This window comes from Adiantum capillus-veneris, chromosome 17 (assembly GCF_014529385.1).
Source record: "Adiantum capillus-veneris isolate H3 chromosome 17, ASM1452938v2, whole genome shotgun sequence".
In the NCBI taxonomy this organism is placed as follows: Eukaryota; Viridiplantae; Streptophyta; class Polypodiopsida; order Polypodiales; family Pteridaceae; genus Adiantum; species Adiantum capillus-veneris.
Genome location: NC_140947.1, coordinates 139,976,105 through 140,109,397, shown reverse-complemented (window position 1 = coordinate 140,109,397; position 133,293 = coordinate 139,976,105). Strand labels below are relative to the sequence as shown.

The 133,293-nt window shown below is 42.6% G+C and overlaps 1 protein-coding gene across 1 annotated transcript; it reads left to right on the top strand.

Moving 5' to 3' along the window:
- The first annotated feature begins 27,845 nt into the window (after positions 1–27,845).
- PRXIIF (peroxiredoxin IIF) lies at positions 27,846–87,348 on the top strand. The gene is made up of 5 exons (XM_086487504.1): positions 27,846–28,076; positions 86,103–86,132; positions 86,216–86,377; positions 86,464–86,558; positions 86,938–87,348. The coding sequence occupies exons 1-5, from the start codon at positions 27,894–27,896 to the stop codon at positions 87,041–87,043; spliced, it is 576 nt and encodes a 191-aa protein (XP_086343630.1). The 5' UTR covers positions 27,846–27,893; the 3' UTR covers positions 87,044–87,348.
- Positions 87,349–133,293: the final 45,945 nt, after the last annotated feature.

The following is a 133,293-nucleotide window of genomic DNA, read 5'->3' as shown; positions in this document are numbered from 1 at the left end:
TTGGTGATGTTTTCCACATTCAATGATTAAATTAGAGCCATTCCAAAGCTCAGTCACATGGAGGAGAAAATGTTCATCGTGTGGAATGGGAATCATGTTAAAACACACAAACCTTCTAGAGCTAGGGTGGTGCAATCTAATGCCTAGCATGATGCATGTGTGTGTGCATAAGCAATGTTACTCAAGAAAATTACGTTGTCCCAAGATGGAAGCGTGGGCTTATATACGTGATCTTGAATATGCACAAGCTGATCACAAGTTCATAGATAGAGCATTGTACTCAAGAAATAAACTTGGATGATTTTATTCATAAAAATGAGGGCCTTTATATAGTCCAAACACCCTCACACCCTTACATGTGGGGTATAACCATCCACCTCTCATTCACTCATACATAAATACTTTAACACCTATCCTCAAAGATACAATCTTTTCACTTTCCTAATCCCTATACTCCACAACAATGAGTAGCCCATAAAGATGCCCCAGACTTCTATAACCTAGCCCGGATTTCCCATCTCTATAGATTAGCCCAAGTCTTGACATGTGCATACATACATCATGGGGGTTTTACAACTTATTCTAAAATAGATTTCCAATCCTCCTTGTAGCCGCTTATTTTGTTGGTGCCTCTTCTTCTCCTTCCTCTTCTCTTGTTTCAATGAAATTTGAGTCTTGTTGAGGGCAACCTCTAGCAAAATGCCCTGGTTGTCCACACCTATGACATATAAATTGTCCTTTGCTGCCACCTTGACCTTGTCCTCTTCATCTTGTCATGGTTTCTTTTACTCCTCTAAATCCTCCTTGGTTGAATAATACTCAATCTCTTGGTACTTCTGGTAGAGCCACCCCTTCTACCTCAATCATGTAGTCAGGAGCTTTGCAACATCTTTGGGCAGAAAGTAGTGTAGGGAGACAAACCATTGGGAGCCTCGTTGGTCTGGGCCGCACTCGTTTCCTTTGGCACAAGAAGGAGGTTTGTTGGTAGAGGGTAGAGGTCTTCACTTCTAGTTCATCGTGCAAGGCACGTTCTTGGGCCTTTAGAAAACGTTAACTTAAGCTCTCGTCTGGAGCTGCTGAATGCGTACACATTTATTGTTTAGGGTCTCAACATGTACTAGCCTTCAAGATGAGGATGACAAGTGCAACATGACCCAACCCAAAGACAATGCTCTATGTCAGTGGTCTCGAGAAAGAGGACGCAATAGCAGCTATGGACAACATACACAATGTAGAGCTTCATGGAAGAGTGTTGACTATCAATTATGTTGAGCCAATAAGGATCAAGGGTGGAAACAAGGATGGGCATCTCAAACACTCTAGGTGAATGTGGATACTTGGTTTGAGGGGCAAAAACAAGAAGCTCAGTTGGCAACGACTGTAGGCTGAGCACTTGGTGATTGTGCAAGGTGCATGCCATTTAACTCTTGATGTAGGAGGCCCTAAGCGTAGAAGCCAGAGATTGATATTTTCCCACCTTCAAGCTATCCTCCCAATGCTTGGTGCAAGATATTGCACAAGATAAACACTTCTAATCACATATCAACTACCCCCTAATCACCATAGCATGGAAAGTGGCTCACGAAGAACAGATCTACCCCTAGAGTGCCTAAAAAGTAATTAATAAACTCTGATTGTAGTCTAATGAATGCCAAAAAAAAAGGAAATCCTAGCTAACACACAGTGGCTGTGATACCATGTTAAAACACACAAACCTTCTAGATCTAGGGTGGCTACAATCTAATGCCTAGCATGATGCATGTGTGCGTGTCTGTGCATAAGCAACGTTACTCAAGAAAATTAGGTCCCAAGACAGAAGCTTGGGCTCATATACATGATCTTGAGTATGCAAAAGGTGATCATAAACTCATAGATAGAGCACTATACTCAAGGAATAAACTTGGATGATTCCGTTCATAGAAATGAGGGCCTTTATATAGCCCACCCTCACACCCTTACATGTGGGATATATTCATCCAACCTATGCATAAATACTTCAACAAATCATTGGCTTTACGCTTGGAAAGATTGGGTCTTACGCAAGCAGCTGGATGAATTCTCAACCCTAAAGGTTGAGTGCACGGTCGTGAAATTTGACACTAAGGAGATGATGGAACTTCTATTAGTGCTTGGCATGCTCAATCTGTATGGTTTTTTATTTTTATTTTTGCATTTAGAATTGTTGCTAAATTGTTACCATAAAAATTAGGGTCACACGAGTCCATATGTCTCACACCAATACCCACAACATCTTCATGATGCAAAAGTTAGTACTTGTGGATCCACATTCCTTATTAGACAAGTTCAATGAGGAAGATAGGGCAAAATCTCATGCTTGAAGTGAAGTTGTGTATTGAGCTTGCAAAGAAGATGGAGTCCAAGAAATCAACGATAAAGAAGCTCCATGTACATGATGCACGGAATTGTGACCTATCTCTTGGAGAGGCAATGCAAGCTTTTCGACAAGACCACTTTGGCAAGGCATTTGTGTGATGGAAGACAACCATTTGAGCCACATACAATGGAGAGAAGCAGATGCACTTTGCATGTACTATACCACACCTACTATATGGATATTCAACTTATAAGTTTTCTTGGGGTATACAATTCATATTGTATGTTTCCTTTAATGGAATCATATTGTAATTTGTAGAGGGTGGTTGGCGTCCTCAAAAATCGTGGTTGGCATCCTCAAGAAAGGTTTGCGTATTTCATACCCCGAGTATTCCAGCAATGAATGGGTGGATTTTCAGAGAGAGAAGAATGGGATCTATCTCGATGGGTGGATAGACAGACTCCATGGTGAGGATATGTGGAGAGATTGTCCATGGTTCTTGGACTATATCAATGGCGAGGTCTCAAAAAACGAAGCGGAATCATACAATGGTAAGTTGTCTTCTTCTTATGCAAACAATGTGATACTCATTGGTGTATAGCGTCCTCAATATTATTTTGAATTACAACATTACATAATAAGGTTAGGGGGAAGGGAAAAAGCACAAGTGTCACCATCAATCAGCCTCCCGATGCCCTTTCTCCTAGCATGGTTGGGGGATGCCCAAACCCAAACATAGCACCTGTAGGACCATCTAGTGGAAAGAAGAGAAGTTGAGTAGTCATTGAAGAATTGAAGGAGTTTCAAAAGAGTAGAAAATTGAAAAGAGATAACAACAAGGTGGCGGTTAAGAGTTTGAGCAGGGTGACTCCGAGTGATGCTCGGAATCACATAGGTCGAGACCATCCCAGGGTTCGAGATCTAGGGGCTTGATATGCACCACCTCCATTGCAACTGGGCAAAGCAAGGAAAGCCACCCACTTTTAGATTGTCACGTGAGGCCCTCCAAACCACTAGGTAAAAGTAGCCTCGAGTGAGTTTATGATGCTTGAGTATCTAGTTTCTATTCTTAATTCATTTTAGACACTTATTTAATCTTCTTAGGCATGGTCTTATGCATTGCAGGACCCTCTGAGTGATCCATCGTTTGGTGGGGTCCCTCTTTCACAACGACCAAATGGATCCTGATCAACACCTAGGAGGGGTGCAACTTGTATGGGTGAACCTATAGACACATTGCAAACGTAGAGCTGGCATTGGCGGTGTCCCCCATTTGAATGTATTCTTTACCAAGGTTGCTACCAATGTGTTCACCTTAGCTACAGAGTTCTTATTGTTGCATGGTGCAGTTGTGGTGGCATTTCAAGTAAACCACATGGCACTCATCATTGAGGAGGCTTGATGTGCAATTTTGTCCATATCCATACAATCTTCCTTCATATGTTCTCATGCATATAGACTATTATCAATGATTTCCCAGATTCAATAAGTCCTAAACCATTTCTCTATGAGTCTCATGATAGACATGATTTTGTTTCCATTTTAATTGCAAATTATGTTGTGTGTTGAGACCTTGGTGCTAGCTATGTCCACACGTAGATTTGATGAGCTTCTAGTTGTTCCATTGTATGATCACCAGACTAGAGATATGGTAGTTGACAATTATGGTTCTAGTTGTTCCATTGTATGATCACCAGACTAGAGATATGGTAGTTGACAATTATGGTTTTGATATCGATAGTAATATGATTCTAGTTGATGAGCTTCTAGTTGTTCCATTGTATGATCACCAGACTAGAGATATGGTAGTTGACAATTATGGTTTTGATATCAATAGTAATATGATTTGAGAACCATTTTGAGAGGCGCCATGGACTCTGGGTACATTCATAAAGGTTGGCGATGTAGTTTTGGACTATCTTGCTGGATGTAGTGGCTTGACAATGGAGTATGAGCATCTACAGTGACACTACATTGGCATCAAGCAAGAACGCAGTGTGTTTATGGAACGTGTGTTACCACCACAGTGGCTTCCAAGTGGGCTAGGGTTGACTCTATATTATGGCGAGGTTTCACGTTCAACATATACACAACCATCCACATAACACCCATCACATCCCCAGGAGTCCATGATGCCATCTATTCCACCCCCAAGTAGATGACCATCTGTAGTACCTGGTTGGCCATACTACCGCCAATCACTCCACAAGCCACTCTTTCTCTCGCTATCCATGGGGCCTCCACCAGCACGATTGCCACCAACATAACTGCCCCTGGAAATATCGCCATCAGGAACCTGAAACCCAATTTGTATTGTATATTTCATATGAGCTCATTTTTATATTTAATGTCACCTTTAGACTTTGTATTTATTATTCTTACCATATTTACATTTTGCAAAGGATTGGTTTCTTAATCTTTGGTTTATATGTAACTAGTATGTGACCCGAGCGCTGTTGTGGCCAAAGAAACATCACCTCTATTCACATAGGGATATCTTCTCTTCCAAATGGAACACTATCAAAATACTCTCTTCTTACATGTATAGTCTATTTCATTTCTACAAGTGATGCATGACACAACCTCTTAATAGTTTCTAACAATCATGAACGTATGTAATATGTTGCAAAGCATTCTTTGTTGTGATAACAATCTTGGGAGCTTCTCATAGACATTGTTTTTCATGAGATTCTAGTCCTTGTTCAGCGAAATTAGGAGTGCTACTACTGGAATGGAGAGAGAGAGAGAGAGAGAGAGAGAGAGAGAGAGAGAGAGAGAGAGAGAGATAGAGATAGAGAGAGAGAGAGAGTCCTCCTTTTGGTCTATATTGTCTAGCAATGCTACCAATCTTGATTATACATATTTGATAAGTTAGCATGGTGTAAAGAGAAGAAAGTTAAAAGAAGTCAATGTAATCATAAAACTTTGTCTGAAAATAGAGTGGGTTCTAGAAATGGTTTTAGCAATGGAAACACAATTGGATTCAATGACTTTGCTCCACTCTCCTACTTGCTTTAATCCGCATGTCTTTCTTGTGAGCAAGACATGGTAGTAGTGAACATCATAATCCCCTATATAGTAGGAAGGACATCTTTTCCTTGGTCTACCTAAGGTTGGAAAAAGTGTTACCAAGTCCAAAAGTACAAACTGGGTAAGTCAATAAGTTTTTAAAGATGAAGACCCATAAATGTTACACTATGTAATCATAAAACTTTTCATGTCTAAGAGTGGAGTTGTGAAAAGCTTAGTGCTCATAGTTTCCAATGTACCAGGAGAGCTTCAAGATTCAAAAAGATGTGTTGGATTTCTTTTAAAATCAAACATTGTGCACAAGCATTGTAATAGTGTACATCATCACCTAATCACAACAATGCATAAGAGCTTAGTACGATAAGATGCACACTATTTGTTTATGTATAGTTTCATGTCATTTGTACCTTTAAATGTGATAGAAATGATAGCAACATAAGATCGCTCAATTGTTTATTTTTGCAAGAGTTTTGACCATTATGCTAATAGTACAAAATTGAAGCTATGATCTAAAATCATGCATGTCATTGATCTCTCTCTCCCTCTCTCTCCAAATTACAAAATCATGTTTGTCTTTGAGAGAGTAGAATATATTCAACCATTTACATGCTTGAGCCTCTTCCCTTATGCACAATCTATACCATACCAACAATTGTAGCTTAGCTTCTACTCCCTTAAATGTGAAAACAAATATTGAGGTGGTGTAGGAGAGCCTCTTTTTGTATACATAATATGTCCCGTGAAAATTTGAGAGTATGAGCATCATACCCTACTTAAGTGCTCAAATTCTTATCACATTAAACTTGCTTTTCTTACATTTTATCCCAAACCATGGCCTACATTTCTTTCTCTCCGAAAACACCATGGATTCAAATTGTTACTTGCCACCATTATATCATAGTCTTCAAGCACGCTACATGTTGTATTTGGTCCCATAGATCAGTCCAATATTTAACAATGATTCTCTCTCTCTCTCTCTCTCTCTCTCTCTCTCTCTCTCTCTCTCTATATATATATATATATATATATATATATATATATATATATATATATATATATATATATATATATATATATATATATATATATATAATATATATATATATATATATATACATATATATATTGTGTGTGTGTGTGTCCTATCTCCCCCTCTCAGAACTCAATAAATAGTATTTGTGTCATAAAATCTAATATCTAATATCTAACAAACCCAAATGATTTTCTCATATTCAACTGATCACTTAATGTGGGAGAATAAACGGGAACAAAGGTTAAGATATAGACATGTGCTTATAGATCTATCTCAACATGGGGCCAATGGTAAAGGGGCCCAAATGAGAGCTGGTCTATCAAAGAGCAAGGCTAACCAATGGAGCATAAGACCTTAGGGTTAGCTTCATTGAAGACCTCCAATAATGTGTGTAAAAGTCCTTTGACCTTAGTTAAGCTAGGGCTGAGCTTGAGGCGGGAACTCGACCCAGCTCGCGGTGCTTGTCCTGCTTGTTATGCTTGATGACTAAGGTGCTTGATGATTGAGATGCTTGACGTGCTTGAGATGCTAGGGTTGTACTTGATGTGAGAACCCAACCCAAGCTTAAAGTGCTTAAGGGCCAAGCTTGTGGTGGGAACCGGGCCTATGCATGAGGGGCTTGAGGTGTCAAAAGGTCAAGATTCAATCCCTACAAGGAAAAGGCGAGCCCTACAAGAGGGGGGATGAGAGAGAACACCCACACACTCACAAAAGGCATGCATGGTACAAAGAAAGCAAAAGGGACACTTGTCAAGTTCCTCCTCATGTTGCCCTCATGGTGTGCCTGAAGCCTATTGGTTGGCCACCCAAGGGGTCCAATGATATTTAGGAGATTTAATTAATTGATTTTTCGTTTATCAAGTCCTCTCTCTCAAAGGGTAAAGGGGGACACTTGTCCCAAGGCTACCCTTGCTGCTTGTAATGCCTCCTGCTTGTGATTGGCTAGGCCTGGAGGGGTCCAATGAGCTTCAAGCATGAGCTACAAGGGGGGGTCAACCCAAGAAATCTAGGGGGTTGCTTAGGGGGTATACTCACCCACACACACTCACAAACACTATTGTGTGCTATGCAAAGTGCAAGAGCTCCCTCTCCTTCTCCAAGCAAGTAGAGGTTGAGAGCCTACACCAACACTCTTGGCTATGGAGTGCAAATCCAACCAAGAGTCATGCTTCAATGCTTAAGCTTGTCATCTCCTTCTTCTTCATTACTATGCTATTATATATGCTAGCAAGAAGAGTTATGATAAGTGAGGAACTAATTCTTTCTCCTATGAAATGTTTCTTCTTCCTCTTCCCTACCCTCATTCCCTGGTGTGCATCCAGATTCTCTGGATACATGCTCTATTGAGGATGTTGCAGGCCCTTGGTGGTAGGATTGCTACTGCTAGAGTTGTTTTTCCTACAATTGAGCAGTCTTGTTGGGATGTTAGAGATGTGTAGGCTAATGCTTTGATTGTGTTATCTGTGAAGCGCACTATTATCCCTCACATTTGTTCATCTAAATCTCCAAAATAGGCCTGGGATATTCTGGCTGGTCTTTATGCAAGTCATAATGAGGCTAAAATTATAGTGCTACATAAAGAGCTAGAGTCCAAGGTTATGCATGAGGAAGATGACATGGATACTTTCTTTGCTGGTATCAAGGATATTATGAGCAACTCATTTTTGTAGGAGAAGTTATTTTTTATAGTTCATTTGTGCACATTGTTCTTGATGCATTGCCAGATTCTTACCAGACTTTTGTTAGTACTTGGAAACTTATGACCCAAGGAAATCCTGATGTTGTCAAGTTTGATGCATTATGCACATTTTTATTGCAAGAGTCACTTTCAAGAAAAAATAGGGATAAACAGTATGCAATTCAACAGGCTTTTGCTGCTCAAAGAAAAGGTCATAACACTAATATAGCCACTTCTTATGGTTCTTCAACGAGTGGCAAATCACCTATTCCTAATGCTTCTACTGGTAGCACTTCATCTAGGAATTTTGATGAAAAGGGCAAGAAGAAGATGTGTTTTCATTATTGCAAGGCTACTGATCACTTGATTAAGCAGTGTCCTAAATTGAAGGCAAAAGATGCCAATAAGAAAGAGGCTAGTTCTAGTATAAGTGCAACTATTATCATGAATCTTCTATGAAAGAAGATTGTGTTTGTGATGTAGATGCAAAGAGGGCATTTAGTACAGAGTGCACTTATGATCCTTTTGTCCATGATGCGTGTCTACCAGTTGCTATTCAATCACATGTGACAGTGGTGCTACAAAGCACGTTACATCACATCGTGACTTGTTTACCTCTCTCGAGGTTGTCCCTCATGGGAATAGAATCACTTGTGTCAATAATGCCTCTTATCCGGTCCAAGCTTGGAAGATTGTCTTGGCTACTACGAATGGCAATTCTTTCACATTTGTTGATGCACTTTATATACTTTGGGATGAAAAAGAACCTTTTGTTTGTATCTTCACTTGTTAGACTTGGTGTTGTTGTCAAATTTATGGATGATAGATGTATAGTTCATGATCTTAGTTTTGGTGATGAAACTATTGCATCTGGCATTTTGTGGCATGCATTGTATAAGCTCACTTTGTACGACAAGTGTTGGAAAAATTTTGCAAACGCAATTGTTTCATATGCAAAACTTTGGCATGCACATTTTGGGCATCTAAATTATTCCAATTTACTGCGTTTGTAGAAATCTGATATGGTTTCTTCTTTGCCGCCTCTTGAAGAACCTGTGAAGCATTTTTTTGAAGGTTGTATTTGGGTAAGACGCAATGTTTGAAGTTTCCAAAGGATGATTCACTTAGGGCTACATGTAGATTGTAACTTGTATGTAGTGATGTTTGTGGACCTATGCAAACTTTGTCCTTAGGAAATTACCTATACTTCATGAGTTTCATTGATGATTACTCCAAGCATGCATGGGTGTATCCGCTTAAAGCTAAGTCTGAAGTGTTTATGTACAAGTAATTTTTGGCTATGGGTGAAAATGTCTTCTAAATTTACTATGGGAACCATCCATTAAGATCGATGGGGGGAGTATATTTCTCATGAGTTTAATGCATTTCTAGCTAGTCGTGGAATCAATTACCAATTTATAGTGCCATATACACTTCATCAAAATGGTGCTGCTGAAAGGAAAAATAAGTCTCTTACACAGAGGGCACAATGTATGGTTATATTCATTTTGTCTTGAGGCTATCATGTGTGCTACTTATGTACTTAACAAGTGTCCTCCAAAAACTTTGTAGTCTATGACTCATTATGAAGCATGGCATGATAAGAAGCCATCTATTGATCACATGCACTTTTTTTGTTGTTTGGCTTATGATTTGGTGCCACAAACACAATGCTAAAAATTGGATGATAAAGATTGTTAAATGAATTTTTGTTGGTTACAATACTGAAATAAAAGGTTACAAATTATACCATCCACAAACAAAACGTATCTTGGTGTCAAGATGTTTTGTTTGTGGAAGATTATGTTCATCCTTTTTTGTCATGTACTAAAGACAATAATGTAAGCTCATAGGACATTTATAACAGTTTGCTGCCTCTTTTTAATGGTGGAAAATTAAAAGTATATTCCAATAAGACAAATGTACAACATATGGGGGTTTATGAATATGCTACGAATCAGCCTATTACTAATGTAGATGTACATCATGTACTTGATGTGTAAAGGACTAAGAATGAGCAGGCTAGAGGTATGTCAAAATGGCCAATGCATACTTTGCATGACAGTAAATTGGATGCACCTATGTCTAATTATACTCGTTCAAGTTCTCGCCATGCATTTTATGCATCAAATTTTTATGCTTTGGATATTTCTAGTTTATGTGATGTGGAAGAACCTCTGTCTTTTGATGAAGCACAAAATTCAAAAAATTGGATGGTTGCCATGCAATTAGAGTATGATGCACTTATAGAAAATGACACTTTATGTGATTTGCCTCCTGGAAAAAAGGACGTTGGTACAAAGTGGGTACAAGTTGAAACGTAAGCCGGATAGTGAGATTGATCGCTATAAGGCTCCAGTTGTTGCAAAAGTTTATGCATAGCAGAAAGGCATAGATTATGAAGAGACTTTTGCTCCCACTTGTCGTATGACTATTGTTCATTTTCTATCTGCATTGGTAGCTCACTTTGGATGGGATGTACATCAATCAGACATTGTTAATGCTTTCTTGAATGGTCATTATTTGAGGAAGTTTATGTAACACAACCTCGCAGTTTTGTCAAGAAAAGACAACAAGATAAAGTGTGCAAATGTAAGAAAGCTTTGTATGGATTGAAGTAGTCTCCTCGTGCTTGGTATGAGAAACTGACACTCATTTGGTTAAACAAGGCTTTCGTAACAATCCAACAAAAAGCACTTTGTATGGAAAGTGTGAGGGTGATGTATTTCTCATCATTGTTCTATGTGTGGATGATCTGTTGATCTCTCGCCCAAATGTGACAAATATTGCTAAATTTAAGGCTGATTGAATGCTACTTTCAAGATGAAATACTTGGGGCTTTTGCATCATTACTTGGGCATACAGTTTAAGCAATGTGGTGTTGGTATTTCCTTGTGTCAAACAAGCTATGTAGAGAAATTGCTATGTAAGTTTGGACTTGAGTATTGCAAACCTATTGCTACTCCCAAAGGAATAAGTTTGAAATTAAGTCTTCATGATGTTGGTGATTCCATCGATGTCATTCTTTACCAAAATTTTGGTGGATGTCTAATTTATATGTGCAAGACGAGGCCTGATATCAATTTGCAGTCTCACAAGTCAGCAAATCTATGCATAGCTTAGGGTCTAAGCATTGACATGCTGTCAAAACGATTTTTTGCTACTTGAGTGGCACTTTACATCTTGCCTTATTTTATCCCAAGGGGGGATCATTGCTGCCCTTTACATGCTTTTTTGGACTCAACTTGGGCTAATTATTATGACACGCAAGTGTCCATGAGGGTTGTTGTTTTCATACTCGGTAGTTCATGCATATCATGGTTGAGCAAGAAGCAACCTATTGTGGCCACTTCAAGTTGTGAGGCTGAGTATAGGGTAGTCTTTATAGCTATGGTTGAGTGTGTATGGCTCAGACGCCTTATGGATGATTTGGGTGTTGGACAGGACACTGCCAACATCGACTACATTGACAGTCGTAGTGCATTGGCAACTGCAAGGAGCCCAATTTTTCATACTCGCACAAACCACATTAAGGTGCATTACCACTATGTCAGAGAGAGACTCTCAAAAGGAGAGATCAAGTTGGCTTATGTGCCAAGGTAGGACAACCTTGTAGATCTATTCACAAAGGCATTGCCTTATGAGAAGTTTGAAGCTTTCTGCAAAGCTTTGGGCTTACTCCCCTTTGTGGATTGATCATGTCCTTAAGCTATGTCACTTCCCTTTACACTAGATGCCAGCTCTCGTTCACCACATCACTCCTTAGGGGGATTTGTAACCATACATATGTGGTAGTGATGTGTGTGGACACACTTAGGACTGTCGTGCCATTTTTTTCCCTCACAAGGAGGTTTTTTTCCTATGCATTGTATATATGCCCATCACTTTAGGGCTAACTTATCGTTCCATTGTGTATTAAGCAATATAATCTTTGTTCTGTGCCTTGAGCTTATTCATCTTCTCCAAGCTATGTGTGTTTTCTTGCAACCCTATTTCCAACAATATGTTGACTCCTTGAAGTGCATCAATTAGGTTTGCCCCAACCTTCTAAATTATGGTGTCAACGGGAATTGATATGACCCTCATCTCTGGACAAAGCCACAAACCTCCAACATAGTCTTCTTCAAGGTTGCATGACAAAGGCAATGCGTTGGTTCTTTAAAGTGCATCGATGAGGTTCACCCCAAACTCTAAATTATGGGTATTCTAACTATGCATACTTTTGTGATAGTTTATTGAGAACATCGACACCCGACAAGGTGTGTGACACTTCATCAGGCAAAGTAGTATATCACTTTTGTTCCAATGTTGCACTATGCATTAGAAATTATGAATGTTTTGTGTACTACGTGTTGTCGTTGGATGAGACATGTAGTACGTTGTTAATTCATCAAAGCACGCACTCCCATAACATTTACAATGGCACATCAAAATCTCTCACAGAAAAAAACAAAGAAATAGTGAAAAGGATACTTGTTGTTGACCATTTGGTGGGTGATAAGAAAGCCAAATGTGTATGGAAAAAGAAATAGTATCAAGGACTATTCTTCGAGAAAATGGTACATGATAGAAAAGTGGTGAGCAACAACTATATGTCGTGGCAAAGGAGATGGGTCCCTTGGTACAAGACAACTGATACCAGTCCATTTTCATATAGTATAGTAGTTTTTTTTTCAAAATGTTATATATGTTACGTGAAGTAATATGTTTGTAATGCTCCCTTCATTGAATTTATCCATTAGGTTTTGATTATCTGTTTCTTCGATGCAAAGTGGGCCAACCAAAGAAACATTTGGTATCAATGCACTTCTCAAGTTGAAACAAGATTGCACTTATGACTTCTTCCGAGGTAGCAAATTTTTGGAACAGAGTAAGGAAGGGGAGAAGTGCTTTGTTTTCAAAATGTTCATGGTGGGTCCATCATCAGGCACCGACGACCTAGTGAACCACATGAGATGAAATGGAACAAGAGATTTGTGCAACGGTTGGATTTGATCACACTAAACAGATCACGGATTGGGTAATAATGGAATGCCATGTGTATGATCCAAGGTGTGTTTTTTGTCACATTATTATGTGTTACATGTCGTGTTGTTTTGCAACAAAATGATTTTTATTCCTTTGTGGGATAGCATGCAAGACTTTCTCACCATAGCAACATGCAAAATGAAGGAAGAGGACATGGACTCACAACGCCTCTTTTAGGAATGCCCCAATGGCACATTGGTCAAACATAAGTATGAACCGTAAATTTCTTTGGATTCATGGTAGATGAAGTTCCATCAAATCGGAGGAATGCAATGTACCATGTGTTCAATGGTAATAAGAGCAATGTATGGAGGTCCGGGAGAATTCTTGCCTATTCCATTAGAAGCAGAGCATGAATCAACACATGGTGAAGTACATAGTAGCACTTTAATAAGCAGCACACATAGAAATGTGTGAGAAGTGGAGACAAACACCATCCAAGGAGGTAGCTGATGCTGACAAAGCCCAATTGATACGACAATGGTGGAAACTAGGAAATTGCATGGACAGAAACCTTCCATCCATGGATTGATGGCTAAGATGGTGAGAGGTACTTATTGCCCATTGGAGTAGCATCATGACATCCATTGGAAACACGCCACACACAAATCTCGCTAAAAGCAAACATGGGAGTTGGTTGGTAGGAGAGGGATTCAAGAGGTAAATATCATTGTATAATGCATGCATCACCGACCTAGCTAATGCACTTCTACAAAATACAAAAGCTATTTCATACTTATAGGAAAAACATTTAGTAAAGGGTCTATCCTTACAAAGGCTTGCTGAGCGCATAAGTAATCGGCCATCTCATGTCACACGCCTTGTGAATGAAGCTATCAAGGGAACGTCATGCTACAGGTGCCCTCGACCCTAGTAGGCGACAAGGAATTTTCTTGAAAGAAAAGATTGCCAACAAAGGTGATTAATTTTGAGGATCAGTCAACTCATTGATTAGAGTACAATTCAATCACAAAGGATCGATGGCCAGGTGAGCATCCAAAGAAGATAAATTTTACAGGTGAAGGGACGTCAAACATGCCTCTTAAGAGGCATAAAGGGGGAGGGTCCATGGTAAAGGAGAGCAAAATCAACGAAGCAATGTGGAATCTTTGGCGCATCCACAAAGGCAGCAAAGTGACATCTAATGGAATGCCTAATGGGGGGAGAATATGTGGCAAGTTCATTGCAAGCTCCTGTGTGGGTGTTCCGGCTCCCCTGTTTTGAAGGATATTGCAAATATCCAAGGGGAATCGTTCGTCAATGGTTTTGGTTTTTTCCCAAGCACGTTTTACATTTTCATATTTTGGATAGAAATATCGACACACAACGTGGGGCAGTACCCACTATTTGGCAAATGCAAATTGGCACAAACCTTTCTTCCAGAGGAAGTGCAAAAATTGTATGAAGGTGGGTATCGAGTGAAATAGGCTGCAATAGAGTGTGCTCTAGATATTTTGGGGATGCTGAGTACGAATGAGAATGTGATGAGATTATCACAAAGTCCAATGCAGAGCGGTCCTTCCAGCACTCGAGATGGAGTGCGAACAAAGTACCGCACCACAATCTCATTGGAAACAAGTCAAAAAATTGCTTCAGCTCTAGATTTGAAGGCATGTCCAAGTTGGTATAGGAAATTTGTATGGTAAAAGGAGTGAACAAAATTTTCAAGGTCAAATCACATGGAGAACATAAACATGTGAATATGTACGAGGTTCAAATTTGCAAAGAGCCAACTTGTACATGCCTAGATTTTGAAGATCGCACAGCATGCAAGCGACCATATCTTGCATGTTAGCACATTTACTTCACTTTTTTGTGTGTGTTAGGCTTGAGCCAAAATGAGGATATGTTTATCCACCAAACAGTTATTGGGGAGGTCCAAGTCTTCAATGCACTCAATAGAGAGTGCCCTTATCCTACCATTGATATGCAATCAAGTTTTGATCCACTTTTCCCTACAACGGCCTTTGTTATCTCTCCTCAATGTCTTAGCCATGTTAGAATTCCATCAATGAAGTTTTTTTGAATATATGTCTTTTTGTTTGGCCCCCCTTGTACAGAGCATTGTCCAGAAACATTTCTTTTGCATAGTATCGTAAGGAAGGAGACTCTTGAGGTGTCAAATCAATCATCTATTTGATTTAATATTAATTTAATAGACTCTCAAATATTATAAGACAGTTTTGTGTTCACATCTTTTTTTGTTTACCACTCAACAACTAATGTTGTGCACTACTCTCTAACCACAATGTGTGACAATCTTGAGACGTCCATCAAATCTACTTGGAATGCCCTAAAAGGCCATGCCCATTGGTGAAGCAATATGGAAAACAATGGTTCAAGCAAACTTTCAATACAATAGTAAAAATGTATGGCTTTTATCAAATGCGCACGGAGCTCAAAATGCACTCGTTGTAAAGCTTGAACGAAAAGGGTAAATTCGCCATCACTTATTGGAAGAGAATTGAGATCATCACAGAGGGGGATAAAAAGGAGTAGATATGGCACATGGTAAATGATTTCTTACCTGCATAGGAGAGCAGCACTACAAAACCAAGGCCTTTGAGCAATTGATTTCAAGTGCAACATATAAAGTGATGTTGTGTGTTCTACAAGTGATATGGCACATGGTAAATGATTTCTTACCTGCATAGGAGAGCAGCACTACAAAACCAAGGCCTTTGAGCATTTATTACAAGTGCAACATATAAAGTAATGTTGTGTGTTCTACAAGTGATATGGAATGTAATGGTTTCTATGAAAAATGAATGCTCATCTTTTTTATGTTTTGATCAAGTTGTACAATGGGTACGCAATGGAGTGTTATGAGTTCTATTGAAAAGAATGTGTATGTCTCATAGGATCTGTTTTTATTCTATCCAATGTTTGTCCAAATGCTTCTCTGTCTCTGTCTTTCTCTCTCTCTTTGCATCCCATTTTCTTTCATGAAGAGGGTGAAACAAAGTGAGATATGCATGAAAACATATTAGAACGGCCTTTGTGGAATGCATTTTCTCTCCTCCCATCCTCCTCTCTCTCTCTCTCTCTCTCTCTCTCTCTCTCTCTCTCTCTCTCTCTCTCTCATCTTTTAGGACTCTGCTCGTTGGATTCCAAAAAAGCGATAGCCATGAAATGCTCACCAAAAAAAATTTCTCCAAAAATAAGGAAGACATTAATTGCGAAAAATAGTACACATTGATGAAAGGCAAAGAATACTACAATAAAATTTATTTGCTAACATGTCACCATATGTTATTAACTTTAATTACAAGCACGTTAATGTTGTTCAATTGTACCTTGAAGGATGTCACCTCCTTCTACTAATGATGAAATTTATTCTTTCAATTGAAACATTTGGACATTGGTTACAATAACTTGACAATCATGAACTATGAAATTTATTGACTCTACTGACTCTTGTATGAAGCACTTGAAGGTTCCAATTTCATGACCATGGACCTATATCCAAATCTACAAAAGGATGTTGTGCAATCCTCAACTACACCCTCCACTACATCCAAAGCCTCTCACATGTCAATGTCTTGTTGCACAGTGTTGGATGGACTCCCTAGTTCCATACTAATTTGCAAAGTATCAAAGTCAAAAATTAGACTGCTTTCTTCAAGAATGAAATTAGAATAAAAATCAAAAGAAGATGCTCTTACCCAGTTCATGAAGTAGCAATGATGGCCTATGTATAGTGTTGGAGTGCACGGTTCTCCAAAGGTGATCGGGCAGGCATCGGGCCTCTGCCCAAAGTTCACAAATTGACCATACATGCACTGTGGGTGTACATTTTGATCGTGTATCCCAAACCAAAAACATGAACCTATCACTTGATAGGCTCAATCCCAATTGGAAGAAAATTGATTGCCAGGCTCTAACATGATCAAAGAGAGAAAGCTTGTTGAATGAGCCTCCCTTACCAAGTTACCACCACTTTGTTGCCGTCAAGAGCACCCAAATCTTCCTTCAACCTGTCATCCAGAGCACACTTCTTTTTGTCAAGGATAAGCAAAATACTTGATAATGATAAAAATTTCTTGAGAAATTAACCAAGCATAAGCAAAATCCCCCAAGTCTCCCCTAAGCATGAAAAAATAATCCTTTGTCTTCTTCATCTTTGATTTTACAACGATAAGAGCAAGGAAGAGAGCTTCTAACGGGAGCTCCACATTCCCCTTCTTCTTCTCTGCCCCTCTGCTCCCCCAAAACCACTTTCCATCTTCTACCTCAAGAGCAAGCAAGAGAGAGCACCCTCCAACACAACCCCCCCCCCCCCCCCCCCCCCCCCCAAAAAAAAAAGAAAAAAAGTTGTGGTTCATTTTCTCCCATTCTTAGAAGCTCGGGCTCACTACCACCCATTCTCATGCAAACTCCCTCTTATCTCCCCTATGTGTCCATAATCGGCCCCTCTATTGAGCTTGCTAGTGGAGCCAATCCATATGTGAATTGATCCATCTCCACTTAGGCATACGTGCTACTCTTGGTGGGTGGTTGTGTGTGAAATAACTTACAAAGGGCTTCATCAATGACCAAAAAATAGGTGGCGCCACCTTCACCACCATGAGTGGCCAATAACTCTTGCAACACCAACATCGAGGCTCCCATGAAGAAGGAGCATGCCATGTGTCCATAACCGGCCCCACTCACAAGCTCACTAGTGGAGCCAATCCATGTGTGAGGCCACCCATCTCCACTTAGGAATAAGGGCTACCCTTGGTGGCCATCGCATGTGAAATCCCTTACAAAGGGCTTCGCCAATGACCAACAAATAGGAGGTGTTTCCTTCACCCCTGTCAATGATGGCAGCTCTTGCGGCACACGTAGTGAAACCCCAGAATGACAGCACAAAGGCTCCCATAAAGAAGGAACATGCTATGGCTCATCAAGGTGAGCTCCTCTCATGTCAACTATAGCATCATGGCCGTGGAGCACATGTGGCATGCAAAGATAGGGTGCTTAGTGCACACTAAGCTAGGAGGTGGTCTAGGTTGGGGCTATATGGCCCCATGAGAATTTAGGAGGTCTAGGATGTCCATAGGGTGTGTAACTCGGCACACCAAAGCCTTGGGTCTTCTCCGACCAAGTGTGAACGATCAAGGTCAAACTTTTTATTAAGAGTGTTGGGGTATAAAGCCCAATGTGGTCGCCCAGGTAAGTGGGCGGGCCGGCAGGTATGTACACATATTCTTTTGTTAAAACCTAATAAGAACTCACTATGCTCTACACATTACAGTAGAGCGAGTTCACCATATCGTCGTGCTCTTCTTCTCGCACTCTCTCTCGCGTCGCACTTCCGCTCGTACTCCTTCAACTGGTATCAGAGCTCAGATCGAGGCTCAGGGCAGCACTGCAAGAGGCTAGAGTCACCAACTCAGATTGGAGTGAAATTCGACAGGCGAAGACACGGTCCCAAATCTCGTGGGTAAGCCCGAAGGGCTTGGTGTTGTCAGAATTTCATTCTGAGGTCATCTTGGCCACCGTTCGGCTTCGACAAAGGTCAGCGCAGGCCATTTTCGAGTACGTGGTCTCGACGAGTGCAGATCCGACTCTGCAAATTTGGGGTTTTCGGCCTACGACTGCAGGTGCTGAGGATATCGACACTCCCAGAGTGTTGATTTGTGGCTGTCTACACATAGAAGGACGGCTCACAGTTCTTGGAGGCGTGTCACATACGACACGAGCGCATCTACACACAGACTGTAGGTGACATCCACTAGTTCATCAGGTAGCTTGTGTTTGCTGCTTGATATTCCAGATTTCATCCTGACATTGCAGGTACTTCCACATGGGATGTATTGTCAAAGATGATGTATGTCTGTTGAGGGTTTGCTGGCTGTGAGTCACGCAGCAAACAACCGCCGCAGCGGTTACAGCATACAATGGGAAATTTGTGGATGTATGACTTTGTGGGAAGTCTATGTACTGTCAGATTTACTACAGCCTTTGTTGAGGGTCGAGTGAGGTTTCATTGAGCTGGGGGATTCTCGAATGTTGAGATCCTTTCGGTGATACAGGTCTTGGAGCGATCCCTCGAGCACCCTTAGATAGGCAGCTAGGATGTATTGACTGTGAGTTAGACAGTTGGGATTGCATCTTTGCTTTACTGCCGTTGAGGCATTGTCGCAGTCTATGCTTATAGGACAATGACAGGACAGTGAGAGACAGTACAGGTGCAGGACAGGTTTACCCGCAGCTTACAGTGTCAAAGAGACAGTGTTTTTGAGCTGTTTTTTGGTCTGTTTTTAGTACACCATAGCCATTTTACAAAGGAGACTCTGCCAAAATTTCTGCAGAACCTGAAGCTTTCTTGGTTCATTTGACAGGTTGATATTGGTTCAGAGGTCAGTTTACAGGGGAAACTCTACCGAATTTTTCCCAGAAAAGTAAACTACTGTGAAGCGTAACTATGGCTGGATCACAGGACACTGCTCTTTACAATATCAAGAAGCTGGATGGAACCAATTTCCCATTGTGGAAGAAGCAGATTTGGCACGTGTTGGTACAAAAGAAGCAGATAAAACCTATAAAGCTCAAGGGGATAAAACCAGAAGATATGGACGAAGATGAATGGAGCGAAATGGATGAATTGGCACTTTCTACCATTATGCTGACTTTGGCAGAAAGCGTTTACTTCAATGTAGCAGACGAGATGTCGGCTTATCAAGCATGGTTAAAGCTGAGTGATCTTTATGAGAAGCAAAGTGCAGCTTCACAGGTATACTGGCTTAAGAAGCTTGTTGACTTGAAGATGAAAGAAGGGACACCTATGTCCAATAATCTGAATGAATTCAACACCATCTATAGTCACTTGTCAGCTCAAGGTGTCAAGTTTGATGAACCTGTTAGAGCTATGTTCCTGTTGATCACATTGCCAGAAAGTTGGGACACTTTTCGCACAGCTTTGAGTAATTCTGCACCTCCAGATGGTTTGAACATAGCGGGTGTAGAAGGAAGTCTGCTTACTGAAGAAACCAATAGAAAGACAATGGACAAAGGCAAAGGAACAGCCTTAGTTGTCAGGGGAAGGACCAAAGAAAAGTACAAAGGTGGAAAGAGGAATCAGTCTCGTAGCAAGTCCCGCAGTGCTAAAGGCAAGAGTGACATAGAATGCTACCATTGTGGCAAGAAGGGTCACATGAAAAGAGACTGCAGAGAATGGAAAGCAGAAAAAGGCAAAGAGAAAGCTGAAGACCATGGTGAGAAGAACAAGTCCTCAGTGAAGATTCAAGAAATAAATGTGACAAACTTTGTTGCAGAGGATGACAGTCTAGTGTCAGGAGACATCTACTTCTTGAAGAATACAATGGACTCAGCTCTTCTTACAACATCTGATGGAAATGCACTGAGTGACTGGATAATAGACTCAGGGGCATCACTTCATGTGTCTCCAAACAAGGAGTAGTTTACTTCTTATGTGACCACTAAAGATCATGTTCGGCTAGGCAATGGGCAGACATGTGAGATCTTAGGTGTTGGAGATGTTCAATTGAATTTTCAGAATGGCTCTTCTTTCACGCTGAAGAATGTGAGACATGTTCCCGCAATTACAAAGAGCTTGATCAGCACAGGTTTACTTGATGATGCTGGCTACGTCACCATTTTTGGACAGAACATGTGGAAGATATCCAAGGGTTCTATGACAGTAGCACATGGAGTAAAGTCTGGAGGACTTTACATGATTTATGTATCAAATGTCTCTAAAAATGTAATCAATGTAACCGAGCAGCCGAACGTTTCTTTGTGGCATAGCCGGTTAGGACATATGTCCAAGAAGGGAATGGAAATCTTGTCTCGTTCTAGTTATTTTCCTGGCTTTTCATTTAATGATTTTGAATTCTGTGAACATTGTCTGTATGGTAAGCAAACACAGCAGCCACATAAGCATAGAAGCAGTAGAAGAAATACACAGTTGGCACTTGTTCATAGTGATTTGTGTGGACCTATGCCTAACCTATCTCTAGGGGGAGCTTCTTACTTTATGACATTTATAGATGATTACTCGAGGAAAGTGTGGGTTTACTTTCTCAAGCACAAGGATGAAGCGTTTAGTGTTTTCAAAACGTTTGTGACACTTGTGGAGAATCAGAGTGGCAAGAAGCTTAAATGCTTAAGCACTGACAATGGTGGAGAGTATGTTTCAAAGGCCTTTCGGGACTTTTGTGAGTCAAAAGGTATAAAACGTGAACTTACTGCTCCTTACAATCCTCCTCAAAATGGTGTTGCTGAGAGGATGAATAGGACCATACAAGAGAAGGTCAGAAGTATGTTGTCTAATGCACAACTGCCAAATGGGTTTTGGGCTGAAGCTGTATCGACAGCTGTTCATCTTGTAAATAGATCTCCTAGCAAGGTTTTGCAGAAGGATTCAGTGCCAGAGATGGTATGGTCAGGCAAAATGCCCTCATACAAGCATCTCAGAGTCTTTGGCTGTGAGGCATATACTCACGTTCCAAAGGAATTTAGGAACAAACTTGAGCCAAAGAGTAGAAAGTGCATCTTTCTAGGCTATGGTAATTCTGGTGAGATGGGGTACAGACTTTGGAATCCCGAATCCAGAAAGGTTGTCTGCAGCAATGATGTTCACTTTAATGAATCCAAATATCATTCTAAACCAGAGAGGGTTGAGGAGATTAGAAGAGTTGTCTTCCAAGAAGATGGACCTGCACGTGCAAAACAAAATGTCAGAGCTCAAGAGGAGCAAGGACAAGATAGAGTGGAACCACAGGTTGTGGCTGAGCCTGAGCCACCTATTGTGCGTAGATCTGGACATGTCACGCGACCTCCTGATAGGTTTGTTCCATCTATGAATTATGTCATGTTGACTGATTGCAATGAGCCTTCATGTTACAAGGAAGCAGTGCAAATGAAGGACTCCGGGAATTGGCAATTGGCCATGCAGTCAGAGATGACAGCTCTGCATAAAAACCAGACATGGAAGCTAGTTAAATTACCACGGGGCAAAAAGGCTCTATCTTGTAAATGGGTTTACAGGTATAAGATCACCGCTCATGATAGTCAGCCAAAGTACAAAGCAAGGCTTGTTGCCAAGGGCTTTAAGCAAGAACAAGGCATTGACTTTGATGAAGTCTTCTCTCCGGTGGTCAAGATGACTACATTGAGATGCTTCCTTGCATTGGTTGCCATATTAGATTTGGTGTTGCACCAAATGGATGTCAAGACAGCGTTCTTGCATGGTGATTTAAATGTGGAAATTTACATGTAGCAGCCAGAAGGGTTTGTTGAGAAAGGCAAGGAAGATTGGGTATGCCAGTTGTTAAAGAGTCTTTATGGCTTAAAACAATCACCGAGGGCATGGTACCATAAATTCCACAAGTTGATGCTTTCTCAAGGCTACAAACGTAGTGAGTTCGATCACTGTCTATATACAAAGAAGGCTAAGGATGACAGTTGGCTGATCCTTATTTTGTATGTGGATGACATGTTGATTGCTGGCAAGCACTTGGAAGAAATTTCAGCTTTGAAGTCAAAGATGGCAAAATCGTTTGACATGAAAGACATGGGTGAGGCAAGTCATATACTTGGTATGCGCATTGAGAGAGACAGATCAAAGAAGTTGATTTGGTTATCTCAAACAGAGTATATTGACAAGGTTTTGCAACGTTTCAATATGGAGAAGGGAAAGGCATTGCGTGTTCCATTGCCACCATATGTGAAACTTAGCAAACAAGATTGTCCTGTGTCTGAGGAAGAACAGTGAAATGGATAAGATTCCATATGCGTCTGCAGTGGGTAGTTTGATGTATGCAATGATTGCTACTCACCCAGACATTGCATTTGCAGTGGGAGTAGTAAGTCGATACATGTCAAACCCAGGCAAGAAACATTGGGAGGCAGTGAAAGGAATATTGAGATACCTGAAAGCCACAAAGAGTATGCGTATATGCTATGGGAGTCAGGAGCTAAGTGTAAAGGGTTTTACAGACTCAGATTATGCAGGTGACTTAAACAACCGAAGGTCTACGTCAGGGTATGTCTTTACATTGGCTGGTGGAGCAGTATCATGGCGTTCTAGATTACAAGATTGTGTTACTCAGTCTACTACAGAGGCTGAATATGTTGCAGCATCAGAGGCATGCAAAGAATCAATTTGGCTTAATCGACTAGTAACAGATTTGGGAATCAAAGAAGAGATGCCTGTGTTATATTGTGATAGTCAAAGTGCTATACAATTGGCTCGTAATCCAGTTTATCACTCAAAGACAAAGCATGTGGATGTGAAGTATCATTTCATCAGGGAAATGCTCGAGGATAAGCAACTTCAGCTTGTCAAAGTTCACACCACAGAAAATCCTGCTGATCTACTTACAAAAGGACTTCCCTCAGAGAGCTTTGCGCATTTTCGCAAGCAGTTAGGTGTAGGGTAGTACATCACTTCTCTACATCTCTTGTATATTAGCTTGTATAGTAGCTTCTCTCACACTTAAAGTACCACATTGGACTTTAAGTGGGAGGTTGTTGGGGTATAAAGCCCAATGTGGTCGCCCAGGTAAGTGGGCGGGCCGGCAGGTATGTACACATATTCTTTTGTTAAAACCTAATAAGAACTCACTATGCTCTACACATTACAATAGAGCGAGTTCACCATATCGTCGTGCTCTTCTTCTCGCACTTTCTCTCGCGTCGCACTGCCGCTCGTACTCCTTCAAAGAGGACTCCAATGGTTGGGTGGTCATTCTTAAGTAGTGCTCCAAGTTTGGAGATCTTAGTCTAGAGATCTTCATGAGAGGAATTGGTGTCGTAGGATTTGGCAATATGTATTGGTGGTATTAGAGTGTTTACAAGCATGTTCATTGACATGCGGCAAGCTCATGTGGGAAATATGCAAGTAATGACAAAAGGAAGATGGAGAGAGATTATTCTATCTTAAAGAAGGCTGCCAATGGAAGTTCACACAAAATGGTGTCGAAAGGATCATACACAAGTTTTTAAATATGCGGGAGAAGACAATCCTCCACCATTCACCAAGCAAGCATTTGGAATGCCTATTGAAGTGTAAGTTAGCATCATGAGTTATGCTAGCATATAATGATATGGCCAGTTGTAATTGGTATGTCGTAAAAGATCAAGAGGACTCAATGTAAATTTTAAGGGTGGAGGAAGATACCTCCACCATAAATCTTCCAATTGAATAAATAGGCATTTGAAATGCCTAGTGAGGAGTACATTAGCAATATATGTTTGTTGTTGTACAAGTATATTAAGTCAGTTGTAAATGACTATCTTGGAGAATGGAAGCATGACAAGGTCTATAAACTTAGTCTTTAGGCCCTCAGTAAAGGCGTTAGAGTTGGAACGCCTAATGGGACTATTAAAGGTAGTCTTGGTAACAAATTTAGAGATAATATGTGTATGGCTACCTAAGAATATTAAGGTATTTGGTCAAGTAATTTGTGCATGGCCAATTTGGTCCCTCGATAGGCTCCATCGAGAAGACAAATCAAATTGTCACTTATCTGAATTAGTTCCTAGTTAGTCCCTCGCTTGTGAACATTCAAATATTGGAGGCATCCTAGATTGTCATCCTGGTTGAACCACTTTCTTTATTAAGTAAAAAAGTCCAAAACAAATAATATCACACATGAATGCTACCAAGCATGTTTGCTTAATGAATAGGATGTGTGATCCTTAAAAGAGTTTGTCAACAAAGTGACCTTGAATGAAGTTGTATAGTATGGGACACATGGTTTCATCTGAGAGCACTTTGTATACGTTTTGATGCTCAGCTTCTAGCACAAGGTAGAAAGTGAAGTCCAAGACGTTATCACACTTGATAAAGAATTTTTATATGAGGACATATAAAGTCCTTAAGGGAGAAGAAAGTACATACTAACAATTAGTTACCTTTAAGAAAGCATGAGTGTATAAACTCATACTTTAAGATTGGCATCTTGTAAGTCTCAAAAGAAAAAGATGTCACTCTATCCAATGACAAACCATGAGATAAGAGACTTACATGACCTCTCTACCTATTGGTGAATTGTCAATTCCCAATTAGAAATTGTGTATTCACGTGTGGGAAAAGAAATATTATTGGTTTGGAAACAATTTAATGGGTAGATGGCCAAGGATGTCAAGTCAATAATAGTGAATGTCCTAAGAAAACATTCCAAATCTGTTGACATAGTTTTGGACATGAAGCCTCAATTTTCCAATCAAGGGAGTAATGGAGGCGTTTTGTCCCTTGAAAGCCCCATTGACAGTCATAGTGTTTCCCACCTCGAAAGCTTGTATGCCTAACTTGGTATCCAACTCCATTGATATAAATTTGTGAGTTGGATGAGGGTCAAAAATGATAAAGGCATCATGCTCTCTTACCTTTCCCCAAGCATAGGAAAGGGAAGATCCTTTGCAATGAGCCTCCCCTTTTGGAGTTTCAATCCATGCATTTCTTTGGGGGCAAGTGTGATAGCCATGTCCCTACTCCCCACATTTTTGAAGCACTTGTTGTCTTTGCAAAATTATTCAGCTCTTCAAGGGAGAGCCTATTCTTACCTTTGTAGACTCCTTTCTCCTTAGCTTTTTTGTTGTTGTTTCTAGAGTTTCCTTTAGAAGGATTTTGAGCATTGTTCTTCTCTTTGAGCTCATTTCAGTCTTTGGTTTCCATGTGCTTAGAATTCCTCTTAGCCCCTTGTTGGAGATTGATTTGTGAAGCGACTATAGTATGATGTGTGACCGCAGAGATGGTCCTAGGTCTTTGAGAAATGACATATTTGGTCATGTCTTTAGATAGCATAGCACAAAATTGTTGTTTTTTTTCTTTGAAGTCTATCGTTTTGTAGACAGTGGCTTTGAGATGCAAAACACAAAACTTGTCCACATACTTGTGGATAGACTCGTAGGGAGACAGCTTCAAACTTTGCCATTCGGTAAGAACCTTGTCTTCGGCATAGCTTGCAAGAAACTGCTTCATTCTGGAAGCTCTTAGGGATTTGGAGCTTCACCATTAGCGCACCATTGTCTAGCGGACTTTTGAAAATGCATAGCTACATGTCATAACTTAGAGGACTCCGTGAAGCCCTCATCTCCAAAGGCCGCATCAAATTGCTAATGAAGGCCAAGACTTTGTCCGTAGCACCAAAGGTGCCATCATAGGAGAGAAAAGAGATGTTCTTTACTCCCTCTTTGAACTTCTTGAGCTTGTTGGACCTTTTCCAAGTAGCATAATACTTTCAATGTCCTCTCCTTCTAGGCTCTTTAGGGGATACACCTCTACTTCATTGAAAGAAGAGGAAGGTGATGGTGATGAAGAAGAGGGCGACCTCCTTCTTGGGATTGCGAGGAGAAGAACTATGCGGTGATCTTTTCCTCTTAGAAGGAGTTGGAGATCTTTGTGACCACCGTTGTCGTGGATCCACATCTTCCAAAGGATTTGGAGACTCGCTTCTTTTCATTTCACAGAGTTCCTCCTCTTCTCTCACCAGAGAAAGTCTTCTTTTGGAAGTCTCATCGAGAGGCTCTCTAAGTAATGTCTCTTCTTGGGGAGTTTGGAGAATCCCATGGGTGCGAAGTTGTTGGACAACTTCACCTTGTAGAGCGGGGTTTCCCATGGCTTGTTGTATCTCGGTGACAAGATAATTCACGAGCATAGGGGCATCATTAGTAGCACCTTCATGTGCAAAATCAAAGTCATTAATCAATATTCATTCTACTCTCTTTATTATTGTCAATCACGCTAACAAAATTTAGGTGTATGCTAACGTATTCTTTGATAGATTAGAAACCTCTCGTGAAAAGCTTTTAGGACATCTCCTCTTTGACAAGAAAAGAGAAACCAATATCTCTGATACCAATGTAGTGGAATTAGGCTAATAACATTGATTGTAGCGGAATTAGAATGACATTAGTGAGCATTTTATTAAGAAAATCCCTAATGAAGATAGAGAGGGAGTACTTGATTAGAGCTAGCAATATAGCATGACACCTAGTTAGCTTGGCATGAACAATACTTGTAAAAGAGAGAGAATTAGAGAAATTGACAAGAGTGAGGACCGGATTGCATCTTACTGATATAGCCCTCTGTTCCTACATCAAAAACTCCCATTGATATGTGTAGTTACCTTGTCCTCCTCCTCTTCTCCACAAAAGTTTTGTCCATTGCATAGTAAAGCAATCATTGCATGCTACATTTCAAGGTCTTCCCAACTCTCTCTTGCTTAGTTCCATTCTTAATTCATCAACATTTTTTTTTCATGCTCTCTACATCAAATCGTGTCAGTGAATTATACTCACTTAGGGTAACAAGATTTGTGCAGAACAAATAATAAGCGCTCTCTCTCTCTCTCTCTCTCTCTCTCTCACACACACACACACACACAGACAGCTTTCATTTCTATGTTACAGATGTATACTCTTGTTCAGTGCTTCCATGAGAACAAAATAGTAAATACAATCTTGTATGTATCAGTGACTTCTACTCACTTAGGGTAAAAACATTCTGGAAAACAAATAATAAGCGCACGCACGTGCTCTCTCTCTCTCTCTCTCTCTCTCTCTCTCTGCCCTTTCACTTCTATGTTCTTGTTTACTGATGTATACTCTTGTTCACTGCTTCGATGAGAAGAAAATAGTAATTACAATAGTGCCCTTGCAGTCATGCAGGCTAACGAAGCACTCTAGTTTTCACGATTTAAGCATTAAAAATCAACTCCTTATTCCAAATAATTAGCACGGTAATAATTCCACCTAAAAACACAACATAAAGATTTTTGTCGAGCTCGAAGAAAAGTGCACAAGCAGCTACTAGCGACTCTCGCGCGCACACAATGTTGAGGTCTGCAACACGGCTGGGGCGCTCGGCGCCATCGCTGCTAAGCTTTGCTCGTTCCTATGCGGCTGTAGGATCTCGCATTGATAGTGATCCGACTGTTCATTTGCAGAAAGCCCGCACCTGGGACGAAGGCGTCTCCAGCAACTTCGCCACCACGCCTCTGCATGAGATCTTTCAGGTAACTGCTGCATAGTACTATCCGTTCTTGCGTGCGCGTTGCGTGCGTGCGCGCGCACACACACACACAGAGAGAGAGAGAGAGAGAGAGAGAGAGAGAGAGAGAGAGAGAGAGAGAGATGTCTATTAGAGATTGAAGTCGGCCTCCATCTATTGGGAAATGAAAAAAGTAGAAAGTAACAAAATGTGGTCTTGTGGTAAGGGGGGGAGGCTAGGATGCAAGATACATGGTATATGAGGGGGATGGAGCTCTATCTCTAGGGGGTATGGGTGCACATCTATATGCTCAAGGAAGTACAATCATGAAGTGCACAAGCTAACTAGCTCCATCCTATATCAAATTGGAGGTGTAAGATCTGGTACATGGGGTGGAGTGGTGCAAGGGTTGCATGCGCGATCACACTCGGGTCTATGAGCATAGCAAATCTCTCTACACACACACACACACACACACACACACACACACACACACACACAGAGAGAGAGAGAGAGAGAGAGAGAGAGAAGAAGAAGAAGAAGAAGAAGAAGAAGAAGAAGAGTATTTTAACGTTGAAGGAAACTATCCCAAGAGACCTTATAGATCTATCTGACGAGGAGAGTTGAACTCAAGCCCTATTATTAGAGAGAGAGAGAGAGAGAGAGAGAGAGAGAGAGAGAGAGAGAGAGAGAGAGAGAGAGAGAGCGAGCTTTATTAACATCTTGTAGAGGGGAGGGAACTGTGATGGCCGACCAACTGGGCCCGGGCGAGAACAATGAAGATTCCAATGGACATTGTCCATCTTCTGAAGATTCAGAGCAGTACGGGCCATCTCCTCCTATTGAGTATGAAAGGATGGAGATGCAGCGGCAACAACAGGTTGACGCTTGTACCTAGCAGATGCTTTGGTACTCCAAAGATCTATAATATCTAAATTTTTTGGCCAAGTACCCGCCTGAAGAGATGCCATGTCAGCAGTTAGCGGAATTTTCGAAAATCTGTTGCTGCTTCTTCTGTTGCTTCTGCTTCTTCTAGGGTTTAGGCCCCTCGGCCGGCATCTGCAAGTTGGCTCCCTTCTTTAGGGCTTTGACACGTCAGCAGTTTGTGACAATGCCCCACTAGTTGGGCTTCTCAGTTGACCATGTACAATTTTGGGGGTTTTATGTATGTTTGCCAAGGCAAGAGCCTTCTAAATAGGTACCGGATTTAGCAATGGGATTTTATGCACGTTTGCCAAGGCAAGAGCCTTCTGAACAGGTACCGGATTAGCTAATTGCTAAATCCCCCACAGGTACGCACAGTTGCATCGTGAAGGATTGCGAAAACGGAGAGTTTTCTCGGGTGAAAACTTGTCTGATTCAAAGGGGAACTGCCCCATTGCGTGCGGGAGCACCTGAGACACGCGTAGGCGTGTTCGCTCCGCTCAAAATGATTCAAAAGAGACAGTTACAAGCTGCTGTGTTTTTTTGCAGGTTTAGGGTTTTGCACCTAAACTGCAAAAAATCACACAGGGGAGCCTCGAGAAAGCATTGGGATGTGTGTATAGGGTTTGGAGCACCCGACATTGGCAAAACAAAGAATTACAGCATGTTGAAATTGACGTGCAGCTCATCGAAAAGCTTCCAAAATGCAAGGGAAAGTGTCCTTGACGTGTACTTTTGACCTACAAAGGTTTTGGTGCCGTTATGTTGTCGAAATCAGGTCGGAAGCCTACGATTTCAGCCCTTGACCGGTTTGGACAGCTTCGTGGGAGTTTGATCTACGTGTTCGGATCGTCTATTGTCAATTGAATAAAGACATACCGAAAGGGGTGCCGGTCTTTGGGGCCTATAGGGTGTCATTCTTTGACGACCTGGTTGTTGGACAGATCTGTGCTCTCTTTTCGTCTCAGTGCTTTGTGTAAAGTGAAATTGGCCGTAGGGTGGTAGACTTTAGCTTTCACTCGAATCTTTACTTGAACTTTACTTGACTTTACAACACAGAGAAAAACTTCACGAATAGACCTGTGACTGGAATTAACACTTCACACAAACCATGGCTTGGCAGGGAGAGTGCTAACAAGCAGACAATGACACTCTGTAGGCCCCAAAGACTGGTGCCCCTTTCGTATTTATTTATTCGTATAATACATTTGCACCCCTTTCGGTATTTCCTTTTTCTTATAAAGCTTGGGAGAAAACCTGCAAGTTCCTACGAGCTGTCCCACTCTTACCAGGCTGAAAATGTCCTATTCTTGCCCGATTTTGGCAGCATAACCACAGTAGGACGCTTCACTTCAAGACAAAATCCCCATGCCAAAGGTGAGTTTCCCGGTGCATATGGACACATTCCCAAACCTGGCGAGAATATGCAGTACGCCGAATTCTCTGTTTTTTGCCCCGAAAATGCACCCGATCACCTGTATAGTAATCCCAACGCTTCCATGAAGGTCCTGGGGGTATTAGGGTCAAAACCCTAAACCTGCAAAAATACACAATAGGCTGTAATTCGCTGTTTTGGGCTCCGTTTCGCGTGCCGGTCTCATCCTTTGCAAGCCCTCGTACTCCCGCACTTGTAGGGCTACTTGCCCTTTGAATTGGACGAGATTTCTCGTGTGAAGTCTCTCCGAATTCACCTGTACCTGCGGGGGATTAGCAATTAGCCAATCCAGTACTTGGACAAAAGGCTTTTGCCTCTGCTTATGCGCATGAACCCACACAATTGTACATACAGATGAAAAGCCCTTGAGCGGGGCATTACAATTCTGTATTCAAAGAGGGAGAGAGGTGCGCGAGAGCAGAATCATCGCGCTACATAAGACAAGGGAGAAGGCAAGCTTTCCATTAAAGCTGTGATGAGGCACCCATTACTCACACACATAGTAGTTCACTTGTGAAGCCAGAAATCATCCCCACTCTCAAAATGGGCGCCCCCTCATGGATGAGGCTTCTGGAGAGTGTGTTTGGCTTGCAGGTTTCTCTCAGTGTCCATTTGACTCCTCTTGGTTTAATTTCCTAGTACCTACCAACTTATGAAGTCTTGCCGAGGGGCCTAAATGACTTTGAATTGAGCCTAGCCACCCTGTTACTGCTTGGATTTTAGTGCTGACTGGCCTGACCATCTCGTGGCAACCTGCCCTTCCTGACTGCGGGTGAGACTCTCGGCCAACGGCCATTTCACAATGGCCATGCAATGTCCGGGCATTTGTGATTTTAACAAGAGGGTCCCAAAAATTAAATAAAAATCAAGGGAAAGAAACCGACAAATATATATAGTGGTTGTCACAATCTCGTGACATACTCCCCTCTTAAAATCGCAAACGTCTATGATTACATGCCATAGATGATTTAGTGTGGTTAGCACCCTTTTATCATCGCATGTATCCGCAAGAAAGACTGTCAAACATGTGTACAAATGACTTAATGAGACCTTCATACTTTTGTCAAGCAATGTACACTTCTATTGTACTGAATCCTTAAGTACATGTGAAGTGCTAGCTCTATCATCACTCCTCTTTTGAGCATGTGCCAAGCCCTTTGACCTTTGCTTTGTGTCTTCCCTACAAACAACCCAAGGCTCACTCTTTGAGGAAAAAGTGATTCTGTCTCAGTGACGGAACCATTAAACCGGCCCATAGGGCGGTAGACTCTAGCTTTCACCTGAATCTTTACTTGATGAACTTTACTTGACTTTACGACATAGAAGGAAACTTCACGAATAAACCCGTGATTGGGATTAACACTTCACACAAACCATGGCTTGGCAGCCAGAGTGCTACCAAGCAGACAATGACACCTTGTAGGCCCCAAAGACTGACGCCCCTTTCAGTATTTCTTTATTCTTATAAAACTTGGGAGAAAACCTGCAAGTTCCTACGAGCTGTCCCGCTTTTATCGGGCTGAAAATGGCCTACTCTAGCCTGATTTCGGTAGCATAACCGCAGTAGGAGGCTTCATAGACAAAATTCCCATGCCAAAGGTGACTTTCCCGGCGCATATGGACACTTTCCCAAACCTGGCGAGCATCTGCAGCACGTTGAGTTCTCTGTTTTTGCCCCGAAAATGCACCAAATTACCTGCATAGTGATCCCAACGCTTCCCCGAAGGTCCTGGGGGTATTAGGGATCAATTAGGGTCAAAACCCTAAACCTGCAAAAATAGACAGCAGGCTGAAATTCATTGTTTTGGGCTCTGTTTTGCGTGCCGGTCTCATCCGTAGCAAGCCCTCATACTCCCGGACCTGTAGGGCTACTTGCCCTTTGAATCGGACGAGATTTCTTGCGTGAAATCTCTCTGAATTCACATGTACATACGGGGGATTAGCAATTAGCTAATCCGGTACTTGGACAAGAGGCTCTTGCCTTGGCATACGTGCATGAACCCACACAACTCTACATGCAGATGGAAAGCCCTCGAGCGGGGCATTACGATTCTATATTCAAAGGGGGAGGTGCGCGAGAGCGGAATCATCGCGCTACATAAGAGAAGGGAGAAGGCAAGCTCTCCATTAAAGCTGTGATCACCTAGTGAAATCTCTCCGAATTCACTTGTACATACGGGGGATTAGCAATTAGCTAATCCGGTACTTGGACAAGAGGCTCTTGCCTTGGCATACGTGCATGAACCCACACAACTCTACATACAGATGGAAAGCCCTCGAGCGGGGCATTACGATTCTGTATTCAAAGAGGGAGAGGTGCGCGAGAGCGGAATCATCGTGCTACATACGACAAGGGAGAAGGCAAGCTCTCCATTAAAGTTGTGATCGCGTGCACCCACTACTCACACACACAGTAGTTCACTTGTGAAGCTAGAAATCAGCCCCCACTCTCAAAATGGGCGCCCCCTCATGGATGAGACTTTTGGAGAGAGTGGTCTGCAGGTTGCTCTCCTACTATCAAGTGTCCATTTGACTCCTCTTGGTTTAATTTCCTAGTATCCACCAACTTATGAAGTCTTGCCGAGGGACCTAAATGACTTTGAACTGAGCCTAGCCAACCTTTTACTGCTCGGATTTCAGTGGCGACCCGTGGTGACCTGCCCTTCTTGACTACGGGTGACTCTCGGCCAACGGCTATTTCACACTGGCCATGCAATGTTCAAGCATTTGTGATTTTAACAAGAGGGTCCCAAAAATTAAATAAAAATCAAGGGAAAAAAACCAACAAATATATATAGTGCTTGTAACATTCTCATGACATAAAGTCAACAGGTGTCACGTGACACATCCAACCCTATGTGTCCGTTGACAAGCTACGTCATAACAAGGGTTCCGTCAGTCCAATCAGTCTAGATTAGAAGTGTTCTGGCACTTTTGTGAGTCTGTTCGCAGACCGTGCATGCCTAGGCACTTAGTGTAGATGCATATCCTCTGGTTGCACACAGCATGATCATAAGCATTCCCATCAGAATCCATCAGAATCCTTCAGCGGAATTTTCCAGTGCATTTAACCTATTTTTCCTATTCTTGACATTTTTCACTTATTAATTTAAGTGACTTTTGTTGGAAAGTAGGTAGGGCAAATTGAGTAAGTTTGTATATAAGCAAACCTAGGCTAGCACTAATTGGCAGAAGAGCAAGGAGAACACAGGCCACAGGCAACAGGTTCCCCCTCTCTCTCAGCAAGATCAACCCTTGGGCGATTTCCTCCAAGCAAGCATCTCCTAGCGTTTTTCATCAGCAAGACTTCATCGCCAGCAGACACCAGTACCCAGCGTTTTCAGCCATAGCTTCATTGCCACACCCCTCAGCCATTGGCGTTTTTCATCCAAGCAAACCTCGCCACAGATCTCAGCCATTGGCGTTTTTCAGCAGGACATGATCGCCACTTCCCTAGCATTTTCAACATCGCCTAGCCTCAAAATATCAGCGTTTTTGCCAACTTAAAAACAGCGTTTTTCAGCCAGCAGGAATCAGCCCCAAACCATCGTTTTTGGTTTTCACCGTCGTCGACATCGGCATAGCCTAGACTTGCATCAGTTTTCAGTCATCCACTTGTACGAGTTTGTGCAATCAATAGTAAACCACTCTCGCCAACGAGAGTGGGGCCTTCGGAGGAGGGTTTTACGTCTCTGGTGTCGTATTTCTCTTCTCTCTCTCTCTCTCAGTCTCATACACTCTCATGCACAGTGTCCATTCACAAATTGTTAGTGATCATTGCATTCTCTCATTAAGAACGGAAGGCTCTCCCTTCCGTAAGTAAAAGAAACCTTGAGCACAGTTCGGATCACTCATCTTGAGAAAAGTACAACATTCATTCCGTTGCAGCTTACATTGGTATAAGAGCTTTGGCAGTTTCTGTATCACTCAAGGAAAGAACCACAAGAATCACAAGAATTTTTTTTGCTTGTTGCGGTCGCACGAACCCAAGTTCACTTGGGCGTGTCGATTACTAATTGTGTTTTTGAAGAGTGACAGGAATCCCAGAAAAGAAGGGCTTGTCTAGCCTCCCCTTGTGCCTCTTTTCACTCATTGAGAGCGGACCGTGCACTTAGCGGCTGGCCAATTGACGTGAGGTGGGAAAAAGTATCCTTGGTGTGAGCGCAAGGCCGCCAATGGGTGCGCCCGCAGAAAAGAGCAAAACTCGGGTGAAGAGAAGATCCTTCTCAAACACAGATTGCGAGCAAAAGAAGACCCTCAAGAACCTCAAGACCTCAAGACCCTCAAGAACCCAAGAACCCAAGACCCGCAAGAACCCAAGTTCCTCGTGAACTTAAGAACCAAAGATCATAGTGCATGGTCATCACCCGAAGCGGAATGGATACTTCGCATACAGTTGATGAGCATGAGAGAGGCGACCAAGAATTTTTCCCACCAAGAGGCTTTTCCGACCCTCCCCCTTCTCCATCTACACTACGAGTTGTACCGAATCCTATGGAGGCGATGGTCAAGTCGATGTTGGATATGATGGCACAACAACAAGAAGCGAATCGAGTTGCGTTTGCACAACAACAAGAAGCGACTCGCGTTGCGCTGGCACAACAAGAAGCGAATCGCGTTGCGTTGGCACAACAAGAAGCAAGTGACATTGCTTTGGAACGCGAGCGCGATGTACGAAAAGAAAAAAGCACAAAGAAAGGAGGAAGCCGAAGCAAGACGAGCGGCCTTGGAGGCCGATCGTGAGGTTCAAAGAGACCTACGCACTCAAGAATTGGTTCGACAAGTTCTTGCCTCGAAGTTGGAACTAGCCAAAGACGTTGGTAGTTCCTCAAGTGGCGCAAGCTGGGATGGGGACTCCAACAACCCAGTCACAGAGAAGTTGACTTTGGGTAAGTATGATGGTAAGATGGATGCTACGGTTATTCATTCTTGGTTGCATCAATTTAATGCTTATTTTGCGACAACGAAGAAGACAGGAAATAGCAAGGTTTTGACGGCAACTATGTACCTTGCCGGTGATGCCATCAATTGGTACCACGCATGGCAAGAGGCACAGTTAGCCGCACACCTAGAGGATGTCGACGAATTCACGGCCCTTTCCTTCAATTGGGTTGGTTTCCAAGACAAGCTCAAGGCGCGGTTTATGCCACCTCAGTACCTCGCACGATTGAAGGACAATTGGCGCGCTCTCAAGCAAAATGGTATGCCAGTTATGTCTTTCTCTAATCGTGTTTTGCAGCTAGGCACCCAATTACGCAAGTCGGATGAGGAGCGCAAGGAGGCATTCCTTTATGGATTGGACGAGTATATCAAGTACGATGTCGAGGTGCTCGATCCAATCGATCTCAACAAGCGGTAGCGATTGCTCTCGCACAGGAGATGAAGCACAACAAGGGAAAGCATAAGGAGAACAAGACTTCCACAAGTACCTCTCAGACTTCTCAGAACCCTCAGAATGGTAAGAACGGTAAGAACGGTACCTCTTCTAACCAATCTTCCAACAGTCTCTCAGAAAAGAACTCTCAAAATGAACCTAAGGGTAAAGCTACCACAATTGCTAAACCTAAGCTCACTCCAGATGAAAAGGTAGCACAAGGAATTTTAGGAGGATACATCACGTCGGAAGAGCAAAGCACTTATTCTAAGGAAGGTCGTTGTTTTCATTGTCACATTAAGGGTCACATAAAAAGAACATGTCCTAAGCTTGACTCCAATGAATCTAAAGAATCCACAAAACCCACTTCCTCTGTCAATGCAATCAATGACAACACGAGTGTGCCCCAAATTTCTCCTGAACCTCCCATTGATGAGTCTCTCATTAAATGTTATGGTCATATGACGGGGCAGCGTTTTGTCATATTGTTTGACCCAGGCAGTATGCATGATGTGACCAGTCCCTCTCTTGTTGAGAGAGCCCGCCTAGAGGTTAGTCAGAAATCTCCTTTCGAGGTCTTTGGCTTCGCTCCCGGTATGGACTCTGTCATCACGAAAGAGTGCCTTGATGTGTTGTTTACAGTTCAACAAGCTGCTTTCCGTAGAAATTTTTTTGCCTCTCCTCTCTCAGGATGTGCTATGATTTTGGGCATTCGATGGTTTTGTGAGCATAACCCTCTCATTGATTGGGTGGAAAATACGTTCACTTTCAATGCCAATAGTGACTCTCCCATTGTCATTCGTGGAGAGCAAGTTGTTCATTCTCCCTCTCTCATTGGTAATGTGTAGGCGAAGATTGAACGGATTCAGGAGAAGGAGACTCTCTCAGTCTCTTTGTTAGGTGCAACGGAATGAATTTTTGCGCTTTGCTCAAGATGAGTGCCCCGAACTGTGCTCAAGGTTCCTTTTGTTCTTATGGAAGGGAGAGCCTTCGGTTCTTAATGAGAGAATGCTATGATCAAAGTGAATGGACATTGTGCGTGTAAGTGTATCAGACTGAGAGATAGAGAGAGAAGAGAGATATGACACCAGAGGCGTTGTAAAACCCTCCTCCGAAGGCCCCACTCTCGTCGGCGAGAGTGGTCTACTTATGATTGCACAAACCGGTACAAACTGAATGCATGGGACTGATGCAAGTCTAGGCTATGTCGGCGATGATGACGGGCACGACGAGACTGACCTAAGGCTGACATCTGTAATCTTTCTGCTACTGTCCAAAAACGCTATGGGCTGAAATCTGCGACTAGTCCAAAAAAGCTGATTTGGGGGCTGTTTTGTGTGGGTCTTTGTCGCTGAAAATCTGCAGGTTTAGGGCTGAAAACTAAGGTTCTTAAAGGCTGAAAACTGATGGTCTTTTCGGGCTGAATCTGCTACCTTCTTAGGGCTGAATCTGCTACTCTGGGATCTCTTCAAAAACGCTAGGGCTGCATATCTGCTTGGCGATGCAATTGTTGCAAAAACGCTAGCTGTTGGTGCTCTTCAAAAACGCTAGGTATTGGGAAAAACGCCAGGCATGAGAGGATCTTGCAGTGAAGATCTGATGCAAAAACGCCAAGGGCTAGGGCTTGCTGGCGATGGTGCAGATACTGAAAACGCTAGGATCTGGGCGAGGTTGCTTGATGGAGAAAACGCTAGGGGAGGTTCTTGCTTGGAGGGAAGTACCGCCAAGTTCTTGTTGGAGAAGTTGCCTGCTGAGCTTGGCTCTTGTGCCTCTTCTGCCAAATAGTGCTAGCTCTAGTTTGCTTATATACAAACTTAGCAAAATTGCCCTACCTACTTTCCAACAAAAGTCACTTAAAAATAATAAGTGAAAAATGTCAAAAATAGGTAAAATATGCTAAATGCATTGGAAAATTCCCCTGAAGGATTCTGATGGGAATGCTTACGATCATACTGTGTGCAACCAGAGGATATGCATCTACATTAAGTGACTGGGCATGCACGGTCTACGAATAGACTCACAAAAAGTGCTAGATCACTTCTAATCTAGACTGACTGGACTAACTGAACCTTGATCATGCTGTAGCTTGTCCACGGACACTTAGGGTTGGATGTGTCACGTGACATCCTCTCCTTTTCAAAGTGAGGTACTGGTACCGAACTGTATGGCGTCGAGGGAGATCGCCAATAGCATCCGGAATCTTGGAAGGGACTCTTCGCCGGCCCACTCTGATGTGTGGGTCGTGCGGTACTTGAACTTCAGAAAGGTTTGCAACGCTTGCTTCATTGGGCTGCGTCGAAAGTGACAGTCTTCTGTGGCTCCTTCGATGCTTAATCTTCGTCTAGAGTCATGCTTCTTTCTTCTTCAAGAATCTCCATGGCTGAAAATTCATGAAACCATTTCCAACACAAAAACATAAACATACCTATTCCATGGAAAGTGAATGGAAACAGCTTGTCTTCTCTAAAGACTGTGTATGCAATGTAGATGAACATAGAGACGGAGTGACAAACCGTTCATCAAACACATGCAAACAATGAGATCGAATCTTTCTCTTTTGATCTAGAGCAATCGACTGTGGCAATTCACAACGGAAATGCCCATGCTTGGTGCTCATACTTTCATGTGCTCTTTCTATGAATGTGTCATGCCAAGGAAGGGACATGAAATGTGACTTCCTTAAATGCATACTTTTCAGCTTTTCATGAAAAATCCGCATATATTTGTGCTCATTCATGAGTGAAACGTGCTCAACGTACAATATGTCATGCCTAGGAAAAGGGATCACATAAAGACGTTGACTAAAATACAGGAAACGATCACGAATGAAACATTCGTACAATGCGTGCTGACGAATCATGCGAACACATAATACTTCTTGTAAGGTTTCTTTGGACCTAGGCTCGAGAGCCAAGATCGGTTCTTCCTGAAGGGGTGCTTTAGACCTAGGCTCGAGAGCCAAGATCGATCCTTTGTGATTGATTGAATCTGCAACGAGGTTAGCTTCGCTAGAAAAAGCATCAACTAACACATCATCCTTGTGAACAATCACATCATCTTCATGCAACTCATCATGCTTGTGAGAAATCACATCTTGATCATGCAAATCATCATGCTTGTGAGAAATCACCTCTTGATCATCATGCAAATCATCATGCTTGTCATTGTCATCCAAATCATCATGCTTATCATTATCATTCAATTCATCACGCTTCTCATTGTCAATCAAATCATCATCATGCTTCACACAATCATTCAAATCCTGTGTCTCATGCTTTGGAGAAGAAGATATTGAGAGAGTCTCCTTTTCCCGAATCTCTTGCATCTGTGCCTGAGCTTGAGAAAAGAGTCGCAAGAACTCTTTCATGTGTTGGTCGCTCTTTTCTTTGACGGCGGGTGCCATTCTTTCTTGGTGTTTGAGCTCCATTTCTGCTTTTCTTTCTGCTCTTCTTTCTATGTGTCTGCGTTCCATTTCTGCCATTCTTTCTGCATTTCTTGCTTCGCGTTCTAACCTCCTTTCGAGAAACATATGGTCTAAAGCCTCCATAGTTAGTGCAATCCTTGACGTAGATGGGGAGGGGGGGGGGGGGGGGGGGGGGTGTCGGAAAAACCTCCTGGTGGGAAAAATTCTTCTTCGCCTCTCTCATGCTCATCACCTCCAAGCGAAGTATCCATTCCGCTTCGAGTGATGACCATTATGAAGTCATAGGTTCTCGTGGGTTCTTGTGGTCTTGGGTTCTTAAGTTCACGAGGAACTTGGGTTCTTGGGGGTCTTGAGTTCTTGGGTTCTTGAGGGTCTTGAGGTTCTTGAGGTTTTCTTTCGCTTGCAATCTGTGTTTGAGAAGGATCTTCTCTTCACCCGAGTTCTACTCTTTTCCGCGGGCGCACCCCTTGGTGGCCTTGTGCTCACACCAAGGTTGCTTTTTCCCACCTCACGTCGATTGGCTGGTCGCTAAGTGCACGGTTCGCTCTCAATGAGTGAAAAGAGGCACAAGGGGAGGCTTGACAAGCCCTTCTTTCTTGGGATTCCTGTCACTCTTCAAAAACACGATTAGGAATCGACACGCCCAAGGGAACTTGGGTTCGTGTGATCGCAACAAGCAAAAAAATTCTTGTGATTCTTGTGGTTCTTTCCTTGAGTGATACAGAACACTGCCAAAGCTCTGATACCTATGTTAGGTGCAGCGGAATGAATGCTTGCGCTTTGCTCAAGATGAGTGCTCCGAACTGTGCTCAAGGTTCCTTTTGTTCTTATGGAAGGGAGAGCCTTCCGTTCTTAATGAGAGAATGCTATGATCACAAACAAAGTGAATGGACACTGTGCGTGCAAGTGTATGAGACTGAGAGATAGAGAGAGAAGAGAGATACGACACCAGAGACGTAAAACCCTCCTCCGAAGGCCCCACTCTCGTCGAAGAGAGTGGTCTACTTATGATTGCACAAACCGGTACAAACTGAATGCATGGGACTGATGCAAGTCTAGGCTATGTCGGTGATGACGACGGGGACGACGAGACCGACCTAAGGCAGAAATCTGCAATCTTTCTGCTGCTGTCCAAAAACACTATGGGCTGAAGTCTGCGACTAGTCCAAAAACGCTGATTTGGGGGCTGTTTTCTGTGGGTCTTTGACGCTGAAAATCTGCAGGTTTAGTGCTGAAAACTGAGGTTCTTAAAGGCTGAAAACTGATGGTCTTTCCGGGCTGAATCTGCTACCTTCTTAGGGCTGAATCTACTACTCTGGGATCTCTTAAAAAATGCTATCTGCTTGGCGATGCAATTGTTGCAAAAACGCTAGCTGTTGGTGCTCTTCAAAAACGCTAGGCATGGGGAAAAATGCCAGGCATGAGAGGATCTTGCGGTGAAGATCTGATGCAAAAACGCCAAGGGCTGGGTCTTGCTGGCGATGGTGCAGATGCTGAAAACGCTAGGATCTGGGCGAGGTTGCTTGATGGAGAAAACGCTAGGGAAGGTTCTTGCTTGGAGGGAAGTACCGCCAAGTTCTTGTTGGAGAAGTTGCCTGCTGAGCTTGGCTCCTGTTGCCTCTTCTGCCAAATAGTGCTAGCTCTAGTTTGCTTATATACAAAGCAAAATTGCCCTACCTACTTTCCAACAAAAGTCACTTAAAAATAATAAGTGAAAAATGTCAAAAATAGGTAAAATATGCTAAATGCATTGGAAAATTCCCTGAAGGATTCTGATGAGAATGCTTATGATCATGCTGTGTGCAACGAGAGGATATGCATCTAAACTAAGTGACTGGGCATGCACGGTCTACGAATAGACTCACAAAAAGTGCCAGATCACTTCTAATCTAGACTGACTGGACTGACTGAACCTTGATCATGTTGTAGCTTGTCCACGGACACATAGGGTTGGATGTGTCACGTGACACTCTTCTTCTCCAAAGCATGACACACAGGATTTGCATGATGATACGCATGATGATTTGAATGATAATGATGAGCATGATGATTTGGATGACACTGACAAGCATGATGATTTGCATGATTATCAAGATGTGATTTCTCACAAGCATGATGAGTTGCATGAAGATTATTTGATTGTTCACAAGGATGATGTGTTAGTTCATACTTTCTCTAATGAAGCTAACCTATTTGCAGATGCGATGAGTCACGAAGAACCGATCTTGGCTCTCGAGCCTAGGTCCAAAGAACCCTTATAGGAAGTACTATGTGTTCGAATGATTTGTCAGCACGCATTGTACGAGTGTTTCATTCGTGATCATTTCCTGTATTTTCGTCAGCGTCTTTATGTGATCCCTTTTCCTAGGCATGACATATTGTACGTTGAGCACGTTTCACTCATTAATGAGCACGAATGTATGCGGATTGTCCATGAAAAGCTGAAAAATATGCATTCAAGGAAGTCACATTCCATGTCTCTTCCTTGGCATGACACATTTGTAGAAAGAGCACATGAAAGTATGAGCACCAAGCATGGGCATTTTTGTTGTGAATTGCTATAGTTGATTGCTTTAGATCAGAAGAGAAAGATTCGATTTCATTGTTTGCGTATGTGTGGTGAACGGTTTGGCACTCCGTCTCTTTGTTCATCTGCATTGCATGCACAGTCTATTAGGACGAAGATTTTTTCCACTCACTTTACATGGAATAGGTATGATCATGGTTTTGTGTTGGAAATGGTTTCAGGAATTTTCAGCCATGGAGATTCTTGAAGAAGAAAGAAGCATGACTCTCGACGAAGTTGAAGCATTGAAGGAGCCACATAAGCTTTGTGTCGCTTTCGGCGCGGCCCAAAGAGGCAAGCGTTGCAGACCTTTATGAAGTTCAAGTACTGCACGACCCACACATCCGAGTGGGCCGGCGAAGAGTCCCTTCCAGGATTCTGGATGCTATTGGCGATCTCCCTCGACGCCATATAGCTCGGTACCAATACCTCACTTTGAAAAGGAGGGGATGTCACGTGACACATCCAACCCTATGTGTCTGTGGACAAGCTACGTTATAACAAGGGTTCCGTCAGTCCAGTCACTCTAGATTAGAAGTGTTCTGGCACTTTTGTGAGTCTGTTCGCAGACCATTCATGCCCAGGCACTTAGTGTAGATGCATATCCTCTGGTTGCACACAGCATGATCATAAGCATTCCTATCAGAATCCATCAGAATCCTTCAGCGGAATTTTCCAGTGCATTGAACCTTTTTTCCCTATTTTTGACATTTTTCACTTATTAATTTAAGTGACTTTTGTTGGAAAGTAGGTAGCGCAAATTGAGTAAGTTTGTATATAAGCAAACCTAGGCTAGCACTAATTGGCAGAAGAGCAAGGAGAACAAAGGCCACAGGCAGTAGGTTCCCCCTCTCTCAGCAAGACCAACCCTTGGGCGATTTCCTCCAAGCAAGCATCTCCTAGCGTTTTGCATCAGCAAGACTTCATCGCCAGCAGACACCAATACCAAGCGTTTTCAGCCATAGCTTCATCGCCACACCTCTCAGCCATTGGCGTTTTTCATCCAAGCAAACCTCGCCACAGATCTCAGTCATTGGCATTTTTCAGCAGGACGTGATCGCCACTTCCCTGGCATTTTCAGCATCGCCTAGCCTCAGAATATCAGCGTTTTTGCCAACTTAAAAACAGCGTTTTTCAGCCAGCAGGAATCAGCACCAAACCAGCGTTTTTGGTTTTCAGCAGATTTCAGCCATTGGCGGTTTCGGACAGCAGATAAAAGAGCATCAGTTTCAGACATAGAGTCGGTCTCGTCATCCCCGTCGTCGACATCGACATAGCCTAGACTTGCATCAGTTTTGAGTCATCCACTTGTACGAGTTTGTGCAATCAATAGTAGACCACTCTCGCCAACGAGAGTGGGGCCTTTGGAGGAGGGTTTTACGTCTCTGGTGTCGTATTTCTCTTCTCTCTCTATCTCTCAGTCTCATACACTCTCATGCGCAGTGTCCATTCTCTTTGTTAGTGATCATTGCATTCTCTCATTAAAAACGGAAGGCTCTCCCTTCCGTAAGTAAAAGGAACCTTGAGCACAGTTCGGAGCACTCATCTTGAGGAAAATACAACATTCATTCCGTTGCACCTTAAATTGGTATAAGAGCTTTGGCAGTGTTTTGTATCACTCAAGGAAAGAACCACAAGAATCATAAGAATTTTTTTTGCTTGTTGTGGTCGCACAAACCCAAGTTCACTTGGGCGTGTCGATTCCTAATCGTGTTTTTGAAGAGTGACAGGAATCCCAGAAAAGAAGGGCTTGTCCAGCCTCTCCTTCTGCCTCTTTTCACTCATTGAGAGCAGATCGTGCACTTAGCGGCCGGCCAATCGACGTGAGGTGGGAAAAAGCAACCTTGGTGTGAGCGCAAGGCTGCCAACGGGTGCGCCTGCAGAAAAGAGCAAAACTCGGGTGAAGAGAAGATCCTTCTCAAACACATATTGCAAGCAAAAGAAGACCCTCAAGAACCTCAAGAACCTCAAGACCTCAAGACCCTCAAGAACCCAAGACCCGCAAGAACCCAAGTTCCTCGTGAACTTAAGAACCAAAGATCATAGTGCATGGTCATCACCCGAAGCGGAATGGATACTTCGTATACAGGTGATGAGCATGAGAGAGGTGACGAAGAATTTTTCCCACCAAGAGGCTTTTTCGACCCTCCCTTCTCCATCTACGCCACGAGTTGTACCAAATCCTATGGAGGCGATGTTCAAGTCGATGTTGGACATGATGGCACAACAACAAGAAGCAATCGAGTTGTGTTGGCACAACAACAATAAGCGACTCGCGTTGCGCTGGCACAACAAGAAGCAAGTCGCATTGCTTTGGAACGTGAGCGTGATGCACGAAAAGAAAGAAAAGCATAAAGAAAGGAGGAAGCCGAAGCAAGACGAGCGGCCTTGGAGGCCGATTGTGAGGTTCAAAGAGACCTACGCACTCAAGAATTGGTTCGACAAGTTCTTGCCTTCAATTCGGAACGAGCCAAAGATGTTGGTAGTTCCTCAAGTGGCGCAAGCCGGGATGCGGACTCCAATAACCCAGTCGCAGAGAAGTTATCTTTGAGTAAGTATGATGGTAAGATGGATGCATTCTTGGTTGCATCAATTTAATGCTTATTTTGCGACAACTAAGAAGACAGGAAATAGCAAGGTTTTGACGGCAACTATGTACCTTGCCGGTGATGCTATCAATTGGTACCACGCATGGCAAGAGGCACAGTTAGCCGCGCACCTAGAGGATGCCGACGAATTCATGCCTCTCCTTCAATGCTTCAACTTCGTCTATAGTCATGCGTCTACCTTCTTCAAGATTCTCCGAGGAGGAAAATTCCTGAAACCACTTCCAACACAAAAACATGAACATACCCATTCCATGTAAAGTGATTGGAAAAAGTCTAGTCTTCCGAACAAACTGTGCATGCAATGCAAATGAACAAAGTGACGGAGTGCCAAACCGTTCATCAAACACACGTAAACAATGGGGTCAAATCTTGTGTTTCTGATCTAAATCAATCAATTGTGGCAAATCACAATGGAAATGCCTATGCTTGATGCTCAATCCTTCTTCTGCTCTTTCAGATACTGTGTCATGCTAACGAAGAGACATGGAATGTGAATTCCTTGAATGCAAACATTTCATCTTTTCATGAGGAATCTGCATACATCCGTGCTCATTCATGAGTGAATCGTGTTTATCGCGCAATATGGCATGTCTATGAAAAGGGATCACATAAGGACGGTTTTTAAAATACAGGAAAGCATCACGAATGAAACACTCGAACAATGCGTGCTGACTAATCATTCGAACACATAATACTTCCTGTGGGGGTTCTTTGGACCTTGACTCGAGAGCTAAGATCGGTTCTTCGTGAGTGATCGAATCTGCAATGAGGTTAGCTTCACTAGACAAAGTATCAACTAAACCATCATCCTTGTGAACAATCACATCTTTATGCTACAAATCATTATGCTTGTGAATAATCACATCTTGATCATGCAAATCATTATGCTCGTGAATAACCACATCTTCATCATGCAAATCCTCAAGCTTATCATTATCATGCAAATCATGTGTATCTTGCTTTGGAGAAGAAAAGATTGAGAGAGCCTCCTTCTCCTGATTCTTTTCAATCTTCGCCTGCACATTAGAAATGAGAGATGAACGAATGACAATAAGAGAGTCACTTTTGGCATTGAAAGTGAACATATTTTCCGCCCAATCAATGAGAGGGTTATGCTCACGAAACCATCAAATGCCCAAAAGTATATCACATCCTGAAAAAGGAGAGACTACAAATTTTCTGCGGAAGGCCGCTTATTGAACAGTGAACAAAACATCAAGGCACTCTTGCATGACGAGAGAGTCCATACCGGGAGCGAAGCCCGACACCTCGAAAGGAGATGTCTTGCTAACCTCCAAGCGGGCTCTTTCGACAAGAGAGTCACTAATCACATCATGCATACTGCCTGGTTCAAACAATATGACAAAACGCTGACCCTTCACATGACCATAAAACTTAATGAGAGACTCATCAATGGGAGGATCATGAGAAACTTGGGTCACACTTGTGTTCTCATTTATTGCATTGACAGAGGAAGTGGGTTCTGTGGGTGCTTTAGATTCATTAGACTCAAGCTTAGGACATGTTCTTTTTATGTTACCCTTGATGTGACAATGATAACATTGACCTTTCTTAGAATAAATGCTTTGTTCTTCCGACGTGATATATCCTCCTAAAATTCCTTTTTTTGCCTTTTCATATGGAGTGAGCTTAGGTTTAGCAATTGTGTTAGCCTTACCCTTAGGTTCATTTTGTGAGTTCTTTTCTGAGAGACTAGAGGAAGATTGGTTAGAAGAGTTACCGTGCTTACCATTCTTACCGTTCTTATCATTCTGAGGGTTCTGAGAAGTCTGGGAGGTACTTTGAGATGACTTGTTCTCCTTAGGCTTTCCCTTGTTGTGCTTCATCTCTTGGGAGAGAGCAATTGTACTACCTTGTTGAGATCCGCGGGGTCGAAGACTTCTACATCAAACTTGATATATTCGTCCAACCCAAAAAGGAAAGCCTCCTTGCGCTCATCATCCAATTTGCGTAATTGGGTGCCGAGCTGCAAAACACGGTTAGAAAAAGATATGACTGGCATACCATTCTGCTTGAGATTGCGCCAATCCTCTTTCAACCCCGCTAGGTACTGTGGTGGCATAAACCGCGCCTTGAGCTTGTCTTGGAAGTTGGCCAAATTGAAAGAAAGGGGCGCGCCTTCCTCGGCTTCCTCTAGGTGCGCGGCTAACTGTGTCTCTTGCCATGCGTGGTACCAATTAATGGCATCACCGGCAAGGTACATGGCTGCCGTAAGAACCTTGCTATTCCCTGTCTTCTTAGTTGTCGCAAAATAAGCATTAAATTGATGCAACCAAGAATAAATAACACTAGCATCCATCTTACCGTCATACTTACTAAATGTCAACTTCTCGATGACGGGGTTGTTGGAGTCCGAATGTCGGCTTGCGCCACTTGATGAACCACCAACATCTTTGGTTGGCTTAGGTTTCGAGGTGAGAACCTGTCGGACCAACTCTTGCATGCGTAGGTCTCTCTGCGTCTCATGCTCTGACTCCAAGGCGGCTCGTCTTTCTTCGGCCGCCAAGCGCGCTTGCTCACGCTCACGCTCAATAGCCGCCTTTCTTTTTACTTTTCTTTCTTTCCGTTCTTCGACCGCCAAGTGCGCTTCGTGATCCAAGGATGCCTGTCTGTCTTGGCGCTCACGCTCCAAGGTAACGCGTTGCGCTTCTTGGTGTAACATCATGTCCATCATCGACTTGACCAAAGCCTCCATAGGATTTGATGCAATCCTTGGCGTAGATGGGGAAGGGGGAGGGTCAGAAAAACCTCCTGGTGGAGAAAATTCTTCTTCGCCATTGCTATGCTCATCACCTCCATACGAAGTATCCATTCCGCTTTGGGTAATGACCATACACTGAAGTCTTGGGTTCTGAAGTTCACGAGGAACTTGGGTTCTTGTGGTTCTTGGGTCTTGAGGTTCTTGAGGTTCTTGGGGGTCTTGAGGGTCTTGGGTTCTTGGGTTCTTGAGTCTTGGAGTTCTGGAGTTCTTGAGGTTCTTCTTTAGCTTGCAATCTGTGTTAGAGACGGATCTTCTCTTACCCGAGCTCTACTCTTTTCCGCGGGCGCACCCCTTGGCGGCCTTGTGCTCACACCAAGGTTCCTTTTTCCCATGTCATGTCGATTGGCCGGCCGCTAAGTGCACGGTTCACTGGGGAAAAGAGAAACAAGGGAAGGTTGGACAAGCCCTTCTTTCTTGGGTTTCCTGTCACTCTTCAAAAACACGATTAGGAATCGACACGTCCAAGTGGACTTGGATTACGTGGGACCACAACAAGCAAAAAAAATTCTTGTGGTTCTTTCCTTGAGTGATACAGAACACCGCCAAAGCTCTGATACCAATGTAAGGTGTAGCGGAAGTGAATGTTGAACTTTGCTTAAGATGAGTGCTCCGAACTGTGCTCGAGGGTTCCTTTTACTTACGAAAGGGAGAGCCTTCCATTCCTTTAGTGAGAGAGTGCAAATGATCACAAACAAAGTGGATAAACACTGAGAATGAAGGTACTGAGACTGAGAGATAGAGAGAGAAGAATACAACAGCAGAATGTTGTCAAACCCTCCTCCGAAGGCCCCACTCTCTATGGCGAGAGCGGTCTACTATTGATTGCACAATTCTCTACAATGCAATGGACTTGCCGATGATGTCGACGACGACGAGGACGATGACTAGACGGGCTGAAATCTGAAAACGCTAAGGGCTGAAATCTGCAAATCTTATATCTGCTGAATTCTGACTCTATATCGGTGATGACGGTGATGACGACGATGCGACGACGACGCGGTGAAAACGTAGATGCTGAAATTTGCGTTTTCCGGGCTGAATCTGCAAACGCTGGCTGATCTGACCGTGCGGCGAGGATGTGCTACGGGAAGGTGAGATCTGCGAGGTTGGGGACTCGCGGTGCGGAGTCTATACACTGAGAACTGAAAACGTTGATGCAGAGAAGCTGATGATGCCGGAAATCTGCAAAATTGCTAGGCTGAAAATGTTGTCCAAAAACGCTAGGACTGAATCTGTGTGTTGTTGCAAAAACGCCAGGGCTCTTGCTGTCCTGCTGTCGCCAGGTGGATCTGCAAATGCAAAACGCTGGCTGAGCTGCAATGCTGAAAATGCTGGGCTTGTTCTTGGCTGAAAACGCTAGGTTTGCTGCCGGGGGGTCTTGCTAAGAAGGTGCACTGTTGTATGTCTGGTCCCTGTTGCCTCTTTTGCCAGAAAGTGCTAGCGCTAGCTTTTTTATAAAGATCCTTGGCCAATTTGCCCTACTCAGTTTCCCAACAAAAGTCACTTAAAAATAATAAGTGAAAATTGACTAAAATAGGGAAAATAGGTCTATGCACTGGAAAAATGCTCCTGATGGGTTCTGATGGTAATCTGATGATCATGGTGTGTTCAATGAGAGGATATGCATCTACTCTAAGTGCCTGGTCATGCACGGTCTGCGAACAGACTCACAAAAGTGCTAGAACACTTCCTAGGCTAGACTGACTGAACTGAACTGAACCCAACCCATGTCATGAAGTAGCTTGTCCACGTACACATAGGGTTAGATGTGCACATGACACTTAGGACAACCGTATTGCACGATGCACATGAATCTCTCGCGGGTGGGCACAGGGGATTTCCTCTGCCATTGGCCGAACTGTGTACGAGGCAGCTTTTGGCCGTCTGTTCCAGTCACTTTTGACTCGCTTGGTCAGTCAAATGCCTGGTGCCAATGCTGAAAGTCAGTCGTTGGATGAGATTTTTGAGAGTCTGAAGCTTCAGCTAAGCAAGTCTTAGGAGTCTTACTCACGACGGGCTAACAAGCATCGTCAGGATGTTTTGATCAAGGAAGGGGATTGGGTTTATTTTAGAATCATGAAGCAACGTTGGTGCAGCCAAAGTATGTCGGCTCTAGAAGATGGCATGGACAGGTGTGTACAGGCAAGTAGAAGCATGGCAAAGGACTAGAGCAGCTAGGAAGTTCATGGGATAGCAAGTAGCAGCGGAAGTGTATGGATGATGCGGCTTATAAGCCAGGGAATGCTCCATAAGGGGCTAAATGGGGTAGCAGGTGAAAGAGATGCAAAGTGCAGCCTTGGGGTCCAGAAATGAAGAGCTTGAAGTGCTGAAGGAGTAGGTCTAGACGGCTCATCAAACCGAGCTACGGAGCCCAAGTTATTAAAGGTTGAAGTTTTGATGGTTTGCAGATTCTTGCCGGATAGGGCAGCTGGTGACAGGTGATCCAAGTGGAACTTGAGGTATAGATGTGTAGAGCTCAACTCATAGAGCCTACCCGTCTTTTCGGATTGTGGATCGGAGCTCTGGATTGCAAGCTATGGTCAGTTGAAGTTTTTTCGAGGGCCGAGTCTGAGCCCACTTGGCCATATTGGAGTACGCGCCATCTGGCATCTTCTGAGCCTCGACAAAGTTTTAGAGCAGAGTGTACACCATATGGAGCTAGCAGGAAGTGACTGCACGCCAAACGGAATCCGAAGCAGAAAGATATGGAAGTCGGAAGATTGGTTGTCTTTGCCCGAAGTTAATTGCAGATGGTTTGATCGTGTTTTGGTCGCATTGGATCTTGGGCCTAGAGGAGTCGAATAACGGTGCGGATCATGGAGGAGCAGGGCAGCAGTGCACGATTTCACTCGGGCTTTGCGGCTCGGCAACAGAAGGTGGGAGCACAAAATGGGGGCCAAGTCAAGGCAGATTGCAAAGTTTTTTTGGTTAAAGGAAGAAAATAATGAGTTTTTGGAGCCCTTGGGGCTCAAGTCTTAGGGGAATGCCACGTGGCAGGGGCCTAAAACCCACATGCGGACGTGGGACCGTTGAGGCCAGGCTATAAAGGCTGAGGCGTGGGCTCCCATTAAGGAAGGAGAGAGAGGGGAGCTCTCTTGGGCGCAGCTATGGTGTCCGCGCGCATGGCGCTGCTGTGGGCGTCCGGCGGCGATTTTGGTGGCAATGGCCGGCGGTGTTGGATGGTGGTGGCGCCCGTGGGCGGCCCTGGCTGGTGATGTAGTGATGACGTGGCAGGCCTTGCTAGAGGCGGGTCTCGCGGCTCCAAATTTTTGAGAAGGAGAGGGAGAGCAATAGCGAGGTTGCTATTGCCTCCCCCCCTCGTGTAAGAGAGAGGTCCTGCAGCAGTGTGCAAGGAGACGCCGACAAGCAAATGAAGTGCAAGGAGAAAGGAGTCCGGGCGGCCGGCAAAAAAAGTGAAGGGAGAGGGGCCAAAGTGCCAATGTGTCTAGCATGCAAAAGTTTCCAAGAATAATTAAGCCAAGTGTTGGCAATGCATAGAACTTCTAAATGGAACTCCAAAGGGAGTGCCCGACATGGAATCACAGCACCATTTTTTCTTTTTTGGACTCCTATGCACACCCCTATAAAAGGGTGGTTATGTTCATTTGTAAGGGTCTTTTTTTGGGACCAATGTCTTTTGCCAAGGAGGGCTTTGGACCAAGGAGGGTTTTTTCTTGCCAAAGCTTGTGGAGCTTTTGTCTTGATTGCTGAGGTTCATGCCGGCAGGGTGTTGATTGTACATGCTATTGCCTATGCTAGTAGACGGTTCCCTTCTGTTTCTGGCGTCATTTCCCCTTCCCCCTTCTCTTCTCTGCTTGTGTGCGTGTGTTTCCAGGTGTGTGTCGGCGTGTGTGCCCCCTCGAGGTTTGTCGTGCAAAGAGAGATAGAGAGAGGTTGTGTGAGTGCGGAAGGCTGTGAATTGAGCGGAGCGGAGTGATTGAGTCTGTTTGGTGCATTGCAAGGCGTATGTGCGTGCGGTTGTGTGAAAGCAGTGGTTTGCTTGCGGATAGTGTTGAGTTTTGAAGGTGAACTCTAGTGGATTGGGGCGCTGTGTATACCCTGGGCTATAGTGAGGCATTGTGTTGTGTGCTTGGTGTGTTCCCCTTTCCCCCTCTCCATCTTCTTGTGCCCCCACTGAGGAGCTGTCTGATGCTCCAATTTGCGGTTGAAAGTGGTGTTTTTTTGCCAACAAAGCGGTTGGCGAAGGGTCGAGATGTTTGATGGTTGAGGTTGAAGTTGACAGAGATGGTGGAGCCAGGTTTTGGCCCCATATTTATGGGCGTCGAAGATCCCGAGGATTGGTTAGCAGATTTCGAGTTATGGTTGTTGTCGATGCGTATGTCGACGGATGCGCAGAGATTACAGACGGTGCCGTTGTTAATGCGAGGACGAGCCAAGGTGTGGTTCGATGGCCTAGAGAGAAGTGATAGAGAATCATGGCAAAAGTTGCAGAGTCAGTTTCTGGAGCGGTTTCGAGAGGTGATCACAGCAGAAAAAGCCGGTGCAAAGCTGAAGGCGGTACACCAAGATGTAAGTAAAGATTTCTCTATTTTCATTGAGCAGTTTGAAGCTTGTTGGAAGCAGTTAGAGATTGCTATTGGGGTCAAAAGCAAGCAATCTTTGAAGCTGTCAAAGCTGTTAGAGTGCTTGCATCCGAGGATTAGGGAAAAGGTCAAAGATGGTGCCGATACCTATGAAGACATGGTCTATCTGGCAAAGATAAAGAGCAGAAAGGTGAAGCGGAAGTTGGAGTTGGAAATGCTAAAGCCAGCAGATTATATGCCTGTTGCGGAGGTGGCGAAGTGCTCTTTGGTCCAACCAAAGGTGGTTCCAGTTGTGCGAAATGCAAGGCCTGTGGAGGTAAGACCTACTATTGGTTATGTTCCTTGGAGGTTTCCAGTTTGTGATGTGCATGTGCCGAGAGTGGAAGAGCTTGTCAACGAAGAGAAGCTCCATGTCGATGTGAACCAAGATGCAAAAGCGATAGCAGATGTGGAGGTTCTAGTACGGATTGAAGAGGTAAAGCATGGTCTTGTTGAAAGTTTGCATGAAATGGTAGCAGAATGCAATCGAGACGCAGATACCGAGGGTTCAGACGTTGATGAAGAAAGTTTGCAAAGTGGTGAAGATGGTCAAGCTTTTGTGGAGCAACAAGTGGATGCAAATGCTGATACGGAGTCGGTATATGATGCCGATGCCGATGATGATACAAGCTCAATTTGCTGGGAGGCAAGCGAGGAAGATAGAGTGGATGAGTCCACATCCTATGACGAAGAGACGGAATCTGATGAACCCAAACTGGTAAAGGTAAAGTTGCCCTCTTATATGTTTGATGAGATGGTAGTAGCCCATGTGCAAGAAGAGCAGGGAACAGAGCAAGCCGAGATAGTTGATGAAAGCCAAAAGGTGCGGTCTAGACCTACAGATGATGAAATGCAGGTGAAGGTGGTATGTGGTGCCATGCTAATGGCTGTGCTGATGAAAGTAGCGGTGGAATGTGCCATGGTGGTGCAACATGTGCAAACTTTTACCAAGAGAGATAAAGCGGCCGTGTCTATGGAAAAACTGGGGATGGATGCGGTAGAGAACGAGTTTCTCTTTTCCTTAGAGGAGCATGATGCAGCTGTAGGAGAGGTGATTGAAGAGCAGGAGACTGAAGCTGGACAAAAGGAAGTGCTGAGCGACCTTGAAGGGCCAATCGATGATGAAGGGCTTGATGACAGTGTAAGTGAGTTCGAAGAGGAGGTGCAAGAGAGCATGAAGCCAGTGCAAGAGATGTGTTCTATGGCCTATGAAGGAGGTTCCCAAGATATGTCCAAGCTTTCAAAAGAGGTATGCAACCCATGGTTGAAAGGTATGCTTGTAAGTGCAACTGTACAGTATGTTATCCGTCAGGTACGGGGTTCCTTTGAGAGGAGCTCTCCTTTACATGGCTGGGAGGGAGGGTCAGAAGTGTTGGTTCATACAGATGATGTGGTTGCAGAGCCATATAGGTTGATGAGGCAAGGTGATGTTCGAAGAGGTGCTAAAGTGCTATGGGCCTTTTGTGTGCATGGATGGCTACGTGCATGGGTAGGGCACTATTGGAGGTTGTTGCAGATGGATGAAAGTGAACAGAGCCAGGTGTTTGATCCAGGTAGAAGCTATGTTATGCAGGGGGTGAGGCAACCCACTTGAAGGTTTGGTGATAGGATGCAATAAAAAATTGTACATATGCATATGGTTTGAGGTTTCTCATAGTGTGTGCCAGGTTTTTACAGTTTATAAGTAAATAAAGCTTTTATGTGGTTGAGCATAAATGCTCAACAGGGGGGTGGGCAATGATGGTGCAGCCAAGTATGTCGGCTCTAGAAGATGGCATGGACAGGTGTGTACAGGCAAGTAGAAGCATGGCAAAGGACTGGAGCAGCTAGGAAGTTCATGGGATAGCAGGTAGCAACGGAAGTGTATGGATGATGCGGCTTATAAGCCAGGGAATGCTCCATAAGGGGCTAAATGGGGTAGCAGGTGAAAGAGATGCAAAGTGCAGCCTTGGGGTCTAGAAATGAAGAGCTTGAAGTGCTGAAGGAGCAGGTCCAGACGGCTCATCAAACCGAGCTACGGAGCCCAAGTTATTGAAGGTTGAAGTTTTGATGGTTTGCAGATTCTTGCCGGATAGGGCAGCTGGTGACAAGTGATCCAAGTGGAACTTGAGGTATAGATGTGTAGAGCTCAACTCATAGAGCTTACCCGTCTTTTCGGATTGTGGATCGGAGCTCTGGATTGCAAGCTATGGTCAGCTGAAGTTTTTCCGGGGGCCGGGTCTGAGCCCACTTGGCCACATTGGAGTACGCGCCATCTGGCATCTTCTGAGCCTCGACAAAGTTCTAGAGCAGAGTGTACACCATATGGAGCTAGCAGGAAGTGACTGCAGCCAAACGGAATCCGAAGCAGAAAGATATGGAAGTCGGAAGATTGGTTGTCGTTGCCCGAAGTTAATTGTAGATGGTTTGATCGTGTTTTGGTCGCATTGGATCTCGGGCCTGGAGGAGTCGAATAACGGTGCGGATCATGGAGGAGCAGGGCGGCAGTGCACGATTTCACTCGGGCTTTGCGGCTCGGCAACAGAAGGTGGGAGCACAAAATGGGGGCTAGGTCAAGGAAGATTGCAAAGTTTTTTTGGTTAAAGGAAGAAAATAATGAGTTTTTGGAGCCCTTGGGGCTCAAGTCTTAGGGGAATGCCACGTGGCAGGGGCCTAAAACCCACATGCGGGCGCGGGACCGTTCAGGCCAGGCTATAAAGGTTGAGGCGTGGGCTCCCATTAGCACACAAGGAAGGAGAGAGAGGGGAGCTCTCTTGGGCGCAGCTATGGCGTCCGCGCGCATGGCGCTGCTGTGGGCGTCCGGCGGCGATTTTGGTGGCAATGGCCGGCGGTGTTGGATGGTGGTGGCGCCCGTGGGCGGCCCTGGCTGGTGATGTAGTGATGACGTGGCAGGCCTTGCTAGAGGCGGGTCCCGCGGCTCCAAATTTTTGAGAAGGAGAGGGAGAGCAATAGCGAGGTTGCTATTGCCTCCCCCCCTCGTGTAAGAGAGAGGTCCTGCAGCAGCGTGCAAGGAGACGCCGACAAGCAAATGAAGTGCAAGGAGAAGGGAGTCCGGGCGGCCGGCAAAAAAAGTGAAGGGAGAGGGGCCAAAGGGCCAATGTGTCTAGCATGCAAAAGTTTCCAAGAATAATTAAGCCAAGTGTTGGCAATGCATAGAACTTCTAAATGGAACTCCAAAGGCAGTGCACGACATGGAATCACAGCACCATTTTTTCTTTTTTGGACTCCTATGCACACCCCTATAAAAGGGTGCTTATGTTCATTTGTAAGGGTCTTTTTTTGGGACCAATGTCTTTTGCCAAGGAGGGCTTTGGACCAAGGAGGGTTTTTTCTTGCCAAAGCTTGTGGAGCTTTTGTTTTGATTGCCGAGGTTCATGCCGGCAGGGTGTTGATTGTACATGCTATTGCCTATGCTAGTAGACGGTTCCCTTCTGTTTCTGGCGTCATTCCCCCTTCCCCATTCTCTTCTCTACTTGTGTGCGTGTGTTTCCGGGTGTGTGTCGGCGTGTGTGCCCCCCCGAGGTTTGTCGTGCAAAGAGAGATAGAGAGAGGTTGTGTGAGTGCGGAAGGTTGTGAATTGAGCGGAGCCGAGTGATTGAGTCTGTCTGGTGCATTGCAAGGCGTATGTGCGTGCGGTTGTGTGAAAGCAGTGGTTTGCTTGCGGGTAGTGTTGAGTTTTGAAGGTGAACTCTAGTGGATTGGGGCGCTGTGTATACCCTGGGCTATAGTGAGGCATTGTGTTGTGTGCTTGGTGTGTTCCCCTTTCCCCCTCTCCAACGTCTTAAGCAAGTTGGAAAGAAATGTCCTAAGTTGTCTTTCAGAATGTATGGTCCATTTCCTGTCATTAAAAAGATAAATGAGGTTTCGATGAAATTGCAATTGCCTAACTCATGGTCAATGCACAATGTTTATTATGTTTCTTGGTTGAAAGTGTTTCAGGGAACACTTCGAAGGACATTTTCGAAGAAGAAGAGCCGGAGATCATCGATGAAGCTGAAGTCATGGAGCCGGAGCAAGTGTTGTTGCATCGGTTTTGCCATGGTTCAAAGAAGCAAGTCAGACAGTCCTTTTTGAAGTTCAAGGATCGAGGAACCCACGAGGCAGTGTGGGTCGATGAAGAGTTTTTCAAAGATTACCCCGAGTTGTTGGCAGCCTACAAGGAAGCCATGCAGATCGGTACCAATACCTCACTTTAAAAAGGAGGGGATGTCACGTGCACATCTAACCCTATGTGCATGTGGACAAGCTACTTCAGGTCTAGGGTTCAGGTTAGCTTAGGAAGTGTTTTGGCACCTTTGTGAGCCTGTGCGCAGGCCGTGCATGTCCTGGCACTTAGGGTAGTTGCATATCCTCTGGTTGCACACAGCATGATCATCAGCATTAGAGTCAGTATCCATCATGAGCATTTTACAGTGCACAGAACCCATTTCCCCTATTTTAGTCTTTTTTCACTTCTTATTAATAAGTGACTTTGTTGGGAACTCGGTAGGGCAAATTGGCTAAGTAGGTATAAATAAAAGCTAGCGCTAGCACTTTCTGGCAGAGGCGGTAGCAGAGTACCTACACTTGCAATGCACCTTCTCAGCAAGAACCGGCAGGAATACCTAGCGCTTTTCAGCCATCAAGATCAGCCAGCGTTTCCTCTTGCAGGTCAGCCATGGTGTTTCTGCAACAGCAAGCCTAGCGTTTTCAGTAGTACCCCATCAGCCTGGCGTTTTTGCATTTGCAGATTCATATCAGCGTTTGCAGATTTCCGGCGACAGGATCAGCCCTAGCATCAGTGTTTCAATTTTCAGCACTTAGACTCCGTAGGAGCAGCCCCAAACCTCGCAGATCTCACCTTCCCGCAGCAGATCCTCGTCGTGTGTCAAATCAGCCAACGTTTTCAGTTTCAGCCCGCTGTTCGCAGATTTCAGCATCTGCGTTTTCAGCGCATCATCGTCGCGTCGTCGCCATTGCCGTCCTCGCCGACACTATCGAATTGAGCAGATACCAGATTTACAGATTTCAGCCCCTAGCATTTTCAGATTTCAGCCCGTCTCGTCGCCATCATCATTGTCGTCGACATCGTCGGCAAGTCCATTGCATCTAGACCATTGTACCAGATTTGTGCAATCAATAGCATAGACCTCTCTCGCCATAGAGAGTGGGGCCCTTGGAGGAGGCTTTGACAACAGTCTGGTGTCTTCTTCTCTCTCTCTCTCTCTCTCTCTCTCTCTCTCTCTCTCTCAGCACCTTCATTCACAGTGTCATTCACTTTGTTTGTGATCATTTGCACTCTCTCACTAAAGGAACGGAAGGCTCTCCCTTCCGTAAGTAAAAGGAATCCTTGAGCACAGTTCGGAGCACTCATCTTGAGCAAAGTTCAACATTCACTTCCGTTGCACCTTACACCTGTTTAGGGTTGGTATGCAATTGAGCTTTTGGTACTAAAAATTGCATGATTCCTTGCATGCTTGGGTTATAGGGTTGGATTTTTTGTGGAGTGACGGGGATAGTGGTGCTGAACGAAGTGTGCTTTTGATTAACTTTGAACCTCATAATTCAGATTTTTACTCTTCCTTGATGTAAGAAAATGACACTCGTAACTTTCCACCCTGGAGGGTTAACTCAAGAGAGGTTTGATGGGTATCAGAAAAACTCCCCGCTGAACATTAGCGCAAGCTTCCTTCGAGAGCCAGGCGGAGAGAGGTAGCTGTGTGCGCGTGTGCGTGTGTGTGCGCGCGCGCCCGTGCGTGTCTCTCTCCTATTGCAACCACATACATAGAAACACAGAGTCAGAGTATGTTGAATTTCAATTACAAATCTGCAAGTTGAAAAGTAACCAGTGGATTTTCATCGAAAATCACACGAAAGTCTGCAAATTTTGTATTCTATTGCAGTAAAACACAAGGAATTAATAAAATTGCTGATTTTAAACACTCCCACAAGTTTAAAACACCGACTTTAATAAAAAACGAGTAAAATAAGCATTAAATTTCACCTGTACACATACTCATGAGAAGAAAATAATCAATTAAACAGGTATTTCATAAAAAAATGCATGAAATAGTAATTATCCGACTCTAACCAGCCTGTAGATGTGCACGCGGTCCATTCCATAGCCAAGCCCGGCTCTAATACCATGAAACGAAAAGCAAGGAGTGGATCTCTCGGCTACACGGACCGCCTACACGCGTCGGACGAACCACACGACCATAGCCACCATCCGGCAGCTCCCCCGTGCTGGGGGCTAGCGTCCGAGGACGTAGGCGTGCACGTGTAAGACCGAGCGTCCCATACTACCCGGCCTCACCTCCTCTAGGTGACCTCACGCACTCCTAGCCTCATGGGCTAACCATTGGCACTCTGCCAGTGGGTCGATAACTGCAAGTGAGGCCTTGGCCTCCCTTTTATAATAATGACCGGCCACATTGCTAGAGTTCGCACTACGTCCGCCCGAACACTGGACGCCCATCCCGACGACATCTAGGCTGGATCCCCTCTCCTGTAAGCGGGACATAACATATACGTCGAAAAACCTTTGGTTATAGTCGTCCATGGTGTGGCAAGCATTTTGAAATTGCCCCATTTTGACAAGATCCGGACTTCAAATAGAGAAGTTATATAATTGTGTGCAAATACTGTCTTGAAAGATTTCCAAGTCCTTGGAGCATGGGGTTGTGTTGCGATTGAACTCCACCATTGCATAGCATTATCTTTAAGAAATCTTGCTGCTCGAGAAATCTTGGATTCTTCTATATAGTTCCCCAAAGCATAGGTGTTGTCGAATTGATGTAGGAACTGCGATGCTTTCTTCCGATCTTCTTCTGTATAGTTCCCCAAATCATAGGTGTTGTCGAATTGATGTAGGAACTGCGATGCTTTCTTCCAATCTTTCATCCCGGAAAAAGTGAAAATTTGACTGTTGTCCTTGAAATCTTTCGGTGTAAGGTGCAGTGGAAGTGAATGTTGAACTTTGCGCAAGACGAGTGCTCTGAACTGTGCTCAAGGTTCCTTTTACTTAGGGAAGGGAGAGCCTTCCGTTCTTTAATGAGAGAGTGCAATGGACACAAACAAAGTGAATGGACACTGTGAGTGAAGGTGCTGAGACTGAGAGATAGAGAGAGAAGAATACGACACCAGAATGTTGTCAAACCCTCCTCCGAAAGCCCCACTCTCTATGGTGAGAGCGCTCTACTATTGATTGCACAAATCTCTACAATGCTTGGACTTGCCGACGATGTTGACGACGATGAGGACGACAACGAGACGGGCTGAAATCTGAAAAGGCTAATGGCTGAAATCTACAAATCTTTATCTGTTGAAGTCTGACTCTATGTCGATGACGACGGTACGACAACGACGCGCTGAAAACGCAGATGCTCAAATCTGTGTTCAGCATCTGCCTTTTCCGGGCTGAAACTGCAAACTTTGCGGGATGTGACTGTGTGGCGAGGATTTGGTGCGGGAAGGTGAGATCTGCGAGGTTCGGGACTTCTACTGCGGGTGCTAACTGCTGAAAACTGAAAACGCTGGTCTTCTTGTTGCCTTGTCGCGCCGGAACTGCAAAAACGCTAGGGCTGGTTTCTGTCTTCTGCTGCTGCTAGTTGTCTTGCAATACAAAACGCTAGGCTGATCTGCTGTGGTTCTGTCACCAGGCTGATGCAGAAGCAAAAACGTTGGTTGATCTGAGTTCTTATTCAAAAAACGCTAGCTCATCTGTTGTGGAGCAAAAACGCTAGGTATCTTGGGATCTTGCTGTTGAGCGCGCGGCGGTGTGTGCAAGTGAAAGAGCACGCGAGGAAGTGCAGTGTGTGTGCAGAGAGGGGTGGCGAAAGCCAGCAGGAGAGGAAGCGCTAGCAGAACGATGATGGAGAGAGAGAGAGCTCACGTTTTTGGGGAAAACTCAATAAAATGAGTTTTGGGTTTTCCCACTTTTATTATAAAAATGTACAAAAAGGGGTTATTTAGGCCTTTAACCCAACAACCTCCCACTTAAAGGCATAAATGACGCCTTTAAGTTAACCAACTCCCACCAGTTGTATGCAATGCTCATGTTGAGCCTTTGCAAGACTCTTGGTGAGAACATCTGCAGGGTTATCCTGTGAGTGAATCTTAGTCAAGGTGACTAGACCATCCTCCAATACCTATCGTATGAAGTGGTACCGCGTATCTATGTGTTTGGTACGTGCATGAAACATGGCATTTTTGGCTAAATAGACAGCACTCTGGCTATCACAACCCAACACGGGTGTATGAGCAAGCATGCCAAGTTCTTTTGCAAGTTTGCCCAACCAAATGGCCTCTTTTGAAGCCTCTGTGGTTGAAATATATTCAGCCTCAGTAGTACTCAATGCCACAATTTTCTGTAACCTAGAACACCAAGAGACTGCACCACCAGCAATGGCAAATACATATCCAGTGGTAGATTTCCTGGTATCCATGTCACCTGCCATGTCTGCATCACAATATCCCTGCAACTTTAAGTTACTTTTGCCATAACAGATACACTTTGATTGTGTACCTTTCAAATATCTCAGAATGCATTTGACAGCTTCCCAATGTGCTTTGCCAGGATTCGACATGTATCGACTAACAACTCCCACTGCATAAGCAATGTCGGGACGAGTGGCAATCATAGCATACATAAGAGAACCACAAGCTGATGCATAAGGGATTCCCTTCATTGCTTTCAATGTTACCTCATCCTTTGGGCAATCTGCTTTGCTAAGCTTAGTGTATGGAGATAAAGGTACTCCAAGAGGCTTAGCATCAGCCATATTAAACCTATCAAGTACTTTTGCAATGTACCTTTCTTGAGGTAAAAACAACAATTTCAGCTTTCTATCTCTTTTAATACGCATGCCCAAAATATGCTTTGCATCACCCAAATCCTTCATAGCAAATGTTGAATTTAGCTTACGTTTCAGAGCATCAAGACTAGTCTTATGTTTCTCGGCAAGCAGCATGTCATCAACATAGAGAACAAGTATGATGGGACTACCATCTTCATCCCTCTTCGTATACAAACAATGATCTGCATGGCTGCGTTTAAAGCCTTGAGACAGCATAAAAGTGTCAAACTTCTTATACCACTGCCGTGGTGATTGTCTCAAACCATAACCTAGGAAGAGTCCTTGGATGGACTTGGCATCTAGCTTTGTCCTCAAGTCATTATGAACATGGACAAAAGCCTCGCAGCCAAACACTCTCAAATGATCATAAGAGGCAGGTTTGCCAGACCAAACCTCCTTTGGAATGTCAATTTTCAGCGTACTGTTAGGAGAGCGATTGCATACATGAACTACAGTTTTCAAAGCCTCTCCCCAAAACCCATGTGGGAGATTAGCCGTTGACAACATGCAACGCACTCTCTCACATAAAGTACGGTTATACCTCTCAGCCACACCATTAGAAGATGGATTATAAGGGGCTGTCAACTCCGTTTTAATCCCATATTCTTCGCAATAACGCTGAAATTCAGCAGACGTGTACTCCTCCCCATTGTCAGATCTCAAACATTTAAGCTTACTACCCTTTTGCGTGCTCACAAAAGCATGAAACCTCTTAAATGCATTAAATGTCTCACTCTTATTCTTTAACAAATATGCCCAGCCTTTCCTAGTGCAATCATCAATGAATGTAACAAAGTATAATGCACCACCAAAAGACTTAACAGACATGAACATACATCGGAGTGAATTAAATCAAGAGCATTAACTTTGCGTGAGACACCGGAATAATAAGAAGACTTCTTTTGTTTACCATACAAACAGTCATTACAAAAATCTAACTTGGTGTCCTTTACATCAACCCTCTTCAAAGAGGAGAGCACATCAAGTCCCTTCTGGCATATATGGCCAAGTCTTTTGTGCCACAACTCCAAATGAGAAGCAACTTCGGCCACTGCAAGAAACTTGCCAGGCAAAGCTTTGCCATGTAAATAGTACAATGTACCACTCTTGCATCCCTTGACAATGAGCATTGATCCCTTAAGCAACTTCCATGAACCCCCAGCAAAAATGGTTGTATAACCCTGTGCATCCATCTGGCCAACAGACAATAGACTCTTCTTGATGCCTGGTACACACCTTACATCTTTAAGCATAAACTCTTGGCCATTGTTTAATGCCAAGCGCATAGTGCCCATTCCTTCAATGTCACAAGCATGGTTATCCCCAAGGTAAACCTTGCCATACTTGCCTGCATGATAAGAAGCAAAACACTCCACAGATGGAGTCACATGAAATGAGGCACTCGAGTCTACTATCCAAGACTGTGTAAGGCCATCATTTGCACTTAGCAATGCATCAATGACATCTCTACGTGAGATAAGCATGTCTTCTGCATTTGCTACAACAAAATCTGAGGGGCATGAAGCTACAACCAAGATCTCCTCACTGTCGGATAACTCTGTGATAACCACACTAGAGGATACATTGACAGTCTCCGAATCCTTGGAGGAGGTACCTGCTGATTTTTCCCCTTTCTTATCCTGTGTCTTCTTCTTCTCTTGTGATTCCTTCTTGAAATACATGCAATCTGGCTTCTTATGGCCTTTTCTGCCACACTGATAACAAGTCACATCCTTATCGCTAGATTTGCTTTTGCTCCTGTTTTGAGTCTTGGTACCTGTATTTTGCTTCTGACTTCTGCCTCTTGCATTGTAAGCAGAACTGCCACCTTCCCCACCACTAGACTTGCGTCTGATTTCCTCATTTAAGATGGAGCCTCGCACTCCATCATATGTGAGGTTGGGGCTATTACTCAAAGAAACCACAAGCGTTTCCCAAGAGTCTGGCAAAGTCATCAACAAAAATATGGCTTTCAACTTGTCATCAAAAGGTTGAAGCCCAGTATCCTGTAGCTGACTCATAACACTGGTGAAAGCACTTAAGTGCTCAGAAGCCGACTTGGCTTCATCAAGCATCATGTTCACCAGTTTGCGCATCAAATGCACTTGATTCACAGGGGTGGCATTCTCATAAGTGGCCTTCAACTTATGCCAAATTGCATGTGCACTGTCCAAGCCCTTTATGTCCACCAGAATGTCATCGGTCACAACCATTTTGATATAGGCCTTTGCTCTCTTGTTGAGCTTGGCCCAATCCTCATCCGATATATCCACAGGCTTTACAGCCAAAAGGGCGTCCTCACAATCCTTGAGGAACAAAATCCCCTGCATCCTGTCTTGCCATAGGTCGAAACCTGTACCGTCAAATCGCTTGATTTCCATCAAGCTCTTGGCATCAGATGACGAGGAAGTAGAGGCCATTTGCACGGATAAAAATGTAGCAGAAAGTGTCTACACAAAATCTGAAAATTTCCAGTGATCACAATGTAGCGCACGTTGCATAGAATGTGCTGAAAATTTCAGCAAATAACAAGTATCCCCAATGCGTACTTGCATAAACCCACAAAAGGCGTACATAAACCTAAATTTGTGTACATAAAAACAGTCCAATTCTGAATTTTCTGCAAATTTACTGTTTTGGCGCATCAATTTGCATCAAATGGAATTGTTTTGAGTAGGAAAAGCAAGGGACATTCACGGGAATCGATTTCGAACACCTGCGTTTTGCTGTTTTGACCTGTAATTTTCTGGTTTTTACCTGTTTTGACCTAATTTCAGCCTGTTTTAGGCTGTTTTGGAAACCCTAATCACCCTAGGTGACACCGGAAGCAAGGGGCTTCACGATGAAAGCGGAAATTTGACGGAGAGAAGCCTTTCGCCTGCTGTCAAGCCACCTGCGCAAAGCTTCTGAAACCCTAATCTGGCTCTGATACCAGTTGTTGAGCGCGCGATGGTGTGTGCAAGTGAAAGAGCACACGAGGAAGTGCAATGTGTATGCAGAGAGGGGTGGCGAAAGCGAGCAAGAGAGGAAGCGCTAGCAGAACGATGAGGGAGAGAGAGAGAGCTCACGTTTTTGGGGAAAACTCAATAAAATGAGTTTTGGGTTTTCCCACTTTTATTATAAGTGACCTTTAAAAAATGTGTCCAGGTTCATATTGAACCTGAACAAAGTATAAAAATGTACAAAAAGGGGTTATTTAGGCCTTTAACCCAACACCTGCTGAGAAGTTGCTTGTGAACACACTGGTTCCTGCTGCCTCTTCTTCCAGAAAGTGCTAGCGCTAGGTTTCTATACATACAAACTCAACAAAATTGCCCTACCTAGTTCCCAACAAAAGTCACTTAAAAATAATAAGTGAAAAATGTCAAAAATAGGGAAAATAGGTCTATGCACTGTAAAAATGCTCTTGATGGGTTTTGATGGAAATCTGATGATCATGCTGTGTGCAACCTGAGGATATGCATCTAATCTAAATGTGTGGACATGCACGGTCTGCGAACAGACTCACAAAAGTACCAGAACACTTCCTATTCTAGACTGACTTGACTAAACTAAACCTTGGTCATGCTGTAGCTTGTCCACGGACACATAGGGTTGGATGTGTCACATGACATCCCCTCCTTTTCAAAGTGAGGTATTGGTACCGAACTATATGGCGTTGAGGGAGATCGCCAACAACATCCGGAATCCTCGAACGGACTCTTCGCCGGCCCACTCTCAGGTGTGGCTCATGCGATACTTAAACTTCATAAAGGTCTGCAACGCTTGCTTCTCTGGGCCACGCCGAAAGCGACACAAAGTCCTCTGTGGCTCCTTCAATGCTTCAACTTCGTTTAGAGTCATGCGTCTAGCTTCTTTAAGAATCTCCGAGGCTGAAAATTCTTGAAACCACTTCCAATACAAAAACATGAACATACCCATTCCATGTAAAGTGAGTGGAAAAAATATTGTCTTCCTCAAAGACTGTGCATGCAATGTAGATAAACAAATAGCCGGAGTGCCAAACCATTCACTACACATAGACAAACAATGAGATTGAATCTTGTCTTTCTGATCTAAATCAATCAATTGTGGCAAATCACAATGGAAATGCCTATGCTTGGTGCTCAATCGTTCTTGTGCTCTCTCGGATACTGTGTCATGCCAAGAAAGAGATATCGAATGTGACTTCCTTGAATGCATACTTTTCATCTTTTCATGAGAAATCCGCATATATCCGTGCTCATTCATGAGTGAAACGTGCTCAACGTCGGTTCGTCGGGTTTGATCAAATCTACAACAAGGGTAGCTTCACTAAAAAAAGCATCAACTAAACCATCATCCTTGTGAACAATCACATCATCTTCCTGCAAATCATCATGCTTGTGAGAAATCACATCTTGATCATGCAAATCATCATGCTTATCATTATGCTTGTCATTATCAGTCAAGTCATCATGCTCATCATTATCATGCAAATCCTGTGCGTCTTGCTCTGGAGAAGACGAGACCGAGAGAGTCTCCTTTTCCCGAATCTGTTGCATCTGTGCTTGAACTTGAGAAAAGAGTCGCAACATCTCTTTCATGTGTCGGTCGTTCATTGCTTGTCTTGCTTTGCTCTCGCGATCAAATTTTGCTTCTCTTTCGTCGCGTTCACGTGCTATGGCTGCCATTCTTTCTTCGTACTTACGATCAATCTCTGCTTTTCTTGCTTCGCGTTCTAACTTCCTTGCTTCGCATTCTAACTTGTTGTCCATAAACATTTGCTCGAACTCCTCCATAGGATCTGGTGCAATCCTTGGCATAGATGGGGAAGGGGGAGGGTCGGAAAAACCTCTTGGTGGGGAAAATTCTTCTTGGCCTCTCTCATGCTCATCACCTCCAAGCGAAGTATCCATTCCGCTTCGACTCTCGAGTGATGACCATCCACTGAAGTCGTGGGTTCTTGTGGTCTTGGGATCTTAAGTTCACGAGGAACTTGGGTTCTTGTGGGTCTTGGGGTTCTTGAGGTTCTTCTTTCGCTTGCAATCTGTGTTAGAGAAGGATCTTCTCTTCACCCGAGTTCTGCTCTTTTCCGCGGGCGCACCCCTTGGCGCCTTGCGCTCACACCAAGGTTGCTTTTTCCCACCTCACGTCGATTGGTTGGCTGCTAAGTGCACGGTCCGCTCTCAATGAGTGACAATAGAAACAAGGGGAGGCTGAAGAAGCCCTTCTTTCATGGGTTTCCTGTCACTCTTCAAAAACACGATTAGGAATCGACACGTCCAAGTGGACTTGGGTTACGTGCGACCACAAGCCCAAAAAATTCTTGTGGTTCTTTCCTTGAGTGATACAGAACACCGCCAAAGCTCTGATACCAATGTAAGGTGTAGCGGAAGTGAATGTTGAACTTTGCTCAAGATGAGTGCTCCGAACTGTGCTCAAGGGTTCCTTTTACTTACGGAAGGGAGAGCCTTCCGTTCCTTTAGTGAGAGAGTGCAAATGATCACAAACAAAGTGGATAAACACTGAGAATGAAGGTACTGAGACCGAGAGATAGAGAGAGAAGAATACAACACCAGAATGTTGTCAAACCCTCCTCCGAAGGCCCCACTCTCTATGGCGAGAGCTGTCTACTATTGATTGCACAATTCTCTACAATGCAATGGACTTGGAGAATGAAGGTACTGAGACCGAGAGATAGAGAGAGAAGAATACAACACCAGAATGTTGTCAAACCCTCCTCCGAAGGCCCCACTCTCTATGGCGAGAGCGGTCTACTATTGATTGCACAATTCTCTACAATGCAATGGACTTGCCGATGATGTCGACGACGATGAGACGGGCTGAAATCTGAAAAGGCTAATGGTTGAAATCTGCAAATCTTTATCTGCTGAATTCTGACTCTATGTCGGTGACGATGTCGATGCGACGGTAGGACGACGACGCGCTGAAAACACAGATCCTGAAATCTGCGTTTTCCGGGCTGAAACTGCAAACTTCGCGGGATGTGACTATGCGGTGAGGATCTGCTGCGGGAAGGTGAGATCTGCGAGGTTCAGGACTTCTACTGCTGGTGCTAACTGCTGAAAACTGAAAACGCTGGTCTTCTTGCTGCCTTGTCGCGCCGGAACTGCAAAAACGTTGAGGTCTAGGCTGATCAAAAAACGCTAGGGGTGGTTTCCGTCTTCTGCTACTGCCGGTTGTCTTGCAATGCAAAACGATAGGCTGATTAACTGTGGTTCTGTAGCCAGGCTGATAAGCAAAAACGTGGGCTGAGTTCTTATCCAAAAAACGCTAGCCCATCTGATGTGGAGCAAAAACGCTAGGTATCTTGGGGTCCTACTGAGAAGTTGCTTGTGAACACAGTGGTTCCTGTTGCCTCTTCTGCCAGAAAGTGCTAGCGCTAGGTTTCTATATATACAAACTCAGCAAAATTGCCCTACCTAGTTCCCAACAAAAGTTACTTAAAAATAATAAGTGAAAAATGTCAAAAATAGGGAAAATAGGTCTATGCACTGTAAAAATGCTCTTGATAGGTTCTGATGGAAATCTGATGATCATGCTGTGTGCAACGAGAGGATATGCATCTAATCTAAGTGCCTGGACATGCACGGTCTGCGAACAGACTCACAAAAGTGCTAGAACACTTCCTATTCTAGACTGACTTGACTGAACTGAACCCTGGTCATGCTGTAGCTTGTCCACGGACACATAGGGTTGGATGTGTCACATGACATCCCCTCCTTTTCAAAGTGAGGTACTGGTACCGAATTATATGGCGTTGAGGGAGATCGCCAACAACATCCGGAATCCTCGAAAGGACTCTTCGCCGGCCCACTCTGAGGTATGGGTCGTGCGATACTTGAACTTCATAAAGGTCTGCAACGCTTGCTTCTCTTGGCCGCGACGAAAGCGACACAAAGTCCTCTGTGGCTCCTTCAATGCTTCAACTTCGTCTATCTTCTTCAAGAATCTTCGAGGCTGAAAATTCCTGAAACCACTTCCAACACAAAAACATGAACATACCCATTCCATGTAAAGTGTCTGGAAAAAATATCGTCTTCCGCAAAGACTGTGCATGCAATGTAGATAAACAAATAGACGGAGTGCCAAACTGTGCACCACACACACGCAAACAATGAGATCGAATCTTGTCTTTCTGATCTAAATCAATCAACTGTGGCAAATCACAATGGAAATGCCTATGCTTGGTGCTCAATCGTTCTTGTGCTCTCTCGGATACTGTGTCATGCCAAGGAAGAGATATTGAATGTGACTTCCTTGAATGCATACTTTTCATCTTTTCATGAGAAATCCGCATATGTCCGTGCTCATTCATGAGTGAAACGTGCTCAACGTACAATATGTCATGCCTAGGAAAAGGGATCACATAAAGACGTTGACTAAAATACAGGAAAGCATCACGAATGAAACACTCGAACAATGCGTGTTGACTAATCATTCAAACACATAGTACTTCCTGTAAGGGTTCTTTGGACCTAGGCTCAAGAGCGAAGATCGGTTCGTTGGGTTTGATCGAATCTGCAACGAGGGTAGCTTCGCTAAAAAAAGCATCAACTAAACCATCTTTCTTGTGAACAGTCACATCATCTTCTTGCAAATCATCATGCTTGTGAGAAATCACATCTTGATCATGCAAATCATCATGCTTATCATTATGCTTGTCATTATGAGTCAAATCATCATGCTTATCATTATCATGCAAATCCTGTGCGTCTTGCTTTGGACAAGACGAGACTGAGAGAGTCTCCTTTTCCCGAATCTGTTGTATCTGTGCCTGAACTTGAGAAAAGAGTCGCAACATCTCTTTCATGTGTCGGTCGTTCATTGCTTGTCTTGCTTTGCTCTCGCGATCAAATTTTGCTTCTCTTTCGTCGCGTTCACGTTCTATGGCTGCCATTCTTTCTTCGTACTTACGATCAATCTCTGCTTTTCTTGCTTCGCGTTCTAACTTCCTTGCTTCGCGTTCTAACTTGTTGTCCATAAACATTTGCTCGAACTCCTCCATAGGATCTGGTGCAATCCTTGGCGTAGATGGGGAAGGCGTAGAGTCGGAAAAACCTCCTGGTGGGGAAAATTCTTCTTGGCCTCTCTCATGCTCATCACCTCCAAGCGAAGTATCCATTCCGCTTCGAGTGATGACCATCCACTGAAGTCGTGGGTTCTTGTGGTCTTGGGGTCTTAAGTTCACGAGGAACTTGGGTTCTTGTGGGTCTTGGGGTTCTTGAGGTTCTTCTTTCGTTTGCAATTTGTGTTAGAGAAGGATCTTCTCGTCACCCGAGTTCTGCTCTTTTCCGCGGGCGCACCCCTTGGCGGCCTTGCGCTCACACCAAGGTTGCTTTTTCCCACCTCATGTCGATTGGTTTGCCGCTAAGTGCACGGTCCGCTCTCTATGAGTGAAAAGCAAAACAAGGGGAGGCTGGACAAGCCCTTCTTTCTTGGGTTTCCTGTCACTCTTCAAAAACACGATTAGGAATCGACATGCTCAAGAGGACTTGGGATTTGTGCGACCACAACAAGCAAAAAAATTATGTGGTTCTTTCCTTGAGTGATACAGAACACTGCCAAAACTCTGATACCAATGTAAGGTGCAGCAGAAGTGAATGTTGAACTTTGCTCAAGATGAGTGCTCCGAACTGTGCTCAAGGTTCCTTTTACTTAGGGAAGGGAGAGCTGTCCGTTCTTTAATGAGAGTGCAATGGACACAAACAAAGTAAATGGACACTGTGAGTGAAGGTGCTGAGACTGAGAGATAGAGAGAGAAGAATAGGACACCAGAATGTTGTCAAACCCTCCTCCGAAGGCCCCACTCTCTATGGCGAGAGCGGTCTACTATTGATTGCACAAATCTCTACAATGCTTGGACTTGCCGACGATGTCGACGACGATGAGGACAACGACGAGACGGGCTGAAATCTGAAAAGGCTAATGGCTGAAATCTGAAAATCTTTATCTGCCGAATTCTGACTCTATGTCGGTTACGATGTCGATGGCGACAGTAGGACGACGACGCGCTTAAAACGCAGATGCTGAAATTTGCGTTTTCTGGGCTGAAACTGCAATCTTCGTGGAATGTGATTGTGCGGCGAGGATCTGCTGCGGGAAGGTGGGATCTGCGAGGTTCGGGACTTCTACTGCGGGTGCTAACTGCTGAAAACTGAAAATGCTAGTCTTCTTGTTGCCTTGTCGCGCCGGAACTGCAAAAACGCTGAGGTCTAGGCTGATCCAAAAACGCTAGGGCTGGTTTTTGTCTACTGCTGCTGCCGGTTGTCTTGCAATGCAAAACGCTAGGCTGATCTGCTGTGGTTCTGTCGCCAGGTTGATGTAGAAGCAAAAACGCTGGAAAATCTGAGTTCTTATCCAAAAAACTCTAGAGGTATCTTGGGGTCCCGCTGAGAAGTTGCCTGTGAACATAGTGATTCCTGCTGCCTCTTCTGCCAGAAAGTGCTAGTGCTATGTTTCTATATATACAAACTTAGCAAAATTGCTCTATCTAGTTTCCAACAAAAGTCACTTAAAAATAATAAGTGAAAAATGTCAAAAATAGGGAAAATAGGTCTATGCACTTTAAAAATGCTCTTGATGGGTTTTGATGGAAATCTGATGATCATGCTGTGTGCAACCAAAGGATATGCATCTAATCTAAGTGTGGACATGCACGGTATGCGAACAGACTCACAAAAGTGCCAAAACACTTCCTATTCTAGACTGACTTGACTGAACTGAACCCTGGTCATGCTGTAGCTTGTCAACGGACACATAGGGTTGGATGTGTCACGTGACATTCGGTTGGTTAGGCGGGTATCTTGGGTATGGATAATAACGGTATCCACATGGGCTCCAACCATTGTAGCTTGGTGGCGGTGGTAGTGGGGGAGGTGGGGGCAACGATGGTGGCAAAGGCGGTTGCACTGGATGAGGGTCAGCTGGCTACACCATATTCCCGAAGACTCCCATGATCGAAACAGACGGCTGGGAATGTTGTCGGTTGGAAGGTCTCGTACTTTCTGGTCCCAGAGGAGGAGGTACCACCTGGGGCATCAGAGGGGGCAACACGTAATTCAAAAATTGTTGAAAACTTTGCAGCATTGGAAGATTGTGCTGTGGATGCCGCAAAGCTCATCGAGAAGAAACTGCAAATATTCTGCTGAATCCATGAACACCATGTCTTGGGTTCTTTATGGCTTATACCCTGTAGGATAGAGCGGTGAAGACGGGAGCGCGCCCGATGCGCGATGAAGTAAGGGTGGGAGTCGCTAATAAGTCCGAGGTCGGGACACGATGATACTTCAAATAAAATTCCAATAGACTTTGGAAGCGTCAGTCTGCTTTGTCTGCTCTTTTGGTAGGACCAATATGCTTTCAGAAAAGAACACGCTCGAAGCTCTGATACCACTGTCACGACACGGGTACCACGTGTCGATAGAAAAGAATAGACCGAAGAGAGTTTTAGCACTTCAATAACAACCGAACTGAATGAGAGAGAGAGAGAGAGAGAGAGAGAGAGAGAGAGAGAGAGAGAGAGAGAGTGGCGGAATTCCACCCGAAGAAAGAAATCCCCCAAACCTTGGCGCCCCTTTCGGTATTTCTTTATATTTCTTGAACTTGGTACAACGCCGGTACTCCAAACTCTGCACCTTCTTCAAAGCAGTTTACAAGAAAAGTTTGAAACTTTAAAGCAACTGGCTCAAAAGCTGGCGCCCAAAAGCAAGCAGCACGTTTTGCGGAATTCTGTACAACTGCCATGTGGCGCTGCTAACGCATATTGCGGAAATCTGTACTGGTCTGCCACGTCAGCATATCAAGGTAGAATTCGAAAATCCATACAGCAGCTACCACATCATCATCTTTTACGCAGGTGAGTATGTGCGTGTGGTCTTGCATTATTTTAATGCCTTTTGGTCACTTGGGCCCCATCGGACGGGGTCCCATAAGCTAGTGGGAACTTCTTCTGCTTCTTCTTCTACTATTGCTGCTCCTTAGGGTTTAGGCTTCTTGGCCGGGATCTGAAGGTTGGCTCCGTTCTTCAGTGATTTGACACGTTAGCAATTTCTGACAGGAGAAGAGCTCGTCCTCTTTTGACAGTGAACGGATGAGCAAGAAGACCAAGGAGTTCAAGGAAGGGGATCAGACCGTCAGGTTTGAGACGTTTTCAGGCTACTAGGACACCCATCGAGCCCTTGAGTTTATATAGCAGTTTGACGTCGCCTTCTTCGGAGGTTGATTCATGGAAGGGCAGCATCTTACTTGAAAGGATTGAAGGGAACTTCATAGACATGGTGTACTCTGTTGTTACGCAGAGAAGCACCTGTGACGTGGGTTAAATTCAAGAAAATTTTCACGTGAACTCGGATATCAAACGAATATGAAAGAGATGTCATCACGGCTTGGCATTATTTGAGAATGACTCAGAAAGATACATTGGATGACCATTGCTAGAGGTTTTGGGATACTTATTTGCCAGTGTCTTCGTTTCGGAAGATTACTTTGAGGGAACAGATTGAGGGGTTTTGCTGTGGTTTGCCAAAAGAGAGTCGAGAGTATTGTCCAGAACAGAAGTCTGACTCTATTTAGATACTTATGGGACATGCTAAGTAACGATTTGTGTTGGGTTCAAGCCCTGTATGATCTAATCCCGTGGGAACACCACTAGTTTTAGGTAAATGTGCACTCCAGTCTTTGTGGAGTTTGCATGGCAGTTTTTGCACGGTTGGCTTAAGTTCTCTATATATGTACAAGGACTATTGAATAAAAAACAACAAGCGTTATTTTTCTTTTCTGGCTTCTGTGTCGACTCCCTCTCTCTTTCTCGCTTCTGCTGCACACCATCCACGCCATGGCAACCCTTCGACTGCATCCACCATAGCCTCGAGCCCAACACATGGTATCAGAGCATTGCTCGAAGCGCTGCGTGGAAGCAGTCCCTTACAGAGAACGAACGCAGCACTGTCGACTGCATGCAACAGACCAAACGTAGCTGCAATCGGGGTCGCCTCTGCTTCCTGACCATCTTTCGACTCTGGTGCAACTTCAACTTCTGCCTCCTTGGCCCGCTGCGAGTGTATCAGTCGTGCCCACCATCTCCTGCCTGCGTTGCTACACAGAAAGCTTCTTTTTATTTTGTGTTCATACCTTATTAAAGTGACCAATTTCAAGTAGCCCCTTAAACCAGAGGGATTCATACCCTGCAGCCGCAGTCCGGGCATATCGGTCAAAAGAGAGTGGCTATCGGCAAAAGGAGTTCTGTGCATCGAGCATTTTGAACGGCCATCATATGGCAAGGCAAGCCAGTATGCACTTTCCTACAACATTTCAAAATTGCGCCAATGATGGTAGCAGTGGTAACGATGATAAGGATACGTTTCATCAAGGCTCCCAAATGAGCATTTTGCATCTTAATTTACATGCAGCACCTCTCTTGAACGTGTATGCCAAGTATACCAGTTTAGTGGTTCGGATACAGGTAGCAATGCGGCAAGTGATGCAGACCATGACGATTTTCTTCAAAGCACTCGGCATATCAACAGATGCAACACATGGAATCTACTTCGAGACTACAGTACAAGTTTTTCACCAGCTATTTTTGCTAGTTTAGTGTCATAGTTTTGTCAGCTTTTGTCTATTGTCAAAACCATCATAAACTTTCAATCAAAGCCTCCTTTTACATTATTTATTGTTAGTTATTGTCATGCTTGTCAGTTGTCATTATGCCAAACTTTTGTACGGGTTATAGACACTGCCACAAAGATAAGTGGTAAGACCTTCCAATGTTTTGTTAGTTCTCAGCCCATTTTGTTGCACTTCTCATGAGGTTACTGGGTACACCTTAAACCCAAGGTTTGGCAGTGAACCAAAAACTCCATTATTTTTGGTAGCTAATTTTTGACCTACACCCTATCTGTTCAAGGGGGGGTTACTGATCTAGCACCAGGTTATGGATACACTAGAAATCCTTGGTTGTGAGAAAACCTAAAACTCACGGTTGACGAGTACACCAAAAACTCGAGATATCATGAGTTGCTTGTCCAGTTCAGGCTTGAGGGGGGGATTGTTGGGTTCAAGCCCTGTATGATATAATCCCGTGGGAACACCACTAGTTTTAGGTAAATGTGCACTCCAGTCTTTGTGGAGTTTGCATGGCAGTTTTTGCATGGTTGGCTTAAGTTCTCTATATATGTACAAGGACTATTGAATAAAAAAACAAGAAGCGTTATTTTTCTTTTGTGGCTTCTGTGTCGACTCCCTCTCTCTTTCTCGCTTCTGCTGCACGCCATCCTCCACGCCATGGCAACCCTTCGACTGCATCCCCCATAGCCTCAAGCCCAACAATTTGGATGCACGCCGGGTGTAACCGGCCTGTTAACTTTCAAAAAGGGCGGTAGACTTTACTTCAAACCTTGATTTAGCTTTCACCCATTATTAGTCGTCTATTCTACCTGTACTTTCAAGACACAACACGGGGGAAAGGGATACAGGCTGCTAGAATGCACCTGTATGAGAAGACCGACACCAGATTGGCCCCTAACTTAGGCGCCCCTTTCGGTATTTCTTTATTGTTTAAAAGAGGGAATAAATGCTGTGGTTCCCTACAAGCTGCCCCGCACAAACTTGGCTGAATTTCAACTGTTCCGGCCCGATTTCGGCAGCATAACTGTACTAGGACCCTTCACAGTCAGTATTCCCACACATTGAATGACTTTCCCGACGCATACGGGCACTATGCAAAACCTGGCGAGAATCTGCAGCACGCTGAATTCTCTGTTTTCAGCCCCGAAAATGCGCTAGATCACCTGTACAGCGGTCCCCTCGCATCCCCGAACCTCCTGGGGGTATTAGGGACCGTTTAGGGGCAAAACACTAAACCTGCAAAAATACACAGCAGGCTGTAATTCACTGTTTCAGGCTCCGTTTCGCGTGCCGGTCGCATCCGTAACAAGTCCTCGAGCTCCCGCACCTGTAGGGCTACTTGCCCTTTGAATCGGATGGGATTTCTGGCGTGAAACCTCTTCGAATTCACCTTTACCTACGGGGGATTAGCCGTTAGCTAATTCAGTACCTGTGCAGAGGCTCTTGCCTCGGCAATCGCGCATGAACCCACACAACTGTACATTGGTCAATTGAAAAGACCACTAGAGGGGCATAACATACTGCCATAGGGGAAAGAGAGGGCAGTGCGTAGCGTGCAGGGCATCACTCCTGGCACCGCACTGTACATAGGAGGCAAAGCAAGCACTCCATAGCTCTTAACCTGTGACAAAATCTAAAAATGAGTCCCTCCCAGGTTAAAATTCAGCGCCACCTTCTCTTGCATGAGGAAAGTGCACCAGAATGTGCCACTTGGCGCATTTACAAGCATTTTTCCGTTTCGGGGTTGCTGCCTAAAAATCTCCCAACCGGTTGCCTAGTTGACTTCACGGCAGAGTAAGAAAATGTTCTCCTTGTCATTCCGGAGGTAATCACGGAAACACATTTTCAGGTCCCAAAATAGCAATTTCCTAAATTTTAGGAGATGCTGCCATTGTATCTTTCTTCGTTGGTCCCTTTTCTGATTCAGCCGTAGCTTTGTCTTTCCCTGCGTTGGCTGGCTTCTGAGTCTCTTTCGGAGCCTCCTTGGGAATATACTTCTTCGTTGAATTTTTCTTGGCTGATCCTTCCTTGACGCCAGTATTGAATTCACAATCTTCTCCCTTGAGCAAACCATTACCAGTGTTTGCTACCTCAATGAGCTGCGTCAAAGTATTGACTTTGGTCTTCGTGCAGTACTTTCTCAATCCTTTGGGTAGGCCACAATAGTATTTTTCAATCTGTTCTGTCAATGGCACAAACCTATACGAAGTTACTGGAAGTAGAGCTTTCCAAAACTTCCGATTGTAATCATCAAGATTCTTGCAAGTAGCAGCATTAGGCTGGTGCCATTCTGTCATGACATCTGCTTCAAAGTCATCAGATAACCATGCTGCTGCAAAAATCTGCTTGAAGTAAATCCATGTGGACGGAGCTTGTGTCCACCATTGTCCCGCATTCCCTGTCAAGAAAGTGGCTGCCTTGCGGACCTTTGAAGCCTTTGTAAAGTTTCCCCCTGCATAGGCCTTGTCAAACTGCTGGAGGAATGAGAGAGCCTTCTTCCTGTCATCAAACCCTGTAAAGGTCGTGAATGTCACACCTTTGCCACCTTCTTTGTACGGAGTTGGCCTCTCTAGCAGCGTTAAGTTGTCTTATGGAAGTGATTGAAACATGGAAACACTGTTAGGGTTCATTTGTGTTCCTTGACCGCAATTAAGTTGACCTGGAAATGCCATATTTGGCTGCTGATTTGTAATTCCAGCCATACCAAAATTTGCCTGTGGCATCCCAAATTGGCCCTGAGTGCTTTGAAACCCTGGTAGCATGCCCGTGACACCATACATGGGGTTAGGCATCATCGTTTGAGCACCCCCGAACACTGTTCCTGGCGTGTAAAACTGATTTCCAGGTGCATGACCAGCCATGCTCTGGAATACCGATCCACCTCCAAAATAGCCAGGGTATACTGAAGGTGGTGGGAAGACTTGTTGCATAGCCTGTAGGTTGCTTCCCTGCCCGTTAGAACCAGCTATAGGCTGTTGAAAGGTGGCTGGTTGAACTGGTACAGCTTGAAAGACTGGCATCTCAGCCACCTGTTCTTGCACCTTAGGCACAGGTTGTGGAGACTGCATGTTCTCCGTCAAGTGTATAGGTGTTTCCATTGATTGTGCAGTATGAATCACCTATGCTCGAGCCTTAACAGGCTTTTGAATATGATCCAGTGACCCAACTTGCTGAGACGGAACAGGAGGTTGCAGAAAGGCTAAAAACCTCGGGTTCTGCATTACTTGTGTGAACATAGCCACAGCAGTAGCCAACTGGGTCCTGAATATATCATCATCCGTCTGTGGTGGTCTTGAAGACTCACCCACTTCATGTGTCTGTTGACCCTGTGAAGAGGAAACCTCTTCAGTCACATCATCTGGTCTATCAGCCATAATTGCAATTCCCTGTGTCTGGTCTATGATCCCCTGTGTCTTCAAGCCCAAACTGACCAAGGCTCACTTCTATGGGAAAAAGTGATTTAATCCCGTCGATGGAACCATGTAACCGGCCTGTTAACTTTCAAAAAGGGCGATAGACTTTACTTCAAACCTTGATTTAGCTTTCACCCATTATTAGTCGTCTATTCTACCTGTACTTTCAAGACACAACATGGGGGAAATGGATACAGGCTGCTAGAATGCACCTGTATGAGAAGACCTACACCAGATTGGCCCCTAACTTAGGCACCCCTCTCGGTATTTCTTTATTGTTTAAAAGAGGGAATAAATGCTGTGGTTCCCTACAGCTGCCCTGCACAAACTTGGCTGAATTTCAACTGTTCCGGTCCGATTTCGGCAGCATAACTGTACTAGGACCCTTCACAGTCAGTATTCCGACGCATTGAATGACTTTCCCGACGCATACGGGCACTTTGCAAAACCTGGCGAGAATCTGCAGCACGTTGAATTCTCTGTTTTCAGCCCTGAAAATGCGCCAGATCACCTGTACAGCGGTCCCCTCGCGTCCCTAAACCTCCTGGGGGTATTAGGGACCGTTTAGGGGCAAAACCCTAAACCTGCAAAAATACACAGCAGGCTGTAATTCACTGTTTTGGGCTCCGTTTCACGTGCTGGTCGCATCCGTAGCAAGTCCTCGAGCTCCCGCACCTGTAGGGCTACTTGCCCTTTGAATCGGACGAGATTTCTGGCGTGAAACCTCTCCGAATTCACCTTTACCTGCGGGGGGATTAGCCGTTAGCTAATCCAGTACCTGTGCAAGAGGCTCTTGCCTCGGCAATCGCGCATGAACCCACACAATTGTACATTGGTCAATTGAAAAGCCCACTAGAGGGGCATAACATACTGCCATAGGGGAAAGAGAGGGCAGTGCGTAGCGTGCAGGGCATCACTCCTGGCACCGCACTGTACATAGGAGGGAAAGCAAGCACTCCATAGCTCTTAACCTGTGACAAAATCTGAAAATGAGCCTCTCCCAACTTAAAATTCAGCGCCACCTTCTCTTGCATGAGAAAAGTGCACCAGAATGTGCCACTTGGCGGATTTACAAGCATTTTTCCGTTTCGGGGTTGCCGCCTAAAAATCTCCCAACCGGTTGCCCAGTTGACTTCACGGCAGAGTAAGAAAATGTTCTCCTTGTCATTCCGGAGGTAATGACGCAAACACATTTTCAGGTCCCAAAATAGCAGTTCCCTAAATTTTAGGAGATGCTGCCATTGTATCTTTCTAGGTCATCTGACCCCCTTTGTACACTGCAGCCACACCCAAAACTGAAATGTAGTTTTTCTAGCAAAGGATTCCACTTTGGCTAGTCAATGACCCCACTTTGGCTAACCATAGTCCTTGTCCAACCTTAGTGCTCTCTTGCCCTCAGGCCTAGACTCCCTCTGGATAGTTCCACTCTAGCTATGCAATGCAGGGCAGTTAGATTTCCCGAGGGGTGTTTCCAAAAAGTGAAAGTAAATAGATAATAAGAAAGAAATCAACAAATAGGATAGATAGTAGTCACACGCTGGTGACACCGGGCCATTGACTTATTCTACGGACACGATAGTATCCACCTCACGAAGCCAAGAGTCTTTCAGTGAAGATAATGAATCAGGGGAACCGGATGACAACTCATCACAGGATTCCTAAGCAATAAGAGAATCAGATGGCAGCGCAAGGGTTCCGATGAACGAAGGGAACTAGATGCAAGTTCATTAGAGGATTTCGGAGAAGAACATGGATCAGATGATAGTACGTCTCAAGGTTCCGACGATTGAGACTGACGTGCCAGTGGACAGGGGAGGCTAGCGAGGCTACCCATAGGTCCTAGGGCACAAGGAAAGAAAGAACAAGGGAATCAGTTGGTAGATTAGAGAATTTCACCATATCTAGATTGAGGTGCCAAGGATAGGGAGGGCATAAGGGCTATCAAGAGGTCAAATGGCACACAAGTACACAAAGGTAAGCTAAGTCCACTGGATAATTTGGTCAAGGGCACCTTTTGGCCCTCTATGCAAAGTGGATGGAGGAGGAGAACCTCGCAAATTCTATTCTGAAAGAGCTGCACCTTGAAGCTTTTGGGCTATTAGCAGTGCCTATGCCAAAAGTTACTGCCGATAAATCAACAGGTTGAATCTGGTGCGGTGGGATTGCACAAGAGGGGAGCCACTCCACTCCTTTGTCACAGATTGCCAATTAAAGTCACTAATTTCCCAATTAAAGCCAATGAAAGTCACTTTTTTTCCTTTGAGATCTTAGGTTACTAACAGGCTAGCAATATTTTGCGGAATGACTTTATGAATTGTGTACATTGAATTGGAAATTTTCTTGATTGAACTGAAAATATGTACTCTTTCATGTGTGTATTGTTAGAGACATGTAGAGAAAGATGAAATGTCTGTAGCATTTTGTTTGATGAATGATTAGAACTTAGTGCATCTAGACATCTGTCAGAGATAAGTAAGATCTAGATGTAATTGCTAAGTCAATGAAGAATGAATATGATTTGAACTTAGTGCATATAGACATTTGTTAGAGATCAATGAGATCTAGATGTGATGCCCAAGTGAATGTGAACTGAATGAGATTCTGGTGTATCAAGATGTCCATTTGGATCAGATGATTGGATACTATTGTGAGTGTATCAAGATTTCCAGAAGGATGAGATCCTTGCACAATTATCTAGGTGCATCAAGAGTTCTGAAGGGAATGAGATGGCTAGATTGAATGATTGAAAACAAGGTCATCAATGTGAACCAAGTGTGTGATTATGTGAACTGCACTCTTATGTGGATGTACTGTCTTGTGGGGATATTCATGGGCATGGTTTACTTGATTGAAATGTGAAATGAAAAGATATGAATCTGATAGTAACAGGATTTAGTAGATCAAGACATCCGTGAATAGATAAGCTTGGTTTGGATGTGATTGCTAAATGGTTATAATGATCAGGATTTGTATCTCAGATCGTTGACAGAAATGTGATGTGATCAGTGCTGGATTGGTGGAGTTTGGTGCATGAGTACATAGAGTCAGTGTCTATTGAAGAAAGTTTCTGTCCTTTGGCTGTTTTTGCAGGCGTAATCGATGGCGATTACAACTCTTTCAAGAGGGGGGAATGTCACAAAGTGATGCATGGCATGACCAATTGAAAGAGAAATGACCAAGTGGACGAGAGACTGAACCGACCAACTTGAAGAACTTAATGAGCATGGCTCAAAACCCTAAAAGACAAAAGCTTGAACTCTGTGGAGGATTTCCGTAAAATGCACTGACATGTTGATGTAGCAGTCCGTAAGGACAATGACATGGCAGGACAGTACGAATTTTTCGTGTTTTGCGTTGCTGGTGCCACGTGGTACGTTGTACGGATTTCTGCAAATTACGTTGGCTACTTTTGGAGAGCCTAGTGCTAGCTTTTGAGAGCAGATGCTTTTGGGTTAATGTGCTTTAGAACTGAAGCTTTTCTGGGCTTTGATTTTGGGCATCCCTTGTAAGTTAAAAGAGTCCTTGGGCCTCTCACTTTGCAGAGCATCTGGACGTAGAGTCTGAGAGCGGATGACCCTCGGGAGTTGTATTTACTGTGAGCAATAGTAAAGAAATACCGAAAGGAGCGCCAGTCTTTGGGGACAGTGCTTTTGGGCGTGGAACTCTGCCGTGCCGTTGTGTTGACTCTCTCTCTCTCTCTCTCTCTCTCTCTCTCTCTCTCTCTCTCTCTCTAGTAAAGTTCAGTAATTTTGAAGTTTCTACTCGTGTGTTGCTATTGATTTCTCGCTTGGAGTGTCCAAGCCTGTAACATATGAATTTCCTTAGGCTTAGGTAGGGCAAACCCTCCACCAGACCCAACAAATAAATCATAAAAATGATTTATGAATAAGTTTGGTCGGGGATCAATTTCTGGGTGAAACTGTCGCACATGTGCCTACTCGGGAATCCTATGGGTGCAAGGAATGGCTCGTTGGATTCCTCTAACCTAGATCTACATGCATGTCATGCTAGATGCCCATTGTAGTGTAATAACATCTGTCAAAACGTGTGTACAAACCATTTATGCAAGGGGGTTCCAAAGATCTCCAGCAATACCCATTAGCCCTAGGAGCACCGTAGTACAAGGACCCCTTGTCGTCGTCGTCATCGTCGTGGTCGTCATCGACGCAGTACCTCAGCATCTAGCACCCCTTGTGTTTTGGCTTGGCTCCTGCCTAGCTCAGCGTAGGGATCATTAGGATCTCTGTGTCCTTAGCACCCAAGTACCTTCAGTACCTAAAGTACAATGCAATACCAAGTACCAAGAACTTGTAGTACCAAGCACCCAGTATCTGCAGTACCTTTTAGTATCTTAGTAGTACCAAGCATCCGCATCAAGTACCCACTAACATCTCAACATCTCATCATTTAGCATCATTGTATCAGCATTTTGTGCAAGTAGTAAAGTAAGTACTTGCTCTGGCAATAGAGCAAGTAGGCCCTTGAGAGTGGTTGGGACCCGACATGTCGTGTCGTCGCTGTGTGTGTGTGTGTGTGTGTCTCTCTCTCTCTTTCATTCAATTCAGTTCTTGCAAGTTAGATAAAGTTACCCTTGTGTTTGTGTGTGGAGTACTATATCCGAGCTAAATCCTTAAGACACTTCCGCTACACGTGGCAGATGACTACTCCGTACACTAGAATGGAGTTGTCGAGCTTAAGGACTAGACGATGGTGGAGATTCCCTTTCTCAAGTTTTTTTGGCAGATGCTTACTCTCCAGTAGTCTATATCCAGAATAGAGCGCCTACTCTTGCTTTGGAGGATATGACACCTTTTCAGCGGTGGAAGAAGCCCTTGAGCATGACTCCTAGACGCGTGCCATGCAGTTGGAGTCGGAGGTGATAGAGCGGAATGGCACTTGGATGTTGGTTTCTCGGCCTACGAAGTGGAAAGTCATTGGGACTGGATAGATCTTCGAGGTGAAGTACAAGGCTGACAGTTCCGATGGAAAGAAGGGGTATACTGATATGCTACACATATTGTTTGCCATCCTTAGATAAGGTGGGCAATGCATCAATTTTTTTCTACATAAGTTTCTTATTTCCACTTTGCTGATCAAAGATAACAGTTCATATCGATTACAGACATAGAAAAGATAATTTAAGTGAGGCTACAACGATGCTTCCAAACTATAAGAATGAACTCAAAAGTGTAACATATGGTTGTATCACTACACCTCTAATTTTAAAAATGTAATATGAGAGACACACCGATGAATAGAAAACATAAGGTACGTATGGTATGGTAAGGACTCAAATGGATGCAACCATGGCTACAGAAGTAGTTTTCACACTCAGCTTGGGACCTATTTCTTGGAGCACTTTGTTTGAGGGGATGTTCTTTCTCTGGTACTGCAGGTTTTCGTTGTCACAAAGTGATGACGTGGCGGACAGCAGAAGCCCTAATTTCTGTTAGAAACCCTAAAATTCCTGCAAACCCTAATTTCTGCCAGAAACCCTAATTTCCGGAAATCGTGGAGGCTAATTTTTTTTTTCTTTTCTTAAAATAATGAGCGACGCAAATTTTGCTTTTTCTCTACGCAATGAGAAAGATAGAGAGAATACTTTTGCTTTCAAGTTTTGACTCTCTGTGAGAGAGAGAGAGAGCAATTGTTTTTGATTGAAGCTTTTGGGGCTCTGCTTTTGGGCATCCCTTGTAACCTTTAAATTAGTGGTAAGGGCCTCACTTCTCAGAGCATCTGGACGCAGAGTCTGAGAGTGAAACCCTAACCGCTCTCTTGTACTTTGATGATTGATTAATACAAAAAGAAATACCGAAAGGGGCGCCAGTCTTTGGAGCCAATATCTCTAGGCACGGAACTCCGCCGGGCAAGTGCAAATCTATTGTGATCTGTGAATTGTTTGAAGTGGTTATTTGGTGCTGTCGTGATTGATTCTTGACTTGGAGTGTCCAAGTCTGTTACAGTGGTATCAGAGCACGGCAGACTGATGCCCGACAGATTGACGCCACAGGCGGAGGTAGTTCTACTGGCACCCGGATGGGATGTTGCCATTACACCGAGCATTGACAGGGGTGTTTAGGGCACGTGAGTGACATTCTACTCGGAATCCCTTGGTACCACCAGAACTACGCCATGGTTGACTACCGGGCCGAGAAAGCGACTTTGACAAATGAAGGGCTCAGAGATTGTACTTGATGAACTTCAGTTTCTTTACTCATTCTTTTGGGAGAGAACTGAACGATGGAAAAAGGTTGAATATGTTTTGACTTGAACAAAAGAACGCCAAGATTTTTCTCCACACTCATGCCGATTGCTTTTTAGAGGGCCTGAAGATCAAACCATTGACTTGATACCTGGAAGCACGTCACCAAACTGGCCACCTTACCGTGTGAGCCGAGTACAGATTGAAAAGATTATGAACCAAGTGAAAGACCTCTTGGAAAAGGGTCTTGTCTAGCCTGGTACTTCACCGTACTGCTCTCCACTGTTGTTGGATTTGAAGAAAGACGGATCTTGGAGAATGTGCATTGATTATAGAGCTCTCAACAAAATCACCATCAAGAACAGATTTCCGATTCTTAGGATCGATGATATACTCGACAGGTTACATGGATCCTCGTGCTTTAGCAGGATTGACTTGAAGAGTGGATATCATCAGATCCGAATCGCGCCGGAAGACGTCTACAAGACAGCTTTTCGGACGACTTTTGGGTTATTTGAGTTTTTTGGAGATGCCTTTTGGTTTAACCAATGCTCCTGTGACATTTAACCGGATGATGGACAAGATTTTTCGAGAGCACAGGCTATTTGTTAGCACTTTCTTTGATGATATCATTGTTTTCTCCAAGAATGAGGCAGAACACAGAGATCATCTGCTTCAGAGATACACTTTTTGGGACACTTTGTCTCAGCAGCAGGAGTGCAAGTGGATTCGGCCAAGATAGAGACTATACGTGATTGGCCCGATTGGAAGAATGTCCATGAAGTTGGAAGCTTCTTGGGACTGTGTTCGTACTACAGGCGGTTCATACGAAAGTTTGCAGAGGTTGCTTCCCCTTTGCATATCTTGACACAGAAAGGAGTCCCTTTCTCGTGGGGATCCACAGAAGTGACTGCCTTTCAGACATTGAAAGAGAAATTGACTACGGGACCCGTTTTGACTTTGTCGGACTTGCAAAAGTCATTTGAAGTATATTGTGATGCTTGTGGTCGTAGTCTGGGTGTGGTCTTGATGCAAGAAGGCCATGTCATTGCTTACGAGAGTCGATTGTTCTCTAGGCCGGAGATGACAACACAGATATATGAGAAAGAGCTTTTGGCAGTGATCCATGCTCTTACTCAGTGGCGGCATTACCTACTCGGAGCAGATTTTACTGTCTTTACAGACCATCAGAGTTTGCACTACTTCTTGTCACAGAAGTAGCTTTCGGAAAAGCAGATGCGGTGGGCGAACATCTTGTCACAGTTTCACTTCTAGATTGTCCATGTGCAGGGACAGAAGAATGTGGTGGCAGATGCTTTGTCTCGGAAGCCGTTGGTTCTGGCTTTTTCCGCGATACACCATAGGAGCTTCGAGGATATGGTCGATCAGTATGCCACAGATACAGATTTTGCAGATATTTTCACACAGATATGGGATGGGGAGACAATAGCTGGATACTCCCTTCGGGAAGGCTACTTGATGAAAAAGACTATGTTGTGCGTTACACAACCGTTGAGGGAAAAGGTTATGACTGAATGCCATTGTCCACCTTTTACGAGTCACCACGGCATTGCTACCACCATGAAGGGGGTAGAGAGATACTTCTTTGGGCCGAGACTCAAAAAGGATGTGGAAGAGTTTGTGCGCAGTTGCTTAGTATGCCAGATGGTCAATTTTGACAGGCATAAGGCACAGGGATTGTTAAAGCCTTTACCCATTTCCACCCGCCCCTGGAAAAGTATTGAAATGGATTTCTCCCGAGAACACAGAATGATCACGATGATTTTCCGATTACATGGCACGTCTGAGACGATTGTCTCCGACAGAGACCCCAGATTTATGAGTTTGTTTTGGAAGGCAATTTGGGAGAACATTGGCACGTAGTTGCAGTTCTCGTCATCGTTCCACTTGCAGACTGACGGGCAATTTGAGATTGCCAATTCAGTGATTTTAGAATTATTGAAGTCTTGTTTCTCGGATTAGAAGACTCAATGGGAAAAGAACTTACCTTTGGTGGAATTTGCCTACACTAACACGATACACTCTTCGACGGGGAAGACGCCATGTGAGATTGTTGAAAGTGCTGTGAAGGTTCCATCCTTCCTGAGCACGAAAGATTAGATATTTGAAGCGGATGAATATTTGCGAGATTTGGATACGGCTTTTGCCAAGGTTCGCGAGACTTTGCAGAGTCTCAAGAACGACAGAAAAAGGCAGTGGATCGCCATCATCGCAACTTGAAATTGAAGGAGGATGATTGGGTGCTCTTACGTTTTGAGAAGGCACGCCTACGAAAGAAAAAGGGAAAGGAGAGGCTTTTTCCAAATCTTAGTATACGATACTACGGACCTTTCCGGATCACTGACAAGATAAATGATGTCTCCTTCCGATTGAAACTGCCAGATACTTGGAGGATTCACAATGCATTGCATGTGAGTCTCTTGAAACCTGTTAACGGTGATGTGCCTGATGATGGGGAGCCTGATGAGCAACCCAAATTGGAAGAAAACGAGGAGATCCTTGTTCCTGAACAGATTTTTTCTCTATGCAATGAGAAAGATAGAGAGAATGCTTTTGCTTTCAAGTTTTGACTCTCTGTGAGAGAGAGAGAGCAATTGTTTTTGATTTGAAGCTTTTGGGGCTCTGCTTTTGGGCATCCCTTGTAACCTTTAAATTAGTGGTGAGGGCCTCACTTCTCAGAGCATCTGGACGCATAGTCTGAGAGTGAAACCCTAACCGCTCTCTTGTACTTTGATGATTGATTAATACAAAAAGAAATACCGAAAGGGGCGCCAGTCTTTGGGGCCAATATCTCTAGGCACGGAACTCCGCCGGGCCAGTGCAAATCTATTGTGATCTGTGAATTGTTTGAAGTGGTTATTTGGTGCTGTCGTGATTGATTCTTGACTTGGAGTGTCCAAGTCTGTTACATTCGCTACATTTCTGCTATTATTTTCGAACTGCAGATCATGCAAATGTGAAGACATAACTGAATATACTGTATGTCCTGAAATTCCATCTTTTTATGGCTGGTTTCAGTTGTTGGGATTTTCAGCTCATGCTACTTGCTTACAAGATTCCATTATTATTGCTCGAGTTAAAAGGAGTGGTTGTAATCATGAGGGTGGAAACAGGCGGTCTATATAAATGTGCCTTGCATGCTTGATAACTTTGGATGGTGGTCATCGACAGTCATTGTCTGCATGCGTATAAATTATGATCGATAATGAGTTGCATGCTTAGTTATGAAGTTTTGGTACTGACTCGGTACTTTTTGAACTTAATTCATACAGGGGAAGAAAGTGGTGATCTTTGGTCTGCCGGTAAGTGTCGCAGGGTATGCGTTCTTTTGTGTTGCCAGGCTGGAAGTGTTGGCTTTTGCTGAAGTGCTATTGTGTGTGTTTAGGGAGCTTTTACGGGTGTATGCACTGCACAGCATGTTCCCAGTTTTGCCAAGTATGCGGACCAGTTCAAGAAGGACAAAGGTGTCGATTCTATCATTTGTGTTGCAGTGAATGACCCTTATGTAATGAATGGGTGGGCTGAGAAGCTTCAGTGTAAAGGCAAGGTGACTGCCTTATCTTAAGGCTCTTTTACATCGACAAGATTGTGGTTACCGCTCTAGGTTGTAAACTTTTTTATGCAAAAATGCAGCTGGACTTCTATGGAGATTTTGATAGCAAGTTTCACAAGCATGTACAATTGGACCTTGACTTGTCCAGTGGCCTTTTGGGACATCGTTCACACAGGTGAGTGGACCTCTGGGTATCAAACTGCCTGGCTGTTTATCATGCATACAAGTGGATGCATATGCAGAAAAGGACTCACAGCTCCATACTAACAATGTGCATGAATGCTTCAAAATTTGTTTTAACCCTTGTCAGCAAACTTGTGGGCACTAATAATGTCTGTGGAGATGTTGTAGTATTTAGTCAATATTACGCATGATGGAGCTGATGGCTTTTTTGTGACTAGCATGAGTGGATACCTTGCACTTTTGTTTAAAGGTGAATCTGGGATTATTCTTGATTCATCTAGGTATATAAGACCTTGTGAGGGTAGACAGGCTGTAATGTGTGTATGTTTAAGCTTTGGATCAACAGCTGCTTAAATGATATTTTCTTACAGGTGGGCGGCTTACGTAGAAAATGGCATCATCAAGCAATTGAATGTTGAGAAAGTTCCGTCTGAGTTCAAAGTTTCTGATGCCAAAACCCTTTACGAGCAGATGTAATTGGGAATCTTTGATCAAATTTAGAATGAAAGTGAAGTGAGACACTTGTGAAGGCATTTACAACAATTTACACATAGTTCTCTCTTATTCTTTGGCCTAAGCATTTGGCAAGAGTGTAACAGGTGAAGCCAGATATGTTGGTGGCTGAAGGATTTTGGTGGTTATGCTTTGCTAGTGCTCGTGTTTTGTTGCTGGCAGTTATTGTCTTGGCGTTTTAGGAATATGAAGTAACGAATAAGCTGGAGAAATAGCATATTTCATCAACTTCTCTTCATCTTCTAATCTGCTAACTTTCTTACGGCGAACTGGGGATATTTTGAGAAGCTGCCAAACAAGAGGAAATTTTTAAACAGGTGCTGATTTAGTTGCATCTGGTAAGCTTGAATTTTATGTGTGCATCTCTCAACGTTGGCAATGCAATGAACATGAGTGTCCTTCCATTACTGGTGGGCTTTTCCACTTTGTCAATATGTGCATGTTTCTGCATGTCATGGTATCCTTGCACACATGCACCTTGCTCACATTTATTTTTCCCTTGGTTTATTTGTGCCACTGGGAGTATAAAACTGAGGTTTTAATGATGTTGTGTTTAGTTTAGTAAGAAGAGGTAGGTTGGCAGTTGGTTTTCCAGGGTAGTCTATTGATACATCCATTTCAAAGCACAATTAATACGGAGTCAGTTTTGTAGTAGTGGCTCTGCATTCTGCATTCTGTATTCGGTAATGACTTGGGAGACACAAGTAGTTTGTACTGTTGAAATAAGCTGTTTTAATGCTCGAAAACATGAGATGTTATGTTTTCCACTAGTTGCCTCACATTGTAAGTTTGGTTAAGTACAATGTAACCTACAAATTTTATGGATCTGCACAGAACTTCACAAGTAGTAGGGCTGAAGTTGAGACGTACGCAGGATGCAATGCCTCATAGAAAGCAACAAGGGGTTTGCAGTTCCACAATGTTTTGAGTCACTCATATTTCTTGTTTCCATTTATTCAACAATTTTGTGAGTTAAGCTAAAGCATCTTGTTGGTACTCACTAGATTTTAAAATTTGCTTTTGAAATCACTTATGCAGTCATTAGGCATGTGGCAACATTTTGCATTGCCCGCTAGCACTCCAATACCTATTTGATTGAGTAGTTTGTAGCTGCCTCAGCCATATTTGACAAGAGATTCTCAATAAATCCACTCTTTGAAGGAAAGGCTTTGTTCCTAAATGCATATGATTGGTGTGTCGGTCTACTATCACAAGGTAGTCATGACCTTTGACACTCATCACAGTGCCCACAGTTTAGGTTGATTGTCCAGACTTACACATTTTTCATAGAATAAAGAACCCTAGCATCAAGACAAATGCCTACCCTATGCCCTCCAGACCTCATTTCTTTGGGTTCACTGGTCGTCTATGGTGGTCTAACTGGAGTGACTTGTCCATTTTTTGGGGATATCTTGTATGGAGATGTCATGATAGAGGAAGATGTTTCAAAGAGGGGGGACTACTCCAGAGGTAGATCTTTCTTGAGTTGTTGACCTCACCATGCTAGAATAGAGTTGTCGGTGTTTTTGTTTTGTCCACACCATCGAAGTCATTTTTGGTTGCCACTTTGACATTGTCTCAGCGCCATGATTTGCTCTCCAGTCATATGTTTGTTTTCTCCATGATGTTCGGTTCTAATGGTGTGCAGAAAAGAGGAGTATATCGATGGTAGCTGTTCTTATAGACCAAATGGAGTGGATATCTACGGTGAAAGAGCGTTGCCATTTCATTATTGCTCTGTTCACAATCCAAGTAAAAACAGGACTGTATTGATAGTGGCTAATGTTGTTCATCCGCTTGTTGCTTCGTTGTTGTGGGTTGATCTGCAGGTGAACATCTTCATCTTCAAATTATTTTAGGCTTATGATTTTGATGGACAAGGGTGAAAAAAAATGCTGAATAATAATCCACATGGAAGAGTTTTATCTTGGATATTTGTTAGTGTTGCAGACCAATCGGGAATTATCCATAGTCCCTAACATTTCTCACACACACACACACACACACACACACACACACACACACATTTTGCATCAATTATGCCATATGTGTGACCATGACGGTAGTCTTTGACTCTTACGAGCTTGGAGAGTTTGCTCCAAAGGAAAAGGAAAATACCTTGTAGTCTTTGGTATGCCCCAAGCCAAACGGAAACAAAAAGATAAGGAAAAGGCTCAAGTGGCAATAACAAAGGGATACAAGTAGAGCGACATACCATGAAGGTTGAAAGAACTTGCAACAATTGTGAAGGTCACTTTTGGCAGATATATCTAAATTTATCATTGATTGACTTGAGCAAACAATCAATATTTTGTTTTTTTCCCATTTGGGGATTATTCTCTCATATTCATCTACTATGACATTGATGTTCGTTCCATTGAAAATTCTCAAGAATGAAGCTTTTGGAATTATGGAGAGCAATATAGAGCGGCGAGCATTGACAGTTTTGGAGTTGGTTCACCACAATCTATGCAAATTTTGTTACTTGTTGTCAATGCCTTATATTTCATGTTGTTGGTTGATGACTTTAGTCATATCATGTGGAGTATGCTTTCTTCAGCACAAGGATGAGACATTTGAACGTTTCAAGGATGGAGAAGGAAATAAGCAGTAAGCAAATGCTAAATTGAGAAAGGTGCATAGCTTATCTCCAAAGCTTCTATAAATTATTGTTCAAACCATGAAATCAAATATAAATCAAATCAAAGTTGCTGCCGGTCGCCATGGGGTCACCTTTAAATTTGGGAATGGTCACTAACAGACCATTCTCAGGTGTCAAAGTCTAGGGGAGGGTGGCCAATTGGCTAAGCCCGTATCACGCAAGCTTCATGTCGAGCTGAGCCGTTGTGACAGGCGGCGTGATCAGGGTACACAGATGATGTGGCGGAGCCTTGTTTCGCGTGCTGATGTGTCATCCATTTGACGGATGTTTGAAAAAATTCCGAAAAATAATCGGCACTAGATGTGCAGTCGGGAGGCGCTGCCCCCCGACCCCGGACTTTGACGGATTGGGAAGTACTTGTGGAGAAGGAAATAAGCAGTAAGCAAATGCTAAATTGAGAAAGATGCATAGCTTATCTCCAAAGCTTCTATACATTATTGTTCAAACCATTAAATCAAATATGAACGTGTAAACTAGGAAAAATAGGATCAATGTATGCTTGAAGTTTGAGACGTACCTTCGTCTCTTTCGAGTAGGAATTTTAGCAATGGCCCTTGATACACTTCACCGTTCCCTTACGATCTCGCTTCCTCGACAATCTCCATTTGAAGTAAATATTGGTAGAGTATGTGTTGTCTCATAGGTGATTGCGTCTAGCCCGCTTTCAATGTGTCTTCGAGGTGTGCATTACCTATGTTGCATGGACATTGGGACATCTTTCATCACAAGCCCAACGTTCAAGTTAAGAGCATTTAGAATGTAGCTGATTTGATTATAGATAGTAACTATTATAAGCTGCCCTTCCTGGTAAATTGAAACCATTAGTTAGTAGTGGGGCTTCCTCTTTTGAAAATTTTCACTTGCAACAACTCTTCACCTTCAACATCATCAATTTTCACATTAAGATTTCAGCCCTATCTAGAGTGCAAACTCCTGAGTTGTTGGATAGCGGACTAATATTCTCCAATGTAAATCCTTCTGTATTCCTATTATATTTGTTTGTAATAAGAAAGCATAGCACATTGTGGTCATGTAATAAGATTTATTTTCAAAGTTCTAGAAATAACTTTTTTTTTGAAGGAAATTTTGGTTCTTTAAAGTTTGTACAAAGTTTAGAAGCTCATTCTCATTGTTTTTCTTCAATTTTAAATTTTGACATGGGGCACTCTTTGGGAGCCATTTTTGAAGGTGTTAAGATGAGATTTTAAGAAAGTTTTGTACATAGGAAATCCAATGCTTAACACAAGGAAAGGTTTGTACATAGGAAATCCAGCACTTAACACAAGGAAAAATATTGGTACTATGAGTATTTGCAGATTCCATGTTTTTTGATGCTCGTTAAAGCCTACAGATTAAGTAAAAAGTAAGAAACATGCGTTTTACATTATTTTTGTAGAAACTGCCAACTTGTAGGTTGATTTTTGGAGAATTTGAGCAGGATCAGATTTTTTAGCATCACATAATAGCCGAAGATTGCAACGAGATAAAAGAATTGATATGAAACAAACTTGAGCACATTTGGAGCTACAAGCTATCGAAAGCCTAAAAATTGTGGACTTAAAAAGAAATTTATCTTTTTTCAAATTCGTATGTACTAAATATATTTAGTGCCATTTTGTGGCCGTGTGCAAGATGCCTTGTTTTGGCCGGGATTTTGACTTTGCATTACTAAAAGATTGGAGTTGACTATGAAAAGAGCTACTTTTTGACTAGCTTTTCTGGGAAAAATTCGTGCATGTCATGCAACCTATAGGGAAATGGGTTTTATCATCAGAGAAGGCGGCTTGAGGGTGATTGTGAGTGGGATTGCGATTGTGATTGCAAGCGTGTGTGAGATTGGGATTGAGAGTGAGACTAAGATGCAATTGATAAGGAAAAAGCTTGGGAGTGGTCGGGAGGTTATGGGGTTGGTCAGGAGGTTATGATACGAGCTAAGCTCCTTCTGTAATCGTCAATACTAATACATATTTTCTATTCTAACCCATTTATTCTGCACTCTGTCAATTTTAGTTTTGGTCAAATAATTTCTCTCTCCTGTGTTGTGTCATAGGTGATGGTCCATAATAAGACTTTAAACAAGATGACGGTCAAGAGCCAATTCCCTACGCCTTGCATTGAATACATTAGGCGTGTCTCTATTTGGCAAGGTAGTTTTGCACATGGTACATCCAAGGAATCAAGGGGCAAGCATATGTCATTGCACATGTAGAGAGGAATTTCTTTTGCATTTTTTCTTGCCACAACCATGCTGTTCATATATGCAAACAAATGCACTCTCATTGTGAATTCTCTCATCCATGTTAGCAACTTGCGTTAGATTACATGCCTTCAAGGTGCAAGCATAGGTGAATGCATATGGATAAAGGAATTCCCTTGGCATTTGGTTAAAACAACCTAGAGCTTCCTTGCCACATCCATGTTGGACATATCTACAACCAATGCACTCAATTCAAAGCATTGTAGGCACCATGTTAAGGCCTTTTGTAAGACCGCAAGCCTTCAAGGGCAAGCGTAGATTGAATACATTTGGAGAAAGGCCTTTGCTTTGCATTTTGTTAGAATGGCTCATAATTTTAGAATGTTTTTGTACTATACCAATGGCACCACATTTGGAAAACATATCTACCAAAGCATTGCCAAGCAGACCATCTTGCAAGAGTAAGTGATCTTATTGTTGTGAATTCTCTCATGTGAAGGTCTTGCATAACTTCCACATGCCTTCAAGGTGCAAGAATATGTGAATTGTTTTGGGTTTCCCTTTGCATTTTGTTTAAAATAGTCTAGAACTTCTAGCCACATGCCTTCAAGGTTGGAGCATAGGTCATTGTCGATCAAACAAGATTAAGAATGTTTATATGTTTACATCGTTAAAAGCCCAAGGTAAAGCATTAGTCAGTTCAAAGCTGTCAGCAAGGTTGTGTTAGACAAGCTCACTAACTCGAGGTTGACTCAGTTCAAAGTAGCAATGATTCCAACATGGGCTAGAGCATTTTCTTTGCATGATGTAGGCATAAAAAAATCATCGATGCCTTTCTTAGAGCTATAAAGAAGTTGATGTTGCTGCACTATCCATTAGGAATTGATGGGGTATAGGAGGGCCTCTTTATTTTCCATGAGATTATAGAGGTGATTAACATTTTGACAATAGGTGCATGCCATGTGTGCAAGAATGGTGGGTGTGTAAGAGAGGTGTAAGAGTGGTCAAAGGATGCACTCCCCCCCCTGCCCCCCCAAAAAGGAGGTGGACCACTTTATGATTTTTGGCCTTCCATAACTCCTACATACAATCTCCAATTTGAGCGGAGATTATGGATCTATAATCTACACGCTGAGCTCTTTCCGTAGATATGTTAATGGTATGGTTTTTCCCGTTAGATTTTAAATTTTATTTTGGGGGAAAATTAAGTTCAAATATACTAGCATTGTTTGAATTTTAAAGCTGTCCTTTGATTACTTTTTTAATACTACAGCTTTGACTCCCTTAAACTGCCAAATAAAGAGGCCCTCCTATACACCATTCTCTTCCTATTGCCAAGGTAGTTGTGCGTTGGCCAATTTAAATGCACTGCTTTTTAACCATTACTGAAGCTCACTAAACTTAGTTGTCATGTGTAGTTTGCTTAGCTGCCAAATGGTTGGATTCTCTCACAAGGAAAGAGACAAGTTACTTAAAACTCAAAATGACATGCCTTTATTGTTAAGAAGAAAATAGATATAGAAAGGAAAAAAAGCAAACAACTTCTCTCTCTCTCTCTCTCTCTCTCTCTCTCTCTCTCTCTCTCTCTCTCTTTCTGACATGCACATGCACACATGCACGCACTCACACACACAAAACAAAGACGAGAGAAATCATGATCAAATGAAAGAGAAGTAATTTTCTTAGAAATCTAACCTTAAAATAAATCCCATATGATCTTAGAACAAATGTCTTTTCACTTTTGTTGCAAAAGGTAATTAGCGTATATTTAGCCGACTAGGCCTAATTATTAATTCAAGCGAAGGCTAAATTATCACAAACTCTTAAAAGATATCATATCATGATATCATGCTCCCTAGCTGTAAGCAACATAACTTCAAGTTTACAAAAAAATATTAAAATCAACTAAGCCTATTAGCAGAGCCGTAGCGTTAAGAAGCAGTTTGGAGCCAAAGAATGACCAAATGGGCAAGACTGTCGAGTCTATTGCTAAAGTGTCCAAACCAAAGAAATTGGAAAACAACATACAAAGCTTTCTTTATAGAGAACCAGGAGAAAACAATCAAACCATGGAAGTAATAAAATTATCATATAATCTTTTTTTTTTGTTGCAAAACTCACAATTGTGAGTGGATAGTATTAAGAACAGAAATATACACCAATCCTCAAGCTCAGACCTGCTCTTCTAGTCTGCACTCAAGTAATCAGGTACTACTTCTTGCACCATATTTGGCAAGCAAGGAACTGCCGCAAATTATCATATAATCTTAAAACATATCCTATCATGCTAGCATGCTTCTTTCTCTCTGCCTATTAGGATGTGGTGACAGTGAATCCATGGAATCAAGGTAGCTACAGACACTTTCGTTGCCTCTAAATATCTATTTTAGCCAATAAAATACTTTCGAACCCATAAATTCACCTCTCCAATGGAGATAAAGTGACATTGGAATCGATAAAAAGCACACTCCAAACACAATTCAAACACAAGGAAGCAAAGAACATCAAACTCTACAGCCCTCACATTTACATATGTATAATTAATTTGAAGGCATTCCATGCACTGCTGATACAAATAGCTATAAAAAGTTTACATGTGATATGACAGTGAGGTTTTTGATAGTAGTGCAATTTGAAAGGGTGGTTTTTTTATAGCTTTGATCCCAACTTAATCCCTATGACTTTAAATCCATTTTATGGTACATACTAGGGGTGTCGCTCAAGAGTCTGATGTGATGGTGAAGTTCGAGATGGTGTAGTCTCTATTTGTTGCTGGCATGCTTTGAGCGAGAGACGATATGTGTCTCTTTTACAGGTGAGCTCCACCATGCTCACGAGACAAAGAATTTAGCTGTGCAAGTGAGCCCAAGCATGGGAACAAAAGACACCAACAAAATCTTGATAAAACTAAGTACAAATGTTAGATGTATCTTTTGAAAAGAAGATAAATTGTTTGAAGAAAGTCTTAAATCATTCTCCAAAGACTAGAAAATCAGCAAAGTTTCCCATTTATTTGGGCTATAAGTCAACTTTCAAGTTGGTAAGAAGATCCAAGAAGCGTGTTTGTTGCAAAAATGACCCACATTTTTCTTGATCTTTAGAGAGTTTCAACAATTTTTCATCGTCTAGTTTGAGAGATGTCACATGCACATGGCTCTATGTGCCACATGGACATGCTGCATCGACTTTTAGAGCCAATTCTGTACATATCTCTATATAAGAGCATTTATAATCCTAGGAGTATTAGTATCGGAAATTTTGTGAGCTTGCTTATAGGACATTCATATCTAAATTAGTCCATTAAATTAGGTTTTTGAGTTTTGGAACCCTCTTGCATAAATGGATTGTGCATGCATTTTGACAAATACTATTACACTTTAGTGGACATTTGACATGATGTACATGTAGATCTAGGCTAGAGGAACGTGTTGGTCCAATTCATTTGTCAAATGTTTCACAGAACAGTGAGTTAAATTGGACTGACACGTTCCTCTAGCCTAGATCTACATGTACATTATGCCAAATGGTTCACATAACAGTGGTTATTTCCTATAAACTTGGATGGTTCATAGACCAGGGAGTTATGACTTGCAAACTCGTAAATGTGCACATTTGCACATTTTCTTGACTTAACACACTTTTCCCGTCTTTATACCTAAAAAGTCAATATAAAGGAAGCATCTATCCTAGAGTTTTTTCATCACTTTGAGGAGCATCAAAAAATCAATCTATCATTTTTTTCCCTCGGCAAATCTCTAGCCCTTTTTGCAAACACAAAGCCAGATTAGCCTTGTAGCCCGGCATTTTGGATTTCTAGCCATTTTCCTTGCCAAAAAAGCCTCTTGTTTGCTAATGAAAACTCTCCATTTGCAGCCCAGAACTTTGGTAGCCCATTGAGCCTCTTCTTGGCCATTCCCTCACTGCATCAAGTTCTCCCATTGTTTTCCATCATTTGATCCATCATCAAGTGCAATTTTGCTCCATTTTTTGCTTTGCTTAATGCATCATATATGCTACATTTTAGACCTACTTAATGCACCCAGATTTGTTGCATTTTTAAAGCCAAATTTTCTTTTTTATAGCTAGCCTTTAGCCCTTTATTCCTCTCACATCAGAAGTGCAAATCAGCCCTAGATCTACCCCTAGGTGGCCATCAGTAATCCCTCATCGCGACAAGGATCAAAGATGCATCAAATCAGCCCCAGAGTTGCTTCATTTTGGAGAATTACCACAACAACATTCCCCATTTGGGTTAGTAGAGTCTGCATCTGTGAAGAGTGCAAGTGCAAGGATGCGTGCGTGCGCGGTGTGATGTGTGTGTGGGAAGGAGAGAAGGAGAGAGTACAAAGTGTGTGGGTGGAGCAAGACTCTACTATGAGTTGTACACGAGAATAAGGTGTTAGTGGGCGGGCGCCCATAGCTTGGGCGACCCGGCAAGGCACAGATGCATGTACCCCAAAAACCTCCCACTTAAAGGTGAATGTGTTGATAAGTGGGTCCTACTAGCTAAACTACTAGTATGTACAAGAAAACGGGTGAGAGACTCTCTCAACCTACACCCACTGCCTCGCTCAATCGATCTACATGTAGTCGTATCGGCTCTCATGGTAGGCGAGCGTGCATACCCACACTAGAGCCTGTATGTAAATCTTGTAGACTACTCTTTATGATCTTCAAAAATCCACTATGCATCATGCTAGTGTCAATCATCGCAAGACTGACAACCCCTGCTACAAATGCTTCCACTACAGCTGTTAGATTAGGCCTCGACACTAACAAGTCAAACATGAGACGCCCAAACACTGACAAAATCTATGCAAACGTGGCTATACTCACCTCCCCTGCGCTATCTACAATCATTGCATCATTAGGACTACCCATCGCATATGGATGTGTCAACACCAACACTGGGGAAGCTACGTCCTCTCACCCATAGACAAAAATGTGTGTCCTGGTACCAACTCATCAGCCTCTAACATGAGCAAATCAAAGAATACCATATCTGTCAGCTCTGTCTATGTCTCTAGGGAGCACACCTGCTCTACCTCTGCCTGCACAAATTCTGACAGCACCTGTTGTGTCTCACTAGAGCACTGCCGCTCTACCTGTGTCTCTATAGAGTCTAGTAGTCAACTGATGATTAGGTGGATGTCCAGTCTCATGTGACGTCCATGATGTCTAGTCTCAGTGATGCTTAAGACTAGAGTCCCATACTGAGAAACAATCCCATCTCTTGATAGAGGATCAAAGTACATCCACTATCCTTGATGAGAAGGTAAAGGAGTTTATATCTCTCAATGAAGGCATGACAATCATGTGGAATGGCCTCATCAGGTCTTATACGAGCAGCAACTCCTCTGCGGATCCCAAAGATTGCTCCAATAACCTATGACCCAACCAAGGAAGCATCATAGTGACCACATTTTTTCCTTGCTGGCTCGTTATTCCATCTAGCCCAATCAATTTCATTCCTATCACCTAGATGATAGCCTTTTGCATCTGTCACATGTGCATTCCATAGAAGTGGTTGTCTTGCTACCTCCTTCACACAAGAAGGCAGGTCTCACATCAATGTAAGCTGTAATTTTTCCAAATCCATGGCAAGTGGTGCATAAATGGTGACAAATGGGACCAGTCAGAGGGAAGGGATACATGGAACTTCACTAGTAAAGGTATAATAAGGGATCAAGCAGTAGAGCTAGGGAGATCCAAGAGACCGAGATGGTATGCACAGATGGCAACATGGTTTGAGCTACATGGTTTCTCTATGGACAGGTTGCCCATAATTCACTATTCTCTAGATGCACCCTCTCTCTCTCTCTCTCTCTCTCTATCTCTCTCTCTCTCTCTCTCTCTCTCTCTCTCTCTCTCTCTCTCTCTCACACACACACACACACACACACACACACACACACACACACACACACACACACACACGCACGCACGCACGCACGCACGCACGCACGCACGCACGCACGCACGCACGCACGCACGCACGCACGCACGCACGCACGCACACGCACGCACGCATGCACGCATGCACGCACGCACGCACACACACTTATCTAGCTGACAAGTCGTTGGATAACCCTTGGTTGACAACTTCCCTTTTTGGTGCTTTAGGCCGATGTCAGTCTTGGACATGGGTTCATGCCTACATCTCTTGGGTACGGATATCTTATTAACACCAACCCATATACCACCTTGGAAAAAACATCCCTATCTGAGGAAAATTACAAGAATAGCAGGGAACACTTATTCTTGGGCATGGTCCTCTTCCAAAAATAGATGTAGCTTTGATACTGCCCACTCACACAATCGCACTACCAGATGGCCTTACATAAACAATTCTTGCCAGTTGGAAGTGGAGGTATATACACATGGCACACTTGGATATTTTTTTGACTGTGCATGAGAAATAATATGGTATGATCAAATTTAGTCTTATACACATTGTCTGGCTTTGTCTCCCTCTTGTATTCTCAATATACATGCATGCATGTTGGTGAGTATTGGTGCTTCCCTCTTCACCCCCAAAGAAATGCTACCGCTTGCCGTATCCCATGCGTGTTCAGGCCTAGTACCTCTTTATGGATACCCACATAGGGTAGGTGCACTAATTCAAAGCACCCATTTTGAGTGGTTAGAGAACCCTTAAATGGCCATATCATCCCTCTCTCTCTCTCTCTCTCTCTCTCTCTCTCTCTCTCTCACACACACACACACACACACACACACACACACACACACACACACACACACACACACACACACACACACACACACACACACACACACACACACGCACAATGTTAGCAAAAACTAAATATAGTGGCTAAGCTTTAAGTCCCAACACATGGCGTCTAAAAAATATGCCTACTAATTTGAGAATACTCTGTCGATCCCCTCCTACAACCTGCACTGGATCTCTCTTTTTAACGCGCGCGTACACGCACACTCAACCCTCCAGGTCCTGAGAACTTGACTTCTGGGCCGCTTCTACGAAATTCCTACAAAAGTAAAAAAGACATACACTATGTAATTTAAAAAGAACATAGTATAGGGAATGATGACAATGAACATAGTATGGGGAAATATGAAATTGGGGGTGATTCCCTACGAGACATAATGTACATTAGACTTTCTGATGGGATACATTTGTACATGCCTATTGCATATTACATTTCTTCATTTATAGTTTCAAAAGATTGAGATTAGATTGTTAATCTGGGTATGTTGCCGAGAAAGCTACTCAGTAAATTCTAGTTTTTTAGTGGTGAATACTGATGTGTTGTCTCTCCGAGCTAATCAGGCTTGTTACAAATGTACGTCGTAAACCTTTGAGCTTGATAGGTTAAAAACATTCTCTCCTTGATTGAATAAATGTATAACTTTTGAATTTAGTGTTAGTACTTTGAACATACTCCAATGTTTTTCAGTGCCTTAATCCTCACGTGAGGGTCTCGGATGAGATGGCAGTGGACTGGACTTTTGAAAATTAGTTCAAAATACAAAAGAGATGCTATCGATTTTTTATGGAATTAAAAGATGAAAAGATTATCATAAATTAAGGACTCCCTCTTTAAACTTAATATTTGATCTATGTTATGGTGTTAGCTTTTGTTGTAATTTTTGACACCAATAACAAGGGGAGGGAGTCGTTGACACCTGTCTTCCCAAGTAATGCCAGCTCTGACAGGCTTGTGTTTCTTGGATGGTGACAGGTAAGAGATTCTTTCCTTGGGATTACAATGAAAACTGCAGCAATAACGAAAGATCGTCCAATGTACCAGCTAATATACCAATTGGATCCTTCTACATGTAGATGTAGTGGAAGCTCATCCCAAAGGATGGGCACATAAGATACAACACTAAGATATTATATTGTAGTGATCAAAGATCAAATTTTTGATCTAAATGATTGTATTATCCATTAAATACAGAATTTTGTATTGGTCTATATAAAATGATAATTGAGGTTTATGACATCTTGTTTTAAAATATTGTTATTTAATATATTATTTAATACAATTGTCTAAGTATGGTTCAATTATGAGAGGATTTTTCATACTTAAACACACACACACACACGCGCACACGCACACGCACATGCACACACACACTATGCTACTTTAGTACTCTTTGTTTTTTTTAAAAAAAAGGGGGGGGGACCTCACTTAAACCTTACCCTTGGATCGGGACCTGTTGGGATTGGTGTTTTTTTACACACACACACACCCTGGGCTGCCTTACTGGTTCTTGATATTTTTTCTCTTATGAAAAGAGAGCTTCAAAATATACCTCCTCCATGATTTTTTTTTAAAAAAAAACCCTTTGTAAAAAAATAGCCTGGTAAGGCTGTGGCTAGAAAGGACTACACACTCCACCTCACTTGAGGGAGTGCCCGAGCTCACTTACCTCCTAGGTCTTGTTTACCACCTCCTATGGGTAACACTACCAGGCCTCGCCCATCGCAACACTTGAGTAATTTTTTCATTGGGTGAAACTTTGCCGTGAATACTCTGGCTACCTCCTCATGGCACCGCGCATGCGGCTTCATTTGCACTGCTGGAGATCCCCCTAAACGCCTGGATATCTGCGCGATTTGGAGTTAGGGAAACCTCCCTCCCTTCTCTATTTAAAGGTGAGGGTGTATCTCTGTCCCTCACGTAGTTTTGGTTGTGATTTGCGTGATTGCTTGAAACTTGCTACTGTGTTTTTGTTGCAAAGTATGAGATCTCTACTCAAGTTACTCAGGTCGGTCCCTGCTATATCTTGCTTCACTTATTGCATACTTAGGTCTCTTTCCGCATGGGTTAACACTTTGAGAGGACGATGTTCTATTCATATTGTTGGTGATCACCTCCTGCAATTTTTATAAAAACTAGCATGGGGCTTTTTCAGTGTTGTTTGATTATCAAATATTGCATTGAAATTACTACTTATGGTTTCTCCCCACCCTATGGCTGGTGGTCATTGCATATGGGTGGTTTAAAGATGCCGTTTTTTGCCCTGATAACCAGTACAATTTGGGGTTTTTCTTTTGTGCCCTGATTAACTAACTATTACTCTGTGCAAGAACTGTATTTTTTATTGCAAATAGAGGGGGTGTGTGGTGCTATACCCTCCGCACAACAGCTTATTGCTAGTTCTGCCAAATTGATTACTGTCACGATGATGGTACCTGGCTTATACTAAATGTCCGTAATGGCGCATTTGAGAAAAAGCATGAGGCTCTTGCTCTAAATACTGGGTTATGTTACTCTTTGATGAAAAGGACATATGGCTTATCATGCCATGACATGGTGGCTATGGTAAATGTCGCGGGCACTATTATTGTTAAATGTTTTTTAGGTACATAAAACATGAGATTTCTGTTCTTATTAGCGATCCTCTTTTTTGAAACAGTGTACTGTCTACTGATTGCTCTTGAAAACTTTTTGGTTCCCTACCTTATTGATGGCTGCACTGCTTGTTTGTCTAGGGCCTTTTTCTAATAACTGGTACAGATAGGTTGTTTTGGTATACTTACTAATCTATTTGCAGACTGGCTGGCTAACAGGTGTTGCCTTGATTACATGGGCTGTTGTTTTTTTTTTTTGACTGGTTGAACCGTAGTTGGAGTTGGATGGTATAGAAAAAAGGGGTTTTGGTATTCCACCCTCTGTACACAGATTGTGTGTTTTGCATTATGCCATGCTGTACAATAAGGCTGTTTTTGAGAGAACCTTGTTATACGTTACGTTTTAGCTTGCCCACTAGTAGTTGGTGCTTTTTTTGATACTATGGGTAATTGCTGTCGGCATTTTGAGACTGGTTTTTTTTGGAACTAGAAAGGGGATATACTACTTTGACATCACTTTGGAAAGGAATCCTACCAGAAATGCATTCCGTTACATCTTTTGTAAAGTTCCCAAAATTTTGGCCGATATACTGTTTTGGTGCTTTAAACATGGTATATCTTTTGTTCATGGTTCGGAGTAAGGACTGGTTTTTCTAGAAACACTTCTTACTTGGAATGCTTAAGACAAGTATATGGTAAATGATGTACAAGTTAAAGGATGATTTGAAGTCCATTCACTATGATTAGTTCCTAACCTAAAAAAAACTAGCTTGATATTTTATACACAAACTGTAAATAAACTTCTTTATAAACTACACTTGGTGGAGCTTTCATAAATTGATAAAACTAATGAAAAAATATATAGATAGGGGGATTCTGCCACTTGCATTAGAAGGGGTGATGCCCTTCTAATCAAAATGATACTCTTTGACTAAAAACTTTGGGATTCTTATAGGAAATTTTAAAAAATATATATATTTCCTAACTTTGGACTTAGCTTGTAAAGTTTTTAAAAAAGTTTGTAAGATGGACATGGATAACAACTGGTAAACATCCAAGGCTACGTGAATTGTGGTCTTGTTTGGATGGATGCAGGTAAGAACTCTATCTTATCTTGGAAGGTTTTTTTGACTTTGGCAATCTGTCCTACACTGGATGGAACACTCACTTATGATTTGGGAAGTTCTTTTACTATTTGCATACTGAAAGAGGATCTCTTTCCTACAAACATTGTACTTAAATGATTCTAATACTGAATTGTTTTTGTACTTATCTATTCTTTGTTCCATTGCTAGCTGTCTTTTGAATGTAAACGTTCAATTATGTCTTATTATCTAAGATTTAACAGCTACACACACACACACACACACACACACACACACACACACACACACACACACACACACACACACACAATTACATGAGGTCTTTCAACTGACTCTTCTATTAAATTTGACAAAAAGAAGCCTGGCTGATAAGTATTTTGGGATCCCCTCATCTACATCTCTATTAAACCGCCCATTACATGATCACACAAACAGCCGTTGTAGTAAAAGCAGGTGTTTAGACGCTCTGCTAAAGGTAAGATACGAGTCGCCAAGACTAACCCATACTCCCGGGTGCATGGAGTACTGTTAAAATATCCTCTTACTAGATGACCATAACAACGATACAAAAAAATCTTATGAGGTGGATGGAATTGGGCTAGCAGGTATAACTGCTCAGAAAAACCTGGCTTCAATGAATGTTCTATGTAATAATACTGTGGCCCTAGGCCCAGAGTCTCAGTTACCATCGCCAATTTGATATTGTTCCTAAAATGCTCGCGACCCCAAAGGGTTACACGAGTCACTCGGTTCTGATATGTCCACCATTTAGTTTGGGAAACAGAGGTTCCTAATTGTGGGAATAGATGAAGTTCATAACGGAGTAAAGTAGCTCTCTGAGTAGATTCACCTGATTGATAAAGGTGTGCTGTTGCTATGGAAAAAACCAGTTCTCGACTGTAGGCCATTATTGGATAAATACACATGAGGAGAAAATAAACGGATATGTAAATAACTTGAGTACAGTTACTCCATACTGATACCTTGGACATGGTTATGTATAAATGTCATCTGCCTTTTATAGACCCACCTTTTGACTTCGAGACAAAATTGGAAATAATAAATGATCACCAAACAGTGTTGTTGCTATGTAGTGTATCTCACACCGTTGAGATCATGGTAGGTATACTATACCCTAGTGGATGGGTGCATGACATAAGCTAATTGTAAGGTTCTGTTGAATTGATAATGGGGTGTGTGGGATCAACTTGGGCTAGGTACAAAAAGCTCAAAAGGGGTTACGAATCGGGTATCGAACGCATAAGTTTTTTTGGTTGGTTGTCATGGTGTAACTTGGTACTATAGAACTTGACCTTGCTTTTATTTTTTAAAAAATCTCTCTATACACTCAGTAGCGTTTTAAAGCTTCTATGTATTTGCTCTTGTCATCTATTTCAATAATTCTGTAAAAACTTCACTGACTTTGGTTTTCACGTTTGTACATTTAACTTAGAAATCATTTCAGATCCACAAGTAAGGAGCCTCTTGAGTAAAGGCTTGAATCATATTCCTCCTTTTCCATTAAATCCTCAAAGTGCCTTATTGGCACTACTTGAATGCCTGGCCGATTTGGCCTTAAAACTCCAATTGGAGGTGGAAGTTCACTTCCAACTTACTTCAACACTCAAAAGATTTTTTTGGAAAAAGATCAATCTTATGCCACAAGTATGGCTAAGCACTGATACTACCTGGCTTACACCTAAAATGAAAACCTCTATTTCTGACACAAAAAATAAATGGCTCATTATTGGCCTAGATAAAGCCTCAAATACGACATCCTTTATATGTAAAAAATTAGCATTCGAGGCTGCCAATACAAAACTCAATAGTAAAGACTTTCTTAAACTTGAGAACTCTCCGCTTCGTGTAGCTACAACATTGAACAATGAATTATCAGGACTCGGGTATAGTCCCGAATCTCTGAAAATTCCTGTACTCTTCCCAACATATAAAAATCATAAGCATAAATTTAGATGGATTTCTGACGCTTCCAAAAGCCTGTTCTCTTGTGTTACGAATGATATCACCCACTGCTTAAATTTTGTTCTTGAAGAAATCGAAGATATATGTGCCATCAAACATAGAGATATAAAGAGATTCAGAAATATAAATTATTGCCCTTTTTGGGTCATAAAAAACGCAGCTGAGGTGTTTATCAACCTCCCAGAAAGAATACTCTATCTTCACGGCAGACATAACGCAATGTTATGAAAATATCCCTTTAGATGGACCGTATGGGCTTGTTTTACCTTCTCTTGTCTTATAAAGATTGCCTTTGCCCATAGAAAGGAGCTTGGGTATACTTGCATCTCACAAAAAGGGAATAAAGGATGGGAAAAAAAATCGAATAAATCTGCACCTTTCATCTTTAAAGAGGATGATTTATATAAGTATATCTTTTGGCTACTTAATAATAGCTGTATCCAATTAGGTGATACCTTCTACAAAGAAACTCTAGGGATCCCAATGGGTTTTGCATGCTCTCCGATTATGTGTAATCTATATCTCTGTTATTTCGAATACCAATGGCTCCTAAAAACATTCAATAACCCAGCAAGTAATTCGTTACTCACACACTTTGCACATTCATTCAGATTTATGGATGACCTATGTAGCCTCAACAATCCCATGTTTGAGATTACTCTTAATGATATATATCCACCTTGCCTAAGTATTGAACCTACATTCTCTGAGAGAGTTCTATGGTAGGATAAATGGATCATTTCCAGGACACACTTCCTGAATATTGAGTTTACTTTAACTTCCCCTTTTTTGGGAAATTTTTTTACTTGCTTTTTTTGGAAAAGAGAAAAGCTTAAGCTCGTGTCCTCCGAATTTACAAAGAAAAAAAGCAACAGACCTTTAAAGAATTCTCTACACACCTGTCTAATACTTTTTCTTATAATATACGCCTCTTTTGACTGTTTTAGAGCATATGAAGAAATCAATACTTTGATTACCAAGTTCATTAATAATGGGTTTACAAAAAAAGACCTTGTTGCATGTATCTGTAACTCCTTAGAAAAACACAACTGGACCTACCTTAAGTTTGACTTACAAAGTTTGGTAAGTCTACTTAAATCAGAACAAAATCTATCAACAACATCGCATGTTGCAAAGAAATAGAAACACTTCCTGAGGTAGTAGGCTCCTATTCTATGGGTCTACTACCTCATAGGATATGGTTCCTGGGAATGGGTGGGCGCACGCACACACACACACACACACACACACACACACACACACACACACACACACACACACACACACACACACAAGATTACATGAGGTCTTTCAACTGACTCTTCTATTAAATTTTACAAAAAGAAGCCTGGCTGATAAGTATTTTGGGATCCCCTCATCTACATCTCTATCAAACCGCCCATTACATGATCACACAAACAACTGTCGTAGTAAAAGCAGGTGTTTGGACGCTCTGCTAAAGGTAAGATACGAGTCGCCAAGACTAACCCATACTCCCGGGTGCGTGGAGTACTGTTAAAATATCCTCTTAATAGATGACCATAACTATGATACAAAAAAAATTTATGAGGTGGAAGGAATTGGGCTAGCAAGTATAACCGCTCAGAAAAACCTGGCTTCAATGAATGTTCTATGTAATAATACTGTGGCCCTAGGCCTAGAGCCTCAGTTACCATCGCCAATCTGATATTGTTCCTAAAATGCTCGCGACCTCAAAGGGTTACACGAGTCACTCGGTTCTGATATGTCCACCATTTAGTTTGGGAAACAGAGGTTCCTAATTGCGGGAATAGATGAAGTTCATAACAGAGTAAAGTAGCTCTCTGAGTAGATTCACTTGATTGATAAAGGTGTGTTGTTGCTATGGAAAAAACCAGTTCTCGACTGTAGGCCATTTGTGAGGTTCCTACCCCTTTTTGAGAGGAGCGGAGTACCTTTGATAGGTCTCCAATCCTAAAAAAGAAAAACCAACGGACATTGCCTTAGCTACTACGTAGCCACGGGCATGAACGGTTAGTGAAGGATTGGTCCTATCTCGCTATGGCGGAGCGTGACCACCATAACCCTATCTAAAAACTATCTATAATCAATTATACCTAAAAGTATAAATCTTAGAGTGACCAACCTGTGCGCTTTTTTCCCCATGTTTCAGAAGCACAGCCCCCAAGGTTTGTCTCTTTTAAGATTTATGACTTAAAACAAAAAGCAATTTCTAGCGTTGGAAAGTTACCCGACTCATCGGGTCCACCCGTCCATAGAATGATACCGTCGGGGTATCATTCTCCCACTTTCCACACCACACTCACTCTTCTTTTGTTATCTAATTACTACCACATTGTTTAAACACACATGTTCCTTTACTTTATTTATGATACTGGTTCGTTAAAACAGCCCTTCAAACAGTATTACAAACAATAGTCAAACAAGAAGTCGTCCAATTTTAAACCAACAACCCTTGGATTAGATTCACTCAAGAATCTCTACTGGCGCTATTATGTCCGATCGGTATATACATTATTTATAAAAACCCTTGTCCTCATGAGCGTCCCATACCGCTCGACAAGTACTCGTTGTGCTAATCTGGACGTACTCCCGCCACAGCAACAACGGTGCCAATCTGGGCGTCATCCTCACGCCCCGACAAAACAAAACTACAACATCTAGCTGGGCTAATCTGGGTGTACTCCCACCACAGCATCAGCGGTGCCATCCTGGGCGTCATCTCACGCCTTGGCAACTGCTACATAATACCAGCGCTAATAAGTAGAGAGACTTGAGAGAAACCATACCGAAGGTTTTGGACAAACATTCTTTCCTATAGCAACCAGTTTAACCAGACATTCTTTCCTACTTGTCAAACATATGTCGAGTTTCTTGGGGTTAAGCCCCTTGGTTTCGGTCCGTGTTTTCTTTTCATAAGGGAAATAATATATTCCTATGGTCTCGCATATGCAATGATGCATAACTTGAACTGCAATACTAACCTGTACCATAGCTCCGATTGGTCCGGTTGATGGAGACATAACATGTTCCGCAGGAGTTCCACCGTTACTTGTACCAGCTTCATGATCATTAGCGCCTTGGGTTCGAGCACGCTTTGGAGCCATTTTTTTGTACTACACTTATGTTATACACTTAGAAATTTAAATTGGTCAATTTCCCTAGTAATCTCCTTGTTTCCAAAGAGAGTCTGTAATTTGAACCCTCGCCAACTCGGATTCACACTTAGTGTTGTTGTTCTACATCTAATTTCTATACATCAAATATTTTCTAATCGTGATTAATCAAAAATTAAGTGTGTAAACTATGAGTGAAAGTTTAGGAATGCATTACTTTTATGCTTCACATTTTTAATCCAATTCTAACTTCAATTTCTATACTTCAACTAAATCAATTTTTAGTATTATTCAAAATTCTACTTAATCTAATTGACAATAAAATTGGTGAATGAGAATTTCATCATGTATAATAAGAATATGATGAGTTCTCTTATATATTAACTTTCAATTAACTATGCATAAGTTAATAGTGAAGATGTACTAACTAGAGAGAGTAGGTATACTTAGAGAGAATTAGAGTAAGAGAAAACATACACACACATTTTTTCTAAAGTTAATTGAATCTTACTAATCCATTAGAAAGATTAGAGTAAAAGAGAACACACACACATCCTTTTCTAAAGCTAATTGACTTTTACTAATCTATTAGAGAAATTAGAGTAAGAGATAGCACGCACACACACATAGCTAATTGAATCTTACTAATCTATTAGAGAGATTAGAGTAAGAGATAGCACACACACACATATCCTTCTTAAAACTAATTGAATCTAACTAATCTATTAGAAAGAGTAGAGTAAAAGAACACACACACATCCTTTTCTAAAGCTAATTGACTCTTATTAATCTATTAGAGAAATTAGAGTAAGAGATAGCACGCACACACACATAGCTAATTGAATCTTACTAATCTATTAGAGAGATTAGAGTAAGAGATAGCACACACACACACATATCCTTCTTAAAACTAATTGAATTTTACTAATCTATTAGAGAGATTAGAGTAAGAGATAGCACACACACACACATATCCTTCTTAAAGCTAATTGAATTTTACTAATCTATTAGAGAAATTAGAGTAAGAGATAGCATACATACACACATATCCTTCTTAAAACTAATTGAATATTACTAATCTATTAGAGAGATTAGAGTAGGAGATAGTACACACACACATAGCTAATTGAATCTTACTAATCTATGAGAGAGATTAGAGTAGGAGATAGCACACATACTTCATTCCTAAAGTTAATTGAATGCTCAATTAATACGCACCTTATTAGTCCACTAGAGTTTTTGCTCTCTTAGTGGTTTGTGGACGCTTTTTTTTATTTTTCATTTTTTTAAAAAAAATAAATTGTTTTTCAAAAATCATACCCGCGTTTTTGGTACCCTTGTGGTACCCATCAACTTAACCAATTTGTCATTATCATCAAAAGATAAGGCCACACAGCCCCCCCTCATTATGATTAGTCAAGACTAGCCTCTCCTTTTCATGTGACAGTGTGTCCCACTTTGTTCCCTCCTATGTGAGTCCAGGTGAGTCCATGTGCCTTCATTTGTCATCCCTGTGTATTTTTTTGTCTTTATAATTATTTTATTTATTTCCTTAATAATAATTTACTTTACATTTTTAAGTTAAACATTACAGTTTTATATTTACTTTACATTAGTAAAAGAAAATTCTACAATCAGTAATACTAAGTCTTACAATAAGTTAATTAGTGATTCATATAGCTAAACATGTCAGAATTTTGTAGCGTAAATTTTAAATTCTAGCTTTTCTCAGCCTACGATTCATAATTTGAACTCGAATATCTTAAATAATGAGTGATGGTTAAAAAAAATTCAAATGCGTAATAGAACTTGTGTGAAATTCGAAAGTAGAGACCTTACAATCTCCCCAACTTAGAATTTGAGATGCCCTCATCTCAAGAACAATGAAGGGTAATCCCTAAGAAGGGATGTCTCATCTTCCCAAGTAGCATCTTCTATAGGAAAATCCTTCCATAAGATAAGATGTTCTTTGATGGATCTATTCCTAAGCTTTCTCTCCCGAGTTTCTAGGATAGTATCAGGTTGGAGTTGTAAAACATCTTGAGCAGGTAAAATGATTTGCTCATCATCAAGGACACAGTCAGGGTTATATACATAAGGTTTTAATAGACTTACATGAAATACATCATGCACTTTGAGATGAGAAGGGAATTTTAGTCTATAAGCTTGATCACTTACAACCTTGATTATTTCGTATGGTCCACAATATCGGTAGCTAAGCTTCTTATACCTTTCGAGAGACAGATTGCTCTTTTTGGGCTTTACTCGTAAGAAAACTTTGTCACCTTCTTTGAAAATCCGATCAGATCTTTTTAAGTCGGCGTACTTCTTTTGTCGATCTTGAGCCGCTTGAATATCCCTTCGAATAGCTTTGGTTTGAGCTTCCATTTCTTCAAGAATTTTCTTTGAGGCTTCTACCCTTATAGTGGGGTCAGAAAAGTTAAGAGGTGATAAATATTCTTGGCCATAAAGAGCATTAAAAGGTGTCATTCCAATACTTCTATGAGTATAAGAATTGCATGCATACTCTACCAAGGGTAGGTATTGAATCCACTTGCAAGGTTCTCTATTGCAGTAGGCTCTGAGGATGTCTTCAATTACTTGATTAACTCTTTCAGTTTGGCCATCAGTTTGAGGATGATAAGCAGTACTAAAACATAATTGGGTTCCAATAGCTTGAAACAATGATACCCAAAACTTTGAAGTAAACTTGGCATCACGATCGCTTACAATCCTCTTGGGTAAACCATGAATTCTGAAAATCTCCTTCACAAATAGACGAGCAATATCTGAAGCTGTAAAGGTTGTCTTGACTGGGATTAAGTGAGCCACTTTAGTAAGCAAGTCGACTATGACCATGATTGAATCATATCCAGCTTGAACAGAAGGAAACCCGGTGATAAAGTCCATGCTAATACATTCCCATTTCATTTGGGGAATATCTAAAGGATGTAATTTACCTGGCATCTTTTGTAAGGTTTCTGACCCCAACCAAAAAGAGCACCCTTGTACCATGAAATGATCATAATGGAAAAAGTTACTATTTTTAGCAGTTTTCCGAATTCTATCAGTGCCATGATGTTTAGAATGTTATAAAGCTTTGAAATGTGAATTAAAATAATTTTAGTGAAAATTTTCCAAATATAGTAAGTTTTTGGTCACCCGACCCATCCAGTTTTGACCGTCTCGAAAAACTGCACCCGTACCCCAAATTTGAAAAAATGCATTTTCGGACCCCGAGGCTGCTAAATATGGCAGATACTCGAGCCAGTACGTTTTAATTAGAGCTTCGTATAGCAATTTTCGGCATCAAAATCCGACTCGTATGACCCGTTTTAGCTTAGAACCAAATTTCCTAAAAATTGTCTGGGGAGGTATCGGGGGCCCGAGGCTGTATGGGAACAGGTTCTAGGCCACTCCAGACCAGCTTTAGCAGCTAGGGGGCGCCCTCTTGCCTTGTGGGAGTCTTTGGGAAGTTTCCAAGCTTGCAACTAAGTGTGAGAGCCAGTTAACCAAGCCAACTGGACACTCGGTGGGTAGGGGAACTGGACTTGCCAATGCAGAGACTGAGTGCTCCTTCAGATGCATTTAGCAAGGCTGGTCGATTTTCAGCTTGTAGGAGCCTATTTAATGACCTGCACACACACACACACACACACACACACACACACACACACACACACACACACACACACACACACACACACACACACACACACATGCTCACACACACATAGTGCACACACACACACCTACACACACTGGGAAGGTGCTGCCGGTATACACACCTTTTGAAGGAGAAGCAAGGAGGGAGGTGCTCTTGAATTATCTCCTCAAGAAGCTCGATTAGATCAGAGAATCGAGAAGATTATCAGCCCTTAATCACGGTAACCACGGTTTAATTAATGCCTTCTGAAATTCTTTTCATTATCATCTAAATTCCTCGTCTATTATGCTTACTCCTAGTCGTAATTCTCTATAATTCTCTAATTTCTCCTTAACCATATTCTAATATGTAATCATATCACCATAGCTGAATTATCAGCCATCCATGATCTTTAATTAATGATTAGTGCATGATTAATAGAATTTTCTCTCTCTAGATAGCATAGTAATTAACCAGTAAGCCGGTAATTGTGTAGACTGACGAGAATCACACTCTTTTATCACTCATTAATATTGTAGCTGAATTAGATTCATTTCTCTTATGCATTAAGATATAATTAAGCTAGACTAATCTGTCATTAAGTCTCTAAGAGGTGGTTTTTTTCACACCTATGCATGCGGTGATTCTGCACCCTCTAATTGCTAGGAAAGAGATTAATCGTGCTTAATTCATCTCTTTGGTAATTCCATTAGTGAAGTCCTATTATTCTTAATCATCTAAGCCGAGTAATTATCTTTAGAGCCGGTTCACATAGGATTATGTGTCATCCATAATGATTGCTATATGGAAAAATCTAGACCTCTCATATAGGAGGGATTATTTAATGTTGCTAATCTATCAATGGGTTTGTTATGACGCTTGCGGACCTTAGCTCTTTTCTCCAAGCTAATTATTTAAAGTAGTGAGTAAAATGGCCCCGGTTAAGAGAACTCGCTTCGGTGGTGCCCACGACCGTGAGGCGGGAACAAGCAATGTCAATGGAAAGGGAAAAGCTCCCATGGACGAACAAATACCGGCCATCTCACGGGCCATTGACGAAGAAATGGAAGAGGTAGGTCATAATTTTATTCAAGTCGTTTGAATTAACATTGCACACGTTTAGCTAGGAAAGCACATATCCCTAAACATGTTGGAGAAATTCGACGGAAACCTCGGCATTTGAATTCAATTGTATATTAAATTCTAAGTAGGAAAGAATGGTTGATGGATATACTGTTTGAAATAGGAAAGAATGTCTGCTAGGGAAAATTTAGCTTGGCATGTTCATTTTTATTTCCAATGTTGATACTAGTCCAAACCCCCTCCTGATCACGGGGGACAGAGTTCCTGGTTAAGGGCTCTTGAATCCACGACTGCTGGTTAAGCGGTGGATACCCACGTCTGCTGGTTAAGCGGTGGGAACCCACGTCTGCTAGTTAAGCGGTGGGAATGTCCATGTCGTGCTTTCTATGCGGTGGACATACCTACTTGTATGGGCAGCTAGGCGACAACGGGAGGAGTGAACTCTCGCTGGAGGGGGGATGTTGTACCTCCAGAACATTGGAATTTTAATGAATAAGTTTGAGTAGAATTTTTACAGAATATTGTCTTGGTGTTGTTTGCAATATTGGTTGAAGGGCTGTCTTAACGAACAATGTGCTTCGGAATTAAAACAACGAATGTTTATGTTGAACAACCTTTGTGGTAGTAATTAGGTCACACAAGGAAGTGTGAGTGTGGGGGTGGAAAGTGGGGGCTTGGCTCAGGTTGCCAATGCCTACAAGATGGGTGGTCCCGATTGGTCGGGAACTCTCTGTCCCCATAGTGCTTACTCGATATTAGTAATGCTCATTGCCCCTAGAGCGGGGAATTCTCGAGAGTACGTGCCTCTGAAACATGGGGAAAAAGGCACTTGAGGCTTCTCTCCTCTTGGAAGGTGGGTCTTAGGATCGCTAGAAAGATAGCTCAAGTACGCTTCCCCTGCGAGGTGGAGCTAGATCTCCCTACTAGTAGGCTCGAACTCGACTCACTTTGTGATGAGAGATCGTCCGCTAGTCGAACCCCGAACCATTTTGTTTGCTTCTGCAATAGATCTAGTGGCCACCAGGTTCACCATCAGATCCACCGTTGATACGGCGGGGTGGGGACCTCACCCCTTTAGTCTCTCTGGCTTAATCCTTTGACAAGACAAACACTGCTTGACATAGCGAAGGACATCACCCTTCATACCTTGCCAATAGTAACTTCTGCGAATTGCATTAATGGTTTTGGCATAACCTGGATGTCCTGAAGTTGGGCCATCATGTGCTTCATATAGGATAGCATTCCTTAGGGTAGAATCCTTAGGTATGCATAGTCGATTCCTATAGTAAATTTTCCCATCTTCTAAGGAGTAATGTAGAGGTTTAGGCTGATTTGATGATACCCTCTCTTCACGTAGGATACTAGCAAGCATCTGGTAATCTGCATCTCTGACAGCAGCATCCGACACCTTGTCTAAAATAGGGTTGTTAGCCATGGAAATTGACCCCACAAAAGCTTTACGGCTTAGGGCATCTGCCACAACATTATCCATAACTGGTCTAAATTTAATATCAAAATCATATTCGTGCATGAGCTCTATCCATCTCCTTGTTACCATATACATGTGGTAGTGATGTGTGTGAACACACTAGGACCGCCAGGCATTTTTTCCCTCTTTAGGAGGTTTTTTTTCCCGTGCATTGTATATACGTCCATCACTCTAGGGCTATCTATCTTTCCATTGCACACTAAGTAACACACTCTCTATTGTGTGCCTTGAGCTTCCTTCGTCTTCTTCAAGCTGTGTGTGTTTCTCTGCAACCCTAATTCCAAAAATTGGTATTAGAGCAGGTCACGTCCTCCCGGGCTTAGTCGCCGGCTACTCCAGCACACGCCTGCTCACTTTCTCTGATTTCAGTGAGCTTTGGTGAGCGTTCGCAGGTCGACAAAATTTTTGGGATAGCTCGAAGAGCTGGGTCTGCTCAGAATTTTGATTTGGGCTCATTTCGGCCTCCGTTTCCACTACATGCAGTACTGCACAGGCTATTTCGTCATTTTGTGCAGAATTTCTGTCAGTGCTGTTTTCTGCATTACAAGTGCCTTATAGTCTTCTACGGTTTGTGCTATATAGCACATGTTGTTCCCGCTCCATTTCTCCTATTTTCGGGCAACAACAACAACACAGATGTGTTCAAGATGTTTGCTGCTGAGGACAGGTTGGATGGGGACAACTACCCTATGTGGGCTTATATGATGCAACATGTTCTTGTGTCAAAAGGTGTCTCGAACATTGTGCAGGGCATTGATGTACGTCCTGGTTCTGAGGATGTAGGCGATGTTGAGGATGTTGCAGGTCTTGTTGCAAGGATTGCAGCTGTTAGACTTGTTTTGCCTACGGCAGAACAAGCTCGTTGGGATGTTAAGGATGCGCAGGCTCATGCATTGATTGCGTTGTCTGTGAAGCGCACCATTGTTCCTCACATCCGTTTAGCAAAATCTGCAAAACAAGCTTGGGATATTTTAGCAGGTCTTTATGCAAGCCGCAATGAGGCTAAAATTGCTTTGCTGCGTAAAGAGCTGGAGTCGAAGATTATGCATGAGGAAGATGATATGGACACTTTCCTTGCTAGTGTCAAGGATATCAATGAGCAGCTTATTTGTGCAGGTGAAGTCATTTCAGACAGTTCCCTTGTGCAGACTGTTCTTGATGCCTTACCAGATTCCTACCAGACTTTTGCTAGTACTTGGAGACTGATGACCCAAGGAAATCCTGAAGTTGTCAAGTTTGATGCATTATGCACATTGCTGTTGCAAGAGTCACTTTCTAGAAAAAATAGGACTAGGCAGCGTGCAGTTGAACAGGATTTTATTGCTTCTCAAAGAAAGGGTGGTAACAGTAATGCAGCCACTTCTTATGGTTCTGCTGCGAGTGGCAAAAATTCTGTTCCTAATGCTTCTGTTGGCAGTACTTCGTCTTGCAATTCTGGTGATAAGGGCAAAAAGAAGATGCAATGCCATTATTGTAAAGCCAATGATCACTTGATCAAGTCGTGTCCTAAGTTGAAGGCCAAAGAGGCTAAGAAGAAAGAGGGTGTTTCCACTCCAAATGCTGGTTCCACTACAAATGCAGCCATTGTTGAGTCTTCTGTGAAAGGAGACTATGTTGCTGATGTTGATGCAAAATGGGCTTTTAGCGCAGAGTGCACTTACAATCCTGCTGTCCATGATGCATGCTTGTCAGTTGCTGCAGATTCACATGTGTGGTATTTTGACAGTGGTGCTACAAAGCACATTACCTAACATCGTGAATTGTTTACCTCTCTTGAGTCTGTCCCTCATGGGAATTCAGTCACTTGTGCCAACAACGCCTCTTATCCAGTTCAGGGAGTTGGAAAGATTGTGCTCACTGCTGCTAATGGCAGTTCCTTCACACTTGTTGATGCACTTTATGTACCTGGGATCAAGAAGAATCTCTTATCTGTATCCGCACTTGCTAGACTTGGACTTGTAGTCAAATTTGTGGATGACAGATGTACAGTTCATGATCTCAGTTTTGGTGATGAAATTGTTGCATCTGGCCTTTTGTGTCGTGGGCTGTATAAGCTTACTTTGTATGACAAGTGTCGACAAAATTTTGCAAATGCTGTTGTAGATTCAAGGGCTATTTCAGATGCAAAACTTTGGCATGCACGTTTTGGTCATCTGAATTTTGCCAGTTTGCTGCGTTTGCAAAAATCTGATATGGTTGCTTCTTTGCCGCCTCTTGAAGCACCTGTCAAACATGTTTGTGAAGACTGTATTTTGGGTAAGATGCAACATTCGAAGTTTCCAAAGGATGGTTCAGTTCGGGCCACATGCAGGTTGCAGCTTGTGCATAATGATGTTTGTGGGCCCATGCAAACTCCGTCCTTGGGCAATTACCCGTACTTCGTGACTTTCATTGATGATTACTCCAGGCATGCATGGGTATTTCCGCTTAAAGAGAAGTCCAAAGTTTTTATGTGCTTCAAACAATTTCTTGCTATGGCTGAAAATGTCTCGAAATGTACTATGGGCACCCTCCGTTCCGATCGAGGGGGGGAGTATATGTCTCATGAATTTAATGCATTTCTGGCTATTCATGGGATAAAACACCAATGTACAGTGCCTTATACACCTCAGCAAAATGGTGTTGCTGAGAGGAAAAACAGGTCACTGACAAAAATGGCACGATGTATGGTCAAAAGTCAAGCTTTACCGCATTCTTTTTGGCTTGAGGCCATCATGTGTGCCACTTATGTACTTAACAGGTGTCCTACGAAAGCTTTGCAGTCTATTACTCCATATGAATCATGGCATGATAGAAAGCCTTCTATTGAGCACATGCGTGTTTTTGGCTGTTTGGCATATGCTTTGGTGCCACAAGTGCAGCGCAAAAAATTGGATGATAAGGCTGTCAAGTGTATTTTTGTTGGTTATAGTCCTGAAAGCAAAGGTTACAGGTTGTATCATCCGCAAACAAAACGTATTTTGGTTTCTCGGGATGTAGTGTTTGTGAAAGATTCTGTTCAGCCCTTGCTGTCATGTACTAGAGACAGTAATGTAAGCAGTAACAAGGCTTTGTATGGGTTACAGCAATCTCCTCGTTCTTGGTATGAGAAAGCTGACACTCATTTGGTGAAACAAGGCTTTCGTAACAGTCCAACAGAAAGCACATTGTATGTAAAGCGTGAGGGTGATGTACTTCTCATTGTGGTTCTTTATGTTGATGATTTGCTGATCACTGGACCAAATGAGAGACATATTGCTGAATTTAAGGTTGATCTGAATGCTACTTTCAAGATGAAAGATTTGGGGCTGTTGCATCATTATTTGGGTATACACTTTAAGCAGTGTGATGGTGGTATTGCCTTGTGTCAGAAAAGTTACATAGAGACATTGCTATGTAAGTTTGGACTTGAGGGTTGCAAACCTATTGCCACTCCCATGGAAACAGGTTTGAAGTTGAGTCTACATGATGCTGGTGATCCTGTTGATGTCACTCTTTACCAAACTGCTATTGGCTGCCTCATTTATGTATGCAACACGAGGCTGGATATTCAGTTTGCAGTCTCACAGGTAAGCAGATTTATGCATAGCCCAGGGTCTAAGCATTGGCAGGCTGTCAAGAGGATTTTCCGCTACCTTAGTGGCACTTTACATCTTGGCTTGTTTTATCCCAAGGGGGGATCATTGCCGCCAGACTTACATGCTTTTTCGGACTCAGATTGGGCTGGTTGTTTTGACACGCGAGTGTCCACAAGTGGTTTTTGTTTCATGCTTGGCAGTTCATGTATATCATGGTTGAGCAAGAAGCAACCTACTGTGGCCACTTCAAGTTGTGAGGCTAAGTACAGGGCAGTCTTCACAGCTACGGTTGAGTGTGTATGGCTAAGACGCCTTATGGCTGATTTGGGTGTTGGACAGGACATTGCCGACACTATCTACACTGACAGTCAGAGCGCATTGGTAGTTGCGAGGAACCCAGTTTTTCATGCTCGCACAAAGCACATTGAGGTGCATTACTATGTCAGGGAGAGGATCTCAGCAGGAGAGATCAACTTGGCTTATGTGCCAACACAGGACAACCTTGCAGATCTCTTCACAAAGGCATTGTCTCTTGAGAAGCTTGAAGCTTTTTGCAAAGCTTTGGGCTTACTCCCCTTTGTGGACTGATCCTGTCCTCGAGGCATGAAACTTCCCGTTACTCATGTGCCAGCTCTCGTTCACCGCATCACTCCCGGGGGGATTTGTTACCATATACATGTGGTAGTGATGTGTGTGAACACACTAGGACCGCCGGGGCATTTTTTCCCTCTTTAGGAGGTTTTTCCCCCCGTGCATTGTATATACACCCATCACTCTAGGGCTATCTATCTTTCCATTGCACACTAAGTAACACACTCTCTATTGTGTGCCTTGAGCTTCCTTCGTCTTCTCCAAGCTGTGTGTGTTTCTCTGCAACCCTAATTCCAACACTCCTCTGTCTCATGTTAAGGTTAGGTTGGGTAAAAATCCACTTAAGACTCTTGTGATCTGTTACCAATTGGAATTTGCGTCCCAATAGATAATGTCTCCATAGTTGAGAGCATGAATAACTGCTAGCAATTCTAAATCATGTGGAGCATAATTCACTTCATGAATCCTAAGCTTCCGGGAAGTATAAGCTACATGCCTTCCTTCTTGAGTAAGGACTCCTCCTAATGCAAGGTTACTAGCATCTGTGATCACCTCGATTTCTTGGGTGAAGTCTGGAAGTTTTAAGAGAGGTTCTGAAGCAAGATACTCCTTAAGCTGTTTGAAGCAAGATTCGTGTTTTTCTTCCAAAAGTATCGTAGCTCCTTTCTTTAGCAGGTCAGTTAGTGGTGCAGCTTTAAGAGCATAGTCCTTTACAAAGATCCTGTACCAGCTTGTGATACCTAGAACCCTCTGACTTCGGTTTGTGAAGTGGGTTGAGGCCATTCCACAATATCTTTGACTTTGTCAGGGTCAACAGAGACTCCTTCAGGTGAAATGATAAACCCTAAGTAACAAACCTTAGGGGTAAAGAAGGTACATTTGCTTTTCTTTGCATACAACTTATTTCGGCGTAAAAGCTCTAACACTTTCCTAACATGTCCTTCATGCTCTTCCTCTGATTTGGAATAAATTAAGATCTTGTCAAAGAATACTAGGACAAAATCGTCCAAGAATTCTCTAAAGATATCATGCATCAGACGATTGAAAGTTGCAGGAGCATTCGTAAGGCCGAAAGCCGTCACTGTAAATTCGTAATGACCATAACGAGTGTTGAAAGCTGTTTTGGAGATATCAGCCTCCTGGATTCGAATTTGATGATAGCCAGATCGAAGATTGATCTTTGTGAATATTTTGGCTCCATGTAATCTGTCTAGCATCTCATCAATACGAGGAATTGGATATATATTCTTGATGGTAACCTAATTTAAGCCCCTATAATCTATGCAAAGTCGAAGAGAGCCATCCTTTTTCTTTTGGAAGAGAATAGGTGCACCCCATGGAGATGTACTAGGTCGGATAAACCCTTGCTCAATCAACTGCTTGAGCTGCTCCTTGAGTTCTATAGCCTCTGGAAGTGACATCTTGTACGGCGCTCTTGAGACTGGTTCACTACCTGGAACAATTTTGATTTCATGGTCTACCTCCCTAGGTGGTGGTAGTTCATGAAGTTCAGCGGGGAAAACATCCGAAAATTCTTCTAGGCACATTGGTTCAGGGTTGGAAGAAGATTTTTCTACTTTGTTTAGCTTGACTACAAAAATTTGTTGACCCTTGCGTAACCCTTTCAAAAGACGATTAGCTTTGACCAAGTAAGCTTTTGGTCATCAATTCTGGCCTTGAATAGTGACTACTTGACCTTGGTTGTCCACAAAAGTAACACTTCCTTGGGCACAATGGATATTGGCATTATGACTGGCTAACCAATCCATTCCAAGAATTCCGTCATAGATTCCTATGGGTAAGGTTCGAAAAGTAGCAGAAGTAGAGTGTTCTCCCAACTTGAAATCTATTTTTCTCACACTGTAGTGAGATAACACCTCCTTTCCATTGGCTAATTCAACTCTCATCTTTCTTGCAGGGTGTTGAGTAAGTCCTAACCTCCTTAAACATTTAGGTGACAAGAAAGAGTGAGTACTACCACAATCAATAAGAAGCTCAAATTTTTCACCTTGGTGATTTGCAGGTGTTTGAATGACAACATATTGTTGTCTTGCTTTTGGGTTATCAATTGCAACATGTAGAGTTGCTCTTTCCTCTTGTTCTTCTCCCAATGTTGGTTCTCCTATGATAGCATTGACTCTGGGCCATTCCGCGTCCTCGACCTCGTCCTCCATTTCTTCCTCCACGATTTATTATTTGGCCTCGTCCTCTAGCTCAATTAGGTGTATTTGTTGCGGAGACTCGCCTAGGACATACATTCCTGAAATGTCCTAGCTCGTTGCATTTATAGCATCTAAGATCTGCATTTTGAGCTCCATTTGCTGAAGCTGCAACTATTGGATGAGTTTGGTGAATTGGGTGAACTTGCCTTTGGTTCCACATCATAGGCCGTCCTCTTCTTCCAGCATTCCTTGTATTTCCATTTCGTACCCTTTGAGAGTCTGACATCTCTTTAGCTAAGGGTTTAGCTCTTAAAAGAGCATCTTGAAAATTTACAGGCCTCATGGCTTCTAGACGTGTATTTAAAGGAGCATTTAGCCCTTGGCAGAAATGGGCTACTTGTTGATCTGCGGTCATTGGCGGAGCATAGCGCCTAAGAGTTACAAATTTGGAGTAGTATTCTTCCACTGTAAGATGAAACTGACGTAAGTTGAAGAATTCATTCATCTTAAGGGATTCGTGTGCAGGTGGAAGATAACGTTCTTTGACAAGCAAGTGTGTGTGCATTCTAATTGTGTGTATGTCTAATTGTAGGTGTGTGTGCATTCTAATTGTGTGTATGCCTAATTTTAGGTGTGTATGCACTATTTTGCCCATGTTAGTGCACCTAGAAATAAATGTGTGCTTAATGATTTTTCAATTTGATGGTTGATTTGTGTTGAGGTCATGCCCAACTAATGATTTGTGAAATCACATTGCAATTTCGACAAAATTTATCATTTTGTGTGCGCACCTAAAGATTGGTAAAAACTGTCAATTTTATTAGTCTGTGTGCCTTAAAGAATGTTTAATTTGCATGATTGATTTAATTTTTGATTGCATATTTGACGTGTGTAATGTTTTTGTGCTAAAAAAAGGGACCAACACACTTCAGTTGCGTCAAATTTTGACCTAATTTTGTCGCAAATTTTACAGATTTAATTCTCTAATGTTAATTTTATTGATAAAATTGTTTGGCAATTGAATTGATTTGATTTTTGTGATTTTATCTGGCTGCACTATTCCTCTAGATGTGGAGAATTTGTAGAAATGTATTGGGTATTTTTCGAATAACTTTTGTAATTTTTTGGTAATTTTTGCTTAATTCCATAAAAATTTGATATTTTGCGATCTTTACGAGCTGTTTTGTGTGTGCATAATAACGACATCATTTTGTTCGCATTTGTGCCCTCCATGGTTAAATTTTGAGCGTTTTACTATTTACTATTCTAATTGCCTCGAATTTGGTATTCTCGATAAAATTTACTATTTTTGGTGTGCTTTTGCGTGTTCGAGGTATTTGATTGTGATTGTCGATGATTTTTTAAGATTTCTAGAAATTTTCAAAAAAAATTCGGATTTTTCTCACGATTTTTAGGATTTTTGGGTGAATTTTAGCTTTTGTGGCTAATTTTGGCATTTTTGGAAATTTGGAAATTAAAAATTAATAAAAATCCGGGTTCAAGTTGCGACGCGTGTGCCTTGCGGCGCATAAAATTCGGTGCCAGTGGATAGATCCTTACGGTCCGATGGGATAATTTCCACCTGCGTTGAAATTCTCATCTTCTTCTTCCCTTTCCTCGTGAACCCACCCCACTTCAACTCTCTCTCTCTCTCTCTCTCTCTCTCTAACTTTCTTTCTCTCTCTCCTCCCCCCATTCACGATTATTTTCTCTCTCTCTCTCTCTCTCTCTCTCTCTCTCTCTCTCTCTCTCTCTCTCTCTCTCTCTCTCTAACTTTCTCTCCCCCTCTCCCACAATTCACGATTATTAACCTACTTTCACTAACCCCCTCCACTCTCTCACTAACTCCCTCTTTCTTCCCACCTCTCTCTCTCTCTCAGCGTGACATCACTCTCTCTCCTAACTTACTCTACTCTCTCTCTCTCTTGCCGTTCGACGCCCTTAATCTTATTAAAGTCGCACTCCCTCTCTTCTCTCTGCAATCCGCTTTGTCTCTCTCTCCTTGTGTTGTGTACTGCCCGCCAAGACCTTGCCATGAATGTCGTCCTCTGCGCGTGAACGCATTAAGGCCACACACACACACACGTTCTCTCTCTGCTGCGCCGCTCGCACGCCAGGTTGCTGCCCCGCCACAGGTTGCCACGTCAGCACCTGCACGCGTGTCTCGCTATCCTAGGGTCCTCTCTCTCTCTCTCTCTCTCTCTCTCTCTCTCTCTCTCTCTCTCTCTCTCTCTCTCTCTCTCTCTCTCTCTCTCTCAAAAAGGTCACCAAAAATTCATAAAAAGTCAAAAATTGATTAAAAAATCACAATAAATCAAAGAAATTCATAAAACCTTCAAAAAATCCAAAAATTTTAAATATTCACAAAAATTTTCTCAAAAGTCAAAACTTTTTTTAAAAAAATCATTAAAAATTTATAAAAATATTAAAAAATTTAGAAAAATATTAAAAAATTTAGAAAATTCATTAAAAATTAAGAAAAATAAAAAGAAAGTCCTTGAAAGTACCAGAAAGAGCCATAAAAAATTCAGAAAGAGTCAGAACAAGGTCGAAAAGCAAAAAACAACGCGAAAAAAAACACGTTATAGGAGAATCACACCGAGAAAAAGCGAGCAAAAATCGAGAGCAGTAACCAAGAAAAAATCGAACAAACAACACCAAAGCCATAAATAGCAGAAGGATAGAGGGAAAAAACTGAAACCGATCAACTCGAAGCTATGAGCAGTAGAAAAAGATTTCGTGCTCGGGTTTGGAAAGTGCAGCCACAATTCAATCAAGAAGCCGGAAGTGAAAGTGCATGCTATAAATTGTAAAGTGCAAGTAATTGCACTAAAAATTAGCTTCCCGTCGGACGAACAGGGGCACAACTTACATGTGATTGCAGATTAGGCTAGTACAAGCAGTAGAAATTCTGCTAATTGAAACCAAAATCTGCTAGAAGACAGTTTTTACAGAACCCGCCGACATGGACTCAAATCGAGCCGAGAGTTCAAGTGCAGCAGAGCAAGTAGGTGCAGTGGCAACACATACACAAATGCAACAGAGCAGATTTTACAGCTATATGGCTACAATGGAGATAAGGTCTTGTACATAGATTCGGAAGGCCATAGATATCTAATGAGCAACAAAAGCTACACAGGAGCCAAGATTCTATTGCTCAAAGTAAAGCTAGATTCAAATAACTCCCAGATGTTCACAGGCTTCAGTGGAGCCAAGTATTGCAAGCTCAAAGATGAAGTGCAGATAGAAGTTCATAAAGTCAACCCAAGTATTTATCCAGAAATTTGCACATGTCAGCAAAACATACAGTTGGTGCATATGCAATCAGGATCATTGTACATAGATTACAGTGGTCAGATCTATAGTCGAGAACTAGAAATGCAAGATCCAACAGATCAACCAATAGAAGCCAGTCTAATTGGAGAACCAAGCGAAAGACGGTACAAAGGTCAAGATGAAGCAGTCTACAACTTGATGCTTAGCGTTTTAAAAGAAGATGTTGACAACTTGGCAAGCACATAAATAGAAACTTCTCAGCTAGAGCTTGACATGACAGAGCCAATTGAAATACCACCAGTCATGGCGTATTGCTCAGATTGTGGACGAAAAAGTGGCCATTTTCTTGAAGATTGTCCAAGAAATCCTGACAACAGGGATACATCAACTACCAAGCAAGGCACAGAGCAAATTGGAAATGCGAATCTCGATGTTATTAGGAAAAATATGGACTCTCCATGGGCCTTGTAAGAATCCCTAATTTCAAGGAAGCATGCCAAGATTAAGGGGGACAAAGGCTTTGAATGGGGCTGTTTTGGTAGGGTCTCCTCCACCTTTGACCCTTAAAACGGTAGGGGGAAGGGGGTAACCATTTGAAAAGTAGGGAAAGGGGGGGGGGGGGGGGTAAACCATTTGAAAAGTAGGGGGAGAATGCTATCTTCTCTCTCTAGCTTTTTGGCCAGCCTGTAAGTGGCCTCTTAACTCTCCCATGCCACCTAATCAAATCCGTGGGTCAAAGAGGTCAAAAAAGTGACTTTTTTCAAAAACTTTAAAAAAAACTCTATTTCCCCCTGAAAAGTGGCCCCAACATATATACATATAAAAAAAATATATTTTTAAGCTCAATTACTCATAATTCAGTAATTTTTGACTCCCTCCAAAACTTTTAAGAAATTCCCCCCAAAATTGACCACCTTCCCTCCTAGTCTAAGCTCCTCTCCTACACCCATCCCCCTTGCACCTACACTTGCTGCTCCACCTACACACCCACCTCCTTTCCATCTCTCCATCCTTCAAGCTCCATCTCTCCATCCTACAATGCCTCTTGACGACGTGACCAATGTCCCAGTAATCTCTTCACGCGGTAGGTCTCTAGGGATTTTCCTGCGCCTACCTCAAGAGTATGTTCTGACAAAGAAGACATGCTTGGGTACATTACCTTCAACCAACGAACGCCGCGCTCAAGGGGAGAAGAATGTGGATCTCTGGACAGAGGAATGCTTGTACCCAAAGGACCCTTCTCTCAATGTCTATCCGCCTTTTACAAACCTTCCATCATTGTTGCAATATGTTGGAAATGGAGAGCAAGGTTTGTTGGGCTACTGCAAGAGACTCAACAGACACGAGATTGCTCGGTCCGAGATCTACTTGCGTCATTGGCAGTTTGATGAATGGGAGTTTCCACAATCTTCAAGATCAGATGCAAACAGCTACTAGTGCGCTCGAGGAGGCAAAGAGCACCATCGCAACCAAGGAAAATGAAATTAAAAAGCTTGATGATACTCTCTCACACATGAAGAGTACTGCCATGGGAGGTAGGGTGAGGAAACAGAATTTGTCCGAAATTCAGACTCTTGCACCACATGGTGGGGCAAGAAAATGAAGGGTGACAGCTATGAGGTAAGATGTTCTGCCCCTCATGTTGTTTAAGTCACAGTACCGCTCATCATTGTTGTTCGAGAAACGTGCGGTGGTGAGAATGCGTCAACTCGGGCATCTTTACTTCATTCTTGTTTCAACAAAGAGGACTTTATTGGAATGCTTGATGCTCCAGAGGCAAAACACTTGAAAGACGCAATCACTAAGAGAGTTCTTAGTAATTTTTCTAATATTTTCATTGACCTAGATGTTCAAGATATTTGTGATGCTATTGGGATTAGTACGAAGGGCTATCAAGCAATACATCAAGTGTTAAAAGATGCATTAAGAAGTCGAGGAGTCACGGAAAACCTATTCCCACTTCCTCACAGAGTGGCGATTAAGAAGTCGAGGAGTCACGGAAAACCTATTCCCACTTCCTCACAGAGTGGCGATTGCCAAGAGGGTGTCAAATGAAGATGTTGTTCACTGATTAGGAGACTACTTGTATATTGAGGACACGATGCCTCTTTAGCCGCTCGGTAGCAAATCGCAAGGAAGGAACAGCCGCCGCAGGAAGGGAAGCGGTGCTATTTCTAACAATGTGTTGCGGACCGAAGGCTTTGTTTACACCAAATTTAACAATATCTTTGTGGACTTGATACGATTGCAGCAGTCCATGGCTGTTTTCTACAATTTGAGTGATGCAGGTTAGTTTCGGGTTGCCTACATGCTCTATGATGTGTCATAATATGCATTCTGAGGCTTTATATTGTTGGCAGTTCTTGAAGGCAAGCTTGTGTTTGTGCTGAAGTTGGATGAGTGTGTAATTGTAAAAGGAAGAAAGTTCGAGAGAATGAGCATCGCGCTTATGAATGAAGCCCTAGCTTATGCCAAGCAATCTTGCAATTCGAGTGAAGCGACAAAGCCCTCTTTTAGTGTGAAATCAGAGAAGGATATATGGTGGCTTGGTGCAATTGAAGTTCCGAAAGAGACACATGAAGTCCTTGCATGGATTTTTAGTAGAATCCCATGGGTCACAGAGGTCATTAAAGCTCAAATAAACAGTGAGAAGCTCATGGTTCCAGGGTGTGGGAGTTTGATGTTGAATGGCATTTAGGTGGTGATCTAAAGACCATAAAGTGCATGCTTGGATGCAAACAAGGTGCAAATTCTTTACTTCCCTGTCTATTCTGTGTGAAAGGGCACAAGACAAGTTGAGCAACTCAAGTGGAAGGTCAGGACGAAGATAATGATGATCATATAAATAGGGAGTGGCAAACTTCGGTTCTTTCATGTGATATGCTAGAGGTGCCCAATAGAGATAGCAAAGATCCTGGGTGGAACCCCATAATTCCCTTCTTTCTCAACAATGTTCACTTTTGTACATTGCATGCGTTTATGCGAATATTTGATAGGATGCTAAAGCATCACATTGATTATGATTTCACAATGAAGCCCCTTCAATGGTCAAAAGACTCCTTGCAGGGGGTGGAGACGCTCCTTAATGAGATTGGATGTCCATGAATGAAGCCAAGGCACGTCGATTTTTCAAGAAGATGTCAAACTCTCCAATGCAGGTACCCAAGGCAAGTGTCGATCTAGCAAGTGAGAAGCGGTGGGAGTTGTGGAAAGATTTGTGTTCATGCACGACAGACAAAGATCCCAATGTGGTGGTTGCTAACCAACGCAAGCTAGTATGGTAATCCTTTCAAAAAGTTGTGCAATTGATGAATCTTTCAAGCACCACCATTGAGCAGCGAGAGGAGTTCAAGAAGGTGCTTATGAGTTCACAAAGGCTGCTAAGGACGGATGGTTTGAAAGCAAGATTGTGACACTACATGGTTTTTTTTAACGCACTTAATAGATATGCAATGTTTGAAAATGAAACTTTTCTATAGGCTTATCTCCTTTTTGGTTGTTTTAGCACATTCTCTATGCGTATGGTGCATACTTCATGGGCCGCTATGGTTCGCTTGATATATGGAGTACACAAGGCATGGAGAAGTCCCACTATCGAGAAAAAGGAGTCTACTTCAAGAATACTCGGCATGGTGGTGGTGGTTCACACTCCAACTACCTCCAAGAGATGTTTAACTGGTATTTTAGGCACACCTTTGGGAGAACTCGCACTATTGAGAAGGCAACAGAGTTGATGTTAGCAAAGCAGTTACGCAAGGCCTCCCGTACTGTAGCATCCGAGAAGGTGGAACGCTCGCGAGCGGCCCTGGGCCATGAGGATTGGCATGCAACTAAGTATCGAAAAGGCAGTGTTTGGGTGTCACGTCAGCCGTCCGCATGATCCAGGTTTACTTGTTAAATTCAATTGGTTTATTTGAGTTTTTCACTTAATTGGCCGCATAGTGTGAAAGGGCCCAAATCCCAAAAACCCCTATTTAAAGGTTGAAGGCGCTCATTTTGTCATTTTCCATACTAGGTGCTACCATGGCAAGAACAAAACAAACGGCAAGGATTGCATATCCAAAGGGCCCGGATGGCCAACGAATCCTAGCTACAGCAACAGAAGCTAGAACTTCACAAGTTCAAGGTGAGCTCCACACAGAAGAAGCTGGAGCTTCAAATCAACATGGTCAGTCCTCTACAGCAGCAAAAGAGAGAAGGAAGCATCGCCTTGTTGTCTATTCATCGGACTCCAACAATTATGAGGGAAACACGGCGGATGAGAGTGACCAAGGCAAAGAAACAAATAACCAAAAATAGCCGTCAGAAGGCTTCGAAGAGATGCAAACGGATGAAGATCCCCCATGGGTTGGCGTCAAAATACAAACTTATGCCGCTCACATGTCTACTGGGGGTAAGACACTCCCTAAAGGATGGACCCACACCATCACATCCGCTCAATAGTGAAGAGCATGAATCAGATGAAGAGTGGGTGGAATTGGATTATGAGGTGCTAGAGGTGCCTGTGCGGCCAAAAAAGAGAAAGAGCTTGTCTACAAGAAGAGGAAGCAAGCTGCCCCAACTCGTGCAACAAATGCATCTCCCCGTCAACCTCAGAAGGTGCGAAAGCGCAGCCGTGATTTTGCGGAGATTCGCCACTATCAAAAGAGCACCGAGCTCTTGATTCTAAGGGCCCCTTTTGCAAGGCTTTGTAGGGAGGTTTTGCAAATGTACAACACTGAGTTTCACATGGGCGCCATAGCCATATAGGCAGTCCAAGAGGCAGCAGAGCAATATCTAACTAGCATATTCGAGGATGCGAACCTATGTTCCATCCATGGAAAGCATGTAACGATTATGCCCAAGGATATGTAGCTTGCTCGTCATTTGCGCCATGAGCAATAGCTTGTAATTAGTCATCAAACCTTTTTTGTATTTACGGAACTTCCAAGATTGGGATAATTTGAATATAAGGGTCTTTTGATTGTATAACCCACTCTTTGTGCATTGTATTGCTTTAATTGTGTACCATGCGATGTAGCAGTGGTCCATGTTTTGTCTACCTTCTTTTGTATGTAGCTTAAAGCTTGGCATTGGAAAAACTTGCCTACGTTAAGCACCTTGGTTAAGTCAAGCATGCAGTTCCTGATACATCCAAGCTATGTGAAGCACTGATGCAACCCAAATATCTTGAATGCATGGAAAAAGTTTTTGGAAAGCCTTGGAAAGGGCTTGGAATGCCCCCAAAGTGGCTACCACAAGGGCGCACATTTGGTGCTTCCAAAGGCAGATGAATGGACCAAATGTGCACCCTTGTGGCAGCCATTCTTAGGGCATTCCAAGCCCTTTCCAAGGCTTTCCAAAAACTTTTACCAAGCATTCAGGATATTTCGCTTGCTTCAATGCTTCACATAGCATGGATGCATCAGGAAGTGCATGCCCCACTAAGTCCATGTAGCATAGATTTTTTGAAGCATGGTTGTCTCTTGTGTTTTGGTTTTGGAAATGTAATTTATCTGGGTATTGATAAGCCTTTATAAGGGCTTGAGATGCTCCAAAATGGGCTGCCACAAGGGCGCGCATTTGCCCCTTCCATATGCTCATGGAAGACCCAAATGCGCGCCCTTGTGGCAGCCCATTTTGGGACCTCTCAAGCCCTTTAGTAGGCATATCAATAACTTTCCCCATTATTTAATGCAAGTTGGTTGGCCAACATGCTTTCCAACCCAGCATGCATCAAAAACTGCATGATTCACTAAGCACGGGTGCTTCTCATAAACACATTGGAAGCCAAACATATAACAAATTCAAAAGCTTGTAAGTAAGAGAGAGTCATAGACACCAAAAAGTAGATTCATTAAGGAAATCAACGCTTTACATGATATCCGGCTTTTGCTTTAGGATCTTTCGAATTACAATTTTCTGGCGCTTGGCCTTTTGGGGTGGCTCCCTATTAAGCAAAGTGGTTGTAATTTCTTGGGTGTCATTAAACCCTACAGCTTGGTTCATGTCGACATGGGTGATGAGGCGCCCGCAAAAGTTGACGCTGAAAGTGGATATTGCAAAATCTTTCTTTACAAGCACTACAAGGCTGGCCGATTGGGCAAGGGTTGTTAAGCACAATGCCTTGGAGAGTGAACGGAGGGCGAAAATGTTGTAGCATCCATTGGGGGAGTAGTTGGCATGCACAAACACCACGTCACCAGTCGGAAGTGTGCCGAGGTAGTGAGAAAGTGCCGCTTGAGGTCCGAACGGCGTCCTCCTCCCTCCTGACCGTTGCGCCCAGGAGTCAACCTCCAAAACACCTGCAAAACATAGGATTTGTGAGAAATATGGAAAAAAATTAGTTATAAGACCATATTAGGTAAAGTGGGAAAATCCCAATTCCCAGGTTGGACAACTTTCAATATATCATGTATAAAATATAGAGATTTTGTCAAAAATTTGAGTTTTCTTAAGGTCTCATTCCACTTTATGCACATACAATACACAATGAAAACAACTAAAATATCATGGTTTCAATCAATTGGATTATTAGGAGAGGAGTATATTGCATCCATTATCGTTGTCTATGTTCTAATGTCCTACCTACAACTTATCTCAACATGGAGAGCTTGGTTTCTAGGTCCACCACTTGTCCAAGTTAATGTAAAAGTGACTCAAGGTTCACAACTTGTGAAAGCAAGGATCCATTGAGGAATACAATCCACTTGGCTATTTTTCCTTAATTTATTGCATGTGACATTTAAGCAAGGTCCACTTCTAATCTATAACTTCTTAATTTGAGGCATGGGGCATACATAAAATATGTAGCATATGCTCTATTGCCTCATAGGAAGGTTGGTTTCAAGGTGCACTTATCCATGCTAGCCTATCTTGGAGAAATGATGGAGCTTTCTTCTCTCCTTGTTTCAATGGAGACTAGCTTGGACAAGTGGTGGACCTTTGCTTCTCTCTATGTTTCAATAGAGTTAGCTTGGACAAGTGGTGATCTTGGAACAAAACCCCCATGTAAAACATATCATGGGTATTCCAAGTGATTAGAAAGATTACCATTTAAGATATAACCTTATAGGTTGGACAACTAGATCTTGGCTTGGAGAAATGGTGGACCTTTGATTCTCTCCATGTTTCAATGGAGTCTATCTTGGAGAAATGGTGGAGCTTGCTTCTGTCCATGTTTCAATGGAGCCTAGCTTGAACAGTTGGTGGACCTTTGCTTCTCTCTATGTTTCAATAGAGTTAGCTTAGACACGTGGTGGATCTTCAAAATAAACCAACTACTATCAATGTTGCCTAGCTTGGACAAGTGGTGGAGTGTTTCTCTACTCCATGTTTCAATGGATCTTAGCTTGGACAAGTGTTGGACCTTAAAACAAAAACCCCATGTACAACATAGAATGGATTTTCTAGATTTCAATGGAGTCTAGCTTTAACAAATGGTGGAGCTTGTCTTCATCCATGTTTCAATGAAACTAGCTTGGACAAGTGGTGGACCTTGTAACAAACCCTCCCATGTACAACATATCATTGGTTTTCTAAGTGATGGGAAGGAATACCATTCAAGATATAAACTTATAGCTTGGATAAGTAGTTGACTTTAAAACCAAATTCATCATAATACAATGAAATACAGGTCAGCCAATTCCTAAATCTTGAGACCAAACCTTCCATGCTATTAGAGATAATATATTGGATAAGTGGTGGACCTTCTATTATTTTCCCATGCCTAGTTTAGACAACCGGTACACTTTGCAGCTATAAAGGTTGGACGAGTTGTGGAGCCTTGTTTCTATCCATGTTTTAATGGATCCTAGCTTGGACAAGTGGTGGACCTTGGAAAAAAGCTTCCATGTACAACATATATGAGGTTTTCCATGTTTTAATGGAGCCTATCTTGGACAAATGGTGAAGCTTTCTTCTCTCCATGTTGATTTTGGAACTACCTTAGACAAGTGGTGGAGCTTTTCTTTTCTACTCTTCATAATACAATGAAGTATATGTTGGTTACATGGTGAATCTTAAGGCCAAACCTCCCATTTTACTAGAGATGATAGGTTGGACAAGTGGATCAACCTTCTATCATTTCTCCATGACTATATTGGACAATTAGTAGACATAACATCTCTCTATGTTGTCTAGAGATGAGCTTGGACAAGTGATGGACCCTGCTTCTCTCTCCCCTTGGTTTACTAGTTTGAAGACTCAGTATATATACTTTCTTAGATCTAGCTTGAACAAGTGGTGGACCTTGCATCCACAATCTTAATTCAGTATAAAAAAGTATATGAAAAAATAACATAGGAATCTTGGTTTGAAGGTCAAGCAATTAGGTTCCAAATGCACATAATAATATATTTTTCACCCATATTAAAAGAAAGTTAAATATGCAAATAATAATATATTTTCCAAATGCACATAATAATATATTTTCCACCCATATTAAAAGAAAGTTAAATATGTTATTACCAAATTGACAAAGGTAACGTCCAAGAATTATATCTTTCCATCTTGTCAGATCTAAATCTTCATCAAGGCGACATGCATGTATACATCAACTTTCAAGCCATTCAAGAATACATGCACTTAGATTCCATAGTTTTGTTTTCAAAGTCTTTTAGATTCTAAAACTCTTTCACATAAAGTATGTAATGACAAAATTCTTGAAGCAAACATTTGTGCCCAAGAAAAAGATCCCTCTCACATATTTAAAGTCCATGAATTCTCTGATCCACACTTACAAGTTTTATTTTGACATCAAACATCAATTCTTTCATAGTTCCAAATAAATGCAACCTCGATATGAATTGACAAAAAATGAATTTCTTTTACTATATGACCCAACATAGGCCCCAATCAAATAAAAAATGAGTCCCCAAAAATTTGGGTGCACTCTAGCAATACATCAGAGTCCCCTTACAATAGGATGCACTCCAATAGTACATTGAAGTCCCCTTAGAGTAGGGTGCACTCCATTCAAGTGTTCATAAAATTGACACACCTTTTATAAAAAAAAAAAGACTATATCAAATTATACAAATGTTGAAAGATACACACTAGAATAAAAAAAGCATCTTATAGCCATATTTATTCAATGCTTTCGTGTTGACAAGTACACACCAAGGACATAATTTGTCTCAGAATCACTATACTGATTTACAATTGTGTTATATGTATAGACTCTCTTATCTCTTGCATACAACCATCCTACCAACCATGGAATTATGGTTCTCTGCAAGAAGTTTTGAAGTTGCTCGGAAGTTTGCCTCCACATCTTTGGAAATATAAGATATGTCCCTGGCATGTTCCACATCACCCTATATGGAGTGTCATCAAAAATTAAGGTATTGTTTGCATCCAAATCCTCAAATATCTTCCAAATATCACTCAGATTTTTGTGATAAACCCTTGTAAATCCTAACATGATATTTGGATTTTGGCAATTTTTGTTACTCATAAACACCTTGAACTTGGTATACTGCTCAGGAAAACACTTTTGTGTGATGCGTTGCACCCTTGTTAAGTTATAGCAACTCCATATCCATAGCTCAAAGTATTCAGCACAAAAATCCAAAAAACTTTGTGCGTCTGGTCGCACCACATGATAAACTTCATCTTTGTCCTCCACAAGTCGCATGTGTTGAGCCCAAGATGGCATAGAATTTCCATGTTTCATTTCAACTGTCTTGAGAAGTAACCCCTCTAGATCCAAGATAAGTACTCTTTTGATGTCCTTGAAAGCAAGTGGTAGGTGATAAGGAGGTGATTCATTCCTTGGACAAGGTCTTGGAGGAGGTTGGATGGGTAATTCAATAGTTTTCTTCAATTTATGCCAGCATATAGCCATTCCATTTTTCTGTAATGGTTCTGAAATTAAAGAACAAGAACACTTAATGCAAACACAACAATAGACATGATTTTTACATTGTCTACCCTAAGGTTTTATTAGATACCAAAATCCATCTATGATCTACTCATTAATAGAAAGAAAGTCAAATTAAAATCCTGACTCTTTTTTATGCTA

Excerpts from the sequence above, each read along its gene's own strand:
- PRXIIF (XM_086487504.1), top strand. The coding sequence starts at position 27,894 with ATGTTGAGGTCTGCAACACGGCTGGGGCGCTCGGCGCCATCGCTGCTA. Across the intron at positions 86,133-86,215 it reads TGGTGATCTTTGGTCTGCCG|GGAGCTTTTACGGGTGTATG; the intron begins GTAAGTGTCGCA and ends GTGTGTGTTTAG. Across the intron at positions 86,378-86,463 it reads AGCTTCAGTGTAAAGGCAAG|CTGGACTTCTATGGAGATTT; the intron begins GTGACTGCCTTA and ends GCAAAAATGCAG.